Source organism: Pinus tabuliformis, chromosome 5_2 (assembly GCF_031772625.1).
Source record: "Pinus tabuliformis cultivar Carrire ecotype Pingquan chromosome 5_2, CPIR1, whole genome shotgun sequence".
Classification (NCBI taxonomy): domain Eukaryota; kingdom Viridiplantae; phylum Streptophyta; class Pinopsida; order Pinales; family Pinaceae; genus Pinus; species Pinus tabuliformis.
This window is the reverse complement of record NC_142306.1, coordinates 936,096,089-936,240,267: the sequence shown is the minus strand read 5'-3', so window position 1 is coordinate 936,240,267 and position 144,179 is coordinate 936,096,089.

Sequence of the window (144,179 nt, the reverse complement as noted above, 5' to 3'; positions counted from 1 at the left end):
TCGCTGATACTCCAGCCATCATCTCTATTTAAATTAACATGTTTCTTTTCAATTTCTAAAGCCTCCCTAATTTTTCGATGATGAAAATGATCAAGCGTGGCAATGACCTTAGCTTCTTCAATGCAGATGCGATGATTGGTTTCTTCTGCTTGCTCCGTCAAAGCGGAGTGAGACCTTCCATGCCTGATGTCCGCAACATGTTCACAAATCCTTTGGTTTATGGATCCACCAATGTCACCAATATAAGGAGTTCCACAAGAACAGGGAATGATGTAAACACCCTTCCCATATCGGGTCTTTAACAGAATGAAGAGAACTCCGAATAGTGTTAAGGGGCCTAAAAGAAGAATGAATCTTCTATTTCCTCAAGTTTCATTTGTTGTAAATATTTCACAAATGCTAAATACATGTGCCCACTTATAGGTAGTTTGACTACAAATTGCAGAACACCTCCCTCCAAGAAGGTAACTACTTTGTAACATTCTCAAATGCATATGCAATTCCTTCTGTGAAATTTTTTAAAATATTTGAGGTCTATGAAATGTTGAAAAAATGGCTTAATGTAGCCCCTTATTGTTTTTGTTGTGTCAGGTAGTATCCATATTGTTAATATTATGCCCTTGCATTATTATTATTATTATGCTAATTATATTGTGGCCCATGACAGGTGAGAGATTTTGTGGATGATTGTTGAGAGAATTATGGAATGATTTGTGGAGTTAGACAAAATCCCCATACCTCTCCTCATCTATAAATATATCTCTATATTAATGATATAATTTGAATTGGTGTGTGAGAATTGTGCATTATTTTTTAATGTTTATGCTCTATAATTTAGTTTTCACTGTGTTGTTGTGTTGTTCTATCTTTTATTTGGTATCAAAGCCACTGCCCAGAACCAAAGATCAAAGAGTTTGTGAAATTTATGAGTGCTGATATGTTATCTTAAAAAAAGGATTTGGAATAGAGAAGCGAATACTGTCAATACTGTAAATTTTTTTACTGTCCTTTCTTTCTATTAGTATAAAAAATTTTGTTTTTAATAGTATGAACGTTGGAGAAATGTTGTAAACAATATGAATGCAGATAAACGTGTGAGCAGTTTGACGTTGTTGCATGGTGCATGTTACTGCATTGCAGAAATCTTGAACATTATAATCTCTGTGAGCAGTCGGAGCAGAATTCGTGTGGATGGCTATGCGTTGAAGAACTGTGTGGGGACGTTTAAGCATGTTCAACTGCGTGGACTGGCATGCTTGAACTCTTTTTTTCAAACGCTGCGTGGAGTGGCCAATGTGCATTTTGTTAAGAAATCAGAACATAGTAGCCTAAGTCGAACCGTTGGAGCCAAGAATGAAGTGTGCAACCATAGTGAGCTTAGAAGTCAAATGGATCTGCGTATTTGTGAGGAGTTGAACAGTGAAGTGTGCGGCCATTGTGAGCTCAGAAGTCAAATGGATCTGCGTATTTTTGAGGAGTTGCTCTTGAGATTTGCGTATAGAACGTGGGTGAAGTTTTCTTGCGTGGGAGGCGTGCACGTAGTTTTTGGCGAGTTAATTTCTTTGGTGAGGGAAGCACAGTGGAAACCAGGAATACAAGATCGTATCCGAGGGAAGCCAACTAGCGCAGCGTTACAGAGAGGCGCAGAGACTGAAATTCTCAGACTGTAATTCTAAACATTGAAGGAGACATTCATCCTCTAGTCGAATGGAGCAAGGTTCGATTTCAGACAAAATTTTGCTGCCATAAAATGCGTTAGCTCTGTCACCTGCGTGTCGCTCGGCCCCAAAATTCGAGTCTGGATTGTCCGAGGCTGATCTCTACTGCTGTACGAGGGATTTGATGTTTTCCCTACGAAATTTGTGTTGAAATTGGCACCATTTTGGAGACGGAGCCCTTCATTAGGGTTTTTCTTCTAGTAAAAGACGGCAGAAAACCTCAGCTATAAGGGACACGACTTATTTTTCAGGAGCATTTGGGGCAACTGCATGATGAATATTTGATGCAGAATTTAACTTTTAACGATGTAAGGAGAGGAATTGACTTTAAATGCGAGCAACATGGATAACAGTGTGAGCAGTGTGGTCAGCCGTGAGAGCAGCGTGAGGTCCGCAGTGAGAGCAGCTTGATTAGCAGTGAGAGTAGTGAACAGCGAGCAGTGTGAGAGCAAGGAGCTTTTATGTAGCAGGAGTAGCATGAACAACAAGAAGTAGTGTGAAGTAGTTTTGGCATTTTATAGACCCACATATTTCTAGAAACAAGTTTGACCACAAATGCATTCAAACATGACAAAGGGACAAGAACCACAAATGCATTCAAACATGACAAAGGGACAAGAAATTTCAGAACATGTGGAGACAAATGATTTAGAACAAGTGAAAATTAACTCATCCGTCAATGCTGGGAAGTGGGTTTGGGTCAATGCCAAACAATATCGGAGCATTTTAAAATGAATACTAACCTTTCTGAAATGGGAGCAGAAAAGGAAAAAATAGTCTAAAAAGGAATATACTCGAGCCCTTCGCAAGAAACACTCAAACAAGTTCTCTCTACAAGCATGTCGCAATAAGAAGTCCAAAGGAAAAGTCATTGATGATTCTACCTTATATAGTCCCACATCCACACCTCTCACCTGGTCATCTGATCTTTATGTGAAATAATTGTTAAATGCAAAAAAAAGGTTGGAGGTTTTAGAAGTTAAAGGATAGGAAAGAGATCATTACATTCATATAATAACAGCTGAGAACAAGGCTATAACAGAATGCAATAAAGTTTTAAAAGAACAAGTGACATTACTACAAGAAGCTCTTCTAATAAGGAAGACAGCAATAAAGTTTTAAAAGAACAAGTGACATTACTACAATAAGCTCTTCTAATAAGGAAGACAGAATGGCGACCCATGAAGGTAGATGTGAAAAAAATAAAGAAATATGTAGTGGAAAGTACAAAGGTGGTGAATGCAAAATCATCCCAAGATAAAGGGAAAATGATTGCCCAAATAGACATGCATGAAGAAAAATCAAAAGAACAAAGGAAAGGAGATTCCACCCAAGTTTCCAAAACTCGAGCTCAAGTTATTAGCAATTCTGCTAATAGGGAAGGAGAAACAAACAATTAGGTTAACAACATGCAAGATAGAGAAGGCAAGGAAAGACAAAATAGGGTAGCAAACATAATTATTAAAGGGGTGCAAGACTATGAGAAAAATGAATGTACTCTTGACCTTGCAAGAGACTTCTTGAAAGACATGTTGTTATGGAAAGGACAAATATGCCAAGCATGGAGGGTGGGTAAGTTTAACGGGGAGAGAGCCAGGCCCATAAAAGTCATCATGCCTAACTTGCGGATAGATATATCATTCTAAGCAAGAAACATCTCTTGAGGGGTTCTCATTTTTTCCTAGAAGAAGATTTAACTAAAACAACAGGAGGAAAGAAGGGAGGAAATGTTAAAGGTTAAGGCAGCAAGAGATGAAGGCAAGAGAGCATGGATTTATAAAGACAAAGTTGTGATAGCACGATTTGTACCTCCTTCCAAAACAGAGCAGCAAGATGGTAATAAAGAAGAAGCAACAAACTCTTCAACAGGAAATCAGGAAGCAAGGTCAGTATGGGAAAGCAGGGACAAAGACTCAAATGTGAGTCTTTCATGTCAAAATAAATAACAATCAAGTCATACCCAGGTCTACTTAAGATTAATTTGTTGGCACTGTAGAGGTTATCCATGGAGACGAGGACTTATGTTACGGCCTTTTGTGAAAGATAGAGACATAATTTGCCGCATAGAAACACATGAGCATGAAGGGTGCATGACACCTCCGTTTGAAGGATGCTGGAAGATGGCAGTGTGGAACAAGGTAACAGGGAATGGAAAAGGGCACGAGGGTATCATGGTTTTAGTAAGGAATAAAGAAGGTCGTCTCATTCAGTTAGAAAAAGAAGACTCAAATAAGCAATTCATTTGGTTTAAAATATCAAAAAATGGAAACCACATCATAATTGCATCATGCTATTTTGTGCCGCAAGTTTCAAAAATCTACTAAGGTAGATGGTTTGACCACAAAGATCAATTTGCAACCTTAAAAGTGGATATTGCAACTTATTCATAGCTAGGTGAAGTCCTTATAGTGGGTGATTTTAGTGCTAGGATTGCAAGTGAGCAAGCTAGCATTCTTTGCTGTAATGATTATTGCGACCCTATTTGGCTTGCAAAAGAGAGTAATCATCAGTGGGAAAGAATTCCAGAGGACAAGGGCTGCAATCTCTTTGGTGAACAATTTCTTACTCTATGTGAGGCCTTTGATTTAGTAATTTGCAATGGCTTGACTAGATGGGCAAAGTCTGATAATTTCACTTGTAATACTTACAATGGAGCAAGTGTAGCAGATTATGTAATTTGCTTGCATGGTTTGTGTGAGAAAATGGAGGAAGTCTTAATTGGAGATCAACTGTGGGACTTAAAATCAAATCACAAGCCAATTTATGTATGTTTCTCTTGGACTAGAAAGAAACAATTAGAGTAAAAAATTCGGCATGTCTAGGAAAACCTCCCACATTGCAGAATTATTTTGACCCCAGAAAATTGTAATACCTTCAAAATGATGTTAGAGAGGCTCTTTGAGAAGGAGAAAATCAAAATTCACAACCTTCATAGTCATGAATTAACACATTTAATTCAATGCGCACTTGCAAAGTGAAAAAGAGAAAAAATTAAAGGGTCTGAAACAAATTTCTTTCTGGTTAATTCTTGGTTTGACGAGGAATGCAAAAAGGAAAGGAGAATGTGGAAAGAGTCAAACAAGGATAACATAAAGCTCAAATCTTACAAGAAGTTATTGAGAAAGAAAAATACCAATTTCATGGTTTCAAGGAGGGAAGAACTAATCTTCTTTGGGAAAAATAATCCCAAATTATTTTGGAAGGAGCTCCAACCGAAAAAGATACAAACTGAAAATAGTATTACAACTTCTAAATAGTTTGACTATGCAAGACAACTCTATGAACAGGATCCCAAGGGTCACCCTCCCCCCTTTGTCAACACTGATGCTGAACTATTCATGGTGCAAGAGGTAGAGATGGGTATCAAGAAGTTGGGTGTTGGAAAAGCAAGAGACTTAGCTGAACTCCAAGCATAATATCTAAAGTGGGGCTAAAAGGTTCTTGCATCTCACATTACAACAATTTTCAACAACATCATATAATAGGGGCTCCCCACAGATTGGACAACTAGTATGGAAATATCTCTTTTCAAGAGTGGTGACGTCAATAATCCTTCCAATTATAGGACCATCATGATAAACCCTTTGTTTGCAAAGCTAGTTGGAAGCATGCTAGAAAAAAAAATTTAGCAAGTGGGCAGAAGAAAGAGATAAGCGTGCTAAAAGGAAAGAAGGTTTTAGACCTAAACATTCCATAGCTGATCATTGTATGACTTTAAGAAACATCATTGAAAAAGTTTGGGAGAAAAAGGAAGAACTCTTTTGTTGCTTTGTAGATTTCAGAAAAGCGTTTGACTCGGTTACCAGGGATAATCTTTGGCACAGAATGGAGGAACTTGGGGTTCCTAAACATTTGAGAGAAGTTATGCATAGACTGTATGAAGAGGTGAAAGTCAAAATTAGAACTTCAGTAGGCATTTCTGAAAGTTTCAAAAGCGATATTGGGGTCAAGAAAGGTTGCCCACTGTCTCCTAGCCTTTTTGGTTTATATATCGACAAGCTTGAGGAGTGGTTACATTCACAAGGGGGTGATGGTATCTATTTGGGAAAGTTTGTTATAAGGCTTCTTTTGTATGCATATGACCTTATTCTGCTAGCTAAATCAGCTCTTGGTTTGCAAGAGCACTTACTCTCCCTTGAGCATTTTTGTAGAAGTGTGGGGATGCAAGTCAATATCAGCAAAACAAAAGTAGTAGTTTTTCTCTAAGAAAAGAAAACATAACCAACATAAGTTCTACTTTGAAGGCAACATTCTAGAAGAAGTTACGGATTACAAATATCTCAGAGTTGACTTCAACAAAAATCTAAGCTAGAATGGTTGTAGAAAGAAAATAACTTTGGGGGGTTGGAAAGCATTTTATGATTTTCAAAATAGGTGTAGAGAGGCAGATTTATGGGACTGGGAAACCAATCAAACTCTTTTTGGGCTTCTAGTGATTTTGGCGATTCTCTATGGTTGTGGACTATGGGCTAGCAGTACATCCGACATGCAGGGGAGACAAATTGAAAAAATTCAGAAGCATTTGATTAAAAACAAATTCAAGAGTAAAAGTGCAGTTCCTTATGCTATATTGTCAAGTGAAACAAGGACTGCTCCTATTGAAGCAATTGCTATGGTGCGAGTCATAAGGTATTTAAAAAAAATTGAGCGAATGGAAGAGGGTAGATGGACTAAGATTGTCTTTAATGACAGATTTTGCAAGAGAAAAAATATTTGGATGCAGGAAAATAAGCAATGGTTTAGTAAATGGGGTATTTTCTTGAACGTGTTTCCCATAAACAATAAAGAGATAAAATCTTTTGTTATGGGAAAGTTCCACAAGCGTACTTGGGATAAGGAGCTAGGAAGAAAGAAAAAGTAATATATTGAAGTGTTTAATCCCACACATAGTCATCAACCAAAAGCATACATAGAGGCCAATATCTCTTGGAGAGACAAAATTCTTATTGCTTAGTTAATGACTAATTCTCACCAACTCCGTTGTGAAACAGGGCGCTATAAAATGCCAAAAGAAGTGTGGGAGGAAAGAGTATGCATTTTTTGTTCTTCCAGAAAAGTGGAAACAAAAAAAAATTCATTTTAGAATGTGAGGCCTTCAAAAACAACAATGAAAATTATGTAGATATGATTGCAATTAGCTCTTGGGATAATATAATTAGCGAGGGGTTTGTCGAGAAGTTGGGAGCATTTATTTTGAAGCTTCACAGAAAAAGGGCCAAATACATCAAGTAGATGAAGAAGAAATCTGTCCCATAGGCTATCTTTAGCCTTGTGAATGTTAAAATAATTTCTTTCTTCTTTTTTTCTTTCATTCAGGTTGCAAAGTGAAAAGAATTTCAAAAGATGAATTTTGGAATCAACTTCAGTTCATTATGAAAAGTATTTAAAGAATTTATAAACGAGAAATCTTCAGTAAATGTTTTTAATTTAATATTATTGAGAGATAATAAATGTCTCGTAACAAGAGCACTCTATATTAAATGTTTCCTCACAAATCATGTAAAGTGTTTGTCTCTTATTGAGAGAATCATTGTTTAGTCTTTATGAGAGAGAATTAGTGGAAAATGAAGGTAGAGAGAGAATTAGTGGAGGGAGCATGATTGCGCTTGTATTTAATTTGAAAATTTGCAATCTCTTAAAGTGGATATTTTGTAATTTTTTTTTTTTTCTGGTGAGATGAAAATAGAAGGTGAGAAGTATTAATCACTTTCATTTATGATTAATTATTTTTGAAGGAGAGTTTAATTGTAATTGCGCATTTGTTGCGTCATCTTTGTACTCTTTCTTTTAACAAAAAATATATATTTTTTCTTGGTGGTTGAGTCTTTATTTTTGGGAAATTTGGTCCTTGTCTAGGGTTGAAGTGGGACACATTGTGTTCACTGTGCACTCTCTCTCTAATTCTCTAATTCTCTCTTACTCTCATCATGGCGACAAGCAATATTGTATTACCTAAACTTGTTGGTACAAACTATTTTTATTGGAGAAAAAGTATGCAACCTATATTCATCACTAAATATTTATTGGAACTTGTAATTGATGGATACATTATGCCTTCTCATGATGAATTCAAGCATTAAGTGATGATGGAAAGAAATCTCTTAAAGAACTTATTAAGAAAGATAATGAAGCGCTTTCACTTATAGGCAGTGCTCTTGAAGAATCGATATTTCCAAGAATCAGTGGTGCAATATAATCTAAAGAAGCATTAGATATATTAAAGAACACATATGAAGGTGTTGTTGTAGCTAAACTGCAAACATTAAGGAGGGATTTTGAAAATTCCCATATGCAAATTAATGAATCCATTCATGATTACATCACAAAAATGCAAGATCTTGTTAATCAAATGAGGTCATTAGGTGAAGATGTTCTAGGAACAAGGCTAATTGAGAAGATTTTAAGAAGTGTTATGCCTAAGCTTCAGATGATCACTACTAGTGTTACGGTCTCCAAAGATTTAAATATAATGAAAATTGATGAATTAAGTGGATTCTTGTTAACTATTGAAGAGAATAAACCATTTGAGAAAGTAGAACATGCCTTTTCTGCAAAGCATAGAGGAAGAGGAAGGAGTAGGGGTCAATATCATAATCAGAATGAAAAAAGAAATCAACAAAGTTCACAAAGAAATGCATCACCTTCAAGAGGTAGAGGCAAGAATCCCAGTTAGTTTAGAGGAAGAGGCAGAGATGAATCTCGCGGAAGAGGCAAAGGAAGAGATAGAGGCAAAAATGGAGGAAGAGGTGGAGGACCACAATGTTATTATTGCCAAAAATTTGGCCATCTTGAAAGAGATTGTTATGAAAAAATGCGAGATATGGAGCGAAAAAGGTGCTAATACAATTGTTGAAGAAACTAGGAATGAGAAGTTATTCATCTCAAGTTTGATGGCACATAGTGAAGAAATTGAAGCATGGTATATTGATTCAGGATGTTCAACTCATATGACATCTCAAGAGGAGTTGTTTACCAAAATTAATGAAAATTATTTTGGTAAAGTCATATTTGGTGATGATAGTGTTTCTAAGGTGAAAGGGAAAGGCACAGTTGCAATACCAACATTTCATGGAAAGAAGAGGTTAATTGAGGACACTTTTTTTACACCAACATTGAAGAAGAACCTACTTTCTGTAGGACAGATGATGGAGAAAAACTATAAGTTAGTGTTTGATAATAAAGAATGCTTAATCATGGATAAGTTGAATAAAAATTCAGTTGTAGCAAGAGGTGAAGTGACTGAAGATAAAATTCTCAAGCTCTCCTTTGATTCAAGTAATTCACAAAGTTTGAATACAACAGAAGAAGCAAACAATAAGCTTTGACATTATAGGATGGGACATCTAAATTTTTAGAGTTTGGTGTTGTTAAGAAAGTAGAACATGGTGAATGGTCTTTCTTATATCAAGTTGGATGATGATGTATGTGAAGGGTGTATTTTTGGGAAACAACACACGAAAAGTTTCTTAGATAGAACATGGAAGGCCAGAGAACACATAGCGTTGGTGCATTTATAGTTGCGTGGTCCAATGGACATTGTTTCTTTAGGAAAGGCAAGTTATTTTCTCACTTTCACTGATGATTATTCTAGGAAGACAAGGGTGTCTTTTTTGAAAGAAAAGTTTGAAGTGTTTTCTCATTTTCTTGAGTTTAAGGCTTTAGTTGAAAAGAAAAGTGGTATGAAAATTCTCACCCTAAGAACAGATAATGGGGGAGAATACAAGTCAAATGAGTTTTTGAATTTTTGTAGGAAGAATGAATAAAGCGAGAGTTTACTAATTCATACTCTCCTCAACAAAATGGTGTTGTAGAGAGGAAGAATAGAACCATAGCTAAAATGGATAGAAGCATGTTAAAAACTAAGTCAATTGGAAATGAGTTTTGGGCTGAAGAAGTACACACAACAATATACACTCTTAAGCGATGTCCTACAAAGGAAGTGTTGAATTTGACTCCAGAAGAAGCATGGTCAGGATAAAAACCAAGTGTTTCACATATGAAAGTTTTTGTATGTACTGCATATGCACATGTTCCTAAGGAAAAGAGGAAGAAATTGGACGATAAGAGTGTGAAGTGTATCTTTATTGGATACAATAATGAAACAAGAAGTTACAAGTTATTTGATCTAGAGGCAAAGAAGGTGATAATAAGCAGAGATGTTGTGTTTGATGAGAAGGGAACCTATCATCTAGAACATGTACAATTTGAATTGAAGAAAGATACAGTGAATATTGGTGATGAATCAAATTCTCAGTTAGTAAAAGAAGATGAAGTAAAGAAGAAGCCAAAGTGGCTTGAAATGGGTCATTCAGAAAGCAATATGTTGGATAGAAATTTTGAAAGAAGGGTTACTAGATCTCAAAGTTATCTAGCGAATTATGCACTTATGGGATAGGTAATGAAAATGGATGAACCACAGGATTATGTAGAAGCGTCAAGAAAGAGAGAATAGAAATAAGCTATGGAAGCAAAAATGAATGCCTTGGTGAAAAATGATACATGGGAATTGGTCAAATTACCGAAGGGAAAAGATGTAATTGGAATTAAGTGGGTTTATAAAACCAAGTATAAATCAGATGGCATAATTGATAAGTATAAGCCCCGTTTAGTTGCAAAGGGCTATGCACAGAAAGAAGGAATTGATTATACTAAGACATTTGCCCCAGTGGCAAAGATGGATACAATTAGGATGGTTATTGCATTAGCTACGTAGTACAAGTGGCTAGTTTTTCAAATGGATGTTATCAACCTTTCTAAATGGTTATGTGGATGAAAAAATTTATGTGGAGCAGCCTAAAGGTTTTGAAGTGCCAAGAAAATAAGATTATGTTTATAATTTGAAGAAGGCCTTGTATGGTCTTAAGCAAGCGCCAAGGGCATGGTATTTAAGAATTGATAAGTATTTTGAAGACTATGGATTAGTTGAAAGTTTATCTGAGCCCAATCTCTATATCTTTCAGTCAAGAAATGACATTCTGATAGTTGTCTTATATGTTGATGATTTGATCTACACAGGGAATAGTACAAAACTATTTTAGAAGTTTAAGTCACATATGGTTGTTGAGTTTGAGATGACAGATATTGGTGAGTTGCATTATTTCTTGGGTATTGAAGTTTGGCAAAAGGAAGATGGTATTTTCATGTCACAAGCCAAGTATACCTAGGACATTTTGAAGAAGTTCAGAATGTTGAGTTGCAAGCCAACGACAATTCCTTTGGAAGTTGGGTTGAAGTTATAGACATGATGACTCCAATTCAGTTGATGTTACTTCGTATCATCAATTGGTTGGAAGTTTGATCTACTTAATTATAACTTGACTAGATATTTCTTTTGTAGTCTGTATGGTATCAAGATTTATGGCAGAACCAAAGGAATTGCATTGGAAAGTAGCAGATAGGATTTTAAGATATCTGCATGGACCAATTGGTTATGGTTTGGTATACAGGACTACAAAATATTTCAGGCTGATTGGTTATGCAGATTCAGATTGGTTTGGATGTATGGATGACATGAAATCAACTTCAAGGTATTCATTCAGTATGGGTTCAATGACAGTTTCTTGGAGTACTAATAAGCAACCGATAGTTTCTCTCTCGACAATAAGAGTAGAGTATAAAGCGATAACGACAACAACATGTGAAGCAGTTTGGTTAAGAAGAATTCTAGAGGACCCACATGAACAACAAGAGAAACCCACTTAATTGATGCGTGATAATCAAAGTGCTATTCAGATGACAAAGAATCCAGTTTTCCATAAGAAGACCAAGCATATTGTTATTTAGTATCATTTTTTTCAGGATATGGTTCAACAAGGAGTGATCAAGATCGAGTATTGTAGAAAAAATGAACATGTAGATGACATATTCACCAAATCACTGTCTAAGGAAAAGTTATGCAAATTCAGAGATGATCTTGGAATATTTCCAAATGATCATTATGGGGGAGAAATGATGGAATAATGAATCATTTGTCAAATATTAAATAATTAAAGTTGTTCTTTTAGTAAGAGATTTATGGAGAAATTAGTGGAATGACAGGTGAGAGATTGTGGATGATTGTTGAGAGAATTATGGAGTGATTTGTGGAGTTATTATTTAAGAAATTTGTGGAGTTAAAAAAATCCTAATACCTCTCCTCATGTATAAATATATCTCTATGCTAATGAAATAATTTGAGTTGGTCTGTGAAAGCTGTGCATTATTGTTGAATGTTTATGCTCTGTAATTTAGTTTTTACTGTGTTGTTCTATCTTTCAGAATCATCCAATAATTGTTCATTTGTGTAATGTAAAGGAGGTTTCTCCCTCAAAGAGGCTAATTTTGAAGTCGTTGATCTATTTCTTCTTCTATTTTGTGAGTTAGTTGCACAACATTTGGTATCATAGCTTTGGATTCTAGGGTTTCGCTACTGCAAACAAGTCATTGTGAAATTTTCGCTATAATTTTTTTTCTATGAATCTTCAGAAGCCAAAAATAAAACCCCGTGGAGCCGAAATCTTGGTGAATGTATACGAATTTCAAATCTTGGTTTTCTATATTTTTGGATATATGATCGAAGGAAGTTAGGGTTTTTGTAGGCTCCCGAATTCCATCTCAAATAGGTGACCTTGGGAAAATCATCATAACTTTCTCTCTGAGCATCGGATTCAAATTTCATAAAAATTGACAAAAAGATAATTAATTTTTTGGGTACCGTTTTTAGGGCCGAAGGTCGAAATAGTGACACGTGGCACTTTGTACAACTTCACTCTACTGAAACATTCTATAATTAGGTATCATGGGAGATTAGGCATGTTATAGCTCCAAATCTGACTCTTATGGTTTGTGATGCTGCACTCATGGCCTAGGGCAACCCCTCCTTCCAGACCTGGTCCTAAAATTTAAAAAACAATGTTTTATCCCTTATACGCGACATTGCCCTGAGTTAAACGCGTGTATACACGGGTAGGCATATACCCAACCCGCGTATATGTATTAAAACACTTAAAAAAATATAAAACTCCTTAATTTCAGGCAGAGTTCGCGGGTTTTACCTGCTGATCACCTGTTAGTGCCCGTGGCCCAACTGTTCCCAACCAACTCCCAACTAAAAAACTACTTTGGGAGAGGTATAAAAAGACCTCAATGGGAAGGTCTAAGAAAGGAGAGAGAAAGGTTATTATGCTGAGATTTTTCCCCTGACCAGGTCTGAAGACCCTTGTGCCTTCTGACTTCGAGTCTTGAAGAGCACCTCCTTCACTTGGAACATCTCGATGAGCAACGTCGAGATGTCGTTATGATGAATGAGGTTCATAAGAAAAGGGTTAAAACGCAGTATGATAAATTTGTCTGCCCTCGAGTCTTTTCTGAAGGTGACCTTGTCTTGGTCTATGACCAAGATAAAGACACCTTGGGGACAGGCAAGTTTAAGCCTATGTGGTACGGTCCTTTCATTATTAAACGAGTTTTAAAAAAAGGGTGGTATGAGTTAATCGATTTTGAGGAACAAGCTGGCGTAGCCCCGAAACAGGCTCTACCTAAAGAAGTACTTTACTTAAGTAGAAGTTAGGCAATGACTTCTTTGTACATTATGTATATTTGTACATATATCATCGAGAGTTTTTTGATATCAACACTTTTTGGTCTGCTATGGCAGGTGTTGATGGATGACTTGGTCTATTTTGGGTTCGCCGATGGTGCTAGTCAGCACACTCGGAATCTCGCTTCCGCAGCTTGGGTACTCTATTATCCAACTGGTCAATTGATGGTATCAAGAGGCGTATGCATCGGTCCTACTTCAAACAATATGGCTGAGTATACTGCCGTTATTAATTTATTATCCGAGGCAATCTCTTATGGGATCGACTCATTGGTAGTTTATCTTGATTCTAAATTGATAGTGTCACAATTAAATAACATTTGTCGGGTAAGGTATCCATGTTTATATCACCAGTATTGAAGGGTGAGGTTGTTGCAAAGATCATTTACTTATATTAATTATTTGCACATTCCAAGATCTCATAATTGGTTAGCTGATTCTATCGCTAATCAAGCATTAGACTGGCACATCAATCATTCATCACAATAAAATCAAGCATCAAAAAGTTGAACTGTATCTATATATATATATATATATATATATATATATATATATATATATATATATATATATATATATATATATATATATATATATATATATATCATAAAGCATCTTGAGTGTACATATGTTTGTCCAAAAATATACAAAATTGGGACTCAAATGCCCATAATCATGTCCGGCATATATAATGCCCCAGCTCAGGATGAGCGGCTAAGTAGGTAATTATTGCATTGGCCACATGTCGAAAAGTGCGAACCCAGTCACGTGGCATGCCACCCACATGACGCTGCATATCCTCAGGAAGGTCCTCTATGGCAGCCATCAGTACTCGGTAGCTCAGTCTCGCCAAGTGTCGTTGGATGTTATGTAGAGTCCATTCTATATCAGCAGCTGCCTCTTCGTCTCCTCGGCCGCGCCGTGCATGCCGCGGGAACCCATCTGGTCGTACCAGCCCAATATCTAGAACATGATCATCATATTAGTCATTTGAATCCCATCAAAAATATTTTTCAAACTGCATCATTATATTTGAAAAATCCAAAAAAATCATAAAATCAAAAAAATCTTACCAATCTCGCCCCATGCTGCGTTCGGTGGTAATGCTAGATCAGGATTTCCCTCGGAAATCCAGCCCAGCATAGGGGTAGTCATCTACGACAATGATCTGCTGATCCCACCAAGTGAAGAAGTCATCGTCAAAGGCAGTCCTTGGGACCTCCCCACCCCCCAGACATTTCATCAGGTCAGCCCACCGGCCCATGCGTGGATCTCGTGGGGTGCTGATGGAAACTACTACCCTGGGGCGGAGTGCGGGAACCTTCTTGAAAAATAAAGTACACAGGATAGTCCCATATCCAAAGTTTTTGGTCTATCCGCTCTTGATAGAAGTGAGCTGGCTCTTCATGTTGGCCAGAAGAGGAGTACACCAGTCGAACACAGTAGTGAGGCAGTCAGCTGCCACGCTCATGGTTAGCCGTGATTCCTGATGCAGAGAGGACGATCCGTTCACTTGAGATATGGTGAATAGGATTATCCTCAGCGATAAACTCACCACATGTGTGATGGAAATCTGGCTCCCAACCTTCTTGGGATGTCTCGAGCAATATATCTGTACGTAGTCCTCTATCGTGAGACTACTTCGTGTCCTACCACAGGAATGTACTACCTCTCCCCTTCGGGAAAGGCCCGTGATAAAATATATATCCTTCACTTCTACCCTGAGTGGCATCTGGTCAATCATAAAGGCTTCCTCCTTGACTTCCCAATAATTAATGAGCATCTCAATCAGATGTGTGTTTGCTTTCATATTCGGCAGTTTGAAGAATTTAAGCAAACCGCATCCCCGTAGGGCATCCAAAGCTTCAGGATCGTTCATGACTTCACTATCCATCGCTGCATGCTCTCTCTCTCACCACGTGACCGGCATTCTGAGCAAAAAATGATTTTCAACCATTAGTTTTTTGGTTAAAAATGTTCGCGGCGTATACACGGGTCCCTGTGCACACAGTCACGTATAGGGCCCACATGTACACGGGTTTCATATTACCAACCCACGTATATGCCACGATGAAATTTTTGGCAAAAAATTCAATGGTGAAACATTAATTAAAAATCTTAAAACCAGTCACAATCAATTGCAAGCTAAGTATAAGAGTTACCTGGAGGTTTTTGAAGAATTTGAACAGTTGAATTTGGCCTATGGGAAGTTTGCTCCTTTTGTTCCAACTCTTTGCTCTCAAACTCAAATGGTAAAAATGGTGAGTCCAAAATCCCTTTTATAAGTTTTGAAAATGCAAAAAAATTTCAAAATTTTATTTTGTTTGGCCTCATGTGACTTTTAACTTGGGAGCTTGGAATGTCGAGAATGGTTTGTTTTTCAGGACATTTTGGATGTTTTTTCGATAGTTTCAAGACGGTTCCATGATTGCTGACCGTCATGGCAGGTATCGTTTTCGCACTGGCATATAGGTTAGGGACACCATTTTTCCATTGCATTATGCATACTAGCCTCCATTTGCCGATACATCTTCCATAGGGTCGACCCCATCGTGTTATGGTTCGTAAGCCATCTTCACTCACCGATTCTTTAAATCATGACACGATGGTAGAGCCATCCTTTACATGGGCATCGTAGTTAGCACCTCACTGACATTTGTTGCCCATGCTGCTCCGATTTGAGTAGGCTCGGGAGTCCTCTGTAGTCCCACCATGACTTATGCGTTGAAGACTCATTCCTCTTTGCTTCTTCGCTTCGTTCTGGCCTTATACCCTAGAGGCTCCTTTTTTTCGAGTTGTACTACTGCATTGCATATTGACCGCTTGCACCTTTTGGCCTAGAGCCGGCTTCACTTGGACTCGTGTTTAAGCCAACTTTTGACCATGATGACTGCAAAATCAACCTTGCATACCTTTGACTTCTGCAGCTTGACACACCTTGACCCATGGAAGGAACACACCTTTGAGTGTCACTGACCAGTTTTCACCTCCCTGCATTGAGCATAGGAATGTTCCATTCCCAGGAACTAGATCATCTGTTTCACCGACACTCGTTCTTTCCACTATACCATAGCATTCTTTTATTCTTTTTCAAGCTTAACAAAAAAAGACAAACAAATAAATATTCCAAAAAAGAGCGGGAACGAGATAGTATTTCCATTTATTGTTGGCAGCTAGAGTCAGTCGTGTCGCCCTTGAACAAAGCACTCAAAGAAAAGTCTCCTTTGTTTGGGCGAGATTTAGTTTGACTTAGGTATGCCGTAACCTTTTTATTGAGTCAGTTCTCCCCTGATTGGTTATCTCTTCCAATCATATGGAGGGTTCGTTCGTGCCTCCTACATGACGAACTTATATAGAGTCATCATATGCTGCCACATAGTCACATTGAGTCGTGCTTTTGTTCAAGGGAAGTTAACCTGAGTCGGCCTCTTTGCGGTGTCCCTTGACTCATTTTTCAGTCGGCCATCCCTGGTTTTCAGTATCATGTCTATCATCACATCAGCTATATTGGTCCTTTACTCGTGCCGGTTTGAGAAGGTCCCCATTGACTTCTTGCTGGCGGGTCTTGTCCTTATCAACGATGACACCTTGCTCTGAGGACAGGCCTAGAGCTGCACCCTGGCCCTATTTTCATTATTGATAGGTCACCTTGTGCTCAACATCGATCAGTATCATGGGTCTTTGACTGAGTGGTTTCCCTTGTTTTCGACATCATCTTACATTATCACACATTGGGATTCGTGCAGTACCTTGGTTTCCATTTGACCCTATTGGTCGATACCTCGCCTCCGTGTCAGCTTTCATTATTGGTTGGTTCAGAGGGTTTCTATCGTGCTCTAGCCACATCTTGTGTACGCTGGAAACGTACCTCGGTTGGGTTACTACATCTCTTTCGTCCGATTCCTTCCACATTATTGGCCTACGGGTTACACTCGCGCTAGATTGATGAAGGATGCCTTAATGCATTGCTTCTAGCGGATCTTTCCCTATCAACTCCGACTCATTGCTCTGGGGCAAATATCTAGAGTCCATTTGGCAGTACCTTGGGGTTTGCAAGAATTAGTGGCAGATCCTTCACTATCGACAGTGCGAAACCATCGTTGTCTCCTGATTGATAGATTCTTACTGGTGTTCAACTCCAACTCATCTATTCACACTTGTTATATTGTACTAGGTACCTTGACGCTCATTATCATTATCGGTGAGTAGACTCGCATTTGTTAATAGTATACATCAATGACTGGTAATCAACGATTTCTCACATGGTCGACTTCAGATCATTTATTCCCATGGTGTAGAAATGTACCACGGTGGTCGGTGAAGACCTCAGGTTGTATCAGCATGCATTGGTTCACTTGACAGTTGCTCCTGTTGTTGCTAGTTGATACCACTCCACCTTATATGTTGCAGTCAGTCATGGCGACATTCTATATGCTGGCACCTGAGTTGGCAGTGTAGTACCATCCTATTCCATCATGTTCAGTTGGTACCTTTTGGGATCTGTCTTTGATATCAGTGATCCATTACATCTTTCAGCATCATTGACAATCTTATATGTGATATTCAGACATGTACTTGTTCGATCATGATCAGATGATCCATTATGTATTTTCCAGTCATTTATACTTGTATACTTAGTGGATCCGCTTGTACTTGATATGCAGACATGCTTTACGTTTTTTTTTTAGCATGGGTATGCCCGCCTCAGACAATGTTTCTTTCTGATCTCCTTTTGTGGCTTGGCAGGCTGAGTTCTGGTGAAGTCCTCCTCGGTTTTTGACAGATTTCCTTTCCATGTACTTTCTTAATACATTTCGGCCATCATGTACCCCTTCTGACCTCATATATTAGGGAGCATCTGTTATAGCTCCAAATCTCACTCTTATGGTTTGTGATGCTGCACTCATGGCCTAGAGCAACCCCTCCTTCCAGACCTGGTCCTAAAATTTAAAAACTGTGTTTTATCCCTTATACACGACATTTCCCTGAGTTAAACACATGTATACACGGGTAGGCATATACCCAACCCGCGTAGATGTATTAAAACACTTAAAAAAATATAAAACTCCTTAATTTCGGGCGGAGATCGCGGGTTTTACCTGCTGATCACCTGTTAGTGCTCGTGGCCCAACTGTTTCCAACCAACTCCCAACTAAAAAAATACTTTGGGAGAGGTATAAAAAGACCTCAATGGGAAGGCCTAAGAGAGGAGAGAGAAAGGTTATTATGCTGAGATTTTTCCCCTGACCAGGTCTGAAGACCCTTGTGCCTTCTGCACTTCCCCCATTTGTACAGGAAACCCTTGTTTCCTTGTGTGTTGATGTTATCCACTACTTGTGACATCATGGAGAAAGTCATGGAAGGAGTTTGTTAAAGGCTTGAGGCTGGACGGATCCGGAAGGAAGCTTTGCTTGGAGCCTGCGAAAGGTGACTCAGGTGAAATTATTCCTTTTCTGTACTTTATTTGTCTATAATAAAAGAAACACATGTCTTGGTTCCTAATATAGATCTTCTTTATGTTTTGATATTCATGTTGGAATTCATATGTGAATGGTTGTTTAAATTTCATAACTAACTACCTTTCCTTTATAACATGAAGATGATTTCTTTGTAAGGTTTTGTCCATATACTAATGTGTTCTTCGGAATTGGTTGTTTTGCAGGACAAAGGAGCAAAAGGAACTTGAAGAAGGGTTTGGACCCTAAAGGAACTTCTCAAATGTAGGACAAAGGTACGCCCCCTTATCATAGAATTTTCCTATAATATCATAATGGCTATCTGAAGGTGTGTTTCTCTGTATAGACAACTTTCAGTCTGCTAGGGTTTCAACCCAAAAGCCCTAGGGGAGCATTTCCCTCAACAAGGCATAACTATTTCTTGGACAATCCAATCTTGATAAGAATTATGGGGTTGGAAAGAGGACTCAGAGGGGTACCATAGAAAGAAATTTTATACCTTGGAGATTAGAAATTATAGAGATACAACAAATTCAATATAGATCTCCTACAAAGCAACAAAAAAAGATGTGTAGTTTTTAAAATTTGTATAAGTTTTATTTGAAAAATTAGTTTGAAGTGATTTAAAGGGAATAGTGAAGCATGATTATCATTAATTTATGCCCCAAAGAAAGAAAATGGAAACACCTAGTAGGCAACCTGCAAGCTCTACTATGACACATGAAGAAGAGGAAGAAATTCAACATGATATATCAAAATTGCGAAACCAAGTGCAACAAATTTCCCTCTCGCAAAAAGTAACAAAAAATGAATTGGAAGCCATGATGAATACTAATATAGATGGTATAAAAAGGTACATGGGAGTTTTGAATGATGGTTTAAAAGTAGACATGGAAGCAATGATGAATGTCAAGATAGAGGGTTTGAAGGAAGTTTTGGCAAATTTACTAGAACAAAGGTGTCCCAATGGTGACAAGGCAATCCATGAAAATCATGATGAAGACAAAAGGAATATCAATTATGATTTTAGAGACTCCAATGTGGGGTTTAAGAACCATCACATTCCAAAGTTAGATATGAGCAAGTTTGATGGCAAGGATCCGGTAACTTGGATACTACAGATGGAGAAATATTTTGATCTACATGATGTGCAACCATCACTAAAGGTACGTATTGCATCATTATATTCATAACCCAATCAGTTTGTATGGTATAGATGAATTTGTTCTCATAAACCACTTGTCATGTGGTCAATTTTTATGGAGGAAATGATAGAAAATTATGAAAATACAAAAAGAAACACCTTCTTTAGCCAATTGATAAATCTCAAACAAAAGTGTTCAATGACAGAGCACATTAAAGACTTCCAAAAATTGAATATTAGATTAACTGATATTCCAGAGGAGCATAGGATTGATGTCTTCATAGGGAATTTAAAAGATAACATCCAACATGAGGTTTTCCTTTGGGAACCTGGTTCATTGGAGAAGGCATTCAGGGTGGCAATAAAAGTTGAAAGAAAAATTATGGCAACAAGGAAGTCTACCACTCAACTATAAAGATGGAAGTGTTGTTGGTCCTAGTCTTCCACAACCTACAATGTTGACACTGCAACAATTGGAGGAAACAAGAGAAAAAGGGCTTTGTTACAATTGTGATAGCAAATACACTAAAGGTCATAAGTGTGCTTAGAAGAAATTATTCTACATAGATTGTGAAGACGAGGAAGAAAAGGAACAAGAAACATCAAAAGAGGAGGATATACACCAAGAACCAACCCCAGAGAAAGAAGAAATGAATCCGACCATATCTTGTAATGCATTGGCAGGAATTACCGCTCCTCAAACTATCAATATAGAAGGACATATCAAGAAGAAAAAGGTAATAGTGTTGACTGATTCAGGTAGTACCCATAATTCTATTTGTTGTAATATAGCCAAGGAATTGAATTGCTTCCAATATCTAGCACTAGAGTGTTAAGTGATGGTTGCAAATGGAGGAACCATAAATTTCTCTAGAAAGTGCCATAATATCAAGCTATCCATGGGAGAATATGTATTTAATATTTCATTTCTTTCCATTCCAATGGGTGGTGTTGATGTTGTACTAGGAGTCTAATGGTTACAAACTTTGGGTACGATAGGTTTTAATTTTCAAGAACTTTTCTTGAAATTTTTTTGGGAAGGAAAGGAAGTTGAATTAATGGGTATCGCAGGGAAACCAGGAAAGATAATAATCTCTAATGGAATAACCAAGCTTCTAAAGAAATAACAACAGTGCATAATTTCACAATTATGTTCACTAGAGGTTCAAGCAGCAAAATCATCTATTTCTCTAGATCTCCAAAATGCCTTGGACAATCATTCCATGGTAATTGAGACTCCCAAAGGCCTCCCACCTATTCATGATCATGATCATGCTATTTATTTGATTCCAGGAAGTGTTCCTCCAAACATAAGGCCTTACAGATATCCCTATTCCCAAAAGAGTGAAATTGAACATATGGTTGCAAAAATGTTAGAGGATGGTATAATTCAACCTAGTCAAAGTTCTTTCCTTTCTTTAGTAGTATTGGTGCACAAGAAGGATGGATCATGGTGCATGTGTCTGAATTATAGGGAGCTCAACAAGCTCACTATTAAAGATAAATTTCCGTTCCCATCATTGATGAGTTATTGGATGAATTACATGGAGCAATTTACTTCACCAAGTTGGCTCTTGTTTAGTATATCATAAAATAAGAATGAAGACTGAAGACATTCCGAAAACAACATTTAGAACTCATGAGGGTCATTATGAATTTTTTGTCATGCCTTTTGGCCTTACCAATTCACTTTCTACATTTCAAGGTTTGATGAATTCCATCTTCAAACCCTTACTAAGAAAATTTGTGTCAATGTTTTTTGATGACATACTAATCTACAGCAAGTCTTGGAAGGATCATGCTCAACATGTTAACAGGGTGCTCAAACTATTGGAGGAGAAACAATTATATGCAAAAACCTCCAAATGTTTCTTTGGAGTACAAGAGGTGGAATATCTAGGTCATATTGAATCTCATGACGGTGTTAAGGTATAGCCTAACAACATTAAATCCATTAAGGAATGGAAAATCCCAACATCCATAAAGCATTTGTGAGGGTTTCTCAGGTCGATAGGGTATTATCGCAAGTTTGTTAAGAATTATGGGAGAATAGTTGCCCCTCTAACAACATTACTGAAGAAAGATGCATTTTCCCTGACTCGAGAAACAACCAAGGCCTTTGAACATCTTAAAGAAGCAATGTGCCAAGCACCGGTCTTAGCTATGCCAAACTTCGCAAAAACATTTATTGTGGAATGTGATGCCTCAGGAAATGGAATTGGTGTTGTTTTAATTCAAGAAGGAAGACACATTTCTTTTGAAAGTCGTCCAATCAAAGGAAAGTATTTACACAAAGCTATTTATGTGAAGGAAATGTTGGAAATACTACATGCACTTAATAAATGGAAACCTTACATAATAGGAAGACACTTCAAGGTAAAAATGAATCATGATAGTCTTAAATACTTTTTAGAACTATAACACCCTCCTCCCACATAAACCCAAGTAACCATGCCAACCAGGGTAAACATGAGTTGAGAGGCTACTATGATCATATTTGACCTCCTATGTGACCTTAAGGAAGTAGAATCGATGGAACATCATACACAGTCATCCAACATCATCAACATAACCCTCAGGAAAAAAATTAGCCACGTAGATAGCTTGTCCCTGGGTCCCACTATTGTTATGGATCTCTTAGGCCATATTTTATCTCATGCTATGTGCAATGGAGTGACCAAAAACCCAAAGTCACTCTCACAGGCTTGCCTACGAGTAACCCCAGGATTTAAGCCATTTTTCCAGGCCAGGGCCCAGGCCACTGCCCAGAATGGATTGATAGCTTAGAATCATTAAAAATACAGGGAAACAATGATGCAAAAGCAATAAACTAAACAAGACCATAACCAAACCTCTACTAGCCATGACAAACATTACGTCAAATACATCATCAACATTAACCTACAGGTGTAGACAACATAATTAAGTGTAGGGATCTCATACTTATTTGAGAATTGCTATGAACCATTTTCCCTCATGTCAATTGTTGCACTATCATCTATTAGGTCATAGACACATTATCTATTCATGTATAAGTAAAAAAATGTTGAGAGCCATACATAGCTGCTGTCATAAAATATACATATAACTAGCATAATAGGAACATAAATACCATAAACATATCATCCATCAAAATCCACATTTACATCAATACATTTACATATGAAATCAAGGGAATGAATTTCTCATTAATGAATGCAATGAACCAACTAGAGATGGGACTACCACGTTCCACCCAACCATAGATTGACTAAGCCAAGTCTCTCTTTAGCTAATCACCCTCGTGCCATATTCCAAGCATGAATGTGGGACTCATAGAACACACCAAAAAAACACCAATCAACTTAGATTCCACTGGAATTATTCGCCTACACTGTGAGGAATTTGAGTGCCTCCTAGTCTCTTAGGTTTTACTGTGCATCCACAACCGGATCTAGGGATCACTGGACTCTACACCAAGACATATTCTCCAGGCTTTACTATGCATCCCATCCTGGTACCACTAGGCCCAATGGAGAGAAAATCCAACCTCTTGGCTTTACAATATATCCCACCATTCACTGGCCAGGATTCCTAAGCCCACCGAGGCACACAATTTGGCTTTACTGCAACCCACTGTGCGGTTAAGGGGTTAGTAGGCTAGTGGCTTCGTGATCCTCAGTCCAGTTTAGGGACCACTCAGACCATGTGTTTGTCAATTCGGAGATCCACCCCACTCAACTTTGAATCCAATCTGACCATCCCACATAAACCGAATGAGTGAACCCATCTCATCAAAGCTATCAGGAAATGACAAGGCTAGGCTAAAAATACTGTCACACCTAGAAAAACCCATGACATGGTAGAAAAGAAACAGATGCAATCCCATGCATGCCAAATCTAGCAAGGAAAATACACATGCAAGTCGATACCTGTAATGAAGCCTATTGTAGCTATTTGATCTTGCCTTTCCCTTCTTGATATTTACTTCCTCTTGCCTTCTTTTCCTTTCTTGCTCCAATGCCAAAGTGCTCCAAGAAAAATCTAAGTGTCCAAGAGTAAGAGAGAGAGAGAAAGAATAATCAGAGAGCTCCAAAGCTCAACTGACAAAAGGGTTACCGACTAATCCTTAGAAGCCTTTTTATGAATGAGGCCTATATTTTCTTCATTTTCCATTATTATCCTTTATTTTCTTCCTCGCATGCAGCCGGTGACCTTTCACCTACCTTTTTTCCTAATTTCCATTATTTTCATAAATAAATGTGCAAAAAATTTCATTTTCCTTTCCAAAGCCTTAACCACTGCCTTTTCCAATTTCCTGAACCATAAACAACCAAATGAACACCCCCTAGGATGTCTTTCCCAACATTCATCTTGGAATAAGTGTCCCATCGACATGGTTATTGTTTTTAACTTTTATTACATGGAATTTTCACCAAGGCTGTTATAGAACTCTCCCCCTTGGGGGACACCGTCCTCGGTGTTCAATCACACACATACCTCAGCAACCTGTTGAAAGAAGACATACTGCTCATGGAGCTTTATAACACATCTTGATGCAGTATTTACAATGAAAGACCTGCTAAAAAAAACATCATAACAACATGATAACCTACCAATAGTGGAGCTTTATAACACAACTCATTATCGTATTTACAATGATCATCCTACTGAGTACCAACCCACACAACATCATAACATCATGACAACATAATCATAATGACATAACACACATATCACATAGTGGAGCTTTATAACATAGCTCATGGTGGTATTTACATCCATATACATGTGTACATATAGAAACATTACCATATATATATATATCTATATCTATATATATCTATATATATATATATATATATATATATATATATATATATATATATATATATATACCAAAACGATATACCAAACCATCATAAAGCATATACCAAACCACCATATTGAAGCTACTTTACTTCAACTGGAAAAAAAGGAAGGACACATGGCGTGAATCTGATCCACCATCTACTGTGTAGCTTGATTGGGCCCAAAGTTCTTCCATTGCACTTTAACTTGCTCGATTTCTCAGTTCTGGAGCATGAGCACCTTTTTCTGTGATATACATTGGGGCTCCGAATTAAATTCTTCATCTGGTTCGACCTATAATACAGACCAGTCAATCAAATGATCAACATACTTCACATACTTCTTAAGAAAAGACACATGGAAAACATCATGGAATTTCATTGTTGGAAGCAGTGCAAGTCGATATGCTATTGGACCAATCCTCTCAATGATACTGAAGGGTCCACAAAACCGTGGTGCCATCTTAGTACATGATCTAATCAGCAAGGAGATCTTCTTTGGTTTGATGCAAAAGTACACTTGTTCCCAAACCTAGAACTCCTTGAACAACCTTTTCCTATCTGCATAACTCTTCTGCCTATCATGTGCTACCTTTAGATTCTTCTTGATCACTTGAATTTCCTATTCCATGTCTACCAACATCTCTAGTCCAATCAACAACCTACTAACTGGATCACTCCACCTAATGGGAGTGTTACAACTCAACCCATACAATGCATCAAAAAGACTCACCCTCAATGACTTCTGATAACCATCGTTGTATGCGAACTCTACCAAATGGAAATACTCTTCCCACTTCCTCTGCTAATGCATCACATACATCCTCAACATGTCCTCTAATATCCCATTGACCGTCTCTGTCTATCCATATGTCTGCGGATGATAAGTTGTATTGAAGGAAAACTTTGCGCCCAAACCTACAAATAACTCCTTCCAAAAATTGGAAGTGAACTTCGTATCCCTGTTTAACACAATCTTCTTTGGAACACCGTGCAGTCTAATCACATCTCTGATGAATGCCTCTGCCACATCACTAGCTGAGAACGTAGACTTCACCAGAATGAAGTGTGAAACCTTTGTTAATTTGTCCACAATGACCATAATGGAATCATGTTGTTTCACTCTCGTTAACAACTTTGTGATGAAATCCATGGAAGTGACCTCCCATTTCCACTCTAGAATCGTGATTTCCTGTAGCAGTCCACCTAGATGTTTACACTCTGCTTTCAATCACTGACAGTGGAAACACCTCGCCACAAACTCTGTTACATTCCTCTTCAAATTTGACCAATAGTAGAACCTCTTCACTGCTGTCAGTGTCTTCTGATAACCTAGGTGACTTGAATAAGATTTCACTTGAACTCCCTCAAGATCACCTTCTTGAGCTCACTGTGTTATCTGGTACATATATGCTGTCTTGGAATCTGACCAATCCATCCAGTGTAAGAGAATAATCCATACCGTGCATACCTGCACCAGTACCCGTAATTGTGCCTATACCTATACGACAAATAGTACTTGTACCACTACCTGTACCCAAATACCTCAACCCAATATGATCACTCATAAGTACAAAACTCCTGCTAAGAAGATAGTGTCTCCACATCTTCAATGTATTTATGATCACTGCTAACTCAAGATAATGTGTCAGGTAGTTTTTCTCGTGCTCGTTTAGTTTCTAGGACTCATTGCATACCACTTGTCCATCTTGCATAAGGAATCCACCAAGATCTCCCTTGCAAGCATCTGTGCATACTACAAACTCTTTGTCGGGATCTACAATCTATAGCATTGTGCATGTGTCTACAACTGCTTAAGTTTCTCAAAGCTAGCCTCACACTCCTCTATCCATTCGAACTTCTTACCTTTCATTTGCAATGATGTGATAAGATAAGAAATCTATGAGAAGTTCTTGATGAGCCTCATATAATAGCCCGAGAGACCCATGAAAGATCTCACCTCATCCACATTCTTAGGAGCTACCCACTCCATGATGGCCCTTATATTCTCTAGATCGATTGCAATTCCCTCCTTAGAGACAAAATTCCCCAAGTAGTGTACCTCAGTTTGACAAAAACTACACTTGCTGAGCTTAGCATACAACTGATGCTCTCTCAACAACCTCAACACTACTGCTAAATGCTCGACATGCTCTTCCTCCTTTTTATAATATACCAGTATATCATCAATGAACACAATAACAAACTTATCCAAATATGGATGCAACACACTATTCATCAAACACATGAATGTAGCTGGAGCATTAGTTAAGACAAATGGAACAACAGCAAAATCACAGTGCCCATATCTGGTCCTGAATGCAATCTTGTAAATGTCCTCTTCTTTAATGTGTACCTGATGGTATCCAAATATCAGATTGATCTTTGAGAACATTGATGCTCCCTTTAGCTGATGGAACAAGTCATAAATCCTCGGCAAAGGGTACATTTTATTGATAGTCACTTTGTTCAACTGTCTGTAATCAATGCATAATCCGAGTGTGGAGCTGTAACAAGGGTCTTTTTCACCTCTAGTTATTTCACATTATAAGTCAATCCGGGAGCGTTTTGTTATTGTAAAGGACATCTTGATTTGAGGCTATTTGTCAGGATAATGCTTTGTAGTATAGATCTAAAGAATACAAGAGTAAACGGATGCTAACGCTAAATTACTTTTGCATAAAGAAATCACACACGCATCAACTTCGTCGGTCGAGGGTATGGAATTAGTAACCTATCCCCCTAGAAACTGATGAAGGAGTATGGATCATGATCTGGGAGCATTATAGCGTCTGCTGTATCTCACAACAGTCTTGAACCTCCTCTCATGCCACTTCAATAAACGCAAGCAAGAAAACAGAATGAAACAGCAACTTCAGAAATGGAACAGCAATAAAAGGAACAACAGTAAATGGAACGGCAGTAAAGAAACTAAGTCTCGCGAGGTCAACACTTCGAATCCTTGGCACACACTTGCATACAGAAAGGAAAGCAATCATTTGTACAGGTTTGCAACTTAATCAAATGGAACAACAAATTATTAAAACAGGAAACGTCAATCATATATATATCAAATGGAACAGCAAATCATTAAAGACAGGAAACGTCAATCATATGTATACGATCTGCAATAGTCACCAACAATCCATTAACCCCAATCACCTGTAGCTGAAATATTCTACTTATGAATCCTGTAATTAATGCAAACAACTCAGATCAACAGTATGCGAAGAATCCTGAAAGTATGATATGAACTTGTTACAGAGATTTATAACAGGAAAGCTACAGATGAATAAATATGAAACAACATGCAACCATAACAGATTATGAGAAACAAACCACACAAAGCAGAATTGTAATGGTACAATCAGCCAGTGTCCGTTGGAGCCGGGCCCAAAGCTTCCAATGGCGCACTGCCGTAAACTACTTCAGACGCACAGAGAAATTAACACCGAGATATTATATTAACGCATCAATGAGAGTACAAAACTAAGTCTCAGAGAGACTCAATAGTCTGAGTTCAACTGACAATAAAATTCATGAACAGAAAGTTAAAGATACCAAAGTCCTCCCCAGTTTCCAATGCTACCCTCCTTTTATACAATTAACGGCGGAGTTCATCGGTCGACAAAACGATTGATCATAGCGATCCCTCAGGATCGAAGATCCTGAGGGATCCGCTAAACTGTTAACGCTTTCCTTTACTCGGCCTGTATTTCCGATCTGGCAGTCCTTCATCTCGTTCCGGACTGATCTTCCTTGATTTACTCGACCTGGTCTGAACCTTATTTAGAATTGGAGGGACAGCCGTTATCTTCTCGTCAAATCCTCGTTTTGCATTGCGCCTTCCTGCTTTTACCTTTTCCTGCGTAGAGAAGACAACTGTTAGTGATTGGATCATTTTAGACTCGTTCTCGTTGCATTTTCCCTACTTTATAATAAAGAAAAGATTACAACTATTGCTTAAAACATCACTAAATTATTTATTAAAACATACCTTCCCAATGCTCTACACACCCCCCGACTTACTCTGTTTCATGGCCTCATGAAACCGTTATAATTAACATGGAGAGCAGTAAGAGAATAGGCTGGAGAGGGTACTTCATGAGGGGGTCTGCAACCATGATAGGCAACCAGATTATCAAAGAAGTAATGCAACTGATCTGCAGGCATATCATACAAGGCCTGGTACCTCGGTGCAGGGTGCCAGATAATTGGGCTACGGAACCGATATCCTAACCATGATGGTCCAGCTTGCAGAATGCACTGGCCATAAAAAGGCAATCGTTCAGCAGCCAACTCAAAGTTCTCATATCTGAAGGGCTCCCTGAGCTGGATGCTTGGGGTGGAAATCCGGTAACGGAATTTCGCAGCCTCCAAGGCAGAATCTTTAATAACCAGGAAGTATTCTAAGCTATTTCGGATCAACTCCTCATGCATGGGTCCTAGTAGTTTCATAACGCCAGGGTTTCTCATAAGGCTTTTGTGTGATTTCCATAGGCGAACTGGATCTCGAGGCTCAGCCCTGACCCATAGATCTAGGCTGTGCTCCTGCCTCTGAAAGGCATTGTAAGCCCTGAGCCATTTTAACTGGTTGACCCCAAATGAAACAAAGGCTTGCAGCTGTATATCCCCCACAAAGGGGCCAGGGTTTAGATCAGTTTCCTGCTCAAGCACCATGTTGTGCAAATAAAATTCACATAATAATCGTTGGACCTTAACCCCATAATGTTTGCAACAATCAATAAAATCATTAACAGTGTTAATCTGAATGGGGGCACCTGCCCTGACAGCTTTTATTTTCAATCTTAAGTATCTTTCAAGGAGGAATAAAGCATAATTCTTCGCGGGGGCCTTGCAAGTCAAAACATCATCATACAATGAACATACATTGTCCAATTGTTTAATAACAGCATCTAGTCGATGTGTTACCTTAGCAACCTTTTCCTGCTCCTTCTGCCATCCTTCAAAAGCCCGACTCTCCGATTCACTCATGTTTCTCAGCTGCTATTGCAGTTCTTCATGTTTTTCCAGAGGGATTCTTTGTTCCTCTAACTGCTCAGCCTTCTGCTGCAATTCTTCGTATTTTTCTCGAGGAATCCTCTGCTCAACTTCCTGCTGCAGCTCTTCATATTTTTCTCGAGGAATCCTCTGCTCAACCTCCTGTTGCAGCTCCTCATATTTATCTCGAGGGATCATTTGTTCCCGTAGCTGTTCAGCCTCTTGCTGGGCCTGTCTTATCTCGCGGCGCAAGGCCTTGGTTTTTGGATCCCTTTCCCATAATTCCCTGGAGGCCGGAAGTTTCGCCTGGACCTTTACATTTCGTCGCTTAATTCTCCCTGAAGGTGGTGTCTCAGTGTGAACTGCTCTATTTTCCCCTTCCTTCTTGACATGTATAAAGGGGTACGGTGGTCCCTCTGTAACTGGGATGTCGTCTTGTGGCTCAACTTTAATTGGAACGGCAGTTGGTTCTAATGGGCTGTTTGAAATATCAGCCTGCTCCTCTATGTCAATAGGAACGGCATTCTGGTGCTCTGTTCCAGATGGAACAGCATTTTGTTCCTCAGTATTAATTGGAACAGCTGCAGGTTTGCTAGCAGAATATCGACCTACTAGATGCCTATAGGTGCTCTGTCTTCCTCTCTGAGAGGACCCAGCTGTATTTGTCCTTCTTTTTCTTCTTACAGTCCTCTTTATTCTCAAACTGGCTTTCAGACTTCGAATTTTCCGCCGAAGCTGGGCTATAATGGTCAGCAATTTCTGTTGTTTTCTTCTCAACTTCTTAATTTCTTTTGCCTCGGCTGTGGGCACATGGGCGGCCCTCAGTTCTGCTCCTCTTTCATCGAGGGTTTCTTCCATCATTCGGGGAACGTCCTGTTCCCGACAAACATTTTCATCCTCCCCGCCATCAGCGGGTGGATTTCCTTCTGGTGTTTTAGGAACGGCTTGTTCCTGATTGGTATTCACATTTTCTTTGTCGATGACAGGGGGGTTTTCTTCCCCTGCCATTCCATCATGCAATTCTTCACGCGTCTCTTCCTCAAATGGTCCTTCGGGAGGCTCTGCTGGACTGGAGGGTGAAGGATAACCTCTAAGGCTGGCCAAGATGGTGGCCATCTCTTCTTCCTGCACAGGGTTTTGTGGATGGCTACCCCCCAATTGTTCCATCTCCTTCTCCTGAATTGGCTGCTCAGTAGCTGCCTCTGGATAGCTGGTCTCAGCCGCAGAGTCGTCATCCCTATCTCCTTCTTCAGCTCCTACTTCATTCTCTGTTTGTTCCAGGTTTCCCCCAGGTATTTGTTCTGGCGCTGGAGGGTCCTCTATTATTTCAATCGGCTGGCCTATGTTTGGCTGGATTTTCTCCAGCCTACCTCTTATCTTTGCCAACCGAACTGACTTTCTAGGCCTCCCGGTCTGTTCGGGTGTGCTAACCACCTGTTCCTCCGCCTCCACCTTTCTGCGTTTTTCAACCTGTTCTTCTGTGCTAGAGGAATGCCTTCGCTTTAAGGTAGCAGGTCTTCCTGCGACCAATTCCTTACGCTTTTCTGCATGTCTAGTTGCTTCCGGGGTGCATTTTTGTTTCCCTAGCTTTATGCGTTTCTTCGCCTGCTCGGTTGTGCCCGAGGGTTGCTTAGGTTTTGGCGATTCTCTGGGTTTTTTAGGTGTTTCGGAGGTGCTAGCGGGGTGCTTCGTCTTTGGGGATGGTGATTCTACTTCCCCTTCAATTGCTGTAATAAGTTCCCGCCAGCTAGTCTCCTGCCGAGCGAGACTGTATGTCACTATCAGGTGGATCAGCCCGTGGTGGCTAACCACTGCGTCTTCATGGTGTGCCTTTTTCAGGCTCCGAGAGGTATCATGCAACAATGAATTTAACAATGCAGGGAGATTCACAGCACATTTTCCTTTTAACACAGCTAAGAGCTTAAGGTGATGCGGCCTTACCACATCTTTTCATCCTTCGCAGGTGATGTAGCTCTGTACTACCTTTGCCAGTTCGCTCCAAGGTTCTCCCAGTGTTGCCGGCAGCACTCCTTTTCCCTTCACTGTCAGCTCCTGCCCTTCATCTTGGAAGAGTTCTACGATCTTTTGCAGTCTTTCTTTCTTTGTCGTCCATATTGGACCTAAGTCTGGTAATCCGGTTACTTCCGCGATTATTTCCTTCGTGACTGCTATATGCTTCCCACCTACCACTGAGTGTTCTTCCTGCAAATTCTGCAGGAATTCCATGGCCACTATTTCGTTTGATTTGCGCAGGTGGCCAAAATAAGTTAACCACCCTGCTTTTTCTAAGATCTTCCGAGCGGCTTCGGAAACTATGAGCTCGCTCGACTCGCTTCTGATAGACTTTCCCCCCATGGTTCTGTTTCAGGGTCTAGATGGAACAACAATGCAAATAACGTAATTGCGGCAAAAAGAAAAGATACAGAGCATGCATGAATAATAACAACTTTTTCAAAAAATAGCATTGTCATGCCGTTAACGCGTATCGTACCTCCGTATCATATCATTTCCGAATGATGTGTTAACACGTGGCCGGCGGAGTAATGAAGTCACCTCCCCCCCGCGCGAAATGATAGGCTGCCCCAGCCGTCAAATAGAAGAAGGCGGTCATCCCATCTCCGAGTCATAATGGAGCAGCTTTTAAAATTTTTCCATATTTCAGATTAGACAAAGAAATACCGAGATCGATGCGACAGATAGATCGCGTTTAACATAAGCCTTCGTGATGTGATGCAGAACATAAGGATAGGACGTCTAGCACTCATGGAAAGTCTGAGATTGTCATAGTCAAAGCCTTTGCCATAATTGGTAATGATAAATGTTCATGTGATGTATCCATCAAGGTGTAAAATATAATTATTACGAGGATAGAAAGAAAGATTTAATAAGATCCAAATTGGTGTATATGTTTTGACTCCGATACCATTAACAGAGCTCTGCTGCCGACCGGTGTTTATAACCGTGGCAGAGTTGTTTATTTCACCCCGGAACCATAGTCCTTTGTGTAGTTTTGAAGAGCAATTCTTGTCAACATGCAGGCCATCATGCTGGCTTGGTAACCAGATAACCATGACGCCATTCACCAGAGAGGCGCAAAACGTGGGCAGGCTGGCTTGTGATGAGACCCCCTGTTCCAAGGTTTGTTTATATAATGAACCTGTTGGACCATATCCCTGGTGTGGTGGCCATGATGGGAATGCCACTTCGCTTCCAATCTTATGATCATAGTAGGCTGGTTCTTAATGAAACCCCCTATCCTGCATTTGACAAATAATTTCTTTTGGTTCTGCTGTTGCTTTTTTCTTTTGAGATGGACTTTTGCTCTTGTATAGTTACACATAAGGGTGGTTCAGCCCTCCTTAAGAGTGGGAATGGCGGAAGAAGTCTTGTTATCCCAATAGGAAGATATAAATTTTCTATTCTTATTTCCAAGTAATAATAAAGAAAATTGTAGGAACGTAACATGATGAAGTTTTCCAACAGGGCAGAGGAGGTGAGACTTATGGCTGAAAGAATGATGAGTGTATGGTTCCCTCCTTTGTTGCATCAATACTAGGGCTGTTATAGATAGCGATTTATGATGTGCTGATCTTGATATATCATGCCTTTTATATTTGTTGCATAAATATATAGCTGCTACTTATGGCCTCGGGACAATGTTTTCTTCTTATAGAAAGGACGAGGGCATACTATTTCTTTCTTACAAGGGAGGGTGAGAGGGTTCTTTTTGATGCAATGTCCTAAGATAACAAAAGCACTCAAATGCTGCTTGCTAAAAAAAGATTGAAAAAAACACACAAATGTTGCTCCTTAAAACGGAATGAGAAAATTCAAAAGTGCTGTTCCTTTTGAAAAGGAACAACAAAAATTCAAAAGTGCTGTTCCTTTTGGAAAGGAACAGCAAAAATTCAAAAAGTGCCGTTCCTTTTGGAAAGGAACAGCAAAACTCAAGGGTGCCGTTCCTTTTGAAAAGGAACAGCAAAACACAAGGGTGCCGTTCCTTTTGAAAAGGAACAGCAAAACACACAAGTGTTGTTCCTTTTGAAAAGGAACAGCAAAACACGCAAGTGCTGTTCCTTTTGAAAAGGAACAACAAAACACACCAGTGCTGTTCCTTTTGAAAAGGAACAGCAAAACACAAGGGTGTTGTTCCTTTTGAAAAGGAACAACAAAACACACAAATGTTGTTCCTTTTGAAAAGGAACAGCAAAACACACAAGTGTTGTTCCTTTTGAAAAGGAACAACAAAACACACACTTGAAACATATATACAAAATATACAATCTTATATACAAAATGTGGTAATAAAGAATGAACTTCTTACTCATCTATAGGGGAGGAAGTTTTTGCTTCCTCTCCCATAATCTTGATGTTAGTATCTTGGCGTAACTGCTGGCAAAATGATTCCCGAGTGAGCGGTTTGCGATACAGACGAACTCGGTGGCCGTTTACCTTAAATGTATATCCAGATCCATCGATTGTAATCAAAGTAAGGGTCCCATTGTCATGGACTTTTTGAATCTCGTATGGTCCCAACCATCAAGTCTGAAGCTTCCCCGGGAAATCCTGAAATCTAGAATCATATAACAGAGCCCAGTCTCCTTCGTGAAATATCTTGTTTTTGATGAGCGCATCATGCCATTTGGCTCGCTGCTGCTGGATGAGTGCTATATTCTGTAATGCAGCGAGCCTTGTTTCGTCCAACTCATTAATTTGCTGTAATCGATTTTTCTGTGCTTCACTTAAATCTAATCCGACTTCTTGGGCAGTTCGCAGGGTTTGGATCTCAAATTCTATAGGAAAAATGGGTTGCTTTCCAAACACTAAGTGATATGGTGAATAGCCAGTGGTACTTCTCCATGTAGTTCGATAAGCCCACAGTGCCTCCAGTAGTCAGGTGGCCCAATCGCGGCGGTGTGAGGCAACAGTTTTTGTCAAAATGGACTCTATTATCTTATTACTGTTCTCGACTTGCCCATTTGCCTGCGGATGGTATGGGGTAGTAATTTTGTGATGGATGTGATGGTTATTGAGTGTTGCAGCTAATTTATGTCCCACAAATTGTGGTCCTCCATCTGTAACCACTTCCCTTGGAAGACCATAACGTACAAACAAATGGAACAAGAACTGAATTACCAACTCCTCTGTAGCTCTGGGTAATGCCTCTACCTCAACCCATTTGGTAACATATTCAGTTGCCACCAAAATGTAGGTTTTTTGGTTTGATGGGGGGTTGATGGGTCCGACAAAGTCCAGAGCCCAGCGTTCGAAAGGTTCGATCACCAATTGAGGCCGCAAAGGCATTTCGTCTGCTGGGCCAGGTCGTCCTACACGCTGACAACTATCACAGGCCTGGACAAATTTTTTGGCATCTTTGAAGATTGTAGGCCAGTAATATCCCGTTTGTAATACTTTGTGTGCTGTCCTTCGTTCAGCGAAATGTCCTCCACATGGCCCGTCATGGCAGGCTTTCAAGATATCAAAGATTTCGTCTTCTTGAATACATCTTCTGATTTCCATATCTGCGCCTGTGTGAAACAGATAGCCCCCAACCCATGAAAATCGATTGCTTTTCTCAACGATCTGTTTCCGTTCATTGGGAGTTAAATGTTTTGGAAGCTTACCTACTGCAAGATAATTAGCCACATCAGCGTACCAGGGAGTCTGAACAGCGACTGCAAATAAGTGTTCATCTGGGAATTGGTCCTCAACTGCTGCTGTTTCAACTGATTTTGGTATTCGTGAAAGGAAATCAGCTACAGGGTTCTCCTTCCCTGGTCGGTCTCTGATTGTAATGTCGAATTCCTGCAACAAGATCAACCACCTGGTTATTCTTCCATTTGTAACAGGATTATTTGCTAAATACCTAATAGCAGAATGGTCTGTATACAAAATAACGGGATAGCCTGTAATATAGTGTCTAAATTTATTAATAGCATGTATCACAGCTAAAAATTCTTTTTCGGTGACAGTGTAATTTAATTCAGCCGGAGCCAATTTTTTGCTGATGTAATAGATAGCGTATGGTCTTTTCTCTTCTTCTTGGCCCAACACTGCACCGATTGCTGTGTCTGAGGCGTCGGTTGAAATCTGGAATGGTAAGTTCCAATTAGGTCCTCTGAGAACTGGAGCTGTAGATAGCAATTTCTTTAGTTCAGTGAAGGCTCGATCACATTTTTCTGTCCACAAAAAATCAACATTTCCAGTTAATGCATGGAGAGGTGCGGCAATACGTGAGTAATGTTGTATAAATCGTCTATAATACCCAGAAAAACCAAGAAAACTGCGTACCTTTGTTTGATTAGTGGGGGTTGGGATAAGCATGAGTATTTGGATTTTAGCCGGGTCTACCTGAATGCCAGCTGCTGAGATGTGATGTCCCAGAATGAGTCCTTCTGTCATCATCATGTAACATTTTTCGTGACTCAAGCAAAGCCTGGTAGCAATGCAACGCTCTAGAACTTTTTCGAGAGTGTCCAGGGCTGGATCAAAGTCATCTCCATATGGTGTGAAATCATCCATATAGACTTCCAATCCATCATTAATTAAATCTGCGAAGATGCTAAGAACAGCCCGTTGGAATGTGGCCGGAGCATTACATAATCCAAAGGGTAAGACTCGGTAGGCGAACGTTCCCCAGGGGCAAGTAAAGGTAGTCTTGTCCTGGTCTTCAGGGGCAATCTGAATCTGGTTATATCCGCTGAAGCCATCCAAGAAAGAAAAAAATTTCTTGCCTGCTAAGGTGTCCAATACCTGGTCTATGAAAGGGAGAGGGAAGTGATCTTTTTGTGTAGCTTTGTTTAATTCTCTGTAATCAACACAGATCCTCCATTTCCCGTTCTTTTTAGGTACTACCACAAGTGGGGAGACCCATTTGCTGTCAGAAATAGGATAAATAAAATTAACGTCTAATAATTTCTGCAGCTCATCTTTTACAACATCTTTTAAATGGGGATTGAGTCTTCTCTGTGGTTGGCGAACTGGTCTTGCATCTTTCTCGATATAGATACGATGTGTACATAGCTGGGGATCAATCCCTTTCATATCGGGATAGTCCCAAGCAAATGCCTCCTGATACTTTCGTAGGAGCTGGATGAGTTTGGTCTCTTGTTCAGGTGTCAGATTAGCGTTAATGTTTAAAGTTTTGCCCGGTTCAATTTGTATTACTTTGCTGTTAGCAACAGAGGTTACAGGTATATTTGGGTCATTGTCATCTTTTAGAGGATCTTCCTTTAATTCGTTATCAAATGCCGCTTTTATCATAAAGCATTGTGTATACGATGTGGACTCTGTTTGATTAATGAATTTATTGATGGCATCATCTTCCGTTTGATCTTTAAAATCTAGCGCTTCCTGAACTGTTAATGGTGGTCTAATATTATCAGTAATATATGAGGCAGGGCGCAGATTGGTCAGCGGTATATGAGGTGTGATGCTTGGCTGGGCTGGCGGGTACAAGATTAAATTTTTGATATCCGGTCCTCTGGTTATGGTCATGTTTCCCTGCCGGCATCCAATGTAGGCGTCAGCAGTAGCGAGCCATGGTCTACCTAGAATTAGCGGATGTCCATCTAGTCGGGTTTTTGGATTAATCACCAGAAAATCGGTCGGGTATTCCCAAGAGTCCACTGAAACCATGACATCATACAAGGTGCCTTCTGGTCTTATTACTGATCGGTCAGCTAGCTCTAGTAAAGTGGAAGTAGGTTCTACCGATGTGATTCCAAGCTTCTGGCAGGTTGATGTTGTCAGGATGTTAATCGCAGCCCCTAGATCTACTAAAACGTTGGTCAGGGTCTGCCCACAGACTTGAACTGTGACAATTGGGTTTCCAGGATCCTCATATTTAATTGGTGTTTCCTTCCCTGATAAGAGGTCGGATAAGGTGCCGACTACCTGGACTCTAGGGTTAGGAGTTATATTTCTTTTTGTTTTTCTGCTACAAGTTTTGGAGTTCTCCCAGAATATCAAAATCCGGATATTGCATTTGTCTTGGAATGGCCAGTCGTTCTGGGAAAGGTGGAGAAGATGTAAGTACTTGCTGATGAACTTGGTCTTTACTTACTTCTTCTTGTTGTGACGGTTGTTCTATCGGTAACTGGTTTTCAATATGAGCGGTTCTATGTCCCTCAGTTTCTATTATTCGCCCAGATCTCAACTGAAGATCATTGCACTCCTGCAGAGCAGATTCAATCTCGGAAGATTCTATAATTTGAAGAGATTGAACTGGTCGATTATTTGGGTTCGGGTTGGGTTGGGCTGGGAGCTGCGGTCTTAGGTTGGGCTGGGGATTTTGTTGCAAGGCTGGCAGAGTTGGTTGAGGGAGCGGAATTGATCCTGGCGTTTGATATGTCGATCTTGGCCAGTTGCTCTGCCAGGGTGAACTTTGCGAAGTGGAAGGGGTCCACTGCGGAGGATATGAATTATTTGGCCAATATGGCGGAGGATAAGGAAAGTTTGGCCAACCAGCTTGGTTCATCCAAGGGTTCGGAGTAGGAAACATTTGAGGCGGCCAATTTGAAAATGGGTGCTGAGACTGATTTTGCCACATATTCTGTTGTTGAGCATTAAATTGCGGCGATTGAAAAGAAGAGGAGGGATCTTGAAACATACCAGGTTGCCTAGGTTGCCATTGACGACGCTGGTTAATAAAGTATGTTGATTCTGGTTCCTCTTCTGCTTCTTTGTACACCGCCTTCAAACCAGGGAGCGAGGGACAGCTTTCAGTCGGATGGTCCTTGGTACAAATAGCAAATATTTGAACTGTATCAAGCGGGCATTCTTTCTGGCTATGTTTCTTCCTGCACCGCGGGCAGAAAATTGCCAGATTTTGTTCCGCTTCTGCTTGCTTCTGTTTAGCCTGCACAATATCAAGCTGTGTAGTTAATGTCCCCATGATATCAGTTTTAAAATTCTCTAACAGATTTCCAAGTTCCACTCGTGATACTCCTTCTGTTGATATTCGATTGTCTCTAGTGAAGCGATCATATTCTGCTGGTTTTATCCGTGTGCTGCCTCTTGAGCTCCTGATACACAGATCAATGATGTCAGCAAAATTTTCCTGATAAATGTCTCCTTTTCCCATAATATTCAACGTTTCAATCCATTTCTCCTTCATACCTCTAATCAATGCAGTTTTCAACACGTTATCGGGTAGAGGTAACGATGCATATGGAGATCTCTGCAAGTTATATTGGAAACGTTCTACATATTCTTCTAAAGTTTCATTTGGTCTGGCAGACATTTGAAATATTTCATCCTTTAGTTCTCTTGATCTACAATAATCCTGATATTTTTTTAAGAAGGTCGCTTTCATTTCGTCCCAATTGTTTATGACTCCACCCCCTAGACCCATGAACCATCTCAAAGCTGCTCCCTTCAAGGTAGAGGGAAACAGCTTTAGCTTCTGGGGATCAGTGGTGTAATCGTATCCCCTGCATAACACATCAAATTCGAATAGAAACGCATCAGGGTCTTCTGATGTGAGTCCATGAAACGTCGGAATATGTTGAAGCGGAATTGCCTTCATTGGCGCATTCGCAGCAGAATCTACTATGGGATATTGCAAAGTAGAGGTTTGGGTATCTGGCTGATTCTGTGCCATGGAATCAAATATATGCCAGTAATCTTCAGGAATTTCCAATAGTGTATTCCTTGGTTGCGGAGGGGTAGTCTTAGCAGGAACTGTTTTTACAGCACTCCCTTTATCAGGGATAATGATGGCCCCTACGGTCTGAGGTGAATGAATTCCCTCAACAAGGATTTTTGCAACGCTTCCTTTATCCGGACTATTTAAAGGCTGGTTTGGTTCAATAGGAGATCTAGGTTCCTCAATTTCCCCTGTTTCTCCTTCTCCTTCGCAAAGGCTGCTAAAATTTCCTTCGTGCACTGGTCCAGGAGTCGAATTGTCAAATTCTTGAAAGTCCTGCTCCTCTGTCTGACTGTGCACCTCCGCAAAGGCTTCAGATGGTGATTCTGAGGCCTGAAGGGAACTAGCAGGTTGTTTAGAGTTTACTTTCTTATAACCTACTGATGGTGGAGATCCGGCTTTCTTGTAAATTTCGTCTATAAAGGTCTTTCGTCCAAGGGTCGCCGACCCCTTGGCTTTTTCGATTTTGGATGGAGGCTTTTGATTCTTTTCTGGCTTTTTCTGCTTAGTCATGCACTCCAATTAAATTACTAAATCAATTCTGCTAGGAAAGCGGACGGTGGAGCAGGGCTTTTACATGCTCCGCACGCAGGTTCTTACCTTCCGTTTTTAAAATCCAGTTCTCCCCTAACAGATTCACACACTACCCTGTTAAAAAACAAATGGCTATGCCCCTTCCCCGGCAACGGCGCCAAAATGTGGAGCTGTAACAAGGGTCTTTTTCACCTCTAGTTATTTCACATTATAAGTCAATCCGGGAGCGTTTTGTTATTGTAAAGGACATCTTGATTTGAGGCTATTTGTCAGGATAATGCTTTGTAGTATAGATCTAAAGAATACAAGAGTAAACGGATGCTAATGCTAAATTACTTTTGCATAAAGAAATCACACACGCAGCAACTTCGTCGGTCGAGGGTATGGAATTAGTAACCTATCCCCCTAGAAACTGATGAAGGAGTATGGATCATGATCTGGGAGCATTATAGCGTCTGTTGTATCTCACAACAGTCTTGAACCTCCTCTCATGCCACTTCAATAAACGCAAGCAAGAAAACAGAATGAAACAGCAACTTCAGAAATGGAACAACAATAAAAGGAACATCAGTAAATGGAACGGCAGTAAATGGAACGGCAGTAAAGAAACTAAGTCTCGCGAGGTCAACACTTCCAATCCTTGGCACACACTTGCATACAGAAAGGAAAGCAATCGTTTATACAGGTTTTCAACTTAATCAAATGGAACAACAAATTATTAAAACAGGAAACGTCAATCATATATATATCAAATGGAACAGCAAATCATTAAAGACAGGAAACGTCAATCATATGTATACGATCTGCAATAGTCACCAACAATCCATTAACCCCAATCACCTGTAGCTGAAATATTCTACTTATGAATCCTATAATTAATGCAAACAACTCAGATCAACAGTATGCGAAGAATCCTGAAAGTATGATATGAACTTGTTACAGAGATTTATAACAGGAAAGCTATAGATGAATAAATATGAAACAACATGCAACCATAACAGATTATGAGAAACAAACCACACAAAGCAGAATTGTAATGGTACAATCAGCCAGTGTCCGTTGGAGCCGGGCCCAAAGCTTCCAATGGCGCACTGCCGTAAACTACTTCAGATGCACGGAGAAATTAACACCGAGATATTATATTAACGCATCAATGAGAGTACAAAACTAAGTCTCAGAGAGACTCAATAGTCTGAGTTCAACTGACAATAAAATTCATGAACAGAAAGTTAAAGATACCAAAGTCCTCCCCAGTTTCCAATGCTACCCTCCTTTTATACAATTAACGGCGGAGTTCATCGGTCGACAAAACGATTGATCATAGCGATCCCTCAGGATCGAAGATCCTGAGGGATCCGCTAAACTGTTAACGCTTTCCTTTACTCGGCCTGTATTTCCGATCTGGCAGTCCTTCATCTCGTTCCGGACTGATCTTCCTTGATTTACTCGACCTGGTCTGAACCTTATTTAGAACTGGAGGGACAGCCGTTATCTTCTCGTCAAATCCTCGTTTTGCATTGCGCCTTCCTGCTTTTACCTTTTCCTGCGTAGAGAAGACAATTGTTAGTGATTGGATCATTTTAGACTCGTTCTCGTTGCATTTTCCCTACTTTATAATAAAGAAAAGATTACAACTATTGCTTAAAACATCACTAAATTATTTATTAAAACATACCTTCCCAATGCTCTACACCGAGATTACCATCTTTCTTCCTCACAAACAAGACCGATGAGCCCCAAGGTGATACACTTGGCCTAATGTATCCTTTGTCTAATATTTCCTTTAAATGCAACTTTAACTCAACCAACTCAAGTGTTCTCATCCGATAAGGTGTTTTCAATGCTGGAGCTGCCCCTAGCACTAACTTAATAGATAAGTCTACCTCCTTGTGAGGTGGAAACTTTGTAATGTCCTCATGGAATACATCCTAAAACTACTGCAAAAATGGGTACCTGTTCAACACATCTACATCCTCAACCTCCTTACCCTTATGACTAGAAATGTGTACTGCAAATAGCTTGCACTCTTTCCCATGAATACGCTCTTCTTTCATAGCTGTCACCATCCTAACTGATGTGGCTTTCTTCTTACCCGACAAGACTCTTGGTTCCCCATTGTCATCAACACACTTAATAGCTTTATCATAGCAGTCTACCTTAGTTCTATGAGGATACAACCAATCCACACCCAACAACATATTGTATGATCCTAATGGTAATACATTTAGATGTGTTGTGGTAGGCATACCATTCAAATCAAATGCACAAGCTCTTATCCAATGATGAACTCACTTCTTTGTACCTGTAGCCAACTGCACTAACCAAGACTCTACATGCAATTCCTTAATCAAACCACACTTATCCACCAATTCAAGACTAACATAGCCATAATTAGATCTATGGTCAATCAAAATAGAAATAACTTGATCACAAATCTTACCATCCATCTCAATGATAGATGCCTGGTGTTCTTCCTGCCTGTTGTCCACTGCTGCATAGATATGTGGAATACTCTGACCAACATCCCCAACAGTCCACACGTCCTATGCATTGTATATATTAGGCCTTCCAACCTGATGTTGCAGACAATATCTCCTAAGATGTTCCTCACCACATGTCCAACGCACCAATCACCAGTGCCCTCATCTCTATGTTGTTGCTACTACTATTGTCACCCATGTCCCTGTCTAGCTGCATTAAATCTCTTTTGTGGTGCCATATTTTCTTTCCCATATGCATTCTGAGGCCTTTTCCTCTTAGAGTACCATTTACCTATACCTTTGTCTTTTCCCTTCCATCCATGTTGAGATTCATTCTTGCACTTTGACTGCTCATAAGAATGATTTCAATTTCCCAATGACTTCCTCAAGTGACTGAGGGTCATCATACTCAATCCGATCTCTAAATTTTAATGGTAAACCAATGACAAATCTATGAACTTTAGCCTACTCATCAGTAAGATATGGCACATACCTCAATAGCTACAGAAACTTGGTCGTGTAATCTTCATCCGTCATTGATCTCATCTTTAGCTCATCAAATTGTTTAGCCTTACTGTCATAACACCTCTCTGACAAGTACTTCTTCCTGAAAAGCCTCTTGAATTCCCGCCAACTCAAGTCATCTATCTTGATGTCTCTGACTCACTTAAAACCTTCCCACCAAATGTTTGCTTTACCTTTCAAGCTGAAGATAGCTATTCTGGCCTTCATGTTATCTGTGTATTCATGCATCTCCAAGAATTTTTTCATCTCGAGTATCCAAGCCTCTGCATCTTCCGGCTTCTTCACATCTCCATCAAAAGTAGGTGGCTTCACTTTCTTGAATTAATCCGACAAGTATCCCCTATCATTATTCTTGTAAGGATGATAGCATGATGATCATGATGTCTATTAGAACCAAAACTAGAATAGTACTTGTACTCATTGTCCCTCTGACCCGGAGTGTCCAATAGCCTACCATCTCTCATTGTATCATATCTATCACATCGTGAGGAATTTGAGTGCCTCCTAGTCTCTTAGGATTTACCGTGCATCCATAGTCTGATCTAGGGATCACTATGCCCTACAATGAGACATACTCTCCAGGCTTTACCATGCATCCCATCCCTGGACCACTAGGCCCAACGAAGAGAAAATGCACCTCTTGGCTTTACCATATATCCCACCATTCACCGGCAAGTATTCTTAGGCCCACCGAGGCACACAATATGGCTTTACCGCAACCCACATTCTGATTCAGGGGTTACTAGGCTAGTGGCTTCATCCTCAGTCTGGTTCAGGGACCACTCAGACCATGTGTTTTTCAATTCAGAGATCCACCCACTCAGCTTCGAATCCAATTTGTTCATCACAAATAAATTGAATGAGAGAACCCATCTCATCAAAGATATTAGGAAATGGCAAGGCTAGGCTGAACATAGTGTCACACCTGGAAAAACCCATGCCATGGTAGAAAATAAACACATGCAATCCCATGCATGCCAAATCTACCAAGGAAATTACACATGGCTCAGATGATGCATTTCAAGGCAAAAACTCTGGGAAATTAAAGGTACATTCTTAGGCTTTGTGCAATCATGATTACAAGGGGGAATAGGATGTTGATTGATCCCATTAGGATGCCTATTGGTCATATGTGACAAAATTTCGTATAACAAATATGGTCAGTGAACAAGGTATGATAGTTGTCCTTAGGACAAGCACAATTAATGTCCTGGTAATCCAAACATACATGAGTTGTTCCCTATTTATTCATGACATGAACAATGTTGGATACCCAATTAGTTAGAGGTATTGGGTAGATGAAACCAGCGTGTAGAATTTTTTCAACTTCGGCTTTAATAGTGGAAGCCTTCTTAGGATGGACTAGACGAAGGCACTACCAAATTGGATTAACATCAGGATATGTCTTTATTTCATGTGCAATAACGTTTGGATCAAGACCTTGCATATCTTCATAAGACCAGGTGAAAATGTTTCTAAATTCCTAGAAAAGGGATTTATAGGTCTTGATCTCATTGGGCGAGAAAGATGCACCAATATGTACATTCTCAATAGTTCCAAGTTTGACCGAAATATAAAGAGGGATAATATCTTCAATATTCAATTTTTTTTTCTCAAAATCGATATCATGGATGGATACAGAATTTGCATACATATCAATGACATTGGGCCAATAGAGTTCACTAGGATTATCCTCAAAGGAATCTAGAAAGGAGGAACAATGGTGATGGTCATCCCACGACACATCATCTAGGATCATGATCTCCATGATGCTCTCATCAGTAGAAAATTTAAAAGAGAAGATATCAGAGGATGTGTCATAATCTAAACAATGATAAGCCCAATTGATCGAAGAGGAGAGAGTAGAATGTGTCTCACATGCCGAATAGATGACTTCATAGTCAGGATCAATGGGACTGAACAATATGTAGTCACCAAAAATGTCAATGTTATATTCATCTATCACTGTCCATGGATCATATGGAGTAGTACAAGAAGATATCATGTTGACATAGGCAACTAGATTAGAGTTGTCGAGAAGGGAATGAGGAAAAGGAGGAAGAAGAGAAAATGTTCCAATGAGGGAAGAATCCTTAAGCAATCCCACCCCAATATACTAATATGGATGTGGGGTTTAACCCATAAGAGGGATGCTTATAGTAACCTGAAAATTAGTGGAAAATAAAGTGAGCTGATAAATGGCTACTATACCTCCCTTATGAGGGAAAGTGATCATTCTGAAATATGTCAAAATAAAAACAACCATATCATAAACCCACGTACGACCCTATAGAAGGTTATAATCTAACAATCCATTGATAACTTCAACTTCTACCAACACCATCTTTCTACCTAATTCTACTTGTAATGAATTCATAATTCCACAAGGATTGACACCTCTTCCATCAAAATCCTTTAGATTAGTCAGTGAGTGATTTAATTGGGGAGAATCAATGGCCTTCTAGAAAGAAAGTGACATGATACAGGTTGAAGCTCCTTTTTACACAATCGAGCAACAAATGGTCTTACTTCGAAGGACAACCTGAACCATGAAATCTAATTGGGATGGAATTCAAAACGTATAATCCTCATGGTTAACAACTACAAGGTTAGAATCCAACATATTAATACATCCAATTACTGAAAGTAAAGCCTTCTTTTGGGTGGGACGATTTTTGAATACCTCGAGAGTTGACATGGTTGAAGGAGCTTGAGCCAGATCTTCAACTATGTTATAATTCTAAGTAGTTCTTGCACAAGGCTTGAATGCAAATTTATGGATAATGAATTTGGGAGGATTAATTGTAAATTCAATAGGAAAACCATTTGGAGTAAGATACGATGGATATGCAATAGAACTAGGAAGTTGATCAGTAGTCTGACTAGTCGAGGGATTAGAATTATTGTAGTCTTTATTTCTAGTGGCCACCATAACATGAGTTTTTGGCTTGGTGGAGGAAAGCATCATAACCGGGTTAGAGGAAGCAGGATCCTGAGAAACCATATTAGTCTCTTGATTCAGAAACAGATCTATCAAAACAATAGGTGCAATAGATGACTTAAGGAATTGATTTACTTTTTTCTAATGTGGACAGTTACAAGTAAAATTCTCCTCATTACAAATTAAGCATGGATAACGAGGTTTCTTATTTTAGATATCATTTTTGGGACTCAACTGCGTTAAGTAAGTCATTAACGTATGACCATTTCCATGAGAGGTAGTCGTAACTGACTAATTTCTCATGATTTTTGAATTGTTCACTTAGCACTCATTGCATCGGGTTATGCTCACAGGGGTGAAGAAGTGGGATTGAAACTAGTGAAATGAATCACATAGCATCAATCGTCACTTCCGGGGCTTGCACCCGGTAACCAGGACTTCCCGGGAGGTCACCCATCCCAGATCTCCTCTGGCTCAAGCGCGCTTAACTGTGGAGTTTTCCCCACAATCTAGCCCACTTAGCTTGCTACCCCATTTTCAAGAATGGTTATTTTCTTTAAAAGAATGGTTATTTTCTTTTTCCCGTGGAGGATTATATTTCTTCTTTTTACCTTTTCCTTTCTTCTTACTTCCTGGTGGTTGTGATTTTGCCTTTGTGGATTAAATGACATTGATCTCAGAAGTAGAAGTTACAAGAGTAGTGGAAGGAGGGTTTTGGGCAGCCACAACAAGAGTCAAACCAGATGGTTTACTCACCAACTGTTGGCTAGTAGAACCAATCACAACATCAATGACATGTGATTCTTGGAAGGTGGAGGAACAATATCGAAAGGTCGTGGAGAATTTGGCATTTTGTCATAGAGCATGTTGGATTGGGTATAAATAAAATCAAGATATTGGGCATGAGAAATTACTTGCTCATCAATCACAAATCTGCCTTTAGTGATGTCTTTTGTTGTGGATGGTAACAAAGACTTGATAAACCATTTAGATAAAAATTGGTCAAGAATGAAGGTTTTAATAAAATGACAATGATGTTGCCACTCATGGATGTGATCAGAAATATGAGTGGAATCAGATTATTTGAAATTGGTTAAAAGTTTAGTTCCAGTCTCATGTCGAATGGGTAACTGAAAATGTGTCAAGAATATGGCAGCTAAGGTCTTGAAATTATTGAATGAATATTTTGGTGTGGTCAAGTACTAGCAACCTCATTCTCGCCTTTGGGTTGATATGGAAGTCGATTTCTTTGCTCCAAAAAAAACAACAAAACAAAACAAAAACACAAAAACAATAAAAAAATAAAATAAAAGAAAAGAAATAACAATGGGGGCGATTGTTATGGTTAAAAATCATCCCTTTTTTTATGTGTTTTTAATTATGTGTGTGTAGATTTATTTATTTATTTATTTTTCTTCAAATAATTTTTTAAAATTCAATGTCAAATGAAAATTACATAGAGAAAAAATTTCCTGCTACTAGTCTGCATGATAGGAAACTAGACCAGTAACATAATTTCAAAGTATTGAGGTTGCTAACACCTCGTCTAACTAGAGCAGTTTGTAAATAGAAACTTATAAAAATAGGTTGGTTGTGTCTAACCTTAACATACATCAACATGGGAAGACAAAAATGACTACTAATGATACAAGAAAAAACAAGTGATTCATAACAACTATTGGGTTGAATCTATAGGAATTTGTGTTGTCAGGTTAGTACCCTCATCCAAGGAGGAGATGTTGGTTGATATCCTATTTAGAATGGGCATCTTACGGTCTATACTATTTCATTTTATTCCTCCAACTCTGCCCATCTGATAGAAGTCTCCTCTTGAGTTCATCTGTACTTCCCTATGCTACTTGCAATATTCAAATGATGTTTGACCTTGTTCTAGCTTCATGCCATGCTTGAAGAAGTGATGGGAGCAAATGCAATACACTAACTATAGAGAGAGTTGCAACCCCCTTTCATGTGAGCTGGTATAATATTAAGGGGGGGGGGGGGGGGGGGGAGAAATGATCGTTCTTGGGAACCATCCTTGGGGGCTATGTTACTTCATAGCCAGATCTTGATAGTGAGTTTGAATGGATTATATAATGTCCTCACTCTAATCCAAGTCAAAGGGATGAGTTATTATGTTGAGACTGAAATTGGATAGATTTTCAAAAAGTTTGTGCCTTATCTGTGGACATAAGAGAGGAGGAGAGCTCTGACTTTTTTTGAGAGTTTTGTGGTATTACTTATTTGAGATTCCTACCTCCAACTATTAAAGGCTTTGGAAGGATTTTATCCACATTGGTTTTTGTAGCATTAGGGGAAATTTCAGCCAAAAAGTGGCCTCCTAAGGAAAAATAATAAAATAATAAAATAAGATTTATGAATTTTCGACGGAAAAGAATAAAACTACTTTTTAATTGTACTTTTGTCTTATCTCCTTATAGGTTTACTCAAATTTCAAGTGTAGACATTTATTCGATGTGGAATTAAATTATGCATCTAACGAGTACCCATTATGCATACTATTGAGAAGACCCATATTGTAAAAATTGAATATACATTAAAAAAATTATGTTCAACACATTTTTTAAATGTATCTTCATTTTTTTATCAATGTGGGTCTTCTCAAAAGTATGGATAATGGATACTTGTTGGATGTGAAATTTAATTCCACATTCGGTGAGTGTCTACACTTGAAATTTGATTAAACCTATATGGAGATAAGCCAAAAATACAATTAAAAAAAGTGTTTTTTTTTTCTTTTCCCTCCAAAATATTTATATGTACCTCTTTTTAAATTTAAAGGATTTTGATTGGTTTAAATATTATGACATGGAAATTACGTGAAATTTTCATGGGCGCTTTTAGGCTGAAATTTCCTTTAATGAATATTGATAATGGTCTTGCAATATCTTTCTATAATGAGCTTTTGAAATTGTTTGCGGATAGAAATTGAGAGACCCTGCTCTAGTGCCCAATTGTTAGAAACATTATTAGTGTTAAGGCCTATGTCACCTACATAAACATGTTGAATTTCTGATTAGTGTTACGAAAGACTAGCTTGGCCTAGATTTCATTTAGAGGCCCTGTTAAAGTTAAGTTTGATGAATTCCTCTGAAGGGGGTGACCAGAAGGAAGGGTTGGAAGGGAAGAAATTGGGGAGAAAGGGATTCTTCCATTAGGAATTGGGGGAGAGACCTATTTTGGTTAAAAATATTTTTTCGGGTTGATTACATTCCCAATCTTTGGAATACCAAGGAAGAGAAGAAATTGTTTCCCTTATTTTATTTAGGATGGATTCAAAAATAAAGTCTATGGAGGCATTGATATTCTTAAATTTTTGTCTATTTGTTCCTTCCAAATATCCCATAGGATGAATCCTAGGATGCGTTTCCATTCTCCATTAACAAAGGGATTAGTAAAAGGGGATTCACACCAAAATTGTAGAGCAGAGACAACATTCTTTTGTATTAAGTTGTTTTGTCGAAAGAGCATAGCAAGGTGGTCCTAGATAGAAGCAGATAAGTTGTAGCTGCTGAGAAGATGACTGACATTTTATGAATTGGAGACACAAAGAAGAAAAATTGAGGGGCCCTGAAAACCATGACTTTGAAGCTTGTCCAATGCCAAATTTTTGTTCCATAATAGAAGCCACAGAAAAAGAGTGATTTTAGGCCAGTATTTCATATTCCATATTTTATGCCACTTGCCTTGATCATACTCATTGTTTTTTCTTGTGAGAAGACTACAAGCTTCAGAGAGGTTAAAATTCCTTGAGGGACAATAACCTCAATGAAGAATATCATAGCCCTCTTGAACTAGAATTCTTCTGTTTGGTAAATGCATTTTTTGTTTTGTGAGGGAGGTGTTATGGAGGTAAATCCTCTCTGCGGATAGAGACGATCCCTACTAGCCCAGACCGGGTCTAGCAACAATCACACAATGCTATCACGCAAGTTCCTAATTGCAAATAAAAAGTAGATGGTGAGAACCTACTTGGATTCCAACGCTAGTGTTCGTCGAAGAGATGTCGCCTTCGTTCCTTTGCTTTGGCCGGTCACGATCCACACGATCTCCATGATGGATACCTACATATGCAAAGAACAACACGAAAACAAGTGTAAAATCTAGTAGATGCAATTATATATCGGTCAGAAAAGATATAACTAAACATCAAACATGAAACAATGAGAGTGGAACCATAATGATAGTCATCTATTATTAATAAATAACAGAGAAGAGTACAACCAAAGTTCTGACGTCGAATCCTTCTCAAGAGGGTCCGGCCAACAAGTCTCTTAAGCATTCACCCTTAGAGGTAGATCTCCCAAGACAAAATCTCTCTCACACAAGTTTACACAAGAAAGAAACACTTCACAACCTTCCTTAAGCTCTCTAGCAATCCCACACTTGTCACACCAACTACCTATCAAATTCACACAATAGCAGCAGCACTCTAAGCACTATCAATTCCAAGCTATCCAAACTAGCTGCTCATGGCAATGGTAGAGGCTTAAATAGGAGAAGGAGTCTCCACAAATGATGGGAGGATGAACTTATCTCCAAGGAAGGTGACTCAAATGACGAAACAAACATGCCAGAGAAGGGAGGGCGACATTTACAAGGCCAACAACCAGGTCTGGAGTCATCTGGAAGGCCGACTGTTAGAACAAACTCGCCCAAACTAGATCAGCGTGGGTCTATAACTGCACTGGAGCGTTGACATCGCAGCTGAATAACATGGAAGGTCATGTCAGCGCGATCAGATATGAATAATAGACGCGCTGTCTCATGAAATTCGACCAGCGCGGAAAACACGTGTGCTTCCGCGCTGGAAGCGCAGTCTATCCGTTATGAAGTGCCCGTCAGCGTGGTTATTTTAATAACAATCGCGATGATAGTAAAAACTTTGGCAAAGTGGGTCATTTGGCAACATTAGAGAGCATGAGCATGATTGATTTGATCTCATGACATAGTAGGAAGACTGACAGGGAGACAGTGACAAATTATTGTGTAACAGATGCCCCCTAAAGCATGAAGCCCGAGAGAGTGGGAGGGGTGAAATGCTTTACAAAACTCGCTGAACTGGAACACCACCAGGAAGAACCCGCACGTAGGTACAACTGATATCTCTGATAATCAATTACATGTAGTCTAGGCATGGGCGCAGCCATCCAAAAGACATACGAAAGAGGTCTATGGTATGGATGCAGCCACCCAACTAAAGAGACCATGATGAGAATAAAGGTATGGTCGCAGCCATCCATGAAGACTCAGGTATGGGCACAGCCATCCATCAATGAGTCATGTAATGATCATAACAATCCACAAAATCACAATCTGGATTGCAACAGACAAAATCCAGGGTCTTGCGCTCCATCCTGATCCAAACAAAGTACAAGTTCAAGCATGTTAATACATGAGCTGAATTCGAACATGCATGAACATCGTCTGACTACCAGTCAATGATGAAAACTGTTAACAGACGCGAGAGGTACCATCAATAATGACAATGGTCCTCAAGGTACTATAGGTACAATCCGCAGCGTGTGAATAAATGAGCTGGTGTCGAACACCCGCAGAATCATTCGATCAGAGGCCAATGATGAAAACCTCACGTCGAACACGAAGAACCTGCCATTGAGGCATGCAGGCTCTAAGGCACCTGAAGGGAGTCTCTAAGTCACCTTCCTAGATAATGAGCTGAAGTCGACAGGAAGTGACCTTGATCGAAGGTGGGCCATAATGCTTCCCACATCATCGACACGAGACAAAGAAGGATAAGATATTTTGTGTGAGGTATCAGAGGGAGGTTGTAACGCTGCAGAGGTCAACTTCTCTTGAACATATCGACGGCACGACAGTGGACTTGGCAGTGTTTGACATCAAATGAGCAGAGGTCATCGTAACAAGGCAATGAGCAGATGAGAGGCCAAATAGGATAACCCAAACCCACGGAGGCTAGTGTAAAACAAGATGAGAGATCCCCACCCAGACATGAATGCAGACTAGTGCCATGTTCAAGAGCGACATACTTCCGAGACGACAATAATTATGGATCCATTTTCCCCACCATTGCTGGCGAGTACCCCAGTTGTTTTTAACAAGCTTGATGGGGATAGCATGTGCTTGTGAGCGTCATTTCGATGGAATCCGATGTCATTAAGTTTTAACGAGTCTGACAAAGGAAGAACTCGGTGTCTTTTCCTGTTTAGAGAGCCTGAAAAGACAGCAGAAAAGAAAACTCTAGGGGGGTCCTTTTTCGTAAAGTTGTGTCTCTCGAGCGCGAAAAAGTAGAAAAGCGGTTAGAAGCACGTCGTTTTGGAGCCAGTAACGAGTTCGAAACGACAAACACCCGGCAATATTTTTAGTTTAAACGGTCGAAAAAAGAGCTTTAAAATCGACCGCCTTTCATTCCTTTTAACGAGCCAAGAGGGGAACTCGGCGATCTTTTCTTATTTCACGTCGAAAAAGAGCCTAACGACGATGTTGCGGGACCAAGTGTATATTGAACCGTCGTAATTCCACCGTCATGAGAATCTGCACAAGAAACACCGCACGCGTAAACCTGTTCGAGATAATACGGGCGACATGCATAAAAACATAGTAAAACTATATTGGCACCAAGCACATGGTAAAACATCACAAAAAACCCATTTTTTATGAAAAATAATAGTTAATTATAAAATTTTACCATAAATAGGGGGTAAAAAGAAGTTTTTACATTGTTACCATTTTGAGCCGTGGAGGACGTTATGAAGCTGCAAGGTTGACGAACCAAATTCCATCCCGTGCGGACATCAACCACCCTGCAATCTGTTCCGGGTAGGTTCACCTCCTTCTGCGCTCCATTTTGAAGCATTTTAGCCGTATTTTCACGGTGGGAAGTGCTAGTTTGGGCGAATTTTTTGAACTTCAATTCGCTCTCGGTCAGCGCGATTTCCTTATCGGTTCCGCGCTGATCGAAAAATATTTACACAGACCACTGCTGGATCAGCGCGAAAAACACGTGTGCTTCCACGCTGACCCAAGAAAAATATCAAAGGGCACCATTATCAGTGCGATTGTTTTTAAAACAGTCACGCTGGCGCTGCGAAACAAGTTTTTTAACAAATTGAACGTATAAAATTTCATGGACAGGGCCCTAATTAATTTTTGTGACCATGCAGGATAAAATGGCATTTGTTTGGCAAGAGCAAGCTCATGATAATGAGGATATAGCGGCATTCGCCGATGCTGGGTGCCGTAATGCAATGCGGGCATGCGGGTTGCTCAAATTCTTCCTAACTCCGCGCCTGCGAGCATAACCCGACCTTCTCGAGTTCCTAATCAGAGCCTGGAATCCCGTTGATGGGAAGTTTGTGATTCGAGGCCGAGATATTGAGTTCGACTACACAGATATCTATTTTTTGACCGGGTTATCACGTCGAGGTGAGATGCCCATTCTGGAGGGGCAGTGACCCAGTGGCGAAACTCTGGATATGCTGATGGCACGGGTGTGCCCACAGGCACGCAAGACACGGAGTGGGAAAGTAGCTATTCCTACAGTGGAGGACATCGTCCTTCGAACCATACTCTTCATGGTGACTCGGGCAGCGGGCTCCTTGGCCAATCACGAGGCTTCGAAGGCCCATCTTCTATTGGCTCTCGAGTGTTTGAATCCCACTATATTCAACTGGGCAGCAGCAGTAACAACCAGTATGAAGAGACAGTTGAGCAACTGCCGATGTGGTGAGTCGAAGAAGTTTGGCTATGGGTCAATTTTACTCCCGCTCATGCTGGAGCGGGTACCGGCATTACAGCTACAGGACATGGTCGTGGATCCACCCAGAGGCCCCCGAGAGACGAGGGCTAGTCGATAGGGCCATGTCATGCCACGAGGAGGTGGCGGCCGACCAGTGGCATGGGGAGTATATTTCCGAGAGTGGCTGGATCGGCAGACTATTTTTGTGGAGGACTGGCCATATGCTGGCATAGACTTCCTGGAGACCCCGACATGTCGTTGCTTGCCGGAGAGCATTGGGACGATGGTGGTAAGCCACTTGATCTCTTTTTAATTTTTTATTTTTGTAATGTTTTTTATTTTTCATGTACATGTCTTAACGATAAATGCTATGGTATGCAGATGTAGGACCGGCGAGACCCCTTGGTTTGGCCTCAAAGGCATGGAGAGATGCACAAGGCATTGGAGATCTGGCCCCGGCTCCTCCAGGAGTCAATACGATGGAGACTGTGATACAGAACCTCGAGGGATTACTGGCAGGGATTCCAGATTACCAGGGGATAGAGGAGGTCCCCATAGCATCTCAGATCCATACAGTGGGGGTAGAACCTAGGATGCACCGCCTCTTGAGGCGGGTGGCACGGGCGGCTGCAAATTATAGAGAGCATAACCCACCACAGTAGACATCTAGGTATTTATTTCCTACTGATGGTTTTTTGAGAGATATGTGTCTCGGATGTACCAAGAACACAGGCTTTATCTAGACATATACACTTATTTTTTGAGCACCTTGGTGCGCCACACGATATATATATATACATATTCCTATGGTTTATTATTGTGTTTTTATGTGCTTGTTTGTATAATGTTTTGATTATAAATTACGCAAATGTCTATCTAATACATGATTTGCCAATGCATCAGATAATGTGTTTAATCGTCGTGGAATATGCTGATATGTGATAAAGTCAAAATTCCTTTCTAACAATTTAACATGTAAGTACAGCCTTAAAATGTGACGGTCTCTGACGGAATATCGCCCATTGAGCTGATGGACCACAAGCTGAGAGTCTAGGTTAACAACCAATGCACGAATATTGAGATTAATCGCCTCGGCTAATAATTCAATAATAGCACTATATTCAGTGACATTGTTTGTAGTACAACCTAAACACACACCTTGAAGATCTATCAACTCACCGTGAGGATCGTAGATCACCCACGCCGCAAAGGACAAATTATGAGTGCTGCAGCAGGCACCATCAGCGAAACCAATATAAGGTGCACCTGACATTTGCACAAGAAGCAAAAACACAATAAGAAGCAATCACGCTTTTCACACCAAGCCAAAAAAATCATACACACACACACACACACTTGCTAAGACACACACATGTATGAATTGAAGCGCATGAATCAGGCATAGTACTTTTTCAAGTACAACCCATTGCGAGGTTTATCAAGAGGATTACCTTCGTAGTCAACTAGCTCGTATGCCCCTTTTTGCAACACTCTCTTTACAATGTAAGGGCCTAGCCACATGGGCTCGAGTTTGCCTACCCCCAGCTTGTCATTTGCTTGGTCGTATAGCAGGACAAGATCTCCCTCAACAAAGGAATGAGGATGAATGGTTTGGTCAAAATGAGTTTTGACTCTCTTATTTTGAGCTTCGATGGCTAGAGAGGCTAAGCGACGGGCTTGTCTAACCGTTCTAGATAAAGAAGTCGTTCCTCTACCAGAGTAGTGTTGGGAAGCAACTCGACGGCTATTTTCAACGAAGGAATTTCACATTCTATGGGAAGGGTAGCCTCCAGTCCGTAAACTAGTTGAAATGGAGTGAAACCAGTGGAATCCTTCACAGAGGTTCGGTAGGCCCACAAGGCGGGAAACAACATCAGATGCCAATTAGACTTATGCACGTCAACAGTGCCTTGAAGCATCGTAACCAAAATCTTGTTAACAGCTTCAACTTGATCGTTAGACTAAGGATAGTACGGGGTTGAACTATCATGCCGTAAGCCTAGTTGGGTTGTCAACTCGGTCATCATGTGATTACCGAAATGTTTTCCGTGATCTGTGACGATGGCCTGTGGAACTTCGAACCGCGTAATAACATGATTGAACAAAAACTGCGCTGCTATATGACCGTCTTCATTTAATGTGGGCATCGCCTCGGCCCATTTTGTAAAGTAATTGACGATAACGATAATAAACCCATGCCCCCCGGCCGAGCAAGGCTTACAGGTTGTATAATCAATGCCCCATTTTGCAAAAGGGCCTACGGTCACTACAAGGTGTAGCGGGGCCGGTGGCGCACGCATCTTCCGCTGGTATATCTGGCATGCATGACATGAGCGGACAGCAAGAATGCAATCCTTAAAAATGGAGGGCCAGAAATAACCAGCCCGAAGGATTTTTTGAGCTGTGGCATATCCGGACATGTGACCACCACAGGCTCCAGAGTGGCAGTCATTCAAGACTCTCCCAGTGTCTGCGAGGGTAAGACATTGGCGGAGGACGAAGTCCACGCCGAGATGGTACAGGGTGTCCCCTATGATCCGATAGGGTTGAGATTGATGGTGGATCCGCCGCTAAGAATCTTTGGATAGAGTGGGGCGGAACGAGGAGGTTTGTAAATAAACAATAATATCCTCGTACCAAGGATCAAGGGTGCTGATCAGAAAAAGATTTTCGTCCGGGATATGATCTTCTGAAAGAGAAGGTGCAGAAGGAGATGGCAAAGAACAGAGCAATTCAGCGAAGACCAGAGACTTCTTAGACTTGGCAACAGTAAATTCCAAGTCAAACTCTTGGAGGATTACGATCCATTTAGAGTATTTTCCCCCCAGCAACTGACATGACAAAATGTACGTCATCGGGTTGCAGTCAGAAATCACAGTCGTGGTGCGCAACAGGATATAGTGCCGGGAACGTTGGACGGCGCACACAGCGGCCAATGCCAACTTCTCAACGTAAGTGTAGCGAGTTTCCGTATCCAGGAGGTTGCGGCTGAGGTAATAGATAACATGCCCATTGCCGTCATCATCATCCTGCACGAGAACCATGCCGATAGTGGTGTCGGCGGCAGCCAGATACAGAGTGTAATCATGATGGTAGTTCGGAGGGCTCAATAATGGAGCAGAGACAAGGAGACCCTTGAGTCGCTCGAAAGACTCCTGAGCGATAGCATCCCAATGGAAGGGTGCGTCTCGCTTCAACAATCGTGTAAAACCCTTAGCCACCTCGACATAATTCGGAATGAAACATCTAATGAAATTTGCTTTGCCCTGCAAGCTCTGCAACTGCTGTAAAGAAGCAGGGGGAGGAAGATTCAAGATGGCCTCGACTTTGAGGGGATCCAAACGGATGCCTTCTCGGGAGACGATAAACCCGAGCAGTCGGCCTAATTCAACGCAGAAGACACATTTATGAGGATTGAGCCTAATACGGTAGTGTCGACAGCGGAGAAAAATTTCGCGAAGATGGGAGGGATGGTCTTGACACTTAGCTAAATGAGCTGGAAGGTCATCCAGATACGGTTGCACAATGTGCCGAATATCATGAAAGGCATAGGACATCGCACGTTGGAAGGTAGCGCTGATATTTTTTAAACCGAAAGGGAGCTTCTTATAGGCAAAAGTGCCCCAAGGACAGATAAAAGTCATCTTATGCTGATCAGTGGGCGCGATGTTGATCTGGTTGTATCCAGAAAAGCCATCCATAAATGAGTAAATTTTGCTTCCTGCTCGATGAAATGTGTGGGGAAGTTATCCTTAGGACATGCACGATTGATATCACGGTAATCAACACAGACTCGAATAGTGCCCTGCTTTTTGGTCACAGGAACTATATTAGAGACCCGATCCGTCAGTGGAATGGGGTAAATGAAACCAGCCTTGAGAAGCTTTTCGACTTCTGCTGTGATGGCGGCGGCTTTTCGGGGGTGCAAAGGGTGTAGGCGCTGACGAACACGCTTGGCACCAGGATACGTAGGTATCTCGTGCACCACTATACTAGGGTCGATGCCGGGCATCTCTTCGTAGGACCATGCAAAAACATCACGAAATTCGCAAAATAAGTCAGTGTAAAGTAGAACTTCCTCTGGAGTGCAAGTGACTCCAATATGAATGTGCTCGACAATCCCTGGTTTCACAGAGATGTCGATGGGTTGGTTCTGCGTAATGTTACCCATATTGCCCTCTGAAGACACTTGGTAAATCTGAATAGGTGTTTGAAGAGGCTGGAATGGGATACACGGAGCAAACCGTTCGAGACACGCGAGCATTTCCTGATGGGCAGGGAGAAATGAGGAACGGTGGTGATGGTCCGACCAAGGGGGTTCCTCAAGAGACATGGTCTCTATGATGGCTTCATCGGAAGGAAATATTTCCTTTAATGGATCCGAAGTAGCATCATCTCCAAGCCAAGGGAAATGAACATACGAATCGGGAACACCGCTTGGAAGAGCAGGTTCGGCAGGGGGAGCCGATGCAGCGACGATTTCGACGTAGTTGAGCTCGGCAGGACTCAACGGCATCATATCGCCCCAGGATTCTTCCTGATTAGCGGGAGGAAGGACCCACGGATCAGAACGCATGGAGATCATATTAATAGGGGCGAGATTCGGAGGTGGAAGGGGAAAGACACCCATTAGAGCGGGATCTTTAAAGAGTCTGGCTCCCACACTCTCGAATGATTTAGAGGTATGCTCCACGAATGGCACATTACCTTCGGAAGAGGAGGCGAAGAAGGAGAGCTGGTCCACCGTGACAATCTTCCCTTGATGGGGGAAACGAATGACATGGAAAAGGGAGGAAGCCACGGCTTTCATGGCATATGTCCAGCTACGTCCAAGGAGGAGGTTATAGGTGAGATTAGCATCGACGACTTCGACCTCCACTTCTACCGTCTTTCCTTCCAAGGAGATGGGAAAGCGTTGGAGGATACCGTAAGGACGAGACTCTCTTCCATCAAAGGCTTCTAACGTCGTGGGAGACTGGCTCAATGTAGGAGAACCAATAGCTTTCCAGCATGCAACAGACATGATGCAAGTTGAGGCACCTTCATCAATGACTGTACGATGAATTTTTTTGCCATTGATGATGACATGTATAAGGAAAGCGATTTGGTGGGGCAGTCTCGGCGTATAGCCCTCGAGATCAAAAGAAATCAAATCTGAGTCAGTCGGGTCTATGCCACCGATGGCCGATAGCAAGGACTTCCTCTAGGAGGGGCAGCTCTGGAGGACCTCTAGAGCGGACATAGCAGATGGAGCCTGAGCTAAGTCCTCAACAATGCTATAGTGTTGGGCAGCACGAGCATTAGGGTTGTAAGAAGACTTCCGGAGTACACCTTTCGGAGGGGGTGGGATAATTGTCTCAGTGTTCGGTCTTTCGATGTGGAGAGGACCAGAACTGGACGGAGGAGCGCTGGAGGATACCTCTGGCTCTTTCCCGGCGGGAGATGGATATTCTTTTGCTTGAGTAGTGACATAGATGGGAATTTTCCCAGCCATAAATACTTGAGAGCCAAATGAAAAAGAGGGTTGCGATGGATCTGCCACCATTTGAGTTTGCTGAGAAGGGAAAGGTTCCTTGAGCACAGTAGGAGTCCTGGGAGCACCTTTCAATAACCGACTAACTTCGGACTGCCTGGGGCAGTCTTTGGTGTAGTGATCCTCATCACAGATAAGACAAGGATACTTAGGTTTTCATTTGGCTCCTTCCTCGGGTGGATTTTTAGGGGAATCCTATTTGGGTTGTTCGGTCTTATTCTTAGCTTTCCCTTTCTTTTTCCCTTTCGAGGATTTATCCGCCGCGGTGGACTGAACGACGTTAACCTCAGAGGTGCTTCTAGAATTAGAACTTCCCTGAGAAGTATTTCCATTAGAAGCATTCTGTTTTTGCTTCCCGGGGTTCGCGGATGATTTCTTTGATGACGTGTTTACAGAGCCAATAACTCCGTCAACAGATGGTTTTGGCGGAGCTTTGGATGCTCCGGGCCTCGGGGCGTCTAGCAAATAATCATATAAAGTACCTGACTGAGAGTATAATAAGTCAAGGTACTGAGCACGTGCAATAGCTTGCTCTTCAGTTACACAAGCTCCCATGGCGATGTCTCGCGCGATCGCAGGGACAAAGGAAGTCATGAACCAATCAGTCAGAAGCTGATCAGGAATCCAAAATTTGATCAAGCGACGACGCCGTCTCCATTCATGTATATAGTCAGATATATGCGTAGCTGTGTCCTGTTTGAGAGACATAAGGAGATGTGTCCCTGTCTCATACCAAATGGGTAACTGAAAATGAGTTAGGAATGCCATAGCCAGCGAGTTGAAATCTTGAAATGTTCCGCGATTCAACTCAATATACCACTTAGCGGTTGAGCCGGTGAGAGTCCTTTGGAAGAGGCGGAGCCGGATGGAGTCATCAAGCCATGAGTTCGATGAGCACCAAAGGTGATAGGTTAGGACATGGGCTTGAGGATCTTCACCAGCTTTGCCATCGAATTTTGGGCAATCACCGGGTATTTTAGTTGGAACTGGTGGCCAGTACGGATTATGAAGAATGGGATCATTCATTAACTTGGACACATCTGGAAGTTCCAGTGTCGCTAAGAAGGGAAATTGAGGATTAAAGGACATTTGTGGCTGTGGAAGAGAGGTAGTACCAAGGTTCCAACCAGGTGGTGGTTGCCCCCATGGACTTTGTCCGGATGGGCCCGGTCCGTAAGGGTTCTGCCCATAGGGATTTTGCCCATAGGGGTTCTGTCCATATGGATTTTGCCCATAAGGATTATGTCCATAAGTAGACAGTTGACCCTAGTTCTGCCCCCCAGCACCCCATGGATTAGCAAATTGACCTGCAGGTGCAACGTACGGTTGCTGATAATTCTGGTAAGGAGTGACCTGCAGTTGTTGATAATTTTGATAAGGGGTAAATTGAGTTTTCCCCTGGGGTTTCTGGTAGCCATACATTTTCTGAGCTCCATACCGAGCCTGATAAGAAGGTTGCGCTTGGTAGGAAGGTTGGGGTCGTGGCCCACCTTGCATTTGATAACCAAGTTGAGTCTGGGTCCCAGAAGAATGTCCTTGAACGGGTTGAGCTTGGACCATCTGGCCGGAAGGTTGGCCTGGTTGGGTTTGGGATGGACCTGCTTGCCCAGAAGGATGTGTCTGCTGGGTACTAGGTTGTCCTTGAGCCACCAAGGGTTGTCCTTGTGGAGCATATGGTTGAGCGGGCTGGACGGCCGATTGATTTTGAGGTTGGCCAGCCTGTCCAGAGAGATGACGAAGCTGGGCAGTGGGTTGGCCCTGCTGTGCCGAGAGCTGGCCCGTTTGCCCAGGAGGATGACTAGGCTAGGCAGTGGGTTGGCCCTGCTGTATGTAAGGCTGCCTCCCTTGCCCAGAAGGATACCCCTGTTGGACTGCCGGTTGACCTTGTGGAACGTAAGTTTTTCCAGTTTGTCCAGAGGGATAACCTTGCTGAATACCAGGTTGGCCTTGTTGGATGTAAGGTTTTCCTGGTTGTCCAGAAGGATAACCTTGCTGGGTACCAGGTTGTCCCGGATAACCAGAAGGTTGAGTCAGATAGGTAAAAGATGGACCGCCAGCGGCCAAAGGTTATCCCTGATAGGGTTGTCCTTGTAGGCCCCCAGGTTGGCCTGGGTAAGACTGGCCATAATATTGCTGCCCCTGGTGTTGTGGGGAAAAGTACCCGATGCGGATGACACTATCCCTACTCTAAAGGTGACAGTCTTTAGCAACAACTGAAAGTAAAGTTTTACTGTTTCCCTTTATGCAAGTACAGAGAGAATGAAAGAAGGTCAACCAACCTGGTGTCTTTCGCTTAGTCGATCCTTGCTCTTCTCTCCTTGTATCTCGTTCCCAGCTCCTTGCTCTCTTAGCCGGTCCAGCTACATACAGATCCTGCACAAAACAAGAGAGCAAACTACAAGATACATGTACTCATAACTGAAGCATGGATTAGGGTGCATCAAATATACATGTAAACACAAAACATCTATGTAAAACAAGTATATAGGAGAACATGCAAACTTTATTGATAGAAAGTAACAGGGTTCCAGAGGAAGTTACAACCAATGATGATGGCTCCAATCCAGCAGCACCTCCTTGGTAGCAAGAACTCTCCTCTTCACCTCTAGTAAAACAATCACCCAATAGCTCTGACTGCAAACCAACAGCACCTCCTTGCTTAAACCAAAATTCCAGCCTCCCTAGACCTCATAGAAGAGCTCTATATATAGGGTAGAAGAAGAAAGGATGAGTCAGCTTGAGACTGACATGAAGCTGCCTTGTGTCCTCTCCCTCTTCAGTTAATCTTCAGTTCCTGTGTCCACTTGGAGATCCTTGCTTACACATGGTGATCAAGTACCTCTTACTCATCACAGGGCGAATCTCATGACCCAAGTGTCAGTTTGGAAGCTTCCTGGGCAATTGACACCTTGCTGGATGACTGTGCCACTTGGCCAATCTCGCCCAGCGCAGGTAGCCTTCAATAATCTTGACTTCCAGCGCAGGTACAGAGTGGTACAGTTGCATTACAGCGCAGAAGCTGAGTTAAGCAGCTGACATGATCCAAAATAAGCCTGTTTTGAAGTGTTTTCAGGTGGAGAACTGATTGGAAGTGCTGTTGATTGATGACCTTGTTCTTTTAGGGGTAAGAACAACATGTTTAGGGACTGAGGATCCCTGTAATTATCGACATTCCATGCTCCATGATGCGAGGCACAAAAATGTCTATAACAGTTGCCCCCTAAAGTATGAGGCCGTTTATCGGGTGAAATGCTTTAGCTAGAGGGTCCGAAGTTCGTTCCAGTGCTGAGGAGAGTGCCCTGTAATACAATACAATACAATACATTATCTTTCATTCAATTTTCATGGTCTAGCTGAGGCGGGCATTCCCATGCTCAGCTTTTATAAATACATTTTGGTACATATGACAGACGATTGTCTGAAGACAGACTGATAATCTTCCGCTGAAATTATCATCCTATGAGTAGGATGATCATCTGCAGCAATGATGTACATGGAAAATGCTTTTATATTTCCTGAATATATATCGCAGCCCGGATGGTTGAAACTAGATCCGGGGTCTTCAAACTCGTTCGATCTTCACTCTAAGTACAAGTCGATCCATGTGAGAATTGCGCTGAAGTCGAACATGGAAAGACATCGCTTGATTACCGGCCAATAATGAAAACCGTTAACAAGCGCGAGAGGAATCACCAATAATGACGATGACCCTCAAGGTACGGTAGTACAATTCACGTGGCGTGAATAAAGGACTTGGCGTTGAACGCCACGCAAAATCTTCTGGTCGAAGGTCATTGATGTATACCTGTCGCCGGAAGTGAGAAACTTGCCATTGAGGCATGCAAGCTTCAAAGTACTGATGGGGGTGTTCCTAGATCAACTTCTTGGATAATGAGCTGAAGTCGACAAGAAGCGATCCGTCAAAGGAGGGCCTTGATGAATCCCACATCAATGACACGGAACGGAGCTAATGATTTTAGTGGAGGTGAAAACAAACTGTGACATATGATTCAGGGTGGCGATCATGAATGGATGAAGGATAATGTATGGCAGTGGATGGGACACGGTTGACACTTTCAGAATGACCCCTCTTGAACATATAACGACACTGATGCGATGGATCGGTAGCATTACCCCAAATGTGGATGGTGTGGCGAGGACCATGGTGATGAGACCGGTGAATGAAACAACCCAACCCGATGTGGCACGGAGGAAAAGTGTCATGTTCAAGAGTGACTTGCTACCTTTAAACTTTGATGTTCTCCCAATTTTTCCCCAGTCATTTCTGACCAGTACCTCTTTATTTTTGTCAAGCTTGAGGAGGATAACATATGCTTGTTCTATAACCTGCCCTTCGGGCAAGCCCATCGCTATGATTTAACGAGCCTAGCGATAGGGAAACTCGTTCTCGTCTAAAGACAAGTTTGTCGCTATTTAATCATTTTAACGAGTCTAACGACAAGGAAAACTCGGTCCTTTTCATTTTTAGAGAGTCTAAAAAGGTACAGAAAGTTAACTCCATAATTCCTTTTTCGTCAACTAATCCCTTAAGTCCGAAAAAGTATAAAACAATACAGAAGGGATGGTTGTTCGGTACTTTTAACGAGCCGAACCATGCAAGCGCTCGATCCTTTTGTGCAATAATCCTTCAAGTCCAAAAAGATTAAAATTTAGAGGAGGGATAGCGTTCCGGTCATTTAACGAGCTGGAAGGCCAAAACTCGGCAAACTTTTCATATTTTACGAGTCAGTGAAAAGAGCTGAAAGAAGACTCGTCTTTTGAGGAACGAGTGATAAACAGGGATAGCTACAGATTCCAGGTACAGGTTGGAATTTCCAATCACGACAGTGTCACAAGGATGGCTAGGTGAAATCACTCTTCGCAGCTGTTTCTCAAAAGAGGTAAACACACAAATGGAAGTGAATGATCGGCCAAATGAACGGTGGAGGTGATGGATGAAAACACGATCAAGGTTCTTATGGCTGATGAATTTACGATCTCAAAAGGCTATTTACCGGTTCATTTTTTCCATGAGCTTGAACTCTTGGGAAAACTTTTGCTCACACTTTTCTATTTTTTAACGAGCATAAATTCAGGCCTAAAACTGCTCGAATTTCACGTTTATTTTTTAACGAGCATGAACTATATGCTAAAACTGCTCGATATACCAGTCATAAGAACGCCTCCTATAAGGACCAATTTTTATAGAGCTTATGCCTTACTACAGCTATGCTCTCATTTTAGCAAATTTTACTTTTGCCCCACAGGCTTTCTTCATGCAAGTTCGGAAACGGCTAATCCTACGAGTTTAAAGGGTTAGACCTACAGGTTTAAAGGGAGGACCTAAAAATTTAAAAAATCAATAGTCGTCCCTTGCTTGCATTCCAAAAGTTTGCATGCCCCCAGGTATAGGATAGAATTTCGAGGCTGCCCCTCCTCTCCCCTACTTCTGTTTTTCTTTGGGTGTTCACAGTTATTTGTCATCTTGCTAATCTAATGCTAACGATACTTGTCTTCTCGTTATTTTAAGGGGTCTTACGCAGTACTCAGACTTCCTGTCGGCCCACTTTTAACAAACAGCTATTGTGACAATAGAAGAACACTACTCAAAGACAAAACATTGGTATTATTGAGGGAGGCTTGCCTCTTTCTTATTATCCGAAGAGTGGTTCTATTCGCTGCCGCAAATCAATCTCTTTCTTCGGCGGTGTCTATCATTGGGTTGTCCAAAGATGGTTACCCTCTGTCACAACAATACGGTCTCCTTCTTCGTAGACTGCCCCTGCTTATCCTTCAAAACATATGTTTCGATGGGCGAGGCTTGAACTTAAAGATGGTGACTACTTGTTGCAATAAGGGAATTCCTACTTGGGCATTGCCCACTTCTTTAGACAAAGGTGAATGACTCTTCGGTCAAACACATAACTTTAACAAAAGATCATTATTCCAGAACAACCCCACTTCCTACGGACGGGGTACGGACTAGTCATGTTCTTCTGCGGAAATTCTTTCTTATACCCGGGGTTTCTTCTGCCCGAAGCAGACCAGGGTGCATGCCCCCTGGGTCCTAGTCTTTCTTTCCGAATCACTCGCATTCATCGGGAAGGAGGACTGGGGGCGGAGGCGTATCTTGAGTGAACAGACCATTTAGGATTGGTATTTGACTATTTGCGATGCGAGATCCCAGAAATGAAAGTTGGTCTACGAGCTTGACCACCCTTCCTTCGTGTGGAAAACACATTACTCTAAAGAGTGAGGAGACTATCGCTCCCATGCAATAAATATAGTCGCGTCCAAGGAGTAGGTTATAATCCAAGGGTCCTTGAACTACCAACACGTTCATCCTGACGGTCTTCCCCTTCAATGTAACAGGTACATCGGGGAGGATTCCTAATGGTCGACTGGTTCCTTTATCAAAACCTGAGAGATTTCTCAACTCAGGTAAAAGCGCTGGGGAACCCAGTGCTTTCCAAGCAATAGAGGAAAGGATACTCACAGACGCCCCTTCATCAATGATAGTACCAGCCATAATCATTCTATAGATCTGGACAATGATTCCGAATGGTATACTGGCTGGTAACCGGGGTCTGCCTAGTTGATTCCAATCAAAGGATACAACCAGGTTGCTTGGTGGTGGGACCGAATATACGGCCGGATATGACTCCGATGATGTTCCTTCCTGCGATAAAGGAATGGGCGCATTGCCCGGATGCTCGTCGGAGTCGGTGCTGATAAAGAGAACCTGGATGGTGTCATCCTTGTTCTCATCAGTGAGGGTGTCACATGAAGATGATTCTTCGGCGACGGTGTCATTTGAAGACGGGTCTTCAATGACGGAGTCATTGGACGATAGAACCTCTGAAGGAAGAACCGGGTCAACTGCCGTTTCGACCTTTAGACTTTCGTCTGGTCTAGATTCAGTAGGTTCATTCTCAATGACCGACACATCAGCTGACCACTTGAGTGGTTCAACTGGATTTTCAACTATCGAGGGATTAGGCGCGAGTTTTCGGTATCCAGGCGGAAGTTGCACCGGTGACACCGGGCGATCTTCCAAAACTCTCTTTGCCTCATCTAAGAATGGACATTTGTGGATGGCATGGTGACCTTCACACAATAGACAAGGTGATCTTGGTCCCCTTCTTCGTCCTTCACTCTCGCTAGTTGAGGGAATGCAATCAACTTGACAATCAGAGGTTGATGCTACCGGATTGCGCAACCTTGGGGACCAGTCCCTTAGTATCCGGGGAATACAGGGACAATCTCGATGGAAATGGATCCCTTTGCAAATGACACATGGCGATTTAGGCCCGGTCGGTGCAGTGTGTGGGTTTTTGTCAGTTTTCTTCTGCTTGCCCCCAGTCGCCTTCGCCAGAGGCTCCTTCTGCTTCTTTTCTCTCTTCTTCTTTTCCTTCTTCTCCTTGGGAGGCTGACTTTTGCCGGCTCTACCTTGCGAAGATGAAGGATCAGATAAAGCATCACAAGAAGTGGAAGGCTGGTGGGTAGTTCTAGATTGTTCTGACAGTTGATTCGACTGCTCAGGATTAGTGGCGATTTGGACAACATTAGTTGAAAAGAGCCAAACAGGAAGGCCGATTGTCAATCCTGGAAGTGACAATGTAGCCATATGAGGCACACCAACATCTCCCCAAGAGGAGAAGGGATTTGGACTTCCGCCAAGGTTACTTCCTTGGTTGGTGGGCTCCATACTTTTCAACTGAAAGATCAACGTGGGAATAACAGGTGATTATGTTTCGCTTTAAAATAAGTTTTATTTACGACGCTTTTAGACACAAACTTGCTTTTTCATGTTTTAAGAGTCGAGAAAAAGCTAAAGATGACTCTAGTCGCCTTCGATGTATTAACGAGCCCGAAGTGACAAATGCTCGGTTGGACGTTTTCAGTTATAGAGTTTGAAAAAGGCCAAAAGAAACTGCTCTGGAGATCTAGGCAGAGGGTGTGCCAAACCTTTCGCGAAACCACAGAATACGTTTTACGGTACGGGTGGTCGATCTTCGTGAATGCTGTGTTCACTGCATCGCGATCAGTAGGGCGGCCGACACGGTTTCCTAAGGATAAAGGATAAAAGCCTATAGGGGTCTCCCAATATACTCGACGGTACGCGGGAGCTCAAATCCGTGTTAGTGCCACCGACTCTCAGGAGGAATCACCCACCTTCGTAGAGATCGACAGTCACTATGTTTAACGACGCCGGAACACGTCTCTACCTAGACCTCTAGATGTTTGCGTTAAATTCCAAAGCGTTGTTATGTAAATTGAGTTTATTTTAATGTTGATCTTTCTTAACAGTTTGCCTTTCAGGTTCGCCACGAGATGTATATATACAACTTCCTATATGCAATCTAAGAATGAGAAGCAAATCTTTTCAATCTTTCAACTTTGAAAACCTTAATCTACTTGAGGGAAGAGAAAGACACAACTTTTCCCACAGATCAAAGAACACACACTAAAATGCACATTTTCCTAAATCGTCAAGCATACAGTCAAATGCAAAATGCACAATGCATGTATTTCTTTTCGTTATCCTTAATGTTGATGCTAACAAAAGGAAACTGTTGTATGATTTTTGAATCAACTTTCAAGTAGAAATAAACAAGCTTGTCCACAATCAAAAAGACACCTTATGAAAGACTTGTTTAAAATACAGGAAAAGTATAGATTCAAACCATAAAGTGAAAAGCAAACAAACTCAAACAGCCATGAACAGTAATAAAACTAACTCATAAGATCACAAAAATGCTTTTACAGTTCAGGATCTAAGAGGCCATAGCTACTAAGTTTGCTTTTCACAATGGGAAATTGTAACTGAAACAAGAAATACTGAAAGAACGTTTACAATTTCATCACACAACTGAGGCGGAATAATGTCAAGGAGAAGTGGTCTACAGCAAGTACAATAACCAGCAAGCAATCAGCCAAAAACAAGTGCAAACAGGGCCAAGACACAAAGGAAGAGCTGAGCTAGACTAAGGCTAACTGGACCAGCGCAGGCACTGGTCTGTCAGTTTCACTCTCAGCGCAGTTCCCGAAGGGAGCACCTGCGCTGTAATGCAGACTGCCTGTGGACAGCCTGCACTGACTTACGAGAGTTACGTCTGCTAAGAATTCTGGGTCATAAAAAGCTCAAAAATGTGTTGTTTTTGCTGAAATAAAAAGCTAGAGGTTAGGTACAGGCTAAGGGATGATCAAGAGGATGAAGATCTATCACAAAGAGTAAAGATTCATCTGTAGATTAGCTCTTTAAATCTTGAATTTGCTCAGCAAAGGAGCAAGAGTAGCAAACCCTCTACTTCGCTTTTGATATAGTCAAAAGCTTTTCGATTCGGTACTCCTTTCTTCAAGAAATGAATAGCAAAATACTACAACAACAAGATACTAGGATCTCCCCAGCGGAGTCGCCAGTTTGTTGTGGGGAAAAGTACCCGATGCGGATGACACTATCCCTACTCTAAAGGTGACAGTCTTTAGCAACAACTGAAAGTAAAGTTTTACTGTTTCCCTTTATGCAAGTACAGAGAGAATGAAAGAAGGTCAACCAACCTGGTGTCTTTCGCTTAGTCGATCCTTGCTCTTCTCTCCTTGTATCTCGTTCCCAGCTCCTTGCTCTCTTAGCCGGTCCAGCTACATACAGATCCTGCACAAAACAAGAGAGCAAACTACAAGATACATGTACTCATAACTGAAGCATGGATTAGGGTGCATCAAATATACATGTAAACACAAAACATCTATGTAAAACAAGTATATAGGAGAACATGCAAACTTTATTGATAGAAAGTAACAGGGTTCCAGAGGAAGTTACAACCAATGATGATGGCTCCAATCCAGCAGCACCTCCTCGGCAGCAAGAACTCTCCTCTTCACCTCTAGTAAAACAATCACCCAATAGCTCTGACTGCAAACCAACAGCACCTCCTTGCTTAAACCAAAATTCCAGCCTCCCTAGACCTCATAGAAGAGCTCTATATATAGGGTAGAAGAAGAAAGGATGAGTCAGCTTGAGACTGACATGAAGCTGCCTTGTGTCCTCTCCCTCTTCAGTTAATCTTCAGTTCCTGTGTCCACTTGGAGATCCTTGCTTACACATGGTGATCAAGTACCTCTTACTCATCACAGGGCGAATCTCATGACCCAAGTGTCAGTTTGGAAGCTTCCTGGGCAATTGACACCTTGCTGGATGACTGTGCCACTTGGCCAATCTCGCCCAGCGCAGGTAGCCTTCAATAATCTTGACTTCCAGCGCAGGTACAGAGTGGTACAGTTGCATTACAGCGCAGAAGCTCAGTTAAGCAGCTGACATGATCCAAAATAAGCCTGTTTTGAAGTGTTTTCAGGTGGAGAACTGATTGGAAGTGCTGTTGATTGATGACCTTGTTCTTTTAGGGGTAAGAACAACATGTTTAGGGACTGAGGATCCCTGTAATTATCGACATTCCATGCTCCATGATGCGAGGCACAAAAATGTCTATAACACCTGGGGGGTTTGCACATAAGATGGCTGGCCTTGGTTAGGTGGTCCTTGAAGCTGCGTAGGCATTGCTTGGCCTCCATGGAAAGAGGTGGTCCCAGGGTTCCAAGCAATGGATAATGGTACTGAAACCTCAACAACAGGTTGAGTAGGCAAGGGTTGAGAGAGTTGAAGGTATTGACCGGTAGAATCATAATAAAAGAATGGACCCGGTGCATTCGGATCCGGAACAACTTGTCCACAAGCATCATATGGGCCCCCTCCTGGAACGGGACCAGAAGAGGGTGGAGCACTTTGTGCAGGGTGGACAACTTTAGGCGAGAGTGTCGGCTGGCCGCTACTCACTTGACCGTGAGGGGGACTAGCACCAGTGTTCAGAGCTGAGGACGTTGTTACGGCACTAACAACCGGAGTTGAATGTGCTACACAAACAGTTGGATTCGTCGAAACTGAAGTAACAGGTGTAGTGTGGACTTTTGAAACAAAAGGTCCTGTGGTGGGAGTGATATGGGGATCCCACATGGTTGAAGCAGGGGTCCTGGCACTTACCCTATCCCTCAACGACTGATAGCGCGGGGGGAGTGGAGAAGTAGCTGGGATGGGAGTGTCGATATTTGACACCACAGGTGTCTCACTCATGTTAGGAGATGTCTCATCCATGTGGGAGGTAGACATTGGAGACGAAACACCAGGGGGGGTAACAGGAATATCGTCCTCATCAGGCTTCTAGATGGGGTTCCAATCGACTTCGTAATCTTCGTCGCCCAGGGCACGGGAGTTGATAGGTTGGATACTCAGGATAACAGGAAGAGTATTGTTTACAACTGGTACCTCAGGAGCAGCGGAAGATGGAGAGCCTTGATCACTTGGAACCGGAGTTGACGGGTCAGCTAGGATGGCAAACTTCAAACAAACCTAAGGGAATCTAACGATAAAGGACCTTAATCAAAATAACGCACACAAGATCTAACCAGGTAATGTTTATCGTGGCCAAATGAATTTTAAGACGCAAAGACACAACTTGACCTTTTCATGTTTTAAGAGTCGAGAAAAGGACAAAAAGGCGACTCTAGTCGCCTTCGAATGTTTTGTGAGCCCGAAGTGACAAACTGCTAAAGTGAGCCTTTTCTTTTAAGGAGTCTGAAAAGGATCAAAAGTGACTACTCTGGAGAAATAGGCAAAATGTTTACCAAACAAATCCGTAAAACTGCATATACACCTTGGCAGTCATATGAAAACCAAGGACTTCTCGTACGGCAGTCAATCTTCCCGAATGCTGTGTTCGATGCGTTACAGCTTGTAAGGTGGCAGACACGGCTTCCTGTGGATAAAGGATGATAACCTAGTGGGGTCTCCCCTATATACGCGACAGTACATGGGAGCTCAAATCCGTGCTAGACCACTATCGAGTCACAAAAGGAGGAATCACCCAACCGTAGTGTGAAACAACAGTGACTAGGTTTAACGACGTTGGAGCACGTCTCTAGCCTAGACCTCTAATCAGTGAGCGTTATGTTCCAATGTGTTTTTAAGTTCATTCAGTTCATTTTATGGTTGATCTTTAGTTAAGTTTCAATTTCCAGGTCCTACCGTATGAAATCTCTCAAAATTGCCTAGATGCAAACTATATGCCAAAGAATATCATTTCGTTCGATGAATACTAACTACGAGAGAGTTAAGGATTTTTCAAACAAAATGACCACAAACAAACGAGAGCTACTCTAATGCAGCTAATGACAAATAAACGAAACTTTTCTTTGTTTTAAATCACTTAATCAATGAAAAGCTTCTAATTTCAATTAACTAATTCAACGCAAAAGAGATTGTTCGTTTTCTTTTCAATGGCAAAGCGCACTAAATTTTTTTTTGAGAAATAATAACAAACAAATGTGAAAAGAACCAATTGACCGCAAACAACTGTAATCTGTGTCCGGGTAGTGAGAAGTAATCGAAACAATGCAAAGACTGGTTCAATAACAATCACCTAGACAACCAAGCAAAAGCAAGCAAAGAGGAAGGTTTTCACAAAAGCAAAAGGCAAGTAGTAAACGAATCTTTGTGAACGAGTAACGAAACAAAGCCAATCCAACGAAATCGGGATGATAACACCAGGTCAAGAGACACAAAAACAAGATCCGCCCAACAAGACTTCCCAAACAAGTGCTTCAATCTTCAGACAATAGAAAACAAGTCATAAACCAAGTGAAAAGAGTAGGGGATAGCCAAACCAACAGGCTCAGGAGGCAGAATTGGAAAAATTCAATTCTTCAGGTATCAGCGCAGGTGATACACAGCAACAAAGCGCTGATTAGAAACCACGCGTAGCAACAAAGCGCTGTCAGCGCGGAAGTACACGGCTTAACCGCGTTGGTTCGATTTTCACAAACGTTGCGACTGTTCAGTGTATAAACGCGATGATGACAAAGTCAAAGAAACAGCTATGCGATGTCAGCGCGACTGTTTTATTATAAACCGCGCTGAGGCTAAAAAACAGGCACAATCAAGCCAAAAGCTCCTAAACCAAGGCAATCACTCTTTAAACAATCAAGGCACCTCCTAGACTGAACCAGGAAAACCAAAAGCAGAGAACTAATCCCCAATCTTTGAAAAGAGAGCAAAAATAAAACTCAAGGACAAAAAATGAACACAAAAGACAAAAGACAGCTCCAAGCTGTTCAGTTTGTAAACCAAACCAGAGATGGACTGAAGTGGATTTGATCTACTTTGCTAATGCAGGGCAATAGCGTTTCGAAGGCTACCTGGTCGTGCTTCAGGCTCCGTCCAAAGTTTACAAATCAAACAACAAGGTAAAGAAACTCCCCAGTATGGTCGCCAAATTGTTATGGAGGTAAATCCTCTCTGTGGACAGAGACGATCCCTACTAGCCCAGACCGGGTCTAGCAACCATCACACAATGCTATCACGCAAGTTCCTAATTGCAAATAAAAAGTAGATGGTGAGAACCTACTTGGATTCCAATGCTAGTATTCGTCGAAGAGATGTCGCCTTCGTTCCTTTGCTTTGGCTGGTCACGATCCACACGATCTCTATGATGGATACCTGCATATGCAAAGAAAAACACGAAAAGAAGCGTAAAATCTAGTAGATGCAATTATATATCGGTCAGAAAAGATATAACTCAACATCAAACATGAAACAATGAGAGTGGAACCATAATGATAGTCATCTATTATTAATAAATAACAAAGAAGAGTACAACCAAAGTTCTGATGTCGAATCCTTCTCAAGAGGGTCCGGCCAGCAAGTCTCTTAAGCATTCACCCTTGGAGGTAGATCTCCCAAGACAAACTCTCTCTCACACAAGTTTACACAAGAAAGAAACACTTAACAACCTTCCTTAAGCTCTCTAGCAATCCCACACTTGTCACACCAACTACCTATCAAATTCACACACCAGCAGTAGCACTCTAAGCACTATCAATTCCAAGCTATCCAAACTAGCTGCTCATGGCAATGGTAGAGGCTTAAATAGGAGAAGGAGTCTCCACAAATGATGGGAGGATGAGCTTATCTCCAAGGAAGGTGGCTCAAATGACGAAACAGACATGCCAGAGAAGGGAGGGCGACATTTACAAGGCCAACAACCAGGTCTGGAGTCATCTGGAAGGCTGGCTGTTAAAACAAACTCGCCCAAACTGGATCAGCTCGGGTCCATAACTGCACTAGAGCGCTGACATCGCAGCTGAATAACATGGAAGGTCATGTCAACGTGATCAGATATGTATAATAGACGCGTTGTCTCATGAAATTCGACCAGCGCGGAAAACACATGTGCTTCCTCGCTGGCAGCGCAGTCTATCCGTTATGAAGTGCTCGTCAACGCGGTTATTTTAATAACATTCGCGATGATAGTAAAAAATTTGGCAAAGTGGGTCATTTGGCAACATTAGAGAGCATGAGCATGATTGATTTGATCTCATGACACAGTAGGAATACTGACAGGGAGACAGTGACAAATTCCTATGTAACAGGAGGCTAAATCCATTACCTACATGACTTCCAATTTTACTATTAGGAAGTGTAGGGGGATGAGTCCCAGTAATCTGCAACTAATATTTGGCCCCTAGATATGAGGGAGTCCTTGATTGGGGACATTTGTTCATTGTTACAATTAAAAATCATCCTTTTTTAATTAATTTAATGTGATTTTAATCATATATCTATATATATATATATATATATATATGTGTATGTGTGTGTGTGTGTTTTTAATTATAGGCATCTTGTAAATAGAAACTTATAAAAACAAGTTGGTTGTATAAGACCTTGACATACATCGACATGTAAAGACAAAAAAGAATACTAATGCTACAAGAAAAAAATGAGTCATAAAAACTATTGGCCAAAATCTCTAGCAATCTGCGTTGTATGGTCACTACCCTCATCCAAGGAGAAGGAGATGGTGGATGATGTCCTGGCTAGAATGGGTAACTTGAGCTCTATATTATATTTTTTTTCCTCTAGCTTTGCCAATCTAATAGAAGTCTCTTGTTGAGTCCTCTTGTACCTCCCTATGTTACTTGAAATATTAAAATGACATTTAACCTTATGCCAACTTCATGCCATGATCGATGAAATGATAGGAGCACATGCAGTGAGCCAAGCATAGTGGGAGCTGCAACCCCTTTCATGTGAGCTGGCATGATATGAAGGTTGGGGGGGAACTCCTACTCTTGGGTACCCTCCTTACAAGATAAGGTCCTTTATAGCCAAATATTGATAGAGTTGAAATGGATTTTGGAATGTCCTCAATACAATCCAAGTCAAGGGGATAAGTTGTTATGTTCAGACCAAAATTGGCTAGCTTATCAACAAGTTTGTTTCCTTCTCTATGGACATGAGAGAGGATGGGAGCTATGATTTTTGCCAGAATTTTTGTACTATTTCTTATTCCAACTTCCAACCTCCAAATCTTAGATACTTTGGAAGGATTTTGTTGGGTCCCTATAATACTAGTAATTACCCCATTACTATTGTAGTTATACCCCTTATTTATATTGTTGTGCCCGTATTACCCCCATACTGTTATTTCTGTGCCCCATAGAATCCCTCTATTGTTATTTTTGTGGCTTTATATTATTATTGTTAGGTCGGCTGGATTATATTGTGACTCCTTAGACTCCTATATATAGAAAGGAGGTTTTGTCATTTGTATCATCCAAGAATTGTTCATTTATGTAATGTAAAGGAGGTTGCCCTCTCGAAGAGTCTGAATTCTAAGGCGTTGATCTCTCTTTTCTATCTTTTCTTGAGCTGGTTTCATAACATTTGGTATCAGAGCTTTGGATTCTAGGGTTTCGCTGCTCCAAATAGGTCATCGTGGCATTTTCGCTATAAATTTCTTTCTGTGACGTTTCAAAAGTCGCAAAAACAACCCATTTGAGAAGAAATCGCGTTGAACCTTGGGTCCAAATTTCAGAGCTTTTCGTGCGATATTTTTGGAGATATGATCTGAGGAAGTTGGTCTTTTTGCAGACTCCTGAATTACACTCAAAATAGGTGACTTGGGGAAAATCGTCATAACTTTCTTTCTGAGCATCGGATTGAAATTTCGTAAGAAGTTACAGAAATAGGACGAACTGTAGTTTTTGTTTATATATGTTTCAGAGTCAAAGGTTGAAACAGTGACACGTGGCACTTCATACAATTTCGTTCTACTGAACTAGTCTATAATTAGGTCACTGCGGGAGATTGTGCATAACTCTTTCTTGGAGAATCCAATTTGGATCAAACTAGTGGCATTGGAAAGAGGACATAGAAGGCTACTACAGGTCACAATTTAAGAACTGGATGATTCGAAATTACAGAGATACATCAGATTCAATATCAGGCTTCTACAAAGTAAAAAAAAGGTGTGTAGTTTTTTTTTTTAATTTTTGCATAAGCTTGGTTTGAAGGAATTCAAGGGGCATAGTAAAGAATTATTATCATTAACTGATGCCCCGAGGAAAGAAAATGCAAACACCTAGTAAGGAACCTGAAAGCTCTAGCATGACTCATGAAGAAGAGGAAGAAATGCTACATGATATATCAAAATTACAAGAACAAGTGCAACAAATGTCACGCTCACAAAAGCTAACAGATGCTAAGATAAATGGCGTTGAATCTAAGATAAAGGGCATGGAAGCTCAGGTGAATGGCATGGATGCTAAAATTGATGGCATGGATGATAAGATGGAAGAATTGAAGATAAATATGAATAAGTTGCTACAAGAAATGGTCACTACGGGTGAAAGAGTACTAAAGGAAACTCATGATGAGAACAAAAGAAATGTTAATCATGATTCCATAGACTCTAATGTTGGATCGAAGACTCACCATGTTCCAAAAATCGATATGAGGAAGTTTGATGGCAAGGATCCCGCCACATGGATATTACAGATGGAGCAATTCTTCGATCTCAATAATGTGCAAAACACACAAAAGGTACGTATGGCAGCTTTATATTTGGAACCAAATCAGTTTGTATGGTATCAATGGCTTTGTTCTCGTAAACAATTTATCACTTGGGCAATTTTTATGGAAGAATTGATAGCACATTATGAGGATACAAAAAGCAACACTTTTTTTAGCCAATTGATAAGTCTCAAACAAAAGGGTTCAATAATGGAGCACATTGAGGAGTTCCAAAAATTGAACATAAGGGTACAAGATATTCCAGAGGAGCATAGGATTGATGTGTTCATAGGGTCTGTTATCACCAAAATAGGACCCTGATAGGCTGTTGATCAGACTATCTCAGTGTAACTATTTGAAACCAATCTTTTAGCTAAGGCTTAGCCTCCTTAGCCTGAGAGGGCTCTCTCAAAGGGTTAATGATATTGATTAAAGATATGGATAGATGGCTAACTCTATGGTTTGTGATTTTATATGTTTGTAGATTGGAAGATGGAGACTTGCTACCATTGGGCTATGGAGTCAGTGACAGAGATAAGGATAACAAATAGCTCTTCTTATAAAACTGAGGCTTGTATATACTTCAATGAAAGAGTGACACATTCAAGAAAGTCTCAATAACTTGAAGTTCATAGGAGTCAGAGCATGTGGGCATGAATTCTGAGTAATGATACATCAAGGTATTCAAAAGGAAAGAATTTAAAGTGATAGATCAGAGTTTAATACCTACATGGAAGTCAGGGCATTCAGCATTTAAACATTCAGAACATAAACTCATATGGGACCACACAGTTTATGAATGTATATAGGAAGTCAGAGCACATTCAGTGAATTCTGAGTGATTATACATCCATACCACTGTAAGAATTAAGGAAAGGAAAACATCACATATTCTGAACATAAAAAATCCTTCATGAATCCTGAGAAGTAAGCATTAAGACTATGGAAGTAAAGCATTTCAAAGATAAAAGATGAATCTCACTGAAGTACACTAAGAATCTCAGCTTCAGAAAAGTCCAACTGCTTCTGTATATATCAATCCCTGCATATCATTTACAAAAGTAGTCTTTTTCTCTAACATTTTCCAACCCATTGTACATCAGCTCTTCTGCTATATATAGAGCTCTTTACACTACTTAGATTCCTCTTCTAGGATGAGGAAAATTTGAATTCTACCTGACCTGACACCTAATGACACTCAAAACTAACTATTTAATGCAAATGACACCTAACTAGCAGTCCTAGAGACCTAATACAACTAGGAGTGTATCTCCTTATGATGATTACAACAACCTTATCTAAGCATTAAACACTCCTTTTGGCAAACAAAAATCCATGAAGTCGAATTTGATGAATCCCATAACCTTCCAGCTGGCCCTTGATGACTCATCCTTTTGGTGTTCCTAGAAACTAGGAGACTGTCCCTTGCTCTGTTCTGGCTGAAAAATAGGTCTTGGGACAGAGCTCATAACTTCTTGTACAAAATGTATTTCGAAAAACTGAAGGAGGCTTTTGTAAAGCAATCCATGCTGAACAAAAACCTCTCTTGGTTTTTTGAAAAACCTTCCCTACCTCCCAGAATGTGTCTTTGAAAAACCTGTGTCAAACAGAGAAATCTGCCTGTGAAAAACTTGCACCTACAGCAGTTTCGTAGCGCAAGGTTTAGTCACCCGTTTCTCCCAGATCATAATCAATTTGAAGAAAATGAAAGAGGTTTTTCTACTTCAATGTGTTAGGAATAAAAACCTCTTTCAATTTCCAAAAATATGCTTTCAGTTTCTCTAGAGACCTCCTGGAATTTAACCACCTAAAATCATGCCCCTGATAGGCTGCTGATCAGGAAGACCTTATGTAACTCTTTCAAACCAACTTTTGGCTGAGGCTTAGCCTCCTCAACCTGAGAGGGCTCTCTCAAAGGTTAATGATTTTGATAAAGATTAGATGGCTAACTCTATGAAACAAGTGAAAAATATGAATGGTTGAACATGATCAGTAAACATCCATTGGGCTTATGGAGTCAACAACACCTCAATATAACAATGAACTCAACCTTACATGGAAGTCAGGGCATTCAGCATTTAAACATTCAGAACATAAACTCATATGGGACCACACAGTTCATAAATGTATACAGGAAGTCAGAGCACATTCAGTGAATTCTGAGTGATTATACATCCATACCACTGTAAGAATTAAGAAAAGGACAACATCACATATTCTGAACATAAAAAATCCTTCATGAATCCTGAGAAGTAAAGTCAAGCATGCATTACTGAAAATGAGTCTTACATAGGCCAAATACAAGCTTTTCCATAAAATTTCCAACCCTGATTACATTAGATCTTCTTCTATATATAGAGCTCTTTACATAACTGAGATTCCTCCTCCAGCATGAGGGAAATTCGAATTCATCCTACTATGACACCTATTGATACATAAAACTAATTATTAAATGCAAATGACACCTAACTAGCAGTCCTAGAGACCTAATACAACTAGGAGTGTAACTCCTTATCATGATTCAACAACCTTATCTAAGAATTTAAAGCATTATTTTCCAACTTGCAACCTCAAGAAGTTGAATTTGATGAAGCCTCCCACGTGGTCACCCAACTGCTGATGACAAACCCTAGAAATTAGGGAACATGTTTCCCTGTTTTTAGGTTTAGATCCTTGAAAATTGGCACGTGGGACAGAGCCTTTATCTCTTCATCCATGACACATTTTATGAAACTGAAGGAGGTTTTTGTAGCCCATGTTGTCCAGAACAAAAACATCTCCTGGTTTTTTAAAACATTTCTCCAGCTGTCTAGAAACTGTCCTTGAAAAACACGTGGCAAACAGAAAAAATCTGTTTTCTGAAAGTAGGGTCTCAATGAAAGCTTAGTATCTCCCAACTGAAAACACTTATGAAGAAATTGAGATAGGTTATTGTAGTAGGAGAGTTGATGAAGATAAAAATCCTTCATAATTCCAAAATACCCTTTCATGTGACCAGAAACTGATTTTGAAAAAACAGGTGTAAAACAGAAAAATATGCCTATGGAAAAATTGCACCTACAGCAGTTTCGCAGCGCAAGTTTGATCATAAATTCCTCCCACCTCAGAATGGATTTGAAGAAAATGAAAGAGTTTTTTGTAGTTTGGTATGTTAGGAATAAAAGCCTCTTTCAGTTTTCAAAATTAAGTTTTCAGCTGCTCAGAAAAGCTTTTGGAAATTGACTAGTAAAAGCAGAAAACAGAGTTTTTCTGCTAAAACAGGCTGCTACAGGGGTTTCGTAGCGCGCTACGAAAACTCCTAGTTCAGTGATTTCGAAGCTAGTTTGAAAATTTCTCCAAATTAATGTGAGATATGACTTCCAAACTCATGGTGAGGCTTCTAGGACATGGAATGAGGCTGTCAAACTTTGATGGAAAAGAGATATGACCTTGAAAGACTTCTAACCTTATGACCTAACTCTTAAAGCATGAAATGACCTAGAGAGGGTTTGTAAATGAGAATGACACTAATTGTGATGAGCTGACTCAAAACTTATACTATGATTAGAAACAAGGCAACTTACCAAAGCTTAGAGATAAAGATTTTAGGGTGATAACAGTGGCTCCACTAGGGATAGTGTGCCCTTGTGGTATACTAAGAACTTGCAGCTCCAGTGCCGCTATCCATCCTCTAGAATAAAACTCTGAACCTCTGCCCAATTTTCTCCCAAAATCACAAAATCATGCCCCTAATAGGCTGCTGATCAGGAAGACCTTATGTAACTCTTTCAAACCAACTTTTGGCTGAGGCTTAGCCTCCTCAACCTGAGAGGGCTCTCTCAAAGGTTAATGATTTTGATAAAGATTAGATGGCTAACTCTATGAAAAAAGTGAAAAATATGAATGGTTGAACATGATCAGTAAACATCCATTGGGCTTATGGAGTCAAAAACACCTCAATATAACAATGAACTCAACCTTACATGGAAGTCAGGGCATTCAACATTTAAACATTCAGAACATAAACTCATATGGGACCACACAGTTCATAAATGTATACAGGAAGTCAGAGCACATTCAGTGAATTCTGAGTGATTATACATCCATACCACTATAAGAATTAAGAAAAGGACAACATCACATATTCTGAACATAAAAAATCCTTCATGAATCCTGAGAAGTAAAGTCAAGCATGCATTACTGAAAATGAGTCTTACATAGGCCAAATACAAGCTTTTCCATAAAATTTCCAACCCTTTGCTAATTCAACCTCTTGATCTATATAAAGCATTTACAATTAGGATTCCATGGTCCCTCATCAAGAGAATTCGAATTTGCCATCAGTGACACCTATTCTAACCATAAAACAAACCATTAATTAGAACTAGTTGTTAACTAGGAGTGCTAGTGACCTAATAAAACTAGGAGTGTAACTCCTTATCATGATCCAACAAACTTATCTAAGCATTTAAAGCATTATTTTCCAACTTGCAACCTCAAGAAGTCGAATTTGATGAAGCCTCCCACGTGGTCACCCAACTGCTGATGACAAACCCTAGAAATTAGGGAACATGTTTCCCTGTTTTTAGGTTTAGATCCTTGAAAATTGGCACGTGGTACAAAGCCTTTATCTCTTCATCCATGATACATTTTACGAAACTGAAGGAGGTTTTTGTAGCCCCTGTTGTCTAGAACAAAATCCTCTCCTGGTTTTTTAAAACATTTTTCCAGCTGTCTAGAAACTGTCCTTGAAAAACACGTGGCAAACAGGAAAAATCCGTTTTCTGAAAGTAGGGTCTCAATGAAATTTTAGTATCTCCCAACTGAAAACACTTATGAAGAAATTGAGATAGGTTATTGTATTAGGCGCGTTGATGAAGATAAACCTCCTTCATAATTCCAAAATACCCTTTCATGTGACCAGAAACTGATTTTGAAAAAACAGGTGTAAAACAGAGAAATATGCCTGTGGAAAATTTGCACCTACAGCAGTTTCGTAGCGCAAGTTTGATCATAAATTCCTCCCACCTCAGAATGGATTTGAAGAGAATGAAAGATGTTTTTGTATTTTGGTATGTTAGGAATAAAAGCCTCTTTCAGTTTTCAAAATTAAGTTTTCAGCTGCTCAGAACCCCTTCTGGAAATTTACTAGTAAACGCAGAAAGCAGAGTTTTTTCTGCTGAAACGGGCTGCTACAGGGGTTTCGTAGCGCGCTACGAAAACTCCTAGTTCAGTGATTTCGTAGCTACTTTCAAAATTTCTCCAAAAATATGTGAGATATGACTTATAAACACCTGGTAATACTTCTAAAACATGGAATGAGGCTGTCAAACATTATTTGGAAAAGAGATATGATCTTAAAAGACTTCTAACCTTATGACCTAACCCTTAAAGCATGAAATGACCTAGAGACCCTTTAACACCATGACTTGACCATGACTGATACAAGAATTGAGAAACCATGTAAGTTGTCCAAATTTTTTTAAGGAAGTTTTACAGTGATAACAGTGGCTCCACTAGGGATAGTGTGCCCTTGTGGTACATTAAGAACCTGTAGCTCCAGTGCCGCTATCCATCCTCTAGAAGAAAACTTTGAACTTCTGCCCAATCTGCTCCTCAAGCCTTGAATAATTTTTTGTAAGAAGAATTCAAACTGCACCTACTGAAATAGATGCTCAGTCAACCTACCCTAATCTTATTTGCATTTTCCTACCTACCTACTAGCTCCAATTTCCACTTTAGGTCAAGCAACATGATATTTCCAATAAAGCCAATCAATTGTTCTTTCTGATATTGGAGGCTCTTGACTGCATTCAACCTCAAAATAACCATGATAGTGAGATGACCAAATCAACTTATAATGTACCTAATCTTCATAATGCAAATGAAAATGAAATACTGGTGTGCAAAGCTTTGCCATGTATTCACTTATAGGGTCAAATAAGACATGATTATTTTGATGACCATCATAACACTCTAAATCCTCAGACAACTGATTCTCAACCACACAAGACCCCTTTGATGTGCTATCCAATTTCCTTTCTGCATGATGCCCACAAACAATGTAATTTTCTTCATTATAAAGATCATTCTTTGATGCAAGCTGCTGCAAGGAATTACAAAAATGAACAACCTTTTCCTCTACCTGAGGGTTATAAAAGCTATCTTCCGGTACTTCTTCTTGGTGTTTGCAATCAATTTCATACTCATTGTGATCAAAATCTTGGCAAGTTTGCTGCGTCTTCTCATTTATATCAAAGGATGTAACATGGTTTTCATAAGTAAACCCCTGCTGATCTTCACGCTGCGTTTCATGAGATGTTATACTTTCTTCTTGGTGTTGAAATGCATTGTTATGAATAGCCTCTAAAATTTCTTCATCCATAAATTCATCATCATCATAAAAATCCTCCAAGTACTGAATAAGACTTAAAGAATGCCTAGAACAATCTTTAAGCAGCAATAAGGAAGGATAACATTCTTTATACATCTCATAGAATTCATCATGAAAACTAGCAAGCGAATATATTGAACCATTTTCCAAACTTTTATACCAAGACCATGCTTTTCCTTCTAAAGTGGTCATAAACATCTTCATGAGACAATCTTCAGGGAAATGAACCTTAAGACTGCGCACATGCATATGAAACCTAACCAAATGAAGAGCAACATCGTCTTTCTTTTCATCTTTGAATATTGGAAGATCCTCTAACCAATCAACCTTTGGCATACGATTTCGAAAACCAGGGATATGAGACCGATTCATAGGAGCATACCTGGCATTCATTCTTGCAGTGGAATTCATCTTGTAACTTCATCAATCTACTGATCTTCTAGCAGTGGAGTCACCTTCCAATTTATTATTTGATGTGTGGAGTCGCCAAGGTAGTTTTGCAGCCTCAACAAGATGTCTGAGCTCCTGCTACCTTCAGAAGTTCAGCCTCTAAATTTCGGGAATGAATAGACTTCAGGCTCCCGGCAGATGCACCAAAATGTTATCACAAAATCATGCCCCTGATAGGCTGCTGATCAGGAAGACCTTATGTAACTCTTTCAAACCAACTTTTGGCTGAGGCTTAGCCTCCTCAACCTGAGAGGGCTCTCCCAAAGGTTAATGATTTTGATAAAGATTAGATGGCTAACTCTATGAAACAAGTGAAAAATATGAATGTTTGAACATGATCAGTAAACATCCATTGGGCTTATGGAGTCAACAACACCTCAATATAACAATGAACTCAACCTTACATGGAAGTCAGGGCATTCAGCATTTAAACATTCAGAACATAAACTCATATGGGACCACACAGTTCATAAATGTATACAGGAAGTCAGAGCACATTCAGTGAATTCTGAGTGATTATACATCCATACCACTGTAAGAATTAAGAAAAGGACAACATCACATATTCTGAACATAAAAAATCCTTCATGAATCCTGAGAAGTAAAGTCAAGCATGCATTACTGAAAATGAGTCTTACATAGGCCAAATACAAGCTTTTCCATAAAATTTCCAACCCTTTGCTAATTCGACCTCTTACTCTATATAAAGCATTTACAATTAGGATTCCATCATCCCTGATCAAGAGAATTCGAATTTGCCATCAGTGACACCTATTAACCATAAAACAAACTATTAATTAGAACTAGCTGTTAACTAGGAGTGCTAGTGACCTAATACAACTAGGAGTGTAACTCCTTATCATGATTCAACAACCTTATCTAAGCATTTAAAGCATTATTTGCCAACTTGAAACCTCAAGAATTCGAATTTGATGAAGCCTCCCACGTGGTCACCCAACTGCTGATGACAAACCCTAGAAATTAGGGAACATATTTCCCTGTTTTTAGGTTTAGATCCTTGAAAATTGGCACGTGGGACAGAGCCTTTATCTCTTTATCCCTGATGCGTTTTATGAAACTGAAGGAGGTTTTTGTAGCCCATGTTGTCTAGAACAAAAACCTCTCCTGGTTTTTTAAAAAAGTTCTCCAGCTGTCTAGAAACTATCCGTGAAAAACACGTGGCAAACAGGAAAAATCCGTTTTCTGAAAGTAGGGTCTCAATGAAAGCTTAGTATCTCCCAACTGAAAACACTTATGAAGAAATTGAGATATTTTATTGTAGTAGGAGAGTTGATGAAGATAAACCTCCTTCAGAATTCCAAAATACCCTTTCATGTGACCAGAAACTGATTTTGAAAAAACAGGTGTAAAACAGAGAAATATGCCTGTGGAAAATTTGCACCTACAGCAGTTTCGTAGCGCAATTTTGATCATAAATTCGTCTTACCTCAGAATGGATTTGAAGAAAATGAAAGAGGTTTTTGTAGTTTGGTATGTTAGGAATAAAAGCCTCGTTCAGTTTTCAAAATTAAGGTTTCAGCTGCTCAGAACCCCTTCTGGAAATTTACTAGTAAATGCAGAAAGCAGAGTTTTTTCTGCCGAAACAGGCTGCTACAGGGGTTTCGTAGCGCGCTACGAAAACTCCTAGTTCAGTGATTTCGTAGCCACTTTCAAAATTTCTCCAAAAAGATGTGAGATATGACTTATAAACACCTGGTAAGACTTCTAAAACATGGAATGAGGCTGTCAAACATTATTTGGAAAAGAGATATGATCTTAAAAGACTTCTAACCTTATGACCTAACCCTTAAAGCATGAAATGACCTAGAGACCCTTTAACACCATGACTTGACCATGACTGATACAAGAATTGAGAAACCATGTAAGTTGTCCAAATTTTTTTAAGGAAGTTTTACAGTGATAACAGTGACTCACAAAATCACAAGAGAGGTTTTTGTTCAGCATGGATTGGTTTACAAAAGCCTCCTTCAGTTTTTCCAAATACATTTTGTATGAGAAGTTATGAGCTCTGTCCCAAGACCTATTTTTCAGCCAGAACAGAGCAAGGGACAGTCTCCTAGTTTCTAGGAACACCAAAAGGATGAGTCATCAAGGGCCAGCTGGAAGGTTATGGGCTTCATCAAATTCGACTTCATGGATTTTTGTTTGTCAAAAGGAGTGTTTAATGCTTAGATAAGGTTGTTGTAATCATGATAAGGAGATACACTCCTAGTTGTATTAGGTCTCTAGGACTGCTAGTTAGGTGTCATTTGCATTAAATAGTTAGTTTTGAGTGTCATTAGGTGTCAGGTCAGGTAGAATTCGAATTTTCCTCATCCTAGAAGAGGAATCTAAGTAGTGTAAAGAGCTCTATATATAGCAGAAGAGATGATGTACAATGGGTTGGAAAATGTTAGAGAAAAATACTACTTTTGTAAATGATATGCAGGGATTGATATATACAGAAGCAGTTGGACTTTTCTGAAGCTGAGATTCTTAGTGTACTTCAGTGAGCTTCATCTTTTATCTTTGAAATGCTTTACTTCCATAGTCTTAATGCTTACTTCTCAGGATTCATGAAGGATTTTTTATGTTCAGAATATGTGATGTTGTCCTTTCCTTAATTCTTACAGTGGTATGGATGTATAATCAATTAGAATTCACTGAATGTGCTCTGACTTCCTGTATACATTCATAAACTGTGTGGTCCCATATGAGTTTATGTTCTGAATGTTTAAATGTTGAATGCCCTGACTTCCATGTAGGTATTAAACTCTGATCTATCACTTTAAATTCTTTCCTTTTGAATACCTTGATGTATCATTACTCAAAATTCATGCCCACATGCTCTGACTCCTATGAACTTCAAGTTATTGAGACTTTCTTGAATGTGTCACTCTTTCATTGAAGTATATACAAGCCTCAGTTTTATAAGAAGAGCTATTTGTTATCCTTATCTATGTCACTGACTCCATAGCCTAATGGTAGCAAGTCTCCATCTTCCAATCTACAAACATATAAAATCACAAACCATAGAGTTAGCCATCTATCCATATCTTTAATCAATATCATTAACCCTTTGAGAGAGCCCTCTCAGGCTAAGGAGGCTAAGCCTTAGGTAAAAGATTGGTTTGAAATAGTTACACTGAGATAGTCTGATCAACAGCCTATCAGGGTCCTATTTTGGTGATAACATTTTGGTGTGTCTACCGGGAGCCTGAAGTCTATTCATTCCCGAAATTAAGAGGTTGACCTTCTGAAGGTAGCAGGAGCTCAGACATCTATTTGAGGCTGCAAAACTACCTTGGCGACTCCACACATCGAATAAGAAATTGGAAGGTGACTCCACTGCTAGAAGATCAGTAGCTTGATGAAGTTACAAGATGAATTCCACTGCAAGAATGAATGCCAGGTATGCTCCTATGAATCGGTCTCATATCCCTGGTTTTCCAAATCCTATGCCAAAGGTTGATTGGTTAGAGGATCTTCCGATATTCAAAGATGAAAAGAAAGACAATGCTGCTCTTCATTTGGTTAGGTTTCATATGCATGTACGCAGTCTTAAGGTTCATTTCCCTGAAGATTGTCTCATGAGGATGTTTATGACCACTTTAGAAGGAAAAGCATGGTCTTGGTATAAAAGTTTGGAAAATGGTTCATTATATTCTCTTGCTGATTTCCATGATGAATTCTATGAGATGTATAAAGAATGTCATCCTTCCTTATTGCTGCTCAAAGATTGCTGTAAACATTCTTTAAGTCTTATTCAGTACTTGGAAGATTGTTATAATGATGATGAATTTATGGATGAAGAAATTTTAGAGGCTCTTCATAACAATGCATTTCAACACCAAGAATAAAGTATAACATCTCATGAAACACAGCATGAAGACCAGCAGGGATTTACTTGTGAAAACCATGTTTCATCCTTTAATATGAATGAAGAGATGCAGCAGTATTCTCATTCTTCAGATCATTATGAGTATGAAATTGATTGCAAACAGCAAGAAAAAGTACTGGAAAATAGCTTTTATAACCCTCAGGCAGAGGAAAAAATTGTTCATTTTTGTAATTCCTTGCAGCAGCTTACATCAAAGAATGATCACAATAGTGAGGAAAATTACATTGTCTATGGGAGTCATGAAGAAAGGCAGTTGGATAGCACATCAAAGGAATTTGGTGTGGCTGAGGATCAGTTGTTTGAAGATATAGAATTTTATGAGAATCATCAAGCTAACCATGTGTTTTTTGACCCTATAGCTGACTACATGGAAAAGATTTACTATTCAGGCTTCCAATTATATGTTCATCTTGAAGAACAGTTACACCTCATGCTTCCTTGGTTATTTCAGTATCTGGTTTATTTATGCTTCAAGCACAGTAAGGAGATCCAAGTTTCAGATCAGATTGATGATTGGCTTCATTGGAAGTTTCATGTTCCTTGAGCTACAATTGGAGAATGCAACTGATAGGGTAGGTAGGAATGTGCAAATAAGCTCAGGGTAGGTTGACTGAGCATCTGTTTCAGTATGTGCAGTTTGAATTCTTCATTCAGAAATCATTAAAGGCTTGGGGAGAAAATTGGGTAGAGGTTCAGAGTTTTATTCTAGAGGATGGATAGCGGCACTGGAGCTGCAAGTTCTTAGTATACCACAAGGGCACACTATCCCTAGTGGAGCCACTGTTATCACCCTAAAATCTTTGTCTCTAAGCTTTGGTAAGTTGCCTTGTTTCTAATCATAGTCTTATAAGTTTTGAGTCAGCTCATCAGTATTAGTGTCATTCTCATTTACAAACCCTTCTTTTAGTCATGGTGTTAAAGGGTCTCTAGGTCATTTCATGCTTTAAGAGTTAGGTCATAAGGTTAGAAGTCTTTCAAGGTCATATCTCTTTTCCATCAAAGTTTGACAGCCTCATTCCATGTCCTAGAAGCCTCACCATGAGTTTGGAAGTCATATCTCACATTAATTTGGAGAAATTTTCAAACTAGCTTCGAAATCACTGAACTAGGAGTTTTTGTAGCGCGCTACGAAACCCCTCTAGCAGCCTGTTTTAGCAGAAAAACTCTGTTTTCTGCTTTTACTAGTCAATTTCCAAAAGCTTTCCTGAGCAGCTGAGAACTTAATTTTGCAAACTGAAAGAGGCTTTGCTTCCTAACATGCTGCTCTAAAAAAACCTCTTTCAGTTTCTTCAAATTCGTTCTGAGGTGGGAGGAATTTATGGTTAAATTTGCGCTACGAAACTGCTGAAAGTCAAGCTTTGTCTACTGGTTTTAGCAGTCTTTTTCAAGATCAGTTTTTGGTTACGGGAAGACGTATTTTGGAATTCGGAGGGAGGTTTCTCTTCATAAAATGTCCAGATACAACAACCTATCTCACTTTATTCATAAGTGTTTTCAGTTGGGAGATACTAAGCTTTCATTGAGACCCTACTTTCAGAAAACGGATTTTTCCTGTTTTCCACGTTTTTTTCAAGGACAGTTTCTGGACAGCTGGAGAAATGTTTTAAAAAACCAGGAGAGGTTTTTGTTCTGGACAACATGGGCTACAAAAATCTCATTTATTTTCATAAAATGTGTCATGGATGAAGAGATAAAGGCTCTTTCCCACGTGCCATTTTCAGGGATCCTAAACCTAAAAACAGGGAAACATGTTCCCTAATTTCTAGGGTTTGTCTTCAACAGTCAGATGACCACGTGGGAGGCTTCATCAAATTCGACTTCTTGAGGTTGAAATTTGTCAAATAATGCTTTAAATGCTTAGATAAGGTTGTTGAATCGTGATAAGGAGTTACACTCCTAGTTGTATTAGGTCACTAGCACTCCTAGTTAACAGTTAGTTCTAATTAATGGTTTGTTTTATGGTTAGAATAGGTGTCACTGATGGAAAATTCGAATTCTCTTGATGAGGGATGATGGAATCCTAATTTTAAATGCTTTATATAGAGCAAGAGGTCGAATTAGCAAAGGTTTGGAAAATTTTATGATACAGCTTGTATTTGGCTTATGTAAAGACTCATTTTCAGTAATATAACTTTGACTTTACTTCTCAGGATTCATGAAGGATTTCTTATGTTCAGAATAGGTGATCTTGTCCTTTCCATAATTTTTACAGTGGTATAGATGTATAATCACTCAGAATTCACTGAATGTGCTCTGATTTCTTGTATGCATTTATAAACTGTGGTCCCATATGAGTTATGTTCTGAATGTCTAAATGTTGAGTGCCCTGACTTCTATGTAAGGTTGAGTTCACTATTATATTGAGGTGCTTTTGACTCCATAAACCCAATGGATAGTTGCTTAATGTGTTTCCAACATTCATATTTGTCATATTTGTTCTATAAGAGTTAGCCATCTAAATCTTTTTCAAAATCATTAACCTTTGAGAGAGCCCTCTCAGGTTGAGGAGGCTAAGCCTCAGCAAAAAGTTGGTTTGAAATAGTTACTCAGAGTCAACCTGACCAGCAGCCTATCAGGGCCTGATTTTGAGATAATAGGGTCTTTAAAGGATAATATCCAACATGATGTGCACCTTTGGGAACCTGATTCATTAGAGAAGGCATTCAGGTTAGCAAGAAAAATGGAAAGCAAAATTATGGCAACTAGGAAGCATACCATTCACAACTATAAAGACGGAAGTGTTGTTGCCCATAGTCTTCCACAACCTACAAGGTTGACACCACAACAATTGGAAGAAAAAATCGCAAAAGGGCTTTGTTACAATTGTGATAGCAAATACACAAAGGGTCATAAGTGTGGTGAGAAGAAATTATTCTACATAGATTGTGAAGAGGAAGAAGAAAAGGAGCAAGAAAGGTCAAAAGAAGAGGATATATTCCAAGAACAAAGCCTAGATGAAGAACAAATAAATCCGACCATATCTTGTAATGCATTGGCGGGAATTACCACTCCTCAAACCATCAAGATAGAAGGACAAATCAAGAAGAAAAAGGTAATAGTGTTGATTGATTCAGGAAGCACCCACAATTTTATTCATTGTAGGGTAGAAAAAGAATTGAATTGCTTCCTATATCCCGCACCAGAGTGTCAAGTGATGATTGCAAATGGAGGAACAATAAATTGTTCTGGAAAGTGCCATAATATCAAGCTATCCATGGGAGAATATGTATTGACTAGCCCAATGCTTTCCATTCCAATGGGAGGTGCTGATGTTGTACTAGGAGTCCAATGGCTACAATCCTTGGGTACAATAGCTTTTAATTTTCAAGAACTTTTCATGAAATTTTCTGTGGAAGGAAAGGAAGTTGAATTAAGGGGTATTGCAGGGAAACCAGGAAAGATAATCAGCTCTAATGGCATGACAAAGCTTCTAAAAAAGGAGCAAAGAGGTGTAATTGCACAATTATGTTCGCTAGATGTTTCCACATTGGAATCATCTATTTCTCCAGATCTCCAAAAAGTCCTGGACAATCATTCCAAGGTATTTGAGACTCCCAAAGGTCTCCCACCTATGCGTGATCATGATCATGCTATTCATCTGATTCCAGGAAGTGTTCCTCCAAACATCAAGCCGTACAGATATCCATATGTCCAAAAAAGTGAAATTGAACGTATGGTTGCAGAAATGCTAGAGGCTGGTATAATTCAACCGAGTCAAAGTTCTTTCTCAGCTCCAGTAGTATTGGTGCACAAGAAGGATGGATCATGGCGCATGTGTCCAGATTATAGGGAGCTCAACAAGCTCACTATTAAAGATAAGTTCCCCATTCCTGTCATTGATGAATTACTGGATGAATTGCATGGATCAATTTACTTCACCAAGTTGGATCTTCGTTCGAGATATCATCAAATCAGAATGAAGATTGAAGACATCCCGAAAACGGCATTTAGAACTCATGAGGGTCATTATGAATTTTTGGTCATGCCTTTTGGCCTTACCAATGCACCTTCAACATTTCAAGGTTTGATGAATTCAATTTTCAAACCATTCCTTAGAAAATTTGTGTTAGTATTTTTTGATGATATACTAATCTACAGCAAGTCTTGGAAGGATCATGTTGAACATGTTGACAAGGTGCTACAACTATTGGAGGAGAAACAATTATATGCAAAAAGATCCAAATGTTTCTTTGGAGCCCAGGAGGTGGAATATTTGGGTCATATTGTATCTCATGAAGGAGTTAAGGTAGACCCTAGCAAAATTAAAGCCATTAAGGAATGGAAAATCCCCACATCCATAAAGCATCTGCGAGGATTTCTTGGGTTGACAGGGTATTATCGCAAGTTCGTTAAGAATTATGGGAGAATAGCAGCACCTATAACATCATTATTGAAGAAAGATTCATTTTCATGGACTCCGGAAGCAACAAAGGCCTTTAAACATCTTAAAGAGGCAATGTGCCAAGCACCGGTCTTAGCTACACCGGACTTCACAAAAACCTTTATTGTGGAATGTGATGCTTCAGGAAATGGAATTGGTGCTGTTCTAATGCAAGATGAAAGACCCATTGCTTTTGAAAGTCGTCCAATCAAGGGAAAGTTTTTAAGCAAAGCTATTTATGAGAAGGAAATGTTGGCAATACTCCATGCACTTAAGAAATGGCGACCCTACCTAATGGGAAGACACTTCAAGGTAAAAACGGATCATGATAGCCTTAAATACTTTTTAGAACAAAGATTATCCTCTGAAGAGCAACAAAAGTAGGTCACAAAGATGTTGGGTTATGACTTTGAAATCATCTACAAAAAAGGGAAGCAAAATGTGGTGGCAGATGCACTCTCAAGAAAGGATGAGGATATGGAAGCATTGTTGTGTGCCATTTCTATTATCCAACCAGATTGGATAAACGAAGCAAAGGAGGAATGGAAGAATGACGAAGAAGTGTGGGCACTTATTCGAAAGGTACAACAAGATTCCTGTACTTCTGATACATTTAGCTGGAAAAATGATTCGTTATGGTACAAAGATCGCTTATACCTCTGTAAGAATTCCCAGCTAAAACATAATATTCTTATGGAATTACACACTTCTCCCTTAGGAGGACACTCAGGATTTTTAAAAACTTACCACAGGGTTAAGAAGGAATTTTTTTGGGATGGCCTTAAATCAGATATTCAAAAGTTTGTGGCGGAATGTTTGGTTTGCCAACAAAATAAAGTTGAAACAATTAAGACACCGGGTCTATTACAACCTTTATCCATTCCAAGCCAACATTGGGAGGAGGTTTCAATGGATTTTATCACAGGTTTACCCAAGTCTGAGGGAAAGAGTGTCATCATGGTGGTAGTTGACAGACTTACCAAGTATGCACACTTTTGTGCATTATCACATCCATTTAAAGCCAGTACAGTTTCTACTGCATTTATGGAAATAGTTCAAAAGCTACATGGAAACCCAAAGATTATTGTAAGTGACAGAGATCCCATTTTCACTGGAAATTTTTGGACAAAATTATTCTCTTGTCTTGGTACTCAGTTAGCTCATAGCTCATCTTATCATCCTCAATCTGATGGGAAAACTGAGATAGTAAACAAATGTTTGGAAGGATATCTTCGTTGCTTTGTATATGATAAATAGACACAATGGGTCAAATGGTTGCCTCTGGCTGAATGGTGGTATAACACTTCCTTCCATACAGCAACAAAAATGACCCCATTTATGGCACTTTATGGGTACCAACCACCATCAATCACATCATATTTAAGAGAAAATTCTAAGGTTCAGGCAGTGGAACATCACATCGAACATCAACAACAAGTCCTCCAACTCTTAAAGGATAACCTCGTGTTGGCACAAAATAGAATGAAACAACAGGCAGATCAACATCGCAGTGAAAGAAGTTTTGATGTAGGTGATTGGGTATTCCTACAGCTACAACCATATAAGCAAATGTCCCTAAAGCAAGCTAAGAAGGATAATAAATTATCACCAAAGTATTATGGTCCGTACAAGGTGTTGGAAAAGATTGGTACTATGGCATACAAATTGGAGCTTCCTGCAGCTTCTCGATTGCACCCAGTTTTCCATGTTTCATGTTTAAAGTAGGTCATAGGCGACAAGCTCCCAGTTCAAACAATATTGCCAGAACTTGACGAGGAAGGAAAAATTATATTGGAACCAGAAGCAGTCACAGAAACAAGAACTCGACAACTACGAAATCGATCAATTTCAGAGTATCTTATCGAGTGGAAGAACTTATCCGCTGAAGATTCCACATGTGAGGATGAGAATTTTATGCAGAAGTACCCAGAACTGCTCAAGTGTTGAGGATAACACTTTTTTTGAAGGAGAGGGGCATGTTGGGTCCCTATAATACTAGTAATTACCCCATTACTATTGTAGCTATACCCCTTATTTATATTGTTGTGCCCCTATTACCCCCATATTGTTATTTATGTGCCCCATAGAATCCCTCTATTGTTATTTTTGTGGCTTTATATTATTATTGTTAGGTCGGCTGGATTATATTGTGACTCCTTAGACTCCTATATATAGAAAGGAGGTTTTGTCATTTGTATCATCCAATAATTGTTCATTTATGTAATGTAAAGGAGGTTGCCCCCTCAAAGAGGCTGAATTCTAAGGCGTTGATCTCTCTTTTCTATCTTTTCTTGAGCTGGTTTCATAACATATTTTATCCACAACGGATTTTGTAGATGATATTGATAATGGTCTCGGAATCTCCTTTAAAAATGAGCTTCTGAAATTGTTTTGAAATAGAAATTAAGAGACCATGTTCTAGTGCCTAAGTTTCAACAACCTTATTAGTGTTGATCCTGGTCATGAACCACGGAGGTTGGCTCGAAACGTCGATACAATAAAAAATGAATGCAACAACTCCGGAAGACATCACTACACAAAACATTATTAGTGTTGAGGCCTATGGCACCTGCATGAACATGTAGACTTTTCCCATTATCATAATGAAAGACTTCACCATAACTAGTTTGGCATGGATTTTGTTTCAAAGTCCCCATCAAAGTTAAGTTTGATGAATTCCTCTGGATGGGGGGACTAGAAGGAAGGGTTGGAAGGGAATAAATTGGAGACAGAGAGAGTTTCCCACTAGGAATAAGGGGAGAGACCCATTTTGGTCAAAATGAATTTCTCAAGTTGATTACATTCCCAGACTTTGGAGAACCAAGGAAGAGAAGACATTGTTTCCTTTGCTTTATTTAGGATAGCTTGCAAAATAAAGTCTATGGAGGCCCATATATTCTTAAATTTCTATCTGTTATGCTCCTTCCAAATCTCCTGGGATGATTTTCATGCTATGTTGACAATGGGATTAGTAAAATGGAGTCACACCAAAATTGTAGAGCGGAAAGGACATTATTTTGTATTCATTCATTTTGTTGAAAGAGCATAAAAGGGTGGTCCTAGATAGAAGTGGAGAAGCTACAATTTCTAAGAATATGATTGACTTTTTCTAAAATGGAGAAACAAAGAAGATAGATTGAGGGACCCTAAAAACTATGACTTTGAAGCTTGTCCCATGTCAAAGTTTGTTCCATAATAGAAGCCACATAAAAACTATGATTTTAGGCCAGTCTTTGAGATTTCATATTTTATGTCATTTTCCCCTATCATCCTTACTATTGTTTCTTGTGAGAAGACTACAAGCTTTAGAGAGTTTAAAATTTCTTGAAGGATGATAACCCAAATGAAGAATATCATATCCCTTTTGAACTAGATTTTTTTTAATTATTATTCTTTCTTGATAATTGTGCATTTGTTTTGGGAGGGAGGCTCAATCCATTCCTCGCATGACTTCCAATTGTACCATTGGGAAGTGTAGGGGGATGATTCCCAGTAATTTGAAACTAATACTTGGCCATTATATATGAATGAGTATGTGGTTGGCCGAAGTTGTTCATTTTGAGCTAATTTTGGCGATTGATTCCATGAATCACCCCAAAACATTTCAATGTTATTGTTTCTAATTTCTTAAATACTATTCTCCTAGACAAGATGTTTGTTGCTACAAGGAGCATTGCATATATGAGAACTCTTGATGTTTCCTATCATTTTGACGAGCTAAGATTCCTGGGTAATGGGGGAATACTTATGTTTCAAAATTTTGCTTCATAAATCCTCTAGGTTTTTGATCCATTTCCACCAAGTTTTAGCGCTTACAACTTTGTTGAGTGCATCTAGATCCTGGAAACCAAGGCATCTTCTTTTTTCAAATGATAAATTTTATCTTGTGCAACAAGAGCCCATTTTTGATCTCTTTTGGAACCCCCTAAAGAAAGGTACATTGATTATTTCTAACCTTGTTTAGGATGTCTTTAGGGGATACCATTTCTAAGAGAAGATAAGTGACAACATACTGGAGGAAATATTGAAGCAAGATCAAGCGGAAAATAGATTGGGTGATCTGAAAGTCCAACAAGAAAGTTTGGCTTCGTATTTAAGGAGAATATTTTTCCATACCTTTTTTTGAGATATTTTTCAATTAGAGGGGTGTATTGGATGGGAGAGAGCTCCTTTGAAAACCACACAAACATGATATGTGAATTTAGACAACTAGCAAGTTATTGAAAATAATATTTGATATTTTCCCATGTTAATGGAGGTTCCTGAAGCATCAGAAAAGTATTTAAGGATGTTTTCAAGAGTAGTGGCTTATTTTCCAGTAGGAATGCCCATGGAAGAGTGTCCTCCACAAATGTTTGATTAGAAGAAGAGAGATCATGGGAACCAAGAGGAATACATTTTAGCTGGCTAAGTTATAAGGTTGATTTGATAGATATTCCCAGCCCTTTAGCCATGAGGAGAAATATGCAAAGGGAAATGGTGTCTCCTTGCCTTACCCATTGAGGGGAAAAATATGGGAGAGGGAAACCCATTATTTAGGATGGAGAAGAAATGAGGGAATTGATGCAAATAATGCAATGAATCCATCTTTGCAAACCTGCAATTAGTGAGCATTAGAAAAATAAATTTCTAGCTCAATTTGTGAAATGCTTTTGACATATCAAGTTTGATGAACATACATGGAGACTTATTGGAGTTAAGTGAGTGTGTTCATGGGCTAGTATTATGATCTCAATAATTTTTTTTCCTTCCACAATATTTCTCGAGAGAGATAAGTGAGGGTAGAATGGGTTTTAGTTAGTTTTTGATCAATTTGGAGATGATTTTATAGATAAAATTACATAGGGAAATAAGCATAATATCCAAGGGAAAATCAAGTTGAGATTTATTAGGAATAAGATATATAAAGGTAGCATCATGGGTTATTAAGATAGAAGAGGAGCATTGAGAGTCTTCAAATACTTTCCAAGCATCATACCTGAGATTTTTATAGCAAGCTTGGTAGAAATCAATGGTAAAGTCGTTGGGACCTCGGGGCTTACATTTAGGCATTTCCATAATAACTACTTCCACTTCATGCATTGTGATTTACTTCAAAAGGAGATCATTATGTTCCCTTGTTACAAGTTTGGGAATGTGCTCTATTGTTTTCCTAATTGTAGGCCTTCTCTTCAAAACAGTTTCCATGAGTGTGGCTTGGAAATGATTCATGAGTTCCTGGGCTATTGCATCATGGATTTCCACATTTTGGTGATTGGGTGTTTTGATGCTTGATATTCTATTACTTTTCCTGTTATTGATCAGGGATATGTGGAATAATTTAGTGATTTATTCTCCCCCTTAAGCCGATGTACTTGGGATTTTGGTCTCCAGATGATTTCTTCTTGCATCAATATTTCCGCCAACTGGAGAAGAGTGGCGCTTCTTGATGTTCCAATTCCTCATATATGCCATTTAATATTATTTCTTGTTGGATGTGTCAATATCTTATTTTAGCTTATTTTTTCTCTGTGGATGTGTTCAAGCCACAAAAATTGTTGCGTCAACACAGGGGGAAAGCCACTTGGTCCAAACCTTAAGACAACTCCTTTTCCGTTTAGGTAGTGGCTCCGATTGGGGATAATGGGACCAGTTTCCCAACAAAAGGATATTGAATGAATGTGTAATTCGTAAAGTGAAGTGAAATAGATGGATTTGCAGTAATGAATTAAATGGAAAGCAAATGCATTAATCTATTCTATAACTCGGGATTGTTTAACATTTATCCGGATGCGATCTATGATGATTTTCCTTAGTAAATGACAATATAGATTTCTCAAACACTAATGGAAATAAAAATATTTCAAGATGATTACTCTGATTAAATAGTTAATCAAAATAATGTGTATAACTCATATCTTATTTAGAATATCAAAGCAATTTGCTTAACATGTAAGAAAATATCAATGGCAGCATGATCAGAAATGAAAACATGTAACATTGTTCTTTAAATATCATTTAATAAGAAATCTAAAAAGATAAATTCACTATTTACTTATGAGAAATTTAGAGGTACAACGATAGAAATACTAGATGCACATTCATCAACTCATAAAAGAAATAGCATTAGTTTAGTCCTTCTCACAAAGATGACTTCAGGAGTACAGAAATGCAACTTATCAAAATTATTTATGAAAATTCCTAAAACAATGTTCCAGACATTCTATTGAGAAAAAGTATGAAAGTACAGTAGTGCGAGCTTTCGTAAGCCTTTCTTCATAAAATTCAAGACCTTTATTATGTACAACAAGCAAGCTTAAATAGCAGAAAACAATTGAATCTATTGTGCAGAGCGTTGAGGGAATTTAAACAGATCCCTTCAACAATGCTTAAAGGAAAACAATTTTTTGGTAGAAATGTTCTGAATGTGATTTGTTGTCTTCATCAACTTTGTTTGTTCCATCAGATTCTCTGGATGTTTTTCCATCTGTTTGAACTAAACTGCCACTTATCAACACTTTTGTCTTCTTCCATCATGAACTTGAACACAAAAATAGGAATCGATAAGTTGAAAATAAATGAGACTGATAAGCGAGTTTTATTTGAAACAAATCACATTTTGCAGAAAATCGGGATAAAAATGTAGAGCGTAATAAATCCGAACACAACCATCATGGAGAGGAATACAGAGTGAGGTTTGTGACAAGACAAGTCAGAATTTATGGTCTTATCGCATATCGCTTTTAGACTGGGGGTAGAACTCAAAATAATTGCAATCACTTGGAGGTCAGGAGTACTTCAAATAAAATCGCAATCATAATCGCAGAAAGTTGGATGGCTAATGGTGTTTTTGGAGGGGGTCGGAAGTGGTAAGTGGTTTGTGAAGAGGGGGGTTAGAAGAACAAAGGAGTGACGTGTGGATATATGGCTGGATGCGAAAAACCACATTTCGGACCCCCCCCCCCCCCCCCCCCCCACTTTGAGAAACTTAAAATGAGTGCAGGGGGGTTTGAAGTCTTCTCCATCATTGATCTCAGTAGATTTTAGTCGTTTATTAAATCAAGGCAAGTCAATATTTTATATCACAATTGGTGTTCGGAATAGGGGCAAAGGTACAGGTAGGATTATGAAAGTTGCGATAAGCCTAGATGAAAAATCATTCATATCCACTTAAATATCGTGTCAGGTCTAGGTGGCCTAATCGCAATAGCAAATCGGTTGGGGTGAAGGATTTGTTATAAGCCGTGTCCCTTTGAAACTTGTGATTGTGAAGTCCCGAGGTGACATGGAAGTGAGTCATGAATGACGTCATGATGAGACGTGGAGGGTGATGTGGCGATGACATGGCAGCTAATGTCATTGATAATGTGGTGATGACATGGATCTGACGTCATTGAAGATGTCATATCGCAATCAACATTCAAAGCAGAAGCAAAGGAATATGGTTTAAGTCTTGAATACTTGCGATTTACTATGTGTTGGATGTCATAGAGGATGATGTCACATGTGAGGTGGATATGATATCATGATTGGATTCACAATCGGTGGTATGGAGCGAGGTAGAACCTTTAGAATTTTGTGATTGCGCGGACGCGAGATTTCAATGAATTGCAGTGAATAATCCCCACGGGTCTGGCTATATCGCATATCAAAATCAGCTATGGCAGGAGGCAGGAGACAGGACCTTGGAAATTGTGATAGTCGTGGATGTGAGATTTTAAATGAATCACAGTTGATTTTCCCATCAGATCCAGGCCCAATCGCAATCACAATTAGTTAAGGCTAAGAATTAAGTTTTTTGGAAATTTTGCGATATTCACAGATGCAGGATCTTATGAATTGTATTGAGTAATCCCTGCAAGTCCGGTTTATATCACAATCAAAACGAAGTTGGCGGAGGAGTATTTTCCTTATGAAACTTTGTGATGTGGGGAAGTCAGATGAGTTGGAGATTATGAAGAATAAAACTTTTGGGAAAAGCTCTGATTATTTTGTTTTTTAATTAAAGAACCCATATTTTCTAATACTTGACGTTTTATAAAGCCTAAGTATACTCTTGGTCTCAAGGGCTATTAAAATTTAGGTTTTTGGACAATCAGGGTTTAATACTTTGGTTTTAATTAAAAAGCCTAAATATTAAACTTTGATTATAGGATTTTATTAAAAAAAATCATGTTGATTTTCTATTTTTTAGTTCTTTTGTTTTCTGTTTTTTTTAAAGAGATTAAAAAAAAATAAAGGCTTTTTTAAAAACTAAAGGGTCCCTATTTTAATATAATAAATTTCATAGGAAATTTATAATATATAAAAATGGGGTTTGTTGAACAGTACAACAATTGGTGATTCACTGGAAGAGCCAGCTATCACTGATAAACAAAATTTTCCAAAAATTTAATCAACATAATCTAAGAAGTGGAATCTACTTTTCGAAACATTAAGATAAATAAAATTACTCTAGCTATAAAACTCATTAATTTGTAATTTCTTTAAAAACTTTTCGTGAATGAAAAAATCCTATTTACTTGTATTATTCATTAATCAGTTGTAAAAAATAAAGTAGGGGGCCTTTTACGACTTAGTTTGTAGTGTACTAGTTTGTCATGTGTAGAGCCATTGCTACCAACAGGCATTTATAGCCTTGACATGGTTACCTTTTAACCAACAAAAATCCAGTATCCCATCCATTTAATAGTGCAATAATTAGAGATAAGTTTATTTTTCTTTTCTTTTTTTGATGCTAAAAATCCATTGTCCTGGTTTGGTGGCTAGATAACGACAATACCATTCATCGATAATAATTAAAACTGAGCAAGCTAGCTCGTGATGAGACCCCTTGTCTTATAGTTAAAAATCATAAGACATTACCATGATTTGGTGTTCAGTATGGTAATGTCAGTTTAATTGGTCCCATATGAACATGGTAAATAGGCTCGTGATGAGACCTCTTATCTTTTTAGATTTATTATATTTTAGAATTACACTTTAAAAAGCCTCTTTTTAATGGATGGAGAGGATCATTGAATCATTAAGAGTTTTGGATGACAAATACGAGTTGAAAGTGCTTTACTCATAAGAAGGTCTTTACTTTTTAAGAATGACCTTTTTTGACTGAAACTAGAGTAAAATGATATTATTTTTGAGGTTTTTTAAAGAGTTTACAACTTAATGGAAAAGATTTTAGAGTTATATAATTTTATCTAGTTTTCAATTTTGGTAACCACTTTCTTAAAAATTCCTACTTTCAAGTTGAAAAATTAAATAACTTCAAGATATGTTGGAAAAGTCAATACAATATTATTTAACATTTTATTAAAAAATCTGTAAAAGGAAAAAAATGCAGCGGGATGTACAATGGAAGTGATCTCTATAGATTTTATTCTTTATTATTTTTTCTTTTATTTTTTTTAAGAAAATAATTTCTTTAACATGATCCCAATTACAAGAAGAGAATCTCTCTTTCCTGATAAATATTGAAGTATAAATGTAGATGGGCTTATCCGTTCAACAATTTGAAATGGACCAAGCCATAATTTTTGAAATTTGGTATGTTTCCTTTTTTCTTCGTGTGCTTTGTCCCACTTGAGAACTAGATCTCCAACCTCGAAGGATCTTTGTGTAACACCCTCTGGGGTAAATGTGCATATAAAAAATATGATATGAATAAAAATACAATAAACATATCAGCCATAAAAACCCATATATATATCAGTACATTTGCACATGAAAATCAATGGAATGAATTTTTCATTAATAAATTCAATGAACCAACTGGTGATGGGACTACAACATTCCACCCGACCATAGATTGGCTAAGCCAAGTCTCTCTTAAACCAGTCACCCCTGTTCCATATTCCAAGCATGAATGTGGGACTCATAGAAAACATCAAAAAACACCAATCAATGTGGATGCCAGCAGAGTTCTCCACCTACACCGTAAGGAATTTGAATGCCTCATAGTCTCTTAGGCTTTACCGTGCATTTGTAGTCTGATCCAGGGATCACTAGGCCCTACACCAAGACATACTCTCCATGCTTTACTGTGCACTCCATCCCAGAATCACTAGGCCCAATAGAGAGAAAATCCACCTCTTGGCTTTACTGCATATCCCACCATTCACCAACAAGGATTCCTAGGCCCACCGAGGCACACAATCTAGATTTAACAAAACTCACAGTTCGGTTCAGGGGTTATTAGACCAGTGTCTTCATGCATCCTCAATCTAGTTCAGGGACCACTACCACCATGTGTTTGTCAATTCGGAGATCCACCCCACTCAGCTTCGAATCCAATCTAGCCATCCCCCACAAAATGCATGAGAGAAGCCATCTCATCAAAGCTATCAAGAAATGGCAAGGTTAGGCTGAAAATACTATCACACCTGGAAAGACCCATGCCATGGTAGAAAAGAAACAATGCATGCCAAATCTAGCAAGGAAAATACATGATGATACCTGCAATGAAGCCTGTTGTCGTTGTTTGATCATGCCTTTCCCTAATTGATCCTTGCTTCCTCTTGCCTTCTTTGCCTTTCTTGCTCCAATGCCAAAGTTCTCCAAGAAAACTCTAAGTGTCCAAGAGTATGAGAGAGAGATAATAATGAGAGAGCTCCAAAGCTAAATTGACCAAGTCTTGCCCATTGATCCTCAGAAGCCTTTTTATTAATGAGGCCTCTATTTTCTTCATTTTCCATTATTTTCCTTAAACTTCCTCCTCACATGCAACATGTGACATTTCACCTTCCTTTTCTCCTAATTTCCATTATTTTCATAAACAAATGTGTCAAAATACCTTTTTTCCTCTTTAATTCCTTATCCATTGCCTTTTCCAATTTCCATAGCCATAAAAAAACCAAATGAACACCCCCTAGGATGTCTTTCCCACCATCTAGCTTGGAACACATGTCCCATCATCTGTGGTATTTATATATTTTTACATGGAATTTTCACCGAGGCTGTAACAGAACCCTCCCCTTTGGGGGAACACTGTATTCAGTGTTCAATGACACCTATAACCAACATGACTATTGAAAACAAAACATACTGCCCATGGAGCTTTATAACACATCTCGTTGCAGTATTTACAATGAAAGATTTACTCAAAATCAAAACATCATGACAACATACCGCATATTGGAGCTTTATAACATAGCTCATTATGGTATTTACAATAACCACATATACATATACACATATGTACATTTTTCTCAACCAAAAAGTAATTGATACGATGCCCGTATCAATCAATAAGGCAATCTAGAGGCTCAAACCCCCACCCTCAAAGTAATACTAGGATCCACCTCCTTCCCAAGAAGTCCATAATCCATTGCAAAGTCAAATCTACATCCAATGTCTAGCACTATAATCCTGTGCCACTTGTCCTCTCAGTGAACCGTTACCGGCTCATTATTCCAAGGAACACTCCAATGTGCATTTGATTCCATCTAGAAATACTAACGACCAAAAAAAATCCATCCGTGACCTTCCCTTCTCTGCTACACAGTCCCTAAGGAATCTGGCCACCCCTTTCATGCAGTCACTCACCTTCCAAGTTCCACTGGCACCCCCATCCCGGGCAGTCCATCCCTTGGCAAGGCTTCCTTGCATCGGAAGATACAAAAACCATGGCATATACCTGTCTCAACACATCATATCGGACACAGCATGCTCATGGAAATCAATGGACACTATTGGGTACCGGTGTCCCACAATGGCCTTGCTCCCAAAGTGCTTTACCAACAAACTGTTGCCTGTTTTATTTCCTTTGTTGTTGCTGCTAATTGTTGCGGTCGATTTCAGCCACTCAACTGGGCATGTTCATGCATTCCTATACCAAGCACATAACTTCCATTAGATTTAAAATAAATTGAAACAAATTCACATCATACCTCATTGGTAGCTCGTCAATAAGGTACATTTGCAATCATGTTCGCTTCCTGTCACAACAAGTAAAACTAGCATAATTGACAAAATCAACATATATAAAGTATCACATGAGGTTAGCTCAAACACAACCATCATAGGTCAAAATCATAAATCACATGTAACCATCATAAACCAAAATCATACATCACATATAATCATCATATACCATAGTCATAAATCACATGCATAATTAAACTAAAATAAAATGTTGATACTTATCCTTTCATCAATCCTTAGATTCTACCTTTGTCTTTATTTCGTATGCACTCCGGATTGGTTGCTACACCTGACAAACACCCAGTGCCTTCTCCTCAACCATTTGCATAGACACATAGTGTGTATCAAACACATACAACCACACGACATACCACACCATGCAATACATGCATCTACACCTGACATACAACACATACACCTACACCCAGTGTATACAATACAATGCATCCATCTATACCCAATGTGAAATACCACCCAATACATGTACCTACATAGAGTACCACACAACGAGTACACATGCCACAATACCATGACTACATGATGCACATACATATTACCACATGCCCTCAACACAACATGTATGACATGCACACAATATCACATGTACATGAGTACCATATGTACAACATGTACACAATACCATTGGTACACTGCACCACATGCACAATGTGTGCACAATATCACATGGACATGGAACCACCTACACAACGTACACAATGCCACATGTACACTACACCACTATATAATGCGTACACAATACTACATGTACACAATACCACATGCATGACATGTACGCGACACCACATGTACACAGTGCCACATGCACGACATGTACATAGCACCACATGCACACAACACCACTTGTACAATATGTACACAGCACCACACGCACATGGAACCACTTGTACAATCATGGACACCAAACTATATGTACATAGTACCAATGTACCACATGCATGCAACACCACTTGTACATAGCACTGCATATCCAACACGTACATAGCATCAACTGTACACAACACTGCATATCCAACATGTGCATAGCACCATATGCACACAACACCACATATCCATCATGCACAAAGTACAATATGTACACAATACTGTATATCCAACATGTACATAAGACCATCTATATCCAGTATTGAATATGTAACATTCATACAACACTATATGTACCATCTTGTACATAACAATGCATAAAAAACATGTACACACACTATATATACAAAACAACGCATGTGCAGACATCATATATGAAACATGTACAACATATACAGTATATGCACAACATTAATACCACACATCCAAAACCACACTGTTCTTACCAAGGAACCTTGCTTTCAACTTCTTATCCATGATTATCCTAGCATGCTGCAGACCACACTGCTTTCACTTTGCTGATGTATCCTTCAACATTACCTGTCATAACATAAACATAGGCATAATATAAGTATACAATACCAAATAATATCCACATGATAATGACCTCGTATATTTTTCGTGACTACTCTTCCCAATTGATTCCTCGTAAGACCAGGAACCTCTTCATGTCTTTCTCTTGCATAAGCAATTATTCTTCCACAAGAATGATCCCTGACAACCCTGTCATATAGTAACATAGATACATGGATACATACATACATATATAAACGTTAGCATAAAACAATCATGATCCTGTCAGACAACCACATACATACATACATGTATACATATATAAACTTCAACATAATCATGATCATAAAATAATTACCAGATAACATAAGGTCTAGGTTAAGAGAAATTCATTTATTCATGAAACACATGTGCAACATTGAGAACAATAGTTCCCAACATAGCCAAGGCATATGATGCCTCAAATCCATTTACTTTACCTTTACCTATTACCTTTCTCATGACTATATTGCCATCGTCCATTTACCACAATGGACCAAGCCAGTCCAACTAACTGTCATAGTCTTACCTTCCGCTATGCTTACTCATGCACAAAGCTTCATCTGGGTCTTATATCATCGATTGGGTTTCACACGTCTCTCTCGATTTCCATCAAATTTCCTCTTTCCCAACCAATTCCCAAGACTTAAAACATAAAAGGAAATACAAGAAACAAACAAGAAGAAGACCATAAAAACCAATAACAACATGACTCTGCAAACAAATTGGTATGGCCATACACTAGACATAAACAAAGCTGCAAATCAAGCTCAACAATTCATAAAATACCAAAAGCATGAGACTAACAACAAACACCATGAATCAATCCCCATGGTTCCTAGGGAAAGCTCAACCTATGCCATCTTCAAGATTTCATGGAAACCTTTCATTCCATGCAACCCCCTACATCATGTCACCATAAACACATAATTGTCAATGTATAATTAAGCATAATAATACACCAGTTACCTCATCTAATTGTGCCAAGCATGTTGCTTGCAACTGAACACGTCCACACCATCTTTCAAGGGACTCCATTCCTTTAATAGATCCACCTGTAGCTAAAGACTAGCAAATATACCTGTCAAGTGCATGTTCATGAATATAGAACATATCCACATAATGTCAGACAAAATCAAGGTTAAGAAGACTTCCTGTGTGCAAAACACTCATTTGTTCAAAATTAGGGTTTCCAAACATAGCCAGAGGAATTCATACCCGATTCCTTTCTTTTACCTTTTTACCTTGTTGGAATCGAGGCTTACTATATGCTGTCACACCACCCAACAATTAGTTATATAAACACGTCAACTATTACCTTGTCATGCTAATACCAAGCATGTTACCCATGTTCACACATGTCAACCACATGTTCTAAATATCATGACAATCATATCTATCAATTTGAAATCAACCATTACCAAGACTAACAATCATGTCATAATGCATATTCATCAGTCATAATACTACAACTATCAACTTCATTCAAGTACATAACAACTATCTCAACACATACATGCTAGTACAATCATCTTAAAAAAATAATCATTTTAACGCATACTCATATTAAGCAATTCATCAATCATTCAACCACTTGCAAACATACCATGTTAAATAAATCAATTAGACGACATAATCAACTATGAAACATCAAGTATGATACATAAGAAAACTCATACCTTAGTGTACCTCAGGGGAGGATATCTTGTTTGCATAATAAATCTAGTTAGCGAGATATAACTTTACAACATGTCAACATAAATCATGATATCCGTAACAGTAACTAACTAACATGTTCATATTACAAGCTCATAAGCATCTTTCGTTCATGCATAATAATCACATACGTATGATCAGTCTAGATTAGTACGGCACCATATCACAAATATGTCAGCTCATACCTGAGTATCGCAACCATAACCATATGCATAGGTCAAACCAGGTTAACACAATACATATAACATCAAGATCTTCAATGCAATGAACATAACCATCACACATATGACCAATCCAAATTACAACATCAAGATCTCAACGAAATAACTCTAATCATCAAGTTAATAGCACATAACAAAAACAAGTTAGTCTATCATGTTCATCAATGACATATAACACAACAATAACAATGCATACAACTATAGGTTACTACCATTCTTGACTATCTGACACGTGCATATAGCTACACTAGTCAACTAAAATCTATCATGAATGTAACCATAACATCAAAAGACATGTACATAAATCTAATGTATATAAACCTATTGCATATAACAATCCTTAATCTGCATACCTGCATGCCAAACATACAATACTTGTATCATGATATTCTCTTATCCGAAAGTCCAATTTCACAACCTCATTATAATGATCTGCATCTCCTGCTCTATCTCAACCAACATATTAGCATCATAACATCCAATAGGACTATGGTGACCTAAATTGCATACAATGACTTCACAAGGCATGTTTGACCTACTATTCAAACTATAACCAAGACCATACATGCATAACAACTACATATAGACATATAACACATGAGTGCAAAACCATACACACACCATTCTAGCTAGAGTCTAGTCATCAATGCATGACCATATCAACTACACAAACCATGACCTCCTGCATGACAACAACCATTACTCCATTGTTCACATTGCCACATGCAACCAACAGTATGCATAAGCAATGCCAAACCAACTACCAATACGCATAACCGCATGTATTCAAACACAATCGATCAATTCTTGTAATCAACCTACAATGATGCATGTAATCAAAATATTCAAAAATGTAACCTAACATACTATGATGTAAGTAGGTATCATGAAATCAACATGTAAGCAACATATAATCCATACACAGTTAGTCACATGTTCCAAAAATCAAAACATCGTGTCTATTAATTTGAAATCACCTTTCACCAATACTAACAACCTATAAGCATACCCCCTTACTATCCATGGTCCACACTAAGGTAGAAGGAGGAAGCTACTTTAATGGCTCGATCTCCAATGTCCAATTATGGAAGTGGGATCTCCAAAACTCTACTAAATTTAATCACACTTGAAAATAAATTTATTTTTATTTCTCATACATTTTTATGAGACTAAGTCAAAAACATTTCACTTATTCCACTTGTAACATAATAACTAAAAACATGCCACTTTTCCATTTCCTTACATGCAACTTTTCAAATTCCTTGCATGCAACCTTTCAAATTCCCTACATGCAACTTTTCAAATTCTTTGCATGCAAATAGGCATAGATCAATTACATCCATATTATCATACTACAATACTATCCCATCCAAAAAAAAACATTTTCTTCAAACAATTACCATACTTTTACATTTACCTTCAAACAACTACTATACTATTACATTTGCATGTAAGCATTTCTTCAAACACTTAACATGCAAACAAATATAGCAAACTGTTTGCATGAAAGTAAGCATATATCAACTACAAGAATACTATTACACATCGATACTATCCCCAACCACAAACAACATACTCATTGCGGCATTTTATCAAACAGTTTATATGCAATTAATCATTGAACCATTTAAGCATTTCATCAAACACTTTGCATGCAAACTAATATAGCGAATGATTCAATGCATATATCCTAAACTGTAATAGTACAAGTTATGGAAACTGAACCATATAATCAGTGCTATTTTCCATCACTATGGTTCAAGTTTCAACTTCTGAGATTTCATAGATGAAAAGTTATAACAAAATACCAACACAGTCCTATTTGGTGCACAATTCTAGCAGTATCAAGAAAGCTCGACTTCCACTGGTCATATATCCTAAAACATAGCTAATAAATGTTTGAAATTTTTATCACAATATTAGTTGGATTTACCCTCATTGTAGAAAACATTTCAGCTCCTGAGAGTTCGCATAAAAAAGTTATAACAAAAATGTCAGTGTGACATGTTTGAGGCCTGATTTTAGTAGCATTTAGAAGGCTCGACTCCCTCTAATCATATCTCCTAAAATATTGCGACAAAATATCTGAAATTTCTACCACATAATTAGTGGTATGTCTCCTAAATGTGGAAAAATTTTCAGCCTCTGAAAGCCTAAATGGTATGATTTATTGCAGAAATTCCAACATGACCTGTTTAAAGGTGCATTCAGGAAGGTCATCTTCCTTAGATCATAATTACTAAGGTATTGTGAACCAATATATGAAATTTTTACTACATTATCAATGGGATTTACCTTAAATATGGAAATATTTTCAACTTCTAATATGCCACAAAAGAAAATTTATAACAGATATGACATAAAGGTCTAAAATTTAACCTTTGTTCTTCATTTCACCTATGATAGAGCCCATCCAGTCTAAGTGTTTGAACATGGAAGCTCTGATACCACTCTGTAACACCCTCCAAGGTAAATTTTCATATAAATAACATAATAGGAAAAAAAATACATTAAACATATCAGCCATCAAAATCCATATATATATATCAGTACTTTTGCACATGAAAATCAAGGGAATGAATCTTTCATTAATAAATGCAATGAGCCAACCGGTGATGGGACTACCACGTTCCACCCAACCATAGATTGGCTGAGCCAAGTCTCTCTTCATCCAATCACCCCTGTGCCATATTCCAAGCATGAATGTGGGACTCATAGAACAAATCAAAAAACACCAATCAATGTGGATGCCACCGAAGTTCTCCGCCTACACCATGAGGAATTTGAGTGCCTCTTAGTGTCTTAGGCTTTACCATGCATCCGCAGTCTGATCTAGGGATCACTAGGCCCTACATTGAGATATACTCTCCAAGCTTTACCATGCATTCCATCTCAGAATCACTAGGCCCAACGGAGAGAAAATCCACCTATTGGCTTTACTGTATATCCTGCCATTCACCTACAAGGATTCCTAGGCCCACCGAGGCACACAATATGGCATTACCACAACCCACAGTCCGATTTAGGGGTTACTAGGCCAGTGGCTTCGAGCATCCTATGTCCAGTTCAAGGACCACTACCACCATTTGTTTGTCAATTCGGAGATCCACCCCACTCAACTTCGAATCCAATCCGGCCATCCTGAATCCAATTCGGCCATCCTCCACAAAACGCATGAGATAACCCATCTCATCGAAGCTATCAGAAAATGGCAAGGCTAGGATGAAAATATTATCACACCTGGAAAGACCCATGCCATGGTAGAAAAGAAACACATTCAATCCCATGCATGCCAAATGTAGCAAGGAAAATACACATGCAAGTTGATACCTACAATGAAGCCTGTTGTAGCTGCTTGATCCTACCTTTCCCTACTTGATCCTTGCTTCCTCTTGCCTTCTTTGCCTTTCTTGCTCCAATGCCAAAGTGATCCAAGAAAACTCTAAGTGTCCAAGAGTATGAGAGAGAGAGAGAATAATGAGAGAGATCCAAAGCTAAACTGACCAAGTCTTGTCCATTGATCCTCATAAGCCTTTTTATTAATGATGCCTCTATTTTCTTCATTTTCCATTATTTTCCTTCAATTTCCTCCTCACATGCAAAATGTGACCTTTCACCTTCCTTTTCTCCTAATTTCCATTATTTTCATAAATAAATGTGCCAAAATACCTTTTTTCCTCTTTAATGCCTTAGCCATTGCCTTTGCCAATTTCCTTAGCCATAAACAACCAAATGAACACCCCTAGGATGTCTTGCCCACTATCTAGCTTGGAATACGTGTCCCATTATCCGTGGTATTTATATATTTTTACATGGAATTTTCACCAGGGATGTTACACTTTGTGTGATTGAACTTGCATCAACATAATATTTCACCATCTGTTGATGTTTGGTGTGTGTGAGTTTGGCCTTTTCCCTTTCTTCTTCTAATTTTAGGATTTGCAAATTTCTTAATTACAAGGAAGAAGAAGGTGTTTCTTCAATAAATTGAACTAGGGCTAATGAAGGAAGAGCTAAATGTGATGGAATGATGGCTTCCTTCCCATATACTAATTTGAATAGATAAGTGCCTATAGAGGCCTTCCGAGTTATCCTATCAGCCCATAGAGAAAATATTAAAGCCTTGTGCAAGTTTCTTTGATTTTGATCAATAATTCTTTTGATTATTCTAAGGAGATTTTTATTAGTGGATTCTGCCAAACCATTTTCTTGAGGATAGTAATTAGCAGAATATTTGAGTTTAAAACCTCTCCTAATTGAAAATTCAATCATATTGGTACCCGAAAAATACGATACATTATGAAATATAAGTGTAGAAGGCAAACCAAATATTGTAATGATAAATTGATCAATAAATTCAATAACAGATTCAGAACTGACTACCTTTAGCAGAATTTCTTCCACCCACTTAGTGAACTAATCTATAGTAGTCAGAATATATCTATTTTGTTTAGAAGAATGAGGAACGATCTCACCTATGATATACAATCCCCATTGTTTGAATGGTTGCAGAGGCAAAGCTGGTTTCCACTATTTTCCAGAAGCAGTTTGGCATGTTTTGCATTTCCTTATGCATGCATGGGTGTCTTTGAAGGGAGTGGGCCAATAGTATCCAACATGCAATTTTTTGTGTGCAGTAGTATCTCCTCCAAAGTGTCTACCAATTGGTCCATCGTGAAGTTCTTGTGAAATTGTTTGTGCTTCATACTTTTCAAGGCATCTTAACAATATGGAACCATAGTTTCTCCTAAATAACACGTTATCGACAATCTCATAATGACTTACTTTTGATCATAAAGCTATTTTTCTATTATAATTGAGTTTGGGAGGAGCATATCCATTTTTGAAATAAAAAACGAAATCAGTGTATTGGGATTCAACATCAATTACACTTACCTTAGAAATGTGTTCATTGTTACCTGTGTCCCCTTCGACTGGTATGTTGGATTCTCCTATAAGCATCTTGAAAAAACCTTACCCTTTGACAATTTTAGTTGGTTTAATTTCAATATCGTACTCCTATAGAGATGTTACCGAATGTTCTCTCTTTTCTCCTAATTCTTTCTGCATTAGAAATTGCCTCACTGTTGGGAATAGGGCTATTACTTTCGCATGTGTTTTTAAAAGAAAAGGTATAAAATTATTTATAGATTTATGTACAGCAAATGCTTGTTTTTCTACTTCTGAATAATTCAATTCAGCACCTTGAAAATTTGAACTGAAAAAAGATATGGGTGCTTCAATTTTATGATTATTAATTTGTGTCAAAACAACAACATACGACATTGAATAAGAAAAGGTATATAAGATGAAATGATCAGAGAAATTTGGATTATTTAAATAAGGAGCATTGATAATTGCCTATTTGATTAAATCGAATGCTTTCTTTCCATGATGACCCCATTTAAAAACTGCGTCTTTCTTAATCATTTGTTGTAATGGTAAAATACTTTATGAGAAATCAGGGACAAACCTTTTGTCAAAATTGATTTGTCCAAAACATGATTGCATTCTTTTTTTGTTATATGGTGGAGAAATTTCTAAAATTTCTTTTGTTCTATCAGGGTCAATGTAATTTCCATTTTTCGACACAATGAATCCTAAAATTTTCCCTTCACTAAGAGTGAAAAAAGAATTTTTCGGAATTAATGAAATCTCATATTGTCTACAGCATTCAAAAATTTGTCTTAAGTCATGCAAATGATTATTTATATTCTTTGAATAAACAGTAATGTCATGTAGATAAACAAAAATGATTTTGTTTAACAGACCTTTGACATCTATATCTATGGCTCGTTGGAAAGTGGCCCCTTCATTTACTAAACCGAATGGCATTTTTTGATAGGTGTAAGTTCCCCATTTGGTTATGAAAGTAGTCTTTAGCTTGTCATCTAGGTGGACCATGATTTGATTATATCCTGAGAAACCATCAAGGAAATACACAAGTTCGGAACCAACAACTGATCGTAAAATTTGTTCCATAGTAGGTAGCAGGAAATTATCCTTTTGACTGGCCATATTGAGATTCCTAAAATCTATAAAAATGCGGATATCACCGTTTTTCTTCCTAACATGTACCACGTTGGAAACCCATCTTGAATGCCTAGTAGGAAAATTGATTTTAGCCTTAAGGAGTATATTTAATTCTATTTTGATTTGATTTTCTAATTTCTGATGAATTTTCCTTAATTTTTGTTAGACAGGTTTATCATTAGATGTCATCGAATTTATGTGTTGAATGATGGAAGTGTAAAATGTTTTGAGATCTTCATAACGCCAAGCAAATATATCTTATATTTTTTTAACTAATGAATTAAGGATAATCTTTCTTCAAACAAGAGAAAAAGTCCTAAATTGATATTTTGAGGTTTAATATTTGTCCCAAGGTTTATTAATTCAAATCTCAAAGTTGAACTCTGCAGTTTTGAATTAGTAACTCTTTTAAATCCGTCTTTTAAATCATAGAGATGCTCAAGTTCTACTACAGATTTGGGTATGGTATTATCATCGATTTTATGTTTTAAGTGATTATCGTGTTCATCTTCATCAATTATTTGGTCATCGTATGATTTTTCAGAAGTTAAGAAGCTTAATATGTCTTCATCATCATTGAATACCTGTGGGTTGGTGATATTATCAAGAATGGATGGTCTAAAGATTAATTCTACAGAAAATCTATCGAGACTGTAATCTTCGAATGGGATCAGTTTTGATGCAATGTTAGCAAGAAGTTCAACGCTGACATTCTGAATCCTAGGTATAGCAGAAATGTCAAACGCTAAAAACTATGAAGTGAGAGACTAAACCAAAGACCGATAATGCTTCAAGTGTGTAGAGATACAATGCATCATGCTTCTTACTCTTGTAACTACAATTTCTGAATCTCCATAAACTTGAAGGTATTTAATGTCAAGGCTAATTGCTTTATACATACCTTTGACCAATGCCTCATATTCTACAATATTATTTGTGCATTCGAATTGCAATCTGCAAGTCAGCATTGTCTTCACACCTTCATGATTAATCAATATGCAACATGCTCCTGCACCATCACTTGATTTCGACCCATCAAAATACAATGTCTAGAATAAATAATTAACTAATGGTTTTTCTAGCATATTTACACATCTCGAAAAGTTTGTCTGTGAATTTTTTTCAATTTGAGATGTTACAAAATTACTCAGAAATGGTGATGTTTGTGCTTTAAAATTCTCAAAAAATGATTCAATAGAGTAGGTTCCAAGAATGTTGTTATTAAATGCCATTGCCTCATTTTCACCTTCGAAATTTGTTACCAAATGTTTCATGTGTTATTCTCGATTGATTCTAATATGATTTGGCTTTCCATTAAATGGGAGCCATAAGTGAGACCAATCAGTGGAAAAATAACTGTGTAGTTTTCCTGACCAATCTCTACTAAGAATTAAATCATATAAATCTAGGATATTGGCAACTGGTATATCAATTATTTGACAAACTTCGGGATTCAAAGATAATCTAATAAGAACTGAATTCATTTGTCTTATGATTTTGAATTTTGTCTTATCAAATTGCGCAATGTGAACTGCAGTTTTTTGGGGTGACATGTTCAATTTTAAACAAATTGAATACAACATGATATTCGAAGAAGCCCCTGAATCTACCAAGCATTTATGTACATTTTTATTAAATATTTCAGAAGTCAAAAGAAAAGGAGGGGTATGTGAATTATACTTGTCACCTATCAAAATAGCATCAGAGGAATCAAATAATTTTTTACGAAGAGATTTACCTATTATATTAAAAGCTTTGGATACCACAACAGCGGGAAGAGAAGAAGTAGGTACAACGTTCAATTCTTTCAGTAAAAATTTCTGTTGTTGTTTGAGTTTAGTGAGTACATGAAGGGAAATGTTTGCTTTTTTTCTTCATATCCTCAACTATATTTTACTCAATAATATCTAAAACTACTAAGGTTCTGGGTGAAGATGGAGAATTGGATGAAGACAGAATTACTTGGGGAGAAGTGGAAGTGGATTTTTTAACAACAAATTTATCTTTACCTGTGGAAGTTGAAGGTTTTTGCTTTTGAATTGGTTGTATAGGATCAACTAGACCTTTAATTCTTGTGCTAACAGGTAATGCTTCGTATTCATTTTCACTACCAGAAATAGGAAGAATAAAATACCACGTTCCATTTAACTCAGCTATTTGTTCATCTTGGGATTCATCAACAAAAAATGTTGCTTCCTTCTCATCTTCATCATTAGTTTCTACATTAGAGATCGTGTTTGGAGGCTGTGGATTAGGTGGAAGATTTCTTCTGAATGTTCTAAAAGGTTTTTTCGAAGAAGATTCAACTACCTGTTTTTTAATCTCTACCATCTTATTAGACGAAGTTTTAAGGACTTGTTGTAAGCCTTCAAGATCAAAGGGATCATTAAGTGCTTTCTTTTTTGGCTCATCCTTAAATGTAACTTTTTTCAATTTTTTTTCTTACTGATATTTTTTCTTTTCTACTACATTTATCCCCTTCTCTACAGACACAACTTCTTTCATATTTTCTACCAAGATATTTTTTATTATCTCTAGCTACAAAAATTGTTATGTTGGAAGGAAGAGACGAAATATACCATTCAATTTGTACATCAACACTAGGTATAGAAGTTGTTGGGATTTTATTTAACAATTTATTAAATCTGGAATTGAAATCTTTTATCTTTTTTCCCCTTAATATGTTTTTAAATTATAAAGGTCATTAATAAGAGATGCGGTTGAGCGATCATCACCAAATTTAGTCATAATTTGTTCTTCAAAAATATCCCAACTAGTAATAGAATTGGTTGGTAATGAAAAGTACCAAGACCCTATTGATATTGTAAGAGTGTACGGGAATAATATAGCAACCATGTCTTCATCATCTACCCCATTAATATTGATGGCTAACATATAATCATGAAGTCTCTCTTCAACAGGTAACCCATCATCAAAATTGAATTTGGGAAGCCATCTTTCAGGATGTTTTGGTAGAGGATGAAGTGGTGCTGACATTTGACCTCAGGAAGTATTCTAGGAGACTTGGGAGGAGATTGTACAATTTCTGATCAAAAGGTAGGCGATTCTGGAGGGGATCTAGAAGTTGTAGGATATTTGGAAGGGGAATGACTCTTGGAATGGCCTTTTGTTATTGGATTAGACTTAATTTCCATTCGTAGTCTACATTCCCTCCTTCTAGTGCCAAAATGTGTTGAGGCCACGAAAATCATTGCATCAACGCAGGGGCAAAACCACCCTGTCCACACCATAAGACAACTTCTTTTATGTTTAGGTAGTGGCTCCAACTAGGGATAATGGGACTAGTTTCCCAATGAAAGGTTATTGAATGAATGTGTAATTCTTATAGTGAAGTGAAATAGATGGATTTACAGTAATGAATTAAATGGAAAACATATGCATTAATCTACTCTATAACCTGGGATTGTTTCACGTTTATCTAGTTGAGATCTATAATGATTTTCCTTAATAAATGACAATATAGATTGGTTAAACACTAATGAAAATAAAAATATTTCAATATGATTACTTTGATTAAATAGTTAATCAAAATAATGTGTATACTCACATCGCATTCAGAATATCAAAGAAAATTGCTTAACATGTAAAAAAATATCAATGACAGCATGATCAGAAATGAATACATGTAACATTGTTCTTTAAATAGCATGTAATAAGCAATCTAAAAAGATAAATTCACTATTTACTTATGAAAAAATTAGAGGTACAATGATAGAAATACCAGCTGCACACTTCTTAGCTCATAAAAGAAATAACAACAGTTTAGTCCTTCTCACAAAGATAAATTCACGAGTATAGAAATGCAACTTCTCAAAATTCTTTATGAAAAATCCTAAAACAATGATCCATTCGTTCTATTGATAAAAGTATGAAAGTACAATAGTGTGATCTTTCATAATCCTTTCTTCATAAAATTTTGGACCTTTATTTCATACAAAAAATAAGATTAAATAACAAAAAACAATTGAATCTATTGTGCATAGCGTTGAGGGCATTTAAATAGATCCCTTCAACAATTCTTAAAGGAAAATAGTTTTTTGGAAGCAATTTTATGAATGTGATTTGTTGTCTTCATCAGCTTTGTTTGTTCCATTAGATTCTTTGGATGTTTGTCCATTTGTTTGAACTGAACTGTCGCTTATCAACACAGTTGACTACTTCTGTCATGAACCTGAAGACGAAAACAGGAATCGATAAGCTAAAAATAAATGAGACTGATAAGCGAGTTTTATTTGAAACAAATCACATTTTGTGTAAAATCAAGATAAAAATGTAGAGCGTAATAAATCCGAACACAACCATCATGGAGAGGAATGTGGAGTGAGGTTTGTGACAAGACAAGTCAGACTTTATGGTCTTTTGGTGATTGGGTGTTTTGATGCTTGATATTCTATTGCTTTTCCTATGATTTATCATGTATATGTGGAAGAATTTAGTGATTTCTTCTCCACCTTAAGGCAATGTACTTGGTATTTTTGTCTCCAGATGATTTCCTCTTGCATCAATCTTTCCGCTAGTTGGAGGTGAGTGACACTTCTTGATGTTCCAATTCCTCATATATGCCATTTAATACTATTTCTTGTTGGATGTGTCAATCTCTTATTTTAGCTTTATTTTTTCTTTGTGGATGTGTTCAGGCCACGAAAATCATTGCATCAACACGAGGGGAAATCCACCCGGTCCAGACCTTAAGACAAATCATTTTCCGTTTAGGTAGTGGCTCCAACTGGGGATAATGGGACCAATTTCCCAATGAAAGGTTATTGAATGAATGTGTAATTCTTATAGTGAAGTGAAATAGATGGATTTGTAGTAATGAATTAAATGGAAAACATATGCATTAATCTACTCTATAACCCAGGATTGTTTAACATTTATCTGGATGTGATCTATAATGATTTTCCTTAGTAAATGACAATATAGATTTCTCAAACACTTATGGAAATAAAAATATTTCAAGATGATTACTTTGATTATATAGTTAATCAAAATAATGTTTATAACTCATATCGCATTCATAATATCAAAGAAAATTTCTTAACATGTAAAAAAAATATCAATGGCAGCATGATCAAAAATGAATAGATGTAACATTGTTCTTTAAATTTCATGTAATAAGAATTTTGAAAAGATAAATTCACTATTTACTTATGAAAAAATCAGAGGTACAATGATAAGAATACCAAATGCTCGTTGCTTAGCTCATAAAAGAAATAGAAACAGTTTAGTCCTTCTCACAAAGATGACTTTAGGAGTACATAAACACAACTTCTCAAAATTCTTTATGAAATTTCCTAAAACAATGTTCCAGTCATTCTATTGAGAAAAGTATGAAAGTATAGTAGTGCGAGCTTTCATAAGCCTTTCTTCATAAAATTCCATACCTTTATTTCGTAGAACAAGCAAGCTTAAATAACATAAAACAACCGAATCTATGGTCCAGAGCGTTGAGGGCATTTAAACAAATTCCTTCAACAATTCTTAAAGGAAAATAATTTTTTGGTAGTAATGTTCTAACTATGATTTGTTATCTTGATCAGCTTTGTTTGTTCCATCAGATTCTCTAGATGTTTTTCCATCTGTTTGAACTGAACTTCTACTTATCAGCACAATTATCTTCTTCTGTCATGAACCTGAACACGAAAACAAGAATCGACAAGCTGAAAATAAATGAGACTGATAAGAGAGTTTTATTGGAAACAAATCATGTTTTGCAGAAAATTGGGATAAAAACATAGAGCATAATAAATCTGAACACAACCATCATGGAGAGGAATGCAGAGTGAGGTTTGTGACAAGACAAGTCAGACTTTACGGTCTTATCGCATATCACTTTTAGACTAGGGGTAGAACTCATAATAATTGCAATCTCTTAGAGGTCAGAAGTACTTCAAATAAAATCGCAATCGTAGTCGCCGAATGGTGGATGGCTAACGGTTTTTTCAGAGGGGGTCAGAAGTGGTAAGTGGTTTGTGAAGAGGGGCATCCAAAAGAAAAAATGAGTGATGCATGGATATATGTCTAGACAGGAAAAACCATTTTTTGGACCCCCCTCCCCCCCCCCCCCCCTCTTTAAGAAACTTAAAATGAGCACAGGGGGGTCCAAAGTCTTCTCTGCCATTGATCTGGGTAGATTTGAGCCATTTATTAAATCAAGGCAAGTTGAGGTTTTATATCACAATTGGTGTTCAGAGCAGAGGCAAAGGTACGGGCAGGATTATGAAAGTTGTGATAAGCTTGAATGCGAATCATTCATATCCATTTAAATATTGTGTCGAGTTCGGTGGCCTAATCGCAATCGCAAATCAATTAGGGTGAAGGATTTTTTATAAGCCATGTCTCTTTGAAACTTGTGATTGCGAAGTCCCGAGGTGATGTGGTAGTGACATGGTGGGTGATGTGGTGATGACATGGCAGTTGATGTCATTGATGATGTGGCTTGATGTCATATAGCAATCGACATTTGGAGCAGAAGCAAAGAAATATAGTTTAAGTCCTGAATACTTGCGATTTGCGATGTACGAGATGGAATAGAGGATGATGTCACATGTGACATGGATATGACGTCATTGATCGTAATTGCAATCGGTGGTGTGGAGCAGGGTAGAACCTTTAGACTTTTATGATTGTGCGGAAACAAGATTTTAATGAATTGCAGTGAATAATCCCCACAGGTCCAGCTATATCGCATATCGCAATCGGTTAAGGCAAGAGGCGGGACCTTTGCAAACTACAATAACCGTAGATGTGAGATTTTAATTGAATCATAGTTTATTTCCCCATTGGGTCCAAGCCTAATCACAATCACAGTTAGTTAAGGCTAAGAATTAAGTTTTTTGGAACTTTTGTTATAGTCACAGATGAGGGATTTTATGAATTGTATTGAATAATCCCCACGGGTCCAATTTATATCAAAACTGCAACGGAGTTGGTGGAGGGGTCTTTTCCTTATGAAAATTTACGATGCAGGGAAGTGGGATGAGTTGGAGTTTATGAAGAATAAAACTTTTGGGAAAAACTCCGATTATTTTGTTTTTTTAATTAAATAACCCATATTTTCTAATACTTGAGGTTTTATAAATCCTAAATATAGTCTTGGTCTCAGGGGCTATTAAAATTTGGTTTTTTGGAAAATCGGGGTTTAATTCTTGGGTTTTAATTAAAAAGCCTAAGTATTAAACTTTGATTATAGGATTATATTAACAATTTTTTTATGTTGATTTTATATTTTTTAATTTTTTTGTTTTTTTTGAAAGAGATAAAAAATCAAAGGCTTTTTTAAAAACTAAAGGGTCCCTATTTTAATATAATAACTTTCATAGGAAATTTATAATATATAAAAATGGGGTTTGTTGAACAATACAACAGGATGTTACCAAAATCTTTAATACTCTGATTCTTGATTTTCATTTTGATATATGTTAACTATTATTGGAGGCGATACATAAGGGTCCCAAGAAAATGATCTAATTCTTTCCACCATTTTTCTACATTAAAGAGAAAATTAGGTTGTCGTAAAAAAAATGCCTTAAATTTGAAAGGCTTGGTCTTAAGACTACCAATCTAGTATATAGAGAGTTATATGGGCCAATTATCCAAACCATGGCAAGGGAAAATAAAATCCTCAAAATTGGTTTTTGAATATAAAGAGACTATGGTATGAGGAATCTATCAATTCTTGAAGCTACTTGAGTTGTGCTTTCATGTTTATTGTTCCAGATGTATAAGCCATTGTATCTGCTTAGATTTATAAGTTTGGGGTTATTGATAAATTCCTCAAAGAGGGGGATTTCTTCATTGAGTCTATGAATCCCACCTTTCTTTTCATTGAGATTTTTTATCATATTAAAATCCTTACTTGTAATAAAAAATTTTCCCTTATAACCTTTGAGGCTCTTTGGAGGTTTTGAAAAACGATATTTTTTCAGCATGAATACTAGGGCCATAAACATTGGTGATGAAACTCAAATTGCATGAACCAATGGACAAAAAGTTAGTAGTTAGGATTTTGGAAAAATAAAAGGAATCTTAAAGAGTGACTAAGGAAGGGTTCCATGCAATAACAATACCTCCTGATGTTCCTTAGGAATCTTGGGCTAGATAATCATAATTTCTCTAAACATTCCTTAAAATCTTGTTCAAAGACTCATCAAAGAACTTTTTTTCATGAATCATGATGATGTAAGGGTGCTCTTGACAGATTTTGTTTTTTAGTATTCTTTGCTTGGATTTCCCATTAAGACCCCTAGTGTTCCACGAGATGAATTTCATGATGATGTTGAGAGGAGGGTTGAAAGATGGAAATCATTGGTGATACTATACCAATATTCACCAAGTAATCCCCTAGGTCATGTAGTAATTTATTAATACTTTTCCACCCTTTGTTTTTGGTTCTCTCATAATACTCAATTGATATTTAGGAGCATTTCTTTTGATTACTTGAGAGGAAAGAAAGAGTTTTGGTTAGGGGTATTACCTCGTTCATGATATTGATGGAGAATTAGATCATGATTTCAGATGTATGGTCTGTTGATGATTAGAACTTGCTCCATAGGAATGGTTTTCGAGTCTTTGTTTCTCCATTCCTCTACAAGAGATTGCATATCAATGTTTTGTAGATCCATTTCCTTGAAATCTTCTACATCAAAAAAATATTGGGTGTTATCTTCCATTTCTAGATCCTCCTAGTAATCTTTGTTAGTGGACTATGTGTGCACATATTTTGTTTCTAAGGGTGGTTGCTAATTGGTTTTCCTAATCACTTCCATTCTGAGTTTTTCTCCTTCAATAACTATCTCATTTTCTTCCAATTGTTGGAGAACCATGTAACGGTTATGGCCCATTGCATTTTTAGAGGTTGGATTCTTTGTTCCTTTTTTGGTTGTCTTACATTTATTGGTCGCCCTTGTAAACCCATATTGATCGAAGGACAAATTTACTTGTGCATTTTGTTGGACTTGGTTTGTTGAGAATTATTAGAATAGATGGTTGTATTTGTGGCATTTTCATCATCTAAAGGGGATTTTATCATAATATATTAGTTGTTCCCATATTTCATCTTCATTGCTCAACTATATGCTTGTTGGGATGGGCTTGGATATATCTAGATAAGCATAAGGTGGGCATATGAAGTGTATCAACCTTTCTTTGTGGTATCCGAGATCATAAAAGAATTCCTTGGGGCATTACCAATTCTTTCTAATATTTCAAGGTCCCAAAACTCCCGAGGGAGATAATAAAAACAAATCTAGACTTGTGTCACAAAAAAGTCTTCTTTATTGAGGTGGAGTCTCTGGACCCATGGATTCATGAATAAGTCAGTCAAATTCAAGAAATATGGTCCTCCCTAAAATATGTGATATCAATCCTCTATATTGTTGAATATGGCCATGAAGAAACCCTTAGACCCAAACTTTAGGTTGAGATCCCTTTTGAGTGTCCAGTTCTTCTAGATCTAGTTGGGCATGTTTTTTTCCAAGGGCTAGAGACCCACGAATATGCATATTACGGCATGCTCTCTCATATAATTATTTTTTCCCCCTATTTTTTATGGTATTTATAATATGGGAGATTTAACTATTTGAGGATGGTAGGAACCATTATCTTTTCAATTGTTGGTTGCTAAAGTAGAAAAGGTAGTGGCTACAACTTCATTGCTTGTCATATTAGATGGGTTTGCCTCCAACTGTGGTTTTTTATTTAAGGAATTGTTGAATTTGCACGAGGTAGCTTGATTGGATTTGGAAGTGACTATGCTTCTATAGGAAGGGCGTCCTCCAAACCCCTGTGGGGGAGCTATTAGAGAGCGAGGTGTTGACTGTTGAGGAAAAAAACCCTAGAACCAAAGGTTGCAGAGCCAAAAGAAATTCATTACATTCAATTTAATTGTTAGAAATAATGTGAATTCATTTTTAAAATTGTTTAAAATTTTTGGTTTTTCTCTTTTTTATTGATTAAAAAAGACTTGGAAAATACCTTTTTTTAATTATTTAACTTGATTTTAAAAAGATATTTTTTTTAGTAAAAAAAATCTTAAATTTCACATTACATTTTTTAAGTGTGTTTTTAATGATTTTTATATACACTAATGATGATTTTATAGACCATATTTAAAAAAATATTATAATTTTAGTGCCCTATTGAAAAGGGGTCAAGTTGCCTTACACTAAGATCTCAAATGAGCTATAATTTTAACCTTCAAAAAAAATTATTGTTGTTGGTAGAACCACTCTTTGATTTAAGTACTAAATTTTAGTATTTTTTATAGTCATAATATTTGGTATTTAATAATATGGTTGAAAAATGTTGAAATTTTAATGTTTTTTGTATTCATGATATTTGGTTGTAGTTCTATGGTTGAAAAATGTCTGAGTTTTAAGCTTTTTCGTAGCCATGATATTTGGCCTTTAACACCATGGTTGAAAATTGTTGGAAATTTAAGGTTTTCCGTAATCATGATTTTGGTTTCTAATTTCATTGTTGAAAAATGTTGAAATTTTAACCCCAAAAAAGGGTGATACCAAATCACCATTTTTTTTTAATTTTAGGGTGTGTTTTCATGTTGAGAAAAAACATGGGTTTTTCGGGCAAGAGTTCCCATTTTCAAGTCACATTTCTCATTAAGTTGGTAGCTTTCTTTACTACCACCATATGTTTTCCCTCATATCCTTTCCCAACACCCACCCTCATATAACGGTGGAGGTGGAGGGTGATTATTTTCAAAAGGTGGAGGTGGGGGGATATATATGGGAAGACATAATATGTTCTCCTTTATATCTTCCCCCACCCCAACCTTATTAGAGTTTGTGGGGGGGGGGTGTGGGGGTATTTTGAAAACGGCAAGGGTGAGGGATATATTAGGGAAAATATATTATATTTTCCCTAATATCTTATCCTTTATGTTTTCCCTAATACTGTTCCCCACCCACACCATCATATATGCATATGAGGTGTGGTATGAGAATGGGGGGGGGGAGGCAATATTGGGGGGAATTGTTTTCCTTAATATCTCCCCCCACCTCCAACCTCATATGTTTTTCCCTAATATTTCCACCCACTCCTACCCTCATATGTATGATTTCCCTAATATCCCCCCTTCCCACCTTCATATATATGTTTTACCTAATATATTCAGTTATTTCCACCCTCACATATATATTTTTTCTCCAATATTTCCCACCTTTATATTTGTATATGAAGGGTGACATGAATGTGAGAGTGTATGGGAGATACTAGAAAAGAGGGTTATGGTGGGGATAGATATTAGGGAAAACATTTGGGTAGGGGAGATATTGGGAAACTTATTATATGAAGGTGGGGTGGGGGGAGGAGATATCATGGAAAACATAATATATTTCCCCTAGTATCTCCCCCCCCACCCCAACCAGCATATATATATTCCCTAATATACTTCCCCCCAACTCTTATCATCATATTTGTATATGAGGGGTGATATGAGGGCGGGGGTGCAAGGTAGTTATTAGGAAAAGGGTGGGGTGGAGGTAGATATTAGGGAAAACATTGGCATGGGTGTAGATATTAGGGTAACATATTATATGAGGGTCGACGTGTGAGGTGATACTAGGTAAAACACATATATGATGGTGGGTGTAAGAAAAAATAATAAGGAAAACTTAAAACATATTATATGAGGGTGGGTGTCAGAAAAGATATTAAGGAAAAAATATTATGTTTTCCCTAATATCTTTCTTTACACCCACCCTCATATATATTATTTTCCTAATATAATATGAGGGTGGGGGTTGCGAGTGATACTACAGAAAACATATTATATATGAGGATGATGATGTTTTCCCTAATATATTTCCCTAAACCCACCCTCATATATACATTTTGCATAATATAATATGAGGGTCGAGGTTTTGGGGTGATATTAGGGAAAACATATTATATATGAGGGTGAGGGTGGAGGTGGGGCTACAATTAAGGAAAACATAATAAGAGAAGGGAATATATTTTACCTAATATCTCCCTCTAATCATACCCTCATATATGTATTTGAAGGGTGATATGAGGATGTCGGTGTGGAGGAGAAATTTGGAATGTGAGTGTGGATATATAATAGGGAAAACATATATGAGGTTGGAGTTAGGGAAGACATATTATGATTTCTTGAATATCTCCCCTCACCCTCACTCTCATATACTGATATGTATATGAGTGTTCTAATTTGGGGAGACAATAGAGAAAACAAATATATGAGGGTGGTGGTGGGAAGAGATTTTAAGGAAAACATAATATATTTTTCATAATATCTCCCCCACCTCTACCCTCATAAATTTTCCCTATTATTTTCCTCATAGAACATGTAACCCTTAAATATTATTTAATTTCATTGAAATGAGCACCTCAAATTCTTCTTGACACTTAAGAAATTCCAAAATAAAACATATCCATATTAGTACAAGTTTATTATTATATGAGGGAAATAGTGAGAGTAAGAGTGAGTTTGAGAGGAAATATTATAGAAAATATATTATGTTTACCCTAATATCTCCCCTAACCTCTAACTTTACTTTTATATAATTATAACTTTATATTAATGTAAACTTATCTTAATTCTAAAATTTTAAAATATCAGTAATAATAATTTAAGTAATTTATTTCAATATAATCAAATATTTCTTAAAGTTAATAAATAAATAAAAAAAATATCCAAACCCTAAACTTAAACGTAATTAATAATTTTTGAAACTAAATATGAAATCAAAGATGTTGATATGCTAAACTTAATATGATTATAAATATTGTAAGACTTATCACTTTGACTTTTTTTAATCCCTCTCCACTTCATGAACTATTAAAATGCATTGCCCTAGGATATTAAAAGGATTAACCAAAGGAATTTCTAGAGTTTGGCGTGGGGCCTGTATTAAAAGGATCTACCACTCTGATGGGATGGTTCCTCGAGATTCAATTGGAAAAATATAACAAGGGGAATGGTGCATTCTATTTTCCTCAATATCATGAAGGAAAAAGTGATTAATTGACCAACGTAACACCACTTCAATCCCAAGATTCAATATTCTCGTAGAGAATGTCTCTTTTGAATTGGGATTAAAGTCATATTCGAGAGTGAAAACAAGAATATCAATGTTGTGTAATGATCATTGAGTTTGAAGAATTTAAGGATTCGAAGGGATCACATTAATCACTAATGAATATGATTATGTTTAAATCGAGATTCTTCATTAGGGTGAGGTTATTAAATTTTATAAAAAAAATTATTGTGAAAATTAGTTTTTTTATTAATTAATTTATTTTAGTGTTAATAAGTACTTTTTACATGGTTTTGAGTATGTCTTAAAATTGTTTTTCCCTGGTTAACAGTTTGTCTTTCTCGGATGTAATAAAACAGGTTAATGACCCAGGACCTAGAGGCATCTGGTAGGATTGAAAGTCTACCCCTTACAAATCACTAGCGGGTTATTCCAAGTGCTATGGTTTTCCTTGAATAACGGTGATGAGTCAGCCTACGTTCCTGGTTAGCAGCGAGATATGGTTGTCCTCTGGTTTGACAAATGAGTTATGATAGGTTTTCCCATTGTGTAAAAGTACTCTTTACTTTAATATGGAAAGATGTTAGAGTAGCGTGCTAAATGAAGTATTAAATCAAAATAATGATAATATAATATAATATCGGTTAAATTAAAAATGTAATAAAAATAATAATAAAAAATAAATTGGTTCCATTTAATTCGTTATATTATAATTTTATTTTTATTAATAAATATGTATAAACAAATTTTTAAAGAACGAAATCATAAAATGAATATCACATTAAAATAAATTTAAATATTAATGATTTATATTTGTAACTATGATATTTCAAAACATATAGTTAATGAGAATTTAAAATTTATATATATATATATATATATATATATACAAACAAAAAAGTTGTATTAAGTAAAAAATTGCAGCCAAAATACACAATTAGAGTACATCGAGATGAATTTTACAAGAAAAAAATATTCCATGATTCTAGAAATTGGGGGGGGGGGGAATATTCATCCTCCTCCCAACAAAAGAAGTGGGGAGATCCAATGTTAGAACTTTCGTGAATTGAGCCTACTATTTCTTAAGAAGAAGAGTAGATTCTTACAAATTGCTTGCACGAACGGGTACAAAACTAAAATATTTCTAAGATTTAATCAAAATTGACCCCTTACTAGAACCATGGGAGGCTAAAGAATGACGGACACTATATTTTGCATATTTCTTGCTTCGATCTTTTCTACTTCTTGTTAATGGAGGGGAAGATTGTTGAGTAAAAAAAATTGAATATGAATGAAGAAGAGGAGAGATTGAGCTCCTTCTCTTTCTCTGAAATAGCTTCTTCTTCCTTTTTATTTAAAGGCTGGATTTTGTCAATATCCTTAGTAGTAGTCTCTTCCTCAACGAGTGAACTAATTTTCCCCGAAGACACTCTATCTGGATATTGCTGATCTTTTTCAACCATGACTTTTTCTTCCAAGGACTTGAAAGATTCATATCTGTCACTGGAGGTAGGATGCTGATTAGACTGATACTTGTTGAAATGAGGCTTTTTAAATAGATGATTCTTGTGCTTCCTTGAAATTGCTTTGAATTCCTTTTTCTCATCATTACTTTGAGAAGATAGGGGATAGAAAGAGACTGAGATATTTTATCCTTTCAATATATTTTTTCAAAGTCCTCATACTCATAGAAAAAATTGCATTTAAAAGGGACCTACTCATATTCAAGAGCCTAAAGACGGGATCAACCCTCCAAGTCAAGTTGAATCGCCTTAGGGAGTCTTTTTGCAAATTCCATTTCAACACAAATTCTAGCACATGAGAAGTTATTGTCCTTGCCCCTAGAGAGAGAAATGTAGTAGCCCAATTTGTCACCTATGGCTTTGAAAATACCATCGCCGTAGAAAAAAGGGAAGATGCAAAATTTAATCTATATAGGTGCAAAAGAGATTCAATGGAAGAATTAAAATCCATAGTCCAATGAGTGAGAAACATTCCCTTGAAGTCCATGAAATAACATCCAAATCTAAAAATTATATCCCTATCCACCTTCCTTTCAAAACAAAAGAAAAAATAATTGTTTCCACAATGTAAAGTACTATTGAGCTTATGATTTGCCCAATTGATAAGGGTCCATTTTAAAACAAAGATATAACTAGGTCAATGTCTGATAAACTTACCAATCAACTCTCTTCTTCTTTGCAGAGGCAACAAACCCCAAATCTAGAGAAGGAATTATATCTGTACTTTTTACAAATTTACTATGGGGCTGAGAGCCATGACCATCCATGTCAGGGTTGGAAATACCACCCATTATACCAATAGTGGACTCAACAACTTGCTTGTTTTTTTCCAATGGAAAACTCATTATTTTCATTATAATAAATAAAATTACATGTTGAAGATGCTATGTAGCATATGAGTAATCAGTGACCTGGCCACTATTTGTAATGTTTTCTCAAAAATAAATGTCAATCCCATCAAAGGGAGACTGCTATGAATAATTGCATATGAGTGTTCAGTAATATATAGACATAAATATGCTATAATTCAAAAATATACATAAAAATTTGTCATAAAATACTAAAAAAAACAGGGCCCTCGGCCCCATCAAAATTTCCCATCCATAAATGGGTGATGATAGTGGTTGTAAGCTTCCATGTCCTATATCTATTGTATCAACCAAACGCCCCTTGGCAAGTGTGAGGCTTCCTTGGATAAGAGATCAGAAATAGTGTTTTGTTCCTTGTAAATATGATGACAAGAGGATATGTCAAAATGTTTTCTCAGTCTCAATGCATGATCCAGCATGTGTCGAAGAGTGTGTGTGTGACAAACAGTTGGTAGATTAAACCATTTTATAATGATCTATGTGTCACCAAAAATCTGCAAGTTTTTACATCCTTTAACAAGTGCAAAGTATACTAAATTCTGGAGAGATGTAAGTTCAACAAAATTGTTTGTCCGCCCCCCCAATCCCATTTGTATCATGTAGGAGTGTGTATGATTAATATGAAGGTGTATGCTTCCCCCACATCCATGTTGCTGGACCGATCCATCAAAGTATGCCCATGGCATATCATAGTCAATGATTTTAGTGGTGATGTTGTGGGTAAGAGGGTCTAGGGAATCCTCTAGTAAACTAAGATAATCAATGGTGAGTGTAGCTATGATATTGGCCCAATATGGAACAATAGATCAGTAAAAATAATCTTAATCCGTTGAAGCCAGATGAACCAACAAACCATTACGGGTAGACTCCGACTCTTTTGTGAATGGGCAGTTTGCCACCATCGATGCCATGCCTCTCGTGTATCCAATCTAGTTTTGAATCTATAATAGTGTTGTATCCTCAAACCAGATAGATGTAGTGGTTGTGAAACTAAGGAATAAATGATCACATGTTTACATTTCCTTCTTGAACAATACGCACCAGTTCGGGCCATGAAATGTGCATTTAAGGAGGTTGTCTGTCGTAGGGACCTTGTTCCGAAGGATACACAACATGAACGGTTTGGCCGTGGGGGTAGTCTTCAACTTCCAAAGGACAACCCACCACCACTCCAATGCAATGGGTTGGTGTTCGACATTAATAAGCAAGTATCCCTGTTCGGGGGAGTATTTCCCATTTGGGGAGTGGATCCAATTTAATTCATCCTCCCACTCTGTTACTCAGACATGTGATTCCAACAATGTTGTTTTATAATTTTGCCAATGTTCCCACCAGCACAGTGGGATATTCAGTGTAATGGTGTTTTTCCAAGCCTTTCGAAACATATCTGCATCCTTTGAATCCGCAATTTGTGCCAAATTGGTGTTTCCCAAGTCTGATAGATGTTGTATCAGCCTAGGTGGTAGTATCTGAGCATTCCCACACCCGATTCAGGGGTCCTTGCCAATCCGAATAGAGCAACCATTACCAATTCTCCAAGTCAATCCATCCCATACATGGTTCAATGTGTTGCGTACTATCCGCCAGACCGTGGAAATGTTGTTCTTGTCCCATGTAGGTAACCTGATCCAATCATGTAGATGTAATGGTGAGATGTAATTTTGATATATAACCTATGTCCAAAGGTTCATTTATGATAGGAGATTCCAACCCATTTTTGCAGCCAATGCACAAGAAAAATAATCCAAGTTCTTAATACCCCATCCCCCCCATTTCTTTGGTAGTGTGATTTTATACCACTGAACCCTGGCAAAAATGTGACCCGCTTGTTTCCCCCTCTAGAGAAATCTGCAGCATAATTGTTGTATTCTTTTAATGATACCTTTTGGAATCCATGCTAATGACATCCAGTATACCGAGGCGGCCTCCAGGGAAATTTTGATGAGAATCAGTCTCCCCGCACAAGACAACCACCTATGATGCCAAATATTTAATCTTCTTTTGATTTTCTCAACCAACCATACCCAATCAGCAATCCGATAATTTGATGGTTTTAACCTGAATCCTAAATATTTGAGTCCCTCCTCAATCTGTAGAGTGATGAAAGGGAAATGTTGAAGTGCTGAATGAATTTAATTTTGGTTTCACCCATAGGTTGATAGGGTGGATTTGTGATTGTTGGATTGCATTCCAATATAGAAGAAAAATAATTGTTGCTGCAAATGTTGTGGTATCCCCTAATGATCCATTCAAAAATATGAGAATGTCATCCACAAATAGATGTCTGAGAATGCAGTTGTTTTTTATCTTGATACCCCTCTGTCTACCCTGTGATCGATCCGCCGAGATGAGTCTACTCATTCCTTCCATGATCATTAGAAACAATAGTGGGGAGAGTGGACACCCTTGTCTCAGTCCTCTTTCTACATGGAAAAAGGAGGATGTTGATCCATTGATCAAAACATTGTATGATACATTTGATATGAAGTGCATAATCCATTGAATGAATGGTAGAGGAAATCCAAGATGGGTTAATAGCATTCAAATGTATAGCCAGCAGGTGCAATCAAAAGCTTTTTCCAAATCAATCTTCAGTATCATACCTTTGAGATTCTTTGATTTGATGGAGTGAAGAGCTTCTTGTGTCATGCCCACAACTTCATGAGTTTGTCTATGGTCAAGGAATGAAAATTGCTCTGAAGATATATGCTCAGATAATATGGGCTTGAGTCAATTTGCAATGATCTTGGAAATTATCTTATATATGCAATTGCAAAGGGATATGGGCCTATATCCTTCAAAACTCTGTGGGTCATCAGATTTAGGAATGAGATTGATAAATGTAGTGAAATCATCATACATATGCCCACTTGTCCAACATTCTTCTATGATCTGAAGTAGTTCCTGACCAATCATGTTGAAAAATGCAATGTAAAATTCGATCAACCATCCATCTGCTCCAAGGCTCTTATCCTTCTTAAACCACTTTATAGTAGCCTTTAATTCCCCCATCATTACTAGGGAGAGTAGTGCTTAATCTATTTCTAGGTCCACATATCTGGGGAAGAGACCAACAACCCTAATGATCTCAGTAAGATTTTCTTCCGAGGGAGCTTTGAATAATCGCCCAAAATGCGATATACCAAGATTGGCCAATTCATGGAAGGTCTTTGCCGATGTTCCTTGCTCATCCACAAGTTTCCAAATGGTATTAATGGCCCTGCGCCCATTTGCAACACAATGGGAGAATTTGGTGTTCTCATCCCCCTCTTTTAACTAGATGGCCCTGCTTCAAAGTCGCCAAGTTTCCTACCTATCTTTCAGGATCCTATTCTGCTTGATCTCAAGTCAGATTAAATTTTCTTTTGCATCAGCAGAGATGAACCCACGACTCTCCACTCCACTCAATTTTCCATTGTCAATTCAGTATTTCTCAAGCACTGCTCATCTTTGATCCTCTTACTCTTTTCCCATATAATATATTTTTGTTTTCAGATTTTCATTTTATTAGCAAAAACCTTAGTGGAATTTAGACCCTTCTGTGCAGATATGGTTTTACAGTTTTGAGTGATCATCTGTAAATAGCTTTCATCTTTTAGCCAGGTTAAATTGAACTTGAAGGGTGCATTTGGTTTTCTAACACTACCCGCAGTCTCCAAATATATGGGATGGTGATCCGATAACCCCCCATGACCAACCCATTTTCAATAGAGTCGAAAATGATCCATTAAGGTTTCCTTAACCAGAAAACGATCCAATTGTGTGGCTAGTGTTGCATCCCCGGTCTGACAATTCCTCCAAGTGGGATTTAATCAGGGCATGGGAATATCAATCAGCTGGTGATCCTCCAGGAGGAGCAAGATCCCATCCGATAGCAAGTCCACTTGAGCATTCATGCCCCAGGATTCAGCATGTCCTAAAGAGAAATTGAGATTCCCCCCTAATAATAATGTTCTCAGTTTGAAAATATTCAAATTCAAGCAACTATTGCCAGAATGTGAGCTTGTTGATACAAGGTCCATAGACATTTATAATCCTTAGTTCCTTACCAAGCTCTGATGATTAAATACCTGCCCCAATGAAACCCATCCCCCACAGGTGTTAAGTAGTCTAATGGATCTGGGATCAATACCCAATAACAAGCCATCAGATCACCCACGGGCATCCAATGCAGTGAAGTTCCATCTAGGTAATATATCCTCAAGAATGGGTGTAATTTGAGGGCTAGACACATGGATCTCTTGTAAGAAAATAATTTCCACCTTTTCCAATTCCATCAAATGACGGTAGGCTAATTTCTTTACAGGGCTAGCCAACCCCCTACAATTGTAGGAAATCCAATTCATGGAGAACCAAGGGGGGGGGGAGGTCAATGCTCTAAGAACCTTATCAATGGGTTGTTGTCGCCCTTTTGCCACATCCATTCTAGCTTGGAGGATGGCTTTCGAGATGAATGATTGTCGTCCATGGGCAGACTTGGTTTGTGGAGGGTGGGGATTAATGTCAATGCCACTTTAGGATGGCTTTCGAGATGAATGATTTTCGTCCACAGGCAGACTTGGTTTGTGGAGAGTGGGGAGTAATTCCAATGCCACTACCATCGCCCGAGGTTAGACAAGATAATGATCGAAGGTTATAAAAATGTCCCAAAATTGATTCAGAGGATGGATCCACAGGGGAGAGGGATTCCAACATCCCTGTGATGGTAGGAGGATTGGGGGAGAAAATAGGTGCATTTGAATTCAATGAACAAGCAACAGAGGGACAATGCACAATACCAGCATTACAATTTGAAATGCAAGGAGAGTAAGCAGAAGACAACAATTAGCGATATGGAGGGTTAGATATGGTACCCGCATCATAGGAAGTCGTCGCCGCAATTGCACGCAATCTGATGATATGTGGGGATGGAGGATGAAACTGCTCCTTTCTAATGTATGAGCCTTGAGCTGCCTGATTGTCCAATGGTGGTTCATTCTTGAAGCCTGTTATCACAAAATCACTACTGAGGGCTGCAACCAAGCAAGATTTCATGTAACTATTTCAACCTATCTTTAGACCAAAGATTAGCCTCTTTGATCAGAGAGGGCTCTCTCACAACTCTTGATAAAATCCTTCAAACACTAGATGGCTAACTCTTTATTCACTTATGAAAGCATAACTGGTTGGAAACACATCAAACTGGCTCTCATTGGGCTATGGAGTCTATAATATTAAGTAAACAAGGAAAACACAGTGATCTCATGGAAATCAAGGCTCTTAGCATTACATGTCAAACATACTCCACCAAAACATAGCTTGCTGAATACACAGGAAGTCAGAGCATATAATTATGAATTCTGAGTGATTGCATTACAACAAGACTATAAAAGAACATAAAGTATAAAACACCATCACTACATTTGAACATGACAATCCTTCGAGAATCTTGAGAAGAGAATAACTCTGTTTTACTATTACTGTCAAAAAAGGTCTTACAATGGCCCAAAACAACACTGTTTTTCTATAAAGTATCCAACCTTTTTTACATAAAATTTATTCCTATATATAGCCCATCAAAACACTACTGCATGAGACTCCTCAACAAGCATGAAGGGAGCTCGGAATTTTGACATTAATGACCTTAACTATATCATAAATAAACTAATTGATTACAAGAGATATGGTGCTACGAAAACAGAGGACTCCATCACATTGGCACTTTAAGTCTTTCTCCTCGTATACTTTGCTGCGTTCTTGGAGCTTGCCACCTGTAGCATTACAATAATAACCAAACCAAACTGAAAGCAGGTTCAATGTATGAACAGCTTCGGATGCCTGATGCATAGATGATTCATCAACCACTAAGAAAATGAAGCCTATATCCACGGTTGCTGCCTCCCATCAGTGTTCATGTATTAATGATCGAGTTTCAAGCCATTTAATCCTTGGATAGTCCCGTGTGACTGAAGAAAACTAATGATCTGGCCATCCCATAACTAGACAAGTGTACCACTTAACACCTCAGCAGCTCTATCATAACCCTAAAAACTCGGACATAAAGTGAAACTTTCAACAAAAGACAAAACTTCACCTTTTCTTCGAATATTTACACCTGGCATCCTTTTTTAAATATCTGACTGACCTTCTATAACCTCCATGCTGGCATTAAGTCATCTCTTTAAATATTTGCTGACCTCAGCATTCTAACTCAAGTTTTCAACATAACCAGTCATCTACAGCAGTTTCGTAGCGCGCTACGAAACTGCTGTAGGTCATCAAAATTAAATACATGAACCTTAAGGCAACAATAACTCAAGTCTGTGATTTCTTCAGTCTTTCTATACAAGTGTAAGGACATCAAAAAGTCTCAAAAAACTTTAAAAAAAATGATAGCCAAAATATGTCAAAATTTGGAAAACCCATTCCTCCTTGGATCATTTAGCTAGTTTGTCTAGCTTCCCTTTCAGGCTGATGACTTCTTCTTTCAACTTCTTGTTCTCTGCTCTTAGACTTGCATTCATTTGTTTCATAATCTTTGCCTGCTTCAGAGCTGGCACTGTCCACACATAGGCATCAGATACCGAGCTAGCTTGACTGATCAAACTTGTTTTACCTTTCATTACAGCTTTCTTATAACTTGTATATCTTACTGCCTTTTCTTTAAAAACATTTTGAACCTGAGGTATTTCCTTAGTTGCTCCAGCTTGTTTCTTAATGGCAATCACATTTCCACTTTGACTGATAACAACCTTATTATCCTTGTTCTTGTTTTTAGCTGCTTGGACTATTTCAGAGAAGATTTCAAGTGCCTCTGTCCTAGGCATCTCCGAAGGTGCTTTCTCTTTCTGAGCTTTCTCCACTTCTTTCATTTGCCTTCTAGTCATTGGTCTGCGTGGTTTAAAGGCATACCCTTCACTTGGTTCCTCAAACTTCAACCTTTTAGAAGCCTTTGACTTCTTAGAACTTTCAGGTGAGGATTGTGTTAGATCAATATGCATTGGTGATACCAATTGATCTTGCTCAAGTTCAAGTGGTTCAACTTGGATTGGATGATCTTGCTCTAGTTCAATGGCTTCAAGTAAGTCATTTAAACTACCCTTTGAAATAGGACTTTCTTCCACAGGGGCTGACTTTCCTTTTTCTTTGCTTAGCTGGCCTCTAGTTCTCACCCTTGAAACCCTTTCAACTTCACTGGATTTAGTTTCATCTTTTCTTTTGTGAGTCTTCTGTTTTGATGACTGAGGTGTTTCCTTAGGAGATGACTTAGAGGTTTCCTTTTCAGATGCTCTAGATGATTTTGAAGTTTTATCTACGGATGCTTCAGGTGTTTCTTTAACTGTTACAGACCTCTCTGATTTCTTTGTTTTAGCTTTGGGCTTCTTATGGTCTGTTATTTCTCTCCTAATCTCAGCCAAAGTAGTTTCCTCACTCCTTTCTTCTCTTTCTCTTACAGGTAATGGAGTGAGGCCTGTTTTACTTGGGAAACCGGCCATAAACACAAATGAATCCCAGTCTTTACCAATTTTATGTAGGCTATCCAACACCAGCAATTTAACCAGACCATGATGAAAAAGAGATGTTTCATAAGCATCTTTCTTTAACTGAATCTTATCACACATCTTGCTAATACTTCTGAACAAGTAAAAAGGTATGTCTATTGAACTCTTACCAGTGAAGTGTAACAGCAGCTTGAAGTGGTATGAGTAAACTTTGTTGTACCTACCCTCACATGTCAGGTACTTCTGGATACATGTCAATAGCATAGCATAATTCTCCTTTAGATAGCTCCTTGGGACAGCTTTAGTGAGATCTTCGTCTACATACGGTGCCTTCAAGAACTCCTTACACGGACCCATGTCAAACTTGAAATTCTTGAACCACTCTTGGCCACGCCTCGGGATTTCTGTGACAGTAGAAATGACTTCAGGGGACACCGGAAACTCCAACATGGCCACCTTCGAATTCAGTCTAGTGAAGTTCAATGCAAATGCCTTGGTCACTTCTGCATGTCCACCCTTTAATTTTTCACAAAATCGCCAACAACCAGCACTTCGAAATGCCTTTGCTACCTCCTCATCCCTGAGAGTTACATCTAACCCCTCCGGCTCTGTTCTCACACATTTACCCGAACGGTGTTCCTTTCTTTCCATGCTTCTTTGAGTATTTTTACACAAGGGAATGACGGTGGTTTGCAGCACGAAAACAATCTTTAGCTGTAGAGAGCAGGCTCGCTTGCAGTAGTCCGTTTAAAACAAAGCTCAGGCTTTTCATAGAGCAAAAACATTCATATGATATGAAGAACTCATTATGGCATGACCACCTCCTATAACGTCCTCCAAACTGACACACAACTATATGACTTCGGACCTTATGGCAAAATAATGGCTAATCATGACATAGAAAGGGTGTGAAAAGACAATCATGACCGGATTTGTGACTCACTACTCTCGGATTAGACATTCAGAGAAAAACGCTGCAAAAAACCCTGAAACTCCGATTTCGTAGCGCGGGCAGTTCAAATTTAAGAGGATGCGCTACGAAATTGCTGACAAACAGAGCGCTACGAAAACACGCAAACATTATTTCGCAGCAAAACTGACCAATCACACCCGCGCTGCGAAACTGCGCAAGTACCAAAGACATCATACCCGCGCTGCGAAACTGCGCAAAGTACCAATGACATGACATGACATAACTAACAATGATGGAGGGTGTCTAATGATCTTGCCTTTACACGAATTTTCATCCACAACTCTTGAATTTCAAATTTGAAATTGACATAAACTAACAAACCTATTTACAAGACCTCAAGACTTTATAAAAACTTATGGACAATCTCATATACATGAACTATAGTTCCTAGTGATAACAAAGCCAATAGGTGCCTTCCCACGACGATCAGGTACTGGGGTAGAAGTGGAGGCAGGTCCAGGCCGAGCAACAGAGGCAGAGCTACATGCAAGAATGGGGAAATGCTTATAAATATGTCCAATTTTGTGGCATCTCCTACAATGGTATGGTACTCCTTCCTAATCCGAAATTTGTATCCTGCATCTGTCCCTCCAATGTAGTTTCATGCTTTCCTCCAGACCTTCTGTGGTATCAAGGAAAACGAGAATGCGAGCCCATGGACATATTCCCAGTCAACATGTATGATTTGTCATAATTCATGTATCTGACGAGAGCATTCCCAATCTTCTTGAATATATCCTCTAACCAAAAATGTAGTGGGAAGCTAGGCAATCTGACCCAGATGGGTTCAGCCCCAAGGTGTTCACATTCAGGATCAAATAAGGGGCTCCATCGCTTGAGGAGGAGTGGTGCAAATTCAATATGCCAATATCTTGATAGAACCCAAGGAATGAACTAAGGCCTCTGAAATCGCAATGTGAACCATCCACGAGATAGGGTAGTAATGGACAAAAATTCAGTGAGAAGGTGTCCCCATATCTCCAACACCCACTGCTTCAGTCGTGTGCCTGAGTATGCCTTACCCTGAACACATCCAACCAGAACCCGGTCGAAGGTGTCAAGTACTTCCCTTATGTGAATTTCGACACCAAAAGTGAGGGATAACATCTTATTACCTTCCTTCACCCCTTTGAAGCTCTTCGTAAGACACCCCAACAGATTAGGGGGAGATCTATTCTACTGTGGGAGAGATGGGTTCACTTCGGCCTTCGAGCTAGGGTTCCCAGACAAATTCTTATGGGGAGGAGATGAGTCTGCAAAATAGCCAGAGGTAGGAGGGTTGAGGATGGGGGGAGGGGGAAAGGGGACCGCAGGGTCTGGTGGAGGGGTCAGATGTGTATGCGAATCTAAAGGAGGAGGAATGAGGGAATATTCCAGGTGGTGGGATGGATGGGAGTTCAGAGGGTGCGGGGGAGAAGTTAGGTTTAGATAGTAGGAGATAAACATAATGAGGCTGGGGAAAGCCGGGGGAGGTCAGAGTCCGGTGGGTAGTCCGTTGCTTCAGGGCAAGGAGGAAATGGTAATGAAGATGAAGACGGTCCTGCTAAAGGGTGATTGTGCTGAGCATAGATGGTGAATGCAGGATATTCTGGTACCGAGAAAACCCCAGGTGCCCTGGCTAGGGTTGTGGGGATGTCCAACGCGATATTCGAGGAGGAAAATGGCAGATGCAGAGGAAAAACAGTCCAATGGGGGTCCAATGCGAACAGATCCTCAGAGTAATTGACAATGTCTCCCTCCATGTTAATCGATAGTAGGTATATAACTATCTCGAGGAGAACCCTAGTTGACAAATTTTGGGTCAGCGAAGTGTATAGAGTAGTAGCCATGTAATGGGCCGGATGGTCTTCCAAATGGAGAAAGGCCAGTCAAAAAGCGAGAAGGAGGTAGCCATGGTTTTGGTGTCCCACGGTTAACCATGACTATCATAGATGATGGGCAGGCCGCCATCGCCAAAACTCAATAAAAGCGTAGACCATGGTTCGATACCCCTCGCCCATTGTTGCTCCTCTGATATTTTCAGCCACTTGCTTGTTTTAATTAGGAACAACAAAACAAACATCACCATATATAAAATACTAGCACAAAGCAAATCAACCAAGTGAGCTAGGCAATTAAACACTGAAGCTCCAAATCTGTAACAACATTGAAAGAGCTATGACTACTTTCATGGTATATCGCTCAATATTGCAAACTCTCAGGGAGAAGCAACAATGGCTAGGAAACCCTAGTTGCACACCCTATGCTTCATCGTCTCCCTGTTTAAAAATTTTGTGACTTTATCATTTTTTGTTATTATTAATAAACATATAATTAAAAATTAAAAAACATTATGTACATAGGGATGTGAAATATATATAAGATATAAATAGTAGTTATAAATTAAGAACCATTTTACCATACAAATTAAAATAATGATTCATATTCATAACCATTGTAGTTCAGAAGTTCATATATGCATTTAATTAATAAGCATATACAAACTTAATACTTACCATACTCTCTTTTTCATATATATATATGTGTGTGTGTGTGTGTGTGTGTATTAAATGGTAAGTATTAATAAGCATATACAAATTTAATACTTACCTTACATTTTTTTCACACACACACACATATATATAATCAATGCTATGACAAATGTATATATATGTAATTATATATTACTAGAATTTTAATAAAAGCAACATAGATTCATCTTAATTCCATATCTATCAAGATTTGAGAGGAATAAAATCTACTGAGGTGTAAATCTTTCTTCAAGTTTTGAACCAAAAAAAGATTTGCATCTTGAAAAATTTAACTCCTCTTATCTGAAACTAAGATAAATCTATACAAGTTAATTAAATATTCAAACAAAAGCAAAATTATACTCTATTTAAATTAGTTAATAAACAAAGCATTATATTTAAACTTTAATCAAGTTAATAAACAAAGCATTATATTTAAACTTTAATCATAAATTTAATGATCATATTTAGTTTAATAATACTTCACATCAAATATCTTGGTGAATATCTTAATCTTAAAATATAAGGTAATTAATAATTAATTTTGACTCCATTTCAAAATAATTCTTTTAAATTCAAATTTCAAGGTTTTATTGATACCTTCATCTTCATTTGATTTTAGTTTTTAAAATAATAAATTTAAGAGTAATTCTAACCAATGTTTTACCTAATTTTTAAGATGTGAGGATGCATTTGACTAACCTGCATAGACTTCCAAAATTTAAGAAATAAAAAGACGTTTCTTACCAATATCAAATATATTAAAAATATAATATTAAAATCATAAAACTATCAAATACTAAAATCATGTAAACCATACTCCATGGTAATATAAACATCAATACTAAGATGGTATAAAACATACTCCATGGTTAATGTAAACATCAAATACTAGGGTCATGTAAAACATATTTATATTCAATGGTGATATAAACATCAAATATTAAGATCATGTAAAACATATTCATTGATATATAGTTCATTATCCCTTTATTATGATCATTATTAACAGTGTTATTATCAATTTTTTTATAATAATAATATATTTATCATTATTAAATATTTAATATATTTTAATAATATATTTATATATTTTATAGTGTATTTAAAATTATATAGATTTTTGTTTAGTGGGTTTTGGATAGATAGTAATTGGGTATTTTTAAAGGCACTTTTTCATATAAAATTATTTGTTCAATTTCTTATCCTGATTAAAGTGATATATTAAACATTATAAAAATATAATGTTTAACTTACGGAAAAAAATACATAAACAATTAAAAACTCATATAACAATTTATTATTAAATTATACAAATAACCAATAAATTTATTAGAAAAATTAGAAAACTACAATATATAAATTTTATACGGGGAAGAAATAAAAGCCTCGTATTGACTTATACAACCAAAAAAAGAGAGACAAACAAAGGATTGGATCAGCACTACATGATTAAATAAAGAATCAACTCTCCCAAACTTGTAATACTTGTAGATTTAATAATTGATATATTGTCATGTCTCTATGAGTATATTTTTTTCAAATGTTGCCCAAATTATCAACTACTTATCCTTTTCCCCTCATCATCACATCACTTATCAATAATCGCTCCAATAACATATATTATTCTTACTCTCATCAACTCGTATATCCTTTTCACCTATCCTCCACCTTAGCGAAGACAATAAAGTTATGCTGGTTGTCAAATACTTTTAAAAACTCATTTTAATTTGAATTTTTAATACTTTTGTGACAATATCAGTCCAATGTATAAATAAAGAATAATATCTTTACATTAGACATTGACATAAGTTACAATATTGGTAGAATATGATAGAACCCTTTGTACTCTTTCCCCTTGTTTTTTAGAATGTCTTATCTGTCATAATCTACTTTTTATCAGTCACTTCATTTTTTAGAAGGGCTTATATGTCATAATATACCTTTTATAATTCACCGCTACCATAAAGCAAATTCAATAAATTCGAAAACCCATAACCTTAATCTCAAAACAATCCCAAGTCCTAACTAATTTTTTTATAAATTCATAATAATTTTAATTTAATTTTTTTATAAATTCATAATAATTTTAATTCATCTAAACATATAAGCACATAAACATCCTTAACTCTCAGTTAAATATTTCCATTTAATAATATTAATTTATATAAATATTTAACATACATATATCTTTTTGTTAAAATATAAAAAATATTATTTGTATTTCAATTTTATTTTTAATATATATATGGATTTGGAATATATTTGAAACTATTTTTATTTGGTTAAGAGTTTTTTTTCTTTGAATTTGATCAAATATGTTAATAGATTAAGATCTAGAAGCATTTAGCAGGAGTAAAAGATTACTCTCTTATAGACTACTCAGTGATTACAAGTGACATGATTTTCTTTGAATAATAATAATGAATCAACTTACTAATAACAATTAATAATAATTATTTCACTATTAATTTGATAACTAAATTATGATAAATTTTCTCACATTATATACATATATATAAATAACACCACTCGCATCAAATTAATATACCAATTCATCTCATTACCATTTCATTAACGTGTAGCGTTTCACTCCTATCATCTTGAAATTATATAACAAAAATTTTAAATATGCAAATTACAAAAACAAAAACCTACTATCAATAGAGATAATTATTCTTAATCAACCCTATGAAAAGAGATAACTACTCTTGATCAACCCATGTATTCTTGCCATTTCATCCCTATGATTTCATAGTAAATGTCATTTACATGGGTTATATATCATATACAATTGAGATTCCTATGAAAACATCGTAAGCATATATAATTTTGTTTATACAAAATTTGTTTAAGCACTTTTTTTTTTTAATAAATTAATTGGTGATACTTGGGATACTATTTAAATTTTGATTAGTTTATATATTGATTTTGATTAATTTACATATTATTTGTGGAGTTATGTGAATATACTTAAAGACTATAATTATAGTGGTCAAAATCTACTTTGTATCGGGAATCCAATTTAGTTATCAAGATTATTTAAAAATAAGAATATTAAAAATTAATTAATTAATAAAATAATAATAATATCATTTTTATTATAATTTGGTTTTATTTAATGAAATACCAACATAATTATAATTGTCAAAATTGAGTTAAAATATAATTTTTAACATAAAATGCTAAATGAAAATTCATTTTTTAATAATAATGGAATATTCAAACATATTTAACAAAGTCATATTGTGATTCATCTTCTTTTAATTTTGAAGGTCGAATTCTAAAAAAACAACTCAAATTAAGTAGTAAGATATTATGTATCAAGTTGCAATTAAAATCAATTAAAATGAATTATTTATGTATTTATCTTTGAGATTTTTTTTAGTCTTTTGGATCATCCTAACTTTTTTCTTATTTCTTTTTAATTTTATTCCGTTTCTTTTTAAGGAAATTGTCACCTTCATTTTTCGACCCCACGGTCTCCTTATCATAGTTGGATATGCTAGTATCCTATTGACTAAGTCAATTACCTGAAAGTCGACAAAAATGGAATTCTTGTGATTGATGTTTTTACTTGCCTCACCATTCCAATGGGTTCTATTTATCTCTGATCTGCTAGTTTGAAGTAGTTATCCGTTCATTGAAGAGTAAGCCTTCCTAGTTTTATCCATGTTTCCCTCAGAAGGATATTAACTTGTGATCCAAAGTCAACTATGACTTGTTTTATCATATATCCATCTATCTCAAGATCTACTTGAGGGTCATAATCATCAAAATGTTTACCCTGAGATAGTTGGTGCAAGTTCTTACATTGATTTTTCTCCTCATTATAGTCTTTCAATATCTAGAGGAACTCGATGAAGTATCTCACTGACAATTCTTCTTTTAATAATTCCATAAATTCCTCTAAAATATTATCTTTTGTCGACTTTTGTTATCTAGCCTCATTTTTGAAAAATTCAACTACCTTTTCCATTGTATCACTATGTTGTTGCCTATATGTTGTTATATCGAAAATTTTGTTGATTTTCTTTATTGTTTTCTTGACTTGCTCTAGATTTTATTATAATTTAGTTTTATTTAATGAAATACCAACATAATTATAATTGTCAAAATCGAGTTAAAGTATGATGTTTAACATAAAATGCTAAATGAAAACTCACTTTTTGATAATATTGGGATATTCAAACATATTTAACAAAGGCATATTGTGATTCATCTTCTTTTAATTTCGAAGGTCGAATTCTAAAAAAAAACTCAAATTAAGTAGCAAGATATTATGTATCAAGCTGCAATTAAAATCATTAAAATTAATTGTTTATTTATTCATCTTTGAGATTTTTTTATTCTTTTGGATCATCCTAATTTTATTCTTATTTCTTTTTAATATTATTCCGTTTCTTTTTAAGGAAATTGTCGCCTTCATTTTTCGACCCCATAGTTTCCTTATCAGAGTTGGATATGCTAGCATCCTATTGACTAAGTCAATTACCTCAAAGTTGACAAAAATGGAATTCCTGTGATTGATGTTTTTACTTGCCTTACCATTCCAATGGGTTCTATGTATCTTTGATATGCTAGTTTGAGGTAGTTAGTCGCTCACTAAATAGTAAGCCTTCCTAGTTTTATCCATGCTTCCCTTAGAAGGATATTAACTTGCGATCCAAAGTTAATTATGACTTGTTTTATCATATATCCATCTATCTCAAGATCTAATTGAGGGTCATAATCATCAAAATGTTTACCGTGAGATATTTGGTACAAGTTCTTACATTGATTTTTCTCCTCCTTCTGGTCTTTTAATATCTAGAGGAACTCGTTGAAGTGTCTCACTGACTATTCTTCTTTTAAAAATTCCAGAAATTCCTCTAAAAATCTTTCGTCGACTTTTGTTATCTAGCCTCATTTTTTTAAAATTCAACTACCTTTCCATTGTATCACTATGTTGTTACCTATATGTTGTTGTATTGAAAATTTTGTTGATTTGTTTTATTGTTTTCTTGACTTGCTCTAGATTTGGTGATGACATGGAGCTTTTTAGAGTTCAAAACCTCTTGATTTGGAACAATATGAAGGATGTTTAAAACTCTTTTATTCATCATTTTCCCTAATATTCTAGGGAAATATTCTAAGGAATGATCACCTAATCCACACATATTGTATAATCTTAGGTCAGTTTTATCTTTCAAAAGGAAACTAGGTGTAGCATGGCCCTCTTGCCAACACATGAAGCAGTAAATTATTCCCCAAACTTGACCTTATTCTTGATCCCATCCATTGTATACACCTCATCTTCCACCAAATCTTCCTCTACCATTTCCTCTTCCTAAATGTATTG